Source organism: Parasteatoda tepidariorum, chromosome 6 (genome assembly GCF_982258835.1).
Source record: "Parasteatoda tepidariorum strain Cologne lab strain chromosome 6, Ptep-v5.0, whole genome shotgun sequence".
NCBI classification, from domain to species: domain Eukaryota; kingdom Metazoa; phylum Arthropoda; class Arachnida; order Araneae; family Theridiidae; genus Parasteatoda; species Parasteatoda tepidariorum.
In genome coordinates, this window is record NC_141760.1 from 30,720,932 (window position 1) to 30,838,408 (window position 117,477).

Sequence of the window (117,477 nt, forward strand, 5' to 3'; positions counted from 1 at the left end):
ACCCTAAAATTAAAAAAAATACCCAAAATCTCAAAAAATGAATTAAAAAGATCATTAAATCAAAAATAAAGTCTAAATAAATGCATGCTTAGAAAAAAAGCGGAATAAAAAAGGGTTAACTTGAAGTACACAGTTGAGTACAAAATCAAAATTTTTAATTTCACTTATGTGATATAATGCGTTTTCTTTTTTCATAAAAACACAAAGATCTTTACTGTTCTACGACTACTCTAAAAATAACAATTGTAATTGTCTTTATTGTCTTGTAAGCATTTGGTAGAAATTAAATATAGAAAAAAAGATCATCATAGGTGTTGCCAAAAGCATCACTCTTTTAAAACACCCCGTAATGCTTTCCGACACTTCGGTAAGCAAAAACGTTTTTTTTTCCAATGAAGTTTAGAACACAAAACAATGATCTGGTCATTCACATTTGAAGAAAAAAATTAACTTCACTATCATGTTTCATATCCGTATACACCATAAAAAGTTAATTATCGTCTTATAGCATCGGGCATTCTGATTGGGCAAAAAAATAATCACAAGATAGTATTAATAATCAAAGAAATTTCAGATATTTTTAGCTGCTATATGCATATAAGATTAAAACATTTTAACAGCATTTATTTAGGAATAATTCATTTAATTATTATATAACTACATTTACCATTTATATTACTTTATCTCACCTTCTTAATGTTGTTGTCTGCTGCAATTGCATTTTTATAGTGATTAATATTTTAAATTAAAGGCATAAACCTAAAAATTAGATGTTTCTTATTAAATTACTGTCAGAATACACTTTTTTCTTAAAGAGGAAAAAGTAAATAATCTATTATTACGGTATTAATCATCACAGCTAAAAGACATATACCGAAAAAAATTAAAATACTTTAAATTAATTCAAATTTTTTTATTTACAATTTTCCCCTGCATTTCCTAGCTGCTTTACGATATTAGATTTTTCAAATTACGAAATTACAGGGCGTTTCAAAACTCATGGGGGGGGGTTTAAAGGGTGTCAGAGAACGTCTGAACAAGCAATTTTCACCACTCAATGCATGGATAATGAGCAAGCTGTGAACCGCAAGATGGCGCTGGGATGGAAAGCATTAAGCACGAGTTGTCTATCACAACGCTATTTCTACTGTGGATTTAAGAGAATATGACGACGAAGGTAAGAAAAATTTTTACCACGTAAGAGATTGTAATCACATCCCTTTTCGCACAGGTACCGATGCAATCGCTTGGTAAATTTTGGTCTGGCACTTGTCTCTTCTCAGAAAACTCTGCCTGTACAGTCTGCCGGCTTCCAGAGCATCCTTTTTCAAAGGACCATACTTGAAACGACTATCAACTTTTACCGAATTATAGTACTACGCCATGACTATGAAATTCACTGTAAAAATGTCTATGCGTAAAAAAAAAAAAAACTCACGGTCTATGCTTTCCATTACTGCGCCATCTTGCGTATCGCTGATTACATCTTGCGTATCACACTTTAATTAAAGAAAAATGGAGAGGAATTTTAATAAGATGTTTTAAAATTTACAATTAAAAGGAAGTATGCACTATATGACGTGATATTTTACTTTATAGTTTTTTAATATCATCCTATTATCAGTTTTTCACATCAATTTACGTTAATCATCTCACCTGTGTGTTAATGAGAATAACTTTTCATGGCCGGAATAGCCTAGTTGGTAGACACGAAGACTTCCCGTGTAGTAAAGGGCGACTGGTGTAAGTTAAAACTGTCGGGTCACAAAATCCTCCATGCTCCCATAACGAACCTTTGGGGTTACTGAATTGGAGATGAACCGTTCTCTGGTTCAGATCAAAATTACAATCTGTGTATGAATAAATGGATGAATGAATGGATCCACCCTATACGGGCTGTGACATGTGTGTGGCTGAAGTCGTATTCTTAGCCATATATGAAACCAGTGAAAAACAAGAAACGCACCCCCTGCCTCAAATTCGCTCAGTTTCGCCCAGCAGGCTTGCTGGTATTAGCATTAGAAACAACAACACAACTTTTCGTAAATCGAAAAAAAAATTGAATAACGTCACAATAGAAATAATATTTAAACATCACTACTATTTAAAATTGACTTCTCATGTGAAACGGTATGGAGCTACATTAATTTTAGTTATGTCACATTTATACTTATACTACATTAAATTTAACCGCTTCCCTTAACAATTGTTTTGAGAAAAAAACTGCAGAAAATCAGCATATTTTTTATTTCATTAATAAATACAAGGAACTAAATTAAAACATAATACACAAGTTCTAAGTTGAAATTTTAATTTTTTAATGCGCAAAACTATATAATTTACCATCAGTTTACTATCCCAAATTACCTCAGGCAAATGAAAAAAGTTAAATATTTGTCTTTGTATATGTTCATATCTTCATAATATGAAAAACCATCTGCATTACTTTCACTTTCGCTTGCGAACGCCATTTTTTTACTCTTTTTTCTACGTAAATTCATCAACCATCATATATACAATTGTACAAAAACAATTGTACAAAACACGTCTGCAATCCCACCAATAGCAAAAGTCCCAAACAAAAATTGGAAAACCTCCAATCACAACAGCTATCATTATTTCTTTTTTTGTTTCCGGCCGAGTTAAAACGTGACAAAACAAATCATATTGACGAATTCTTCTATGGCCGAGTTTACTCGGGATAGTAAATATTTGCAATATATACATACCCGAGTTAACTCGGGATAATAAATATTTGCAATAAATACATACCCGAGTTAACTCGGGATGATCAGTGAAGTGGTTAAACGCCTGGCAAAAATGCATGATTTCATGCCAAGTGTAAGTTGCATTGAGGAAAATTAGAATAAATCAGATATTGTCGTAATAGTATTTGCTTCTATGTCATTAACATAAAAATACAATAATATAAGTAATAGCGATTGCTGACCATGATTGTAACGGACTGCATGCAAGCTTCCTTATTACTTTAATTTAATCTGTTATCACATCCCAGCTTTAGTGTTGCAGGGTACTAAACAAACAAACAAAAATAGTGCGTGGAGTCCCTCCGCGCGGAAGAAGTGAAACTTCGTAAAGTGGAAATGAAAATAGGAAGGGGTAGAAATTGATTTTTAGTGAAATCATATTGTTTCTTTGAGACAAACTTTATTGACAATGCTTACAATTCACAATTGATCGCATCTTTTAATTATCATTTTCGAGTGAAGAAATATCCAAATCTATAACATTTACAATAGGATTATGATGACTAAAGTAAGATACGAAATGTTTGAGTTCTATTTTTTCAATATTTCTTGCAAAAACTGCATCAATGGTAGTTCCCCCTTTGGTTGTTGGATCATTCCTACCAATTATCATTTCCAATCCAAATTTGTCTTTAAGGAAGGTTAATAATGTTTCAGCTTCAGGTAACGGGAAATTCGCATTAAAATCTTCTGCAAAGATCACAGGCCGCTCACAATAATCAATTTCTTTACCAGTAACGTCTGGCAGAGCTTGTGAACCTGCAGTGGATAGTGGCAATAAAGATTTTGCAATAAATACTTTAATATCCCTCATGGCTGCATTTGGTGAAATATAAATGGCAATTGGAAAAGAGAAAACCTAACAATCAATTGATATTCACAAGAGACGTACCTTGACATAACCTTAAATCCGTCGCATTGTCCGTGGGATTGTTTTCACTCATTTTTTACAATTGTTATCCATTAAGTTTGAAAATGAAAAATACTACCCTATTAAATTGGGTATACTATAGCCTACGTCACAGGTCGTGTTATTCCTACTAAACTTAACTAGTAAACAGCATTTTCTGCGAACCTGATTTCTAGCAACAAGTAAACATTAAATGAAGTGTGTTGTTATAAGTCGCTACTCGGCTGGTTGAAATTGTATTATAGTTCTTTTTGAAATAATTTATTTTGTTGTTTTATCTAAGTTTATGAATTTAGTAAACATATTTAAAACTCAGTTTATTAATTAAACTAAAAGGTAAATGTTATTCCTAGTAAAATTTTCGAAGTGGAAGTAGTTGTGTTTTTTTCATATTATACCTAATTATATGTGTATCAAATCAAACTAAAATATTTATAGAAAAACAATACTTTTATGTCTTTTATTATTTTTATGCTAGTGAGAGCCAAAACATTATGGAAATGAATGAGGGAAAACTGGATCCTACCACGTGATTTCCCGGCCAATAAAAATGTAGCGTTAAACGTGTAACGCAACCTTGTTGGAAGTCGCATAAGAAGTATAACTTCAAAAACGAATCGTTTACGTTACATAACATAATAAATTTCAATTCGCGATCGCAACGCTCGAGTACGCCGTCTAGCGGGAGCCTGTAAATATCGGACATTAATTTATCACGTTTTCATTTAGTTCCATCAAAGTCATTGACTGAATCAGACGCCATTTTTTAGCAGCAAATAAGAAACAAAATTTCCATAAGGAAAAGGCCGAAGAACTTGAAAAAAATCTCCAGAATATTAGTAAATCTTTCAGGAACAGAACACGCCAAACATTTGAAGAAAAATTCCTCAATAATTTTTAATTTCTATTATCAACAAACTTGCAACTGATGACTTCCGATTTCGGATACTGTTACAGATGTGTGTATTAAGATAAAATGCATTTCTTCTGTCTTCAATTCATTACGAATTAAAGTGAAGTCAACATTGCTTTCGTCATTCCAGTGAATAAATATGAATTCAGAACATACAGAATTGTAATAGTTATAGCATATTCTTCTTCGTTATAGAATAGTATATATTTCTGTATCCATATGATTCGGAAAACAACAATAAAAAATTATCCAAGTTACTTGAAATAGTGCCATTTCTGCTGATTCTTAATTAATTTAAATCGTTTTCTTGGTAAGTTTTTTTTAATTTTGAAAGAATAAGTTCAACTAGAATTCAGCTATTCTGTTTTTAGCTACATATTCAAATTCATATCAATTATAAAATTTTGCTGTGTAGTATGTTATCTAAAAGTAATGGAGGTATAAACTATGTATCTATTATTTGAGAATAAAGTTTTCAAACAAGGAACTTATCATTTTGGAATTCTCCGGGAATCATAAATCAGGTAAGTGCAATGATTTTTACAATAAAAAATTTGCTTGTAAATATTTTTTTTTCATTTGATGATGGTTCTCTACAGAATGGTTTTTTACGTCTGATTAAGAACTATAAGAATAATAAAAAAAGAAACAATATGAAAGTTTTTATTTCAATGTTAATAATTCTTAAAATCGTTTTTTTTATCCTAAGAATTCTTTATTTTCCGTTTTTTAGTTTATAATTTTTTGATAAAAATTGTTCTCAAAATACTTTTGAAAAATTAAATGGTATAACATTATGTGTTTATGTATACTTCTTGTATATTCCAATGTTTGAAATAATATGATTCAGAAAAGTATGGAATAAAAATTCGGTACTTACGACGCATTAACGCCACCGCCGCTACAGATTTGGCGGTTTTTAAGTGCCGCCAATCTACACTTAAAATTTTTGCGACAGTTCATAAAATAAAACACTTTATTTAAAATCAAAATAGTTAATTGGATTTCGGTGGAAAATGAGCCGATATAGAGTTTAGCATAGATTCAAAACAATCATATCGCCATATGAACTCTGATGAATAAGATTCCAAATGAAATAACATTTCCAAAACGAACGTTTGCCAAGATAAAGTCTTATGTTGTGGGAATTGGTACATTTTAGTTTTTTCGGTAAAATATTTCCCTCCTGAAAAAATAAAATTGCATCTTGTTTTGTTTTTGGCAAATCCCAAAGACGAATATTCGTAGCACTAAAAATGGCGACAAAAAAGAATTGTTTTTTTGTTTTTTTTTTGTTTTTGTTTCGTCAGCATTCTTTATTTTACGTTTCTTAGTTTCTAAATAATGATTTTTATTGAAACTTGAAATTTTTTGATAAAAATTGTTGTCAAAAAACGTTGTTTACAAAATTAAATTTCATAAAATTATGAGGCTTATGTATACTTTTTGTTCATTTTAATTTTTGAACTAATATGATTCTTAAAACTATAGAATGTAAAGTTTAAATGGGCCTTTCATGTTATATCATTACATTTAGTAATACTATTTCTCGGGCATTAGGTTTTAACTCTTATAAGAATATACATATTTTTTTCTGTTAATGTACAAATATTTTTCCGATGTGTTTTGGATATTCCTTCTCTAATAAAAAGAGATACCATTTTGTTTTCGGTTGTACAAGAAAGAAGATCAAGCATTTTTCTTTTTTAAATTTAATAAGCCACATTAAAGAAGGAACGTTGCAATGCTACACGCTACATTAACGACGTCTCCAGAGTAACTGAATGACGGTTCATATGGAAATCGCAGGTAAGCGTCTCATACAACAACGCCCCCTATAGTTCGTTGCGATCGCGAATATTAAGAAACGTGTACTAGTTACTTTAGCAACAAAAGAATATGAGAAATTGCATTTAGGAATTTAACTTACTTGATATTTTAATGTTGTAAAAAGCGTTGTTATTACTGTTGGTTTGGTAAGTCTTGCTGAGGGCAAAAATTTGTCATTTGTTTTATGTTAGCTCGTGTTAGATTATATATCAAGCATCATCAACAGGGCAAACTGGATTTTGAGTTTGCAAAGAGCAATTTGTGCCCTTTATATTACCCAAGAAAAATAAATTTCTATTTGTTTTTTGTTGCATGATATTTTTTCAGCGGATCTTGGATATTTTCAAGTCTCTGATTTCAAGTATGCATTCAATTTCTCTCTCAACGAGACAGTATTTTTAAATGACATTTTTTGTTGAAATAATGTGCAAGTCTAAAAACGTTATATTCGTATACAGAGGGGGTCGCATAAATATTGTGACAGACTTCTAGGGGAGTTAGGGTACATCATCAGTATTAAAATTGCAAAGGATCTCAAACTGAAAATGCTATCATACGCAGCTAGGAGCGCTTACTTGTTATGAACTGTTTCTTTTCACGATTTTTATTTTTAAAATGTTCATAAATTTAGGAGATGGCCCACAATTTTTCTAGCATTAAAGATTAATGTAGCATTAAAGATTAAATGTTTCTAGCATTAAAGATGTAAATGTAATTTGGAATTATGAAAAACAATGTATTTTACTTTAAATAAACTTATTCATTTAATCGCTTCTCTCGAAAATAAGAGAAAAAAAATTAACTCAAATGCATTTAAGAAATAATTGCGAAATAATTGCTCTTATTAAAACCAACCAACAAACAATTCACAAAGTGGTAGTATTTTTATTATTATTATATTTTTGTAATACGTTTTCGAAGATTTGTATTGATTACTCGAAAGCAAATATAGCTCATTTCATTTTTTAATTCATTTCTTCTTAACACTTAAGAAAAATACTTATAAATTAATTTCTAAAACTTTCCTACGTAAAATAAATGAAAATCCCATGCTTCATAATTTAGTTCCTTTATTAACTTCAATTTTATTTATTTTTTATTTGCATTCGTATTTGAAATTATTAGTTTAAGAAAAATAACAGTTTGAAAAGGTTTCTGCATTTTTTTGGTAAATTTGTTAAGCCAATTTTCATTTATAAAAAAAATAAGTGACTAAAATCTGAAACCTTCATGTAATATTTACTTTAAATCTAATTTTTTTGAAAAAAAACTGCTTCAATTCTTTTGAAGCTAAGCAACAAAACTTTAATTAGGTTAATGATGTTATAAAAAAAATATTATAAAAACTGGCATAGTTAAACTACGAAGAATAGATTGTTCGATAATTCATTACAATTAAAGTAATTGCTGCAAGATTAGTCAGTAATTAATGCCATTAAAGCACTAAATTATATTTTTCTTTCAGTTTCTTATATTTTCTTTTCGGTTTAGAAGATAAAATCTTTCTGGCAAATTTTCCAGACAAAAATTGTTAACTCATTTTAGAATATTCCAGAAAATTTAGAGTTTTTTTTTCTATTTGGTTATAGTACTTACATAAAACAGTGAGTTTCATGTAAATGAAAAGGAAAAAATATTCCTCATAAAGAACACTAAAACAGAGTCCAGCTGTGAAATTATTTAGAAAAATTTTGTAATAATAATAGATTTAGTTCATAACTTAAAACTTTAATAGGGGATTCTAAGCGTTGCTTACATTGCTCGCCAAAAACGGAAGTGTTCGCAGTCCCATTTGAATTGCTTTGCAATTTGAACTTGCTTCGCAAGCTTATTGGCTGCTAACGTACTTTAATCCAGCTTTATATGAACTCTGTTACTCTCTAAAAAATGTGCAACTGTTGTAATAATATGTAACTTCCTGTGAAATCTTTGATTTATAAACATTTCAGTTAATGTTATAAACGTTTCAGTATATACACCACGATTTGATTTTTATACTTTTTGACGCTATGCTTAATCACGACAATCGTGCCTGGTCATAAGCCCAAAAATATGACTACGCTTGGAAATTTGATTTAGACATATTGCCTCAATACCTTTTTATTTCTTTTTAATTTGACTAATTCACCTGATAGATTGAGTCTTGTGTGATTGCGGACAAGCCATGCTCACCAGAACTAGTATTCTGCACTTAGTGATTAAGATTGTTACGATACATATAGGGCAGGTCATAGTCGCTTGCTGACCAAATCATAAATGACCTATCTATATACCACACATAATGGAGTGAGTTTTCTGTCTTATCTCACGGCAGAGACGTATATAATTTGAATACTTCTGACTATGTTGAAATGTCCCAAACCCATACATACGGTGCTTTGCGTGAATAAATGGCTGGTGAACAGTTTCTAAATTATTACTAAAATTCAATACGTAAAAAACTTAATCAAACAGAGAAAGAACAGACTATGCAAAGTCAGGTGGTGCAAAAATTTTCTTATTATAATTGTTTAAAACTAATTAAGGTGCTGGAATTGAAAGGAGGTTTCAAGAATTGCAATATTTAAATGGAGGTGTTCTGTGCATTCGGCTTGGTTACCATGAAAGATTATATGTTTTACTTTATTTATGTATAGCCATCGTTGAACACAGCCAACCTAATTTTCGGGTTTACTACTTCTAATGTTCGACTTCGTAACCTTATTATTTTGAATCCAATCCTGAAGACAAGGGAACTCCTGGATCAAGTATTGGGAGAAATTTGCCTTCGTGGAGGATTTTTTGATGGAACTTACCCGCATTTGCGTTACATGAAGAGAAAGACCACGAGAACCTCCCACGGTTATTCTCACGGCAATGGGACTCTAACCCATGATTATATTTCACGTTAGCCCTGCCGTAGGTACAAGCCGGATGCGGATTCGTATTGACCAGCTATAACTGGGATTCGAACCCGGTTCACCTCGTTGAGAGGCGAACGTTCCATCCCCTGAGCCATCGCTGCTCTTAGATTATATGTTCTTTAAGATAATTTTGAGAGGTGACCAAGATAGTTGCCAAAGGCATAATTTTTCAGTGACATTTTATATATTCTCAGATGCCGCCGCCAAAGGCGGATAGTTTATTATTAAAATATATGTGTAAAGGTTTTTAGTAGTTAATACCCTATATTAAAAAAATACTTATAAAAAAAGAGAAAACTACGAAGCTCTATATGATTGAAACAAAATTTTATTTTACTATAACAGAAAAAAAACTCCAACAATATGCTTTTGTAAATAAACAATGTTAAAAATACGTATAGTGCCACTCTAGAAATAATATTACACGTAAGTAAATCACACAATCAAATTAAAAATTATCACAAATGCAAGCTCTAATATAATAACAAAGGAAACCAAGAAGCTTATAGAAGATGAAAAGTATCAATCCATTAGCTGTTGCGGTGAGATCGGCGTGTCCTAAAAACATGGAGAGAAAAAACACGGATAAGTTTCAAGAATTCGATTAAAAAATTAAAATACATCAATAAACATAACTTTTCAGTGGTTTTTTATATATTCTCAAATGCCGGCTAGTACAATCGTTGGGAAAGGACTCACAGAGTGATATTAAAATAGTAGATAGTTACTTCGCCAACACTTACAAGAGTAAACTTCGTAGCTACCAGCTCTTATTTACACAAATTTCTATTATTTATGTGTTATTGTAGTTGTAACTTGCAAGTAAGCTTAAAATATCAAAATTTATACATTGAAAAAATTGTTTTTACCATTAAGAATTTTTTTGCCTTAACGTACGAAAAAGTTGATAACTATATATATTACAAAGATTTAACAGTCAACTCATACTGGATTTGCAGCTATCATTATTCATATATGTAATCTCGCAATTGCGTACCCCACAAAGAAAAGAAAAAAAAACTGGTTGATTTAAGCATTGGAACAAGCTCTCCTTACTATTTAATGGTACTAACCCGTACTTGCGTTACACGGCGAGGAATACATGTGTGGGGGGTGGAGTTATCGACTATGCCAACCTTCATCTATCAAAAGGTACCTCATGATTGAATCAAGTTAGCATGCCTTATATACTACTGAATGATGTTTAACTTTTGTAGTGGTAGTTACGCCACAGTACTCCCCCACCAGAATTTTATCAGGGATATAATTCGATGAACAGATCTCACCAGTTGATGTACTTGTGAAAGACCGGGAGAGAGTCACCGGATTTTTTTGAGTGCTGAATGTGAGAGGTGTATTAACATCACAGTCGAAGTCGCTCCTGTGTTGCCATTAGCAGTCGAGAGAATATGCAGGCGTTGAGAGTGTAGGCGATGTGTGAATGTTCGAGACGAGACTGAGAAGCAACAGCGCAGGAGATGAATAATGCATTCACAAATAGCAAGTCAACTGTTCAATGTGGACTATCCATCGAAGTAGGCGTAACCGTAAAGAGATTGCGAAGTGGGCGTTACTTGCGTGAGCAAATCACGTTCGAAGGTCACCAATGTGGGGGGTGGAGTTATCGACTATGCCAACCTTCATCTATCAAAAGGTACCTCATGATTGAATCAAGTTAGCATGCCTTATATACTACTGAATGATGTTTAACTTTTGTAGTGGTAGTTACGCCACACATGGTCGGAAATCTTTCACAGCTAGTACAACAGCAAAAGGCTCCTGACGTCTACCACTAGAAATATTTTATTTCAGCACTGTGATTGATGTGAGTCGGAAACAGCTTACTGTCATCACCGGGATTCGAACCTGATTCGCTTCATTATGAGGCGAGTACTTTCAAAGCCCCTTATCAATTTCGGTATTGCAGTATTATCTATTATTGCTTATTATTGCTCATTAACCAGCTCCATAAATCCTTGAACGCTACATACCTAATATTAAGACAACTTGCACTTGAGATGCATATCAAAAAAGGAATTCTAGAAAGGTGGCGAGGCATGACACATATATAAAATGTAAGCTTTAATAACAATTAAGTTTAAATTCTTTAACTAAGGCTTTCATTTGGATAGTAAATTTGCAATGGGGTACTTGCAACTCGAGAAAATAGAGTGCCCAACCATGTGATTTAAATCATATATTTGCATCCTAATACGTGATTATTTTATTATCACACTTAATAAATTTATGGATGAGATTTAGTTAGATACATGTAATCGATGCCATGCGTGTATGTCGAACCTGACTTCTAAATTGTGGCATAAACCCGCAATGATGTCACTTGCAAAAGATATTCAACTATACAAAAACTTAAAATTAAGTAGAAAACTAATGTTTAAGCGAAGAAAAAACAAAGAAACAAAGACGCAATCTAAATCAAATTAGTCACTACTGAAGATGACAGGAGACAAAAAATCAAAAACAAGTTTGATTGAAGGAGAAAGCAGAAATGTTGATTAAAAACACATCCGGATTAAAAGCGCATGACTGATTAAGAACACATCCAAGCATTATCATGCCACCAATTTGGTTTTTATGTTTGCCTTTCCCTTTCCTCGCTAGTGATTCTACAGATTTTTGTAGCCCCTTTGTTTCATAATCACCACAGTATTAATTTGTGACAATTTTTAGAACTTATTTTTAACAAATATTTTAAAACTCTATAGTAAAGATCAATTTAGAATACCCTGTATAAACATATATTTTAAACGAAAAAATAATAAATCATTCAACTTACTTACAACGGTTGAAAAGAAATTTAAACTATTTTGGAACTTATTTAAATGTCACAACATATAATAACAGAAAAACAAATGGAAAAAAACAGAAAAAGTAAGAGCTAATTTAAAATCTTTCAAAAAGTTACATTTATAACTTAAAGTATATAAAAACCTTTTCAAAACAACAGACAGCTTAATTAAGAACAAATGAAGAACGTCATTCAATATAAACCACCAAATTTATTTCTTTTTATATTCTTCAAAATTTCAATTCATCTTTTAATGCTATGGTATTAATTTTTCTTTAATTAATCTTTTCAACACACACGTCAGATATTTAAATTTTAAAACTCATTTGAAAGGTATTTATGCTCTAATAATTTTTTCTATATAATTTGCCTTTCCACTTTTATGTACAATATTTTGAGAAATTTTGTAATCTGTCGTTTTATATAATTTATTTTATAAAAATTAACAATTTCTTAAACAATTTCTTTTACCAATTATTAAAAGAACTTAACCCTGCCTCTCACAATATGAGATTTCAATGAAAAAAGCTTATTATTAGAAAGGGGAAGGGTTCGTAAATAAATGCATGAATTAGTGCATAGAATAAGAAAACATTGCGTCGAATACACAACTCTCTCATTGTGATAAGTCCTTAAGTGCCCCAAATGCTCCCTCCGTTAAACTCTCATAACTTTTCTAATTTATATGCAGGATCAAAATATCTAAATAACTTTGAAAATTCAAATAATATTTTCCTATATAGAAATAGCTCAAAACTTGTATTAAAAATAAAATTTAAAAAACACAAAAAAATTGTAAAAATTGTTTGTTTTTCTTTACCTGTTTTATAATTGAACACATTATTTACAGAGCTTCCGAAAAAATTTCCAAGGTTTAGAAGAAAGAAATTCTTACACCTTATGTGGTTAAAATTTAAGTGAATTACAGTAAATTTTACTGATTTGTCGACCATTTGCAAACATGCGTAATTTGAAATTTCCAAGAGATTTTTTTGCTTACACTGTTTGCACACAATTTTTTGTACACCATGCAGAACCATAATATTGTTTAATTTTATACCAATTCTAATACTAAGCCAGGTTGAACCATAATATCCTTTAAATTTATTGCAGTTCCAATAATGTGCTATATTGAACCATAATATTGATTTAATTTGCTGCATTTCTAATACTGTTCCAGGTATACAGGATGTTTCATATTAAATGGGACAAAAAGAAAACATGATTGTAAACGTTATAATTAATATATTTAGAAAATTCAAATTTACCTCAAAACTACATTTATTCAAGTTTCTACAGGTGTTCAATATGTGCCACTCCGGTGACACGACAAATGTCTACACGGTAGTCAAGCTCCTGCCACACTCGTGATAGCATATCCCCTATGATGGAGTTCAACGCTGCTTCAGTTCCTCTAAGTCCTGAGGAAGTGGAGGCGCAAACACCTTGTCTTTAACGAAACCCCAGCGAAAAAAATCACAGGGCGTTAGATCTGGTGATCTCGGCGGCCAATGAAGACATGTCAAATACTGTGGCACAGCATCGTAACATCCTGTGGCTTCATCGGTAAACACCAGTGTGTTCTCGAAACCATTCACTTCGAGCTTTTCTTGAAATTTCACACGGAAATTCTTACGCAACGGTTTGTCAGTAGGTTTCAAAGCCTGGACCATCTGATATCTGTACGGCTTGAATTGGAGACGCTTTCATAAAACACGCCACGCCGTAGTGTGAGGGACAGCCAGTTCTGCATCGTTACGTCTCGTTGATTTTGAGGGACTCCGTAAAAACGAATCACGAATTCTTTCAACCACTTCGGGTTTTGTTTCTTTTCGTCCTGGGCTTTTGTTCTTGAATAAGCAGCTGGTGTCCTGGAGCTGCTTCACCCACCTGCTTATGTTATGCCGATGGGGTGGTTCTTTACGAAATTTCGTGCCAATATGTCTTTGCACAACAGTTACCGAGGAGGTTTTGGCATACTTCGAAAACGCAGTACGCTTTCTCCTGCAAGTACGACATTTTATTTAACAGCGCCTCTAGCCGCGAGTTCGTCATTCGATGATTTTTCCCTGTTGCCAAATAAGACTTATATAATTGTAGTTGCAGAATAAATTTGTTTCGGCTGAATAAATCCATTACGGCAGTCACACTGCGCTATTCTTTTTGTCCCATTCAATATGAAACACCCTGTATAGTTATATCATTTAAATGCATTGCATTATTTATAAAGTGCTAGGTTTAACCATAATATTGTTTAAATATGCTGTGATTCCAATAATGTGCTAAGTCATAGTATCGTTTAATTTTATTAGAATTCTAATAATGTGACAGGTTTACAGTAATTTAGTTTAAATTTCTTGCAATTATAATAATGTATCAGGTTGAGCAATAATATCGTTCGAATTTGTCAAATTTCTATTACTATACCAAGTTGCAAGTAAACTACAATATTATGCCATATTATTAAGCAAATAGTATGGTTTCATTTGAATACAAACATGTTTTAATTGATCACCTTATAAAGGATGTGGAAAATTTAAAGGTTAATAGTGTCTTAAGATACGAGGCACATCCAGAAAGTAAATTTCCCTAATTTATAAAAAAAAAAACTCACACTTTCAGGAACATATTTATTGGCAACAAGTGCAGCAACAATGTTTCAGCTATTTTTTCAACATAGCCACCACCAGAATTGAAACACTTGTCGTATCGGGGAATCAACTTTTGTATCCCTCTGTCGTAGAACTCTGTCGCCTGTGAATGGAACCAACGTGTGACAGACGTCTTCAGCTCTTCGTCGTTGCCAAAACGCTCACCGTAGGACAGGAATTTCTTGAGGTGCAGGAAAACGTGAAAATCGTTGGGAGCTGGAATCGCTGTAGGGTGGATGATCAAACAACTCCCAGCCAAATTCCGTCAAAACAGCTGCTGTGCGTCATGCTGTATGAGGACACGCATTGTCATGGAGGAGCGCAACACCTGCAGTAAACATTCCACGGCTCTTGTTCTGAATGGCAAGTCACAATTTCCGCAATGCTTCACAGTAACGGTCACAGTTACGGTAGACGTCTGTCACACATTGGTTCCATTCACAGGCGACAGAGTTCTACGACAGAGGGATACAAAAGTTGATTCCCCGATACGACAAGTGTTTCAATTCTGGTGGTGGCTAAGTTGAAAAAATAGCTGAAACATTGTTGCTGCACTTGTTGCCAATAAATATGTTCCTGAAAGCGTGAGTTTTTTTTTAATAAATTAGGGAAATTTACTTTCTGGATGCGCCTTGTACCAACTACAGAAACCAAAGTATCTTGTAATATAGTTCTATGTTAACTCATTTTTCTGCGAATATAGGGCGGTTTATCGTTACTTACCTTCACAATTAGACCCAATCACATAACCTTCATCAGATTCTTAGCCAGCGGCTATTGGATTTAGCTTCTATCAACAAAGCTTCTGCTAGTAGACATCAACACCATATCTACTCCATGGGGATCTTCACTAACCAACATCACCAGCAACGAAGACAAGGAAAAACAAAACAAAAAATATAGGAAGATAGCTTGATGTTAAGTTTCAAACAACAATTAGAGGACTAGAATAAAAAAAAGAAATGAGCCCTAAGCTTGAAGCTCAACTAAAAACCCTTTTCCACAATAAATGTTTTGCCTCTGGAGGAAGAAATGGGATATTTGTGCATTTATGAAACAAATTAAATTCGGGGAAATTTAGAACATACCGTGTATCCAGTAGTAAATTTTATAAACATTTTCTAAATCAAATACTCAATTCTGAAAACATCAAAATAGGATTATTGTTATTAAAAATAAATGTCCATAACAACACCAATAGATGATTGTGCTCAGTAACCAGAAAATATCTATATATATTCTCTCTCTCTTAAAAACTAACTTTAAAATTAAATAAATCAATTACAACAAGAAAAATAAACATTAAACCCTACAACTTAACATTTCATAATCTACCATGCTCGTAAACGTCATTAATAATTTAAAATATATAAATAAAAAATATTCTTTAAAACGAAGAAAAGCTACATATAAAATGGCAAAAAAATATATAATTTTTGTTGGAGAGTTAGTAAAATTCAACATGTTGCGTTCCGGGGGGTGGCCTGTACGTCTGGGGAACGTTGATAGACGCGTGTTCTTTCACGTAATCGTCGAATCGAGCTTTTCGAGATAATCTGGGGCTTTGGCGAGATAAGTTTTCCTTGTCAAAGCTGCCGGTTGGCGAGGATGGAGGCCATTGAATGTCCTTCCTCCTTGCTGGTGAATGTGAAGGACTGAAGAGGTTTCGGCGAGATTGGGGCGGGGATGGCGATGGATTCCATTGTATTTTTCGCCCAGTAATTGGGGACTGGGGCGTATTCCGACCACTTCTCATCTCGTCACTTTGAGGTGGCCATACACATCTCCTGCCATTACCTGTAATTAAAAAACAATGATGCATATTTGAACTCTATAAAAAATTATCTACTGTGAATCAAAAGTAACTAAATTTCCAAGGGATCTTAAGTAAGTGGAAACGGTCAAATATATCGAGAATCGAATCAAAAGTCTAAAAATACACATGTGAGATATTTTCAAAAGATGTATTGAATGCTATCAAACTTGATCCAGCCCTACCCTCATCCCTGAGGGTAGGGCTGGAAAAACTTTAATATCTAAGAAAGGAATTCCCGTTTCTTTTTTAATTGTAGAATTGGAAAAATTCTAGAAAAAAATATTTGACCAACAACTTAGTGTATTTTGGTTCATAGGTGGCACTGTAACTGCAAAATGAAGATTGCATGAAGTTAGATAAGTACTTCATTTACTTCGCATTAGAGCTGTACAATTGCTATTTTATTTTATAACCGTCAATGAACAGTCGACCCTATTTTTTGGTTTTGCAACTACTAATGTTCAACTCCGTACTCTTGTAATTTTGAACCCAATCCAGAATACAAGGGAACACCGGGATCAAGTAGTGGAAGAAATTTACCTTCATTTAGAACATTTCGATGGAACTAACACGCAATTGCGTTATACGGAGAGGAAAAGCAGGAAAACCTCCCACGGTTAGACTGACAGCAAGGGGACTCCACCCCGTGATCCGTCTATTACTGAGGATATTTAACTTCAGCACTATAGTCAGTGCGAGTCAGGTGCAGAATTCACAATGACCAGCCATCGCTGTGATTTGAGCCCGGTTCACCTCATTAGAAGGCGAAAGCTATATCCCCTAAGTCACTACGGCTGCAACAATGGCTTTTGGGGAAAATCTGGGAAATAAACCTGCTGATGAACCGAAGACATACCATCACAATTTTGATCCTCTGCAGAGGAGATGGTTTCCCAGCTTTGGTAGTCAAACGACCGGTGAGCGAAGCCGAGCACTTAACTGTCGAAATAAGAATTTAGCGAGGACCGACCCGCTTTCTGGTAGCAGCCAGTGATGCTTGGCCTCGATATTCAATTGAGAGCCATGTGCTAACGATCAGTCTACTGGGGGACTAAGATTACTTGAAATTGTTTAAAAATGAAGATATCTTGAGAAATGCATGTCAATTCAAAAATAAAAAAGACTTGTTTGATATCTAAAGAAACTTATCTAATAAAACCAAATTCGCCCAATTCCTCAAATAAGTCCTAACCCCAGGAAGTGGAATTAGGGAGAAGAGTTTATCATTGAATACATCTCTTAAAAATATCTACATTTTTACGATGTTAAATTTCGAAGTATTTGAACAACTCCATACGTTTTGGATAATTATTACACTAATTTATACACCTGTATAATTTATACACTAATGATAAGAAAATCGATTATGTTAGTTATGCCTTTTAAGATTCGAATTATGCTCCCCAGTCTCTGCGTATCAACTCCAAAAACTGAAATCCTCTTTTCATCCTGATTAAAATAAACTGATCAGAATACTTAAAAATGAGTCAGTTTGCGCATAAGTCAAATACTTTCGTAAAATTCCATTACAAAATAATCTTATCTCAGTATTTGCACGTATGTTTTCGTGAATTAAGATTCTCTCTCGTTGAAAAGTTAGCTAATGAGCAGATATTATCATATTTCAGACAATCAAAGCAACCTACATGTATAAAGAGGTGAGGAGACTTCTAGGAGCTGTTGGTAAAAGTTGAAATTTTTCGAAATTAATTTTAAGTCGTTGCATTTCATGCTGAATTGATTTGACTAACAGAAAATGGCGAGGTATATACTCGAAGAGAATATAGAATACTACAAATAAGTTCTCTAAACATCAGGTTTAAAAAAACATTGTATTACAGTAGTTTCTGCTTCGATTTCACACCCTTTAGTCTTTTATTTAATATTTTAGGTTAGCCCTAAGTAGACCTCCTACTATCATGGAAGTTAAATAAATAATCCCAAGAAATTGAAGAGGTAAGATATAAGTAGATTAAAAACTTCATTCGCTTCAAAAATATACAAATTGGAAATAGCAGTCAAAATGTTTCCAGTGCATCAAAATCAATCGCCCATTTTCCAAACTTGATTTCTCATTCACGTCTGGCAAAGTATTGAAAAGGGGTATGGGTACCTGTTTTTGAACGCTTGAAACATGTCGACTGTTATTTCCAACTGGTATATTTTTGAAGAGAATGAAGTTTTTAAGTAATATCATGAAAGTTATATTAACTATATCACATATTTCTTTAAATACAAGAACTTTTTTTAAGTCAACTTAGATACGGGTTTTAAATTTTGGGTTAAATTTGAAAAAGAACTCACCCTCGGATGAACTCATGACTGGAAAAAACACGTGAATGCACATACACTAAATTATAAACTAACTTGTGATCATGAGTAAAAACATGAGGATAAATTTACAAAATGAAAGAAAAGTTTTTTTTTATTTCACTAACCTGGTTAGGTTATATAATTATTATTAAACACATTAAAAAGCAAAAAAAAGTTTTCTATAATCTAATAATAACACCATGACATAACTCAGGAAAATACTTCAGACCTTGTTAATCCCTTTAGAACGATTTCAGAGTTAACATCTTAAGAAACCCGTTATAAAAAATTTATCTAAACTGTCGGTTTAAATTTAAAGCCGTATGAAATAAACAGAACCTGACCCGATCTTAGAACTACTAAGTTGGATGTGAACAATCTTACTTCCTAGCATTCTGCTACAATCGTTTAACCCCTTAACGCACAGATTTTTTGAAGAAAAAAAACCGGCCAAAAGAAATCAATTTTCTTTAAATAAAAAAATTGATTCCGCTCCTAGTTCAACTTTTCTTTTCGTGGACAATTTTGATATACTGCACTTTTGCTCCATGGAAAAAAGGCTATATTTTATTCTTGAATAAATAAGTGTTATAGCTTACAATCCTATGTAAATGATACATATCAATAAAACGATTTTTTTTCTTAGCTTTCACATTGCTATTTTCAATTCCCGATTATATTCGAGCGTGAAAAATTATAGCAGCATTAAATACAAAGCCGCTCGAATTATCTCGAGTGTGCACAGTTTGGTCTGTTTAGCGAGCTCGAATTAACTCAATCACACAAGTTAAGAGGTTAATAATCTACAAAATTTCTGAACTCGTAAATAGCACCATGTTGTTCCTTTTACACAAACTTCAATTAGCTGCCCGTGGTACTTGCATGTCGTTCATAGAGAAGTTACAGTGTATAACATGTGCTTTTTCATGATAAATTAATTTTAAAACTTGATAAACAATATTGAGAAAGTGACAGAATATTAACTCACCGGCAGCATTTTTAAGAAAATTTTACACCTATTGATTTACAATTCTGCAATATCTGCAATTATATTCTTTATTCCTATGTTTTTTATCGATTTATTTATTTTTTGCTGAAATATATTGAATTGAATCAAAGGTTCGATCTCAATCGTCTCTAAAAGGCATCTCTCGAGCTTTCTCTGCATTGGTAAATTCGCTACTCTCTTACTCCTCGGCAGAAAGCAGCACTACACTATTTCGACTCGTTTCACGATGATTCGCATTAATTCGACAACAAATCGCGAGGGTTTAAGACATAGTCAAGGCTCCAACGGTAGATAATAACGAGCGTAACGAAAATTTACAGTCAGTGGTTATACATTTTACGAGAAAAAGTTGAGAAGAGAAAGCACACAGCTGTTCTTTTATGGTCATAATAGCTTTCTCTCTCTCTATTTATGGGTAGAAATGTATTTTTACCGTCATTGACTGGAAAACGTTTTAACGGTCACTGACCGTCGTCTCTTAGTGAAATTGTTAAGAGTGTTGGTATGACATTTACCTTGACCAGCTCTCACAGCAGCAGGGTCAAATCCTGTACGAGGCAGATCTGTAGTAGTTGATCTCTGTAAATAAGCAAAAATATTAATAAATAAGTAAAGGTTGATGCCGTAAAGATGTGTTTAAATGAGACACTGATAAATCAAAAAAAAATTTTAAGTTTTTGAGGTTAACCAAAAAGTGATAACCCATGTTCCCTACAACAATTACATATTTTAGTACTTGAAAAAGGTTTACTTGCAAAACGAGTAAGAATTTCGCAAAATGATATTATTAAAATATGTTTAAATCAGACACAGATGAATAAAAAACAGAAATTTAAAAATTTTGAGGATGGAAAGTGATAACCAATGTTTGCTACAACAATTACATGTATTTTGTAAAGCTTGAAAACAGCCTACTTGCAAAATGCTGTTCTTCGAAAGAAAAAAAAACGTGCTAAGAATTTCTCAAGTTGATTCTGAAAGAACATGTTTAAATGAGTCACTGGTAAATAAAATACAGAGGTTTCAAAATTTTCAGGTCTAAAAAGGATAACCCACGTCTTCTAAAAATGCCACTTTCTACTGTAAATACACTGGTGTGCAAAATTTAAGCAACAAGTGATTTTTCGGCTACAGCTCCCCAACAAAGTATAAGATAGCCATGAAATTGCAGTATAATATGCACGTAATTCAGTGCAAAATTGTATGCAAATTTCAGAAATAAAACGTCGTAAGTGATGTAAGTGTACTTAAACCTTGCGGGTCTGCGCGCGCAGGTCATAGCTGTGATAAAAGGATGAGGAACACCGTAGTTAAAGACATTCGCTGCAAGTGCAAGTAATTTGTTTTGTGAAACATGTCTTCAGGAAATCATTTAGACGACTTTACTCGAGGAAGAATGACTGGAGGGGCGTAGTGTGACCAGTGTCGCCGAAGAGTTCGGGATCAACAAAAGTGTTGTTTCTCGTGCTTGGAATGCCTTTAAAACTACTGGTACAGCTGTTCGGAAGGTTGGTGGTGGCCGTCCAAGGAAAGCAACACCAAGAGAAGACCGTTACATTGTCCTCCAGGCGAAAATAAACTGCGAGCGCCATATCTCAGCAACTGCGCTCAGCCACAGGACTACAAGTATCAAGATTTACAGTGGCCAGAAGCCTCCACAAAGGTGGCTTATTTGCTAGACGTCCTGAACGCTGCATACCTTTAAAAGTTAACCATCGGCGGCACCGTTTAGAGTGGTGCAGAGAACACGAAACCTGGACACCTCATCAATGGAGTCGCGTCCTCTTCACAGATGAGAGTCGTTTTGGTGCTACAAGCGATTCTCAACGTCAGTTGATCTGGAGAGAGGTTGGAGCTCGATTTCATCCCAATTACATCGCGGAAAGAGATCATTACGGTGGTCCTGGAGTTGTCGTCTGGGGTGGCATTATGTTGAATGGGCGGACTGAGCTTCAGATCTTCGACCGAGGTTCTGTAGCTAGAGACCGCTACTGCAATGAAGTAATCCTACCCCATGTGCGTCTGTTCCGAATGGCCATTGGACCAGGCTTCATTTTTATGGATGACAATTTCCGGCCACACCGTACTGCAAATGTTCAAGAGCTACTGGAAAGTGAAGATATCACACGAATGGATTGGCCAGCTTACTCTCCAGATCTAAATCCCATAGAGCATGTGTGGGATGCATTAGGGAGACGTCTTGCGACACGACAGTATCCTCCTGGTAACACCCATCAGCTTAAAGATGCGTTAAAGGAGGAATGGAGACGTTTACCCCAAGAACTCCTGGATAATCTGGTGCTTAGCATGGAGAGACGATGCCAAGCAACAATTACATTAAGGGGAGGGCATATCCCATACTAGGGGATATCTGCCAGTTGTACTTACGCTTCTTCAGGCAATCATGTGTAACGCCACTATATGTCAAATAAAGCCTTTTTTTGTTTCATACCCTACTTTAAGCTTTATATTCATTTCTGCGCCATTATTCTTTTACCATCGTTTAAGTACAAAATAATGTACATCATATTCAAATTTTATGTCAATCGGATGATTTCTTGCAGAGTTATGACAAAAAACGCACTTGTTGCTTAAGTTTTGCACACCAGTGTAGTTAAATCGAGCATGAGCTTTCATTCTGTTTAATTAATAAGAGATTTTATCAAGCGATGTTAACACACATACTAATAATCAGGAGAAACCACTCATCTCAGCAATATACGTATCTGTGACAGAAAAATTCGTTTATCTCCAAACTAACAAAAAAATGTGGGTTGTTACTCTTTACTCAGGTGGTATTCATTTGTTTTAAAACATTTAATTTAATTCTTACTTTAAACTCTTGCTTAATAACAATTTTATAACAAAACAAAATATAAATAACATACTGTGTAACGAAAGAAAAAACAAGTTTCAATCTAGTAAAAATTTGACTTTTTTCGCTCAACAAAATTTAATTAACTACACTGGTTATCATAAATTAAGGAAAATTCACAAAAATCGCGATAACTCAAGAAATTACACATGGAATTTTATGAAACTTACCCACAATATACAACACATAGTAAGGTATTAAACAACATAAAAAGAAATTATCAGACATTAATAGTAGTATAGAAATTAGCACATGTATAAAATAAACAAATTGGAAGTATCGGTTTGCAATAGAAAAAGTACCTTTAATATGGAATATGATTGCCTCTAGAAGCAATACAGCACAAACAGCGATGTGTGATGCTTTCAATTATGCGGTCTATCAGTTCAATAGGAAGTGAGAGCCATTGCTCTTGTAAAGCAGTTGCAAGCGTGGCAAGGGTCTGAGGGGGCGGATTGATGGCAGATACACGCCTCCCTAGAGCATCCCAAACGTGCTCGATAGGATTCAAGTCCGGGGATCGAGCTGGCCACTCCATGCGAGTAATTGTTTCCTGTTGAAGATAATCATCAACAATGCGAGCTCTGTGTGGTCTTGCATTATCGTCCTGTAACAGGAAGCAATCACCAATTGCCCCGGCATATGGGCGCACATAAGCATCAAGGATGTTGTCTCGATAAACCTGAGCATTCACGGTTCCCCTTGGAAAGACATGGAGGTATGTGCGCCCTCCTAAGGATATGCCTCCCCAAACACAGACACTGCCTCTTCCGTATGCATCTCTTTCACGGATGTTTGATGGATGATAACGGGTCCCAGGTTCTCTCCATATCAAATAACGTCTACTGTCACTTTCTAGACTAAACCTGGACTCATCCGTAAAGAGAACAGGCCTCCATTGATCTGACGTCCAGTGGACATGTTGTCGGGCCCACTGCAAACGGTCTCTCCTATGGCGTGATGTGAGCGGCACGCAAATGGCTGGTCGTCTCGCATACAGACCACCTTCGTGGAGCCTTCTGCGCACAGTTGACGTTGACACCAACCTTCCGGTGGCTGCAGCAAGAGAGGATCTAAGATGTGTCGGAGTAGCGGTTCTATTCCTGCGTGCACTTAATGTCAAATATCGGTCATCGGCACTGGTCGTAACAGTTGGCCGTCCTTGACTGAACCTCCTAGATGCCGAATCTGTGGTTTGAAATTGCCTCCAAAGTCTATGAACCACAGATGGACTCACATTTAGCCATCTGGCCACTTCTGATTGACTCTGCCCTGCCTCTAGTCTCCCGATGGCTCTCCATCGTAGTTCTTCAGGCAAATGATGCCTAGAGGTCATTATTACGAATTGGCTATCTCAGATTTTCAATGTCGCAATCACAGTAAAATTTGTGTGCTTTCTCTCAAACTTGGACTTTTATGCTCCAGGCAGATGACGTAAGCCGAGTGCAGCGCCACTAATTTGCATATTGCAATTTTACTCAGCTACTCTTAGTGGACAACATATGCAAATTTTGCACGGTTTGGCTTACTTTTGAAAGAGTTATCGCTATTTTTGTGATTTTTCCTTAATTTATGATAACCAGTGTAGTTTAAATTTAGAAATTTTTCAATTCTACTGAATAAAGAATTTTTTTTTCCAGTTTAATTATGAAATGTCCTTTTCACACTTCAAGATTTCTTTTAAATTCAAACAAAATATTTACAATTGGCAAATTCTTTTCCGAATTATAATCAAAACTTCATAAAAAAATAACTAACTTTATTTTAAATTAATTTCGCTTTAACTTTACAATTAAAAATTTGCGTAATTTTATATCAAATTTTAATTAACGAAAAAATATTTAATGACTTTCATGTGTTAGAGAAACTATAATTCAATTTATCCAATTGCACAATTCACTTTTATTGCGGTACAATTAAGTTTTGTTGTCAGCTTTTAAGTTTGTATTAACTACATGCTTTAAGTATACAAAGAAACTTTAATAAAATATTATTCTGTAATAAAAATCTCATTCAGTTTTTATGTTAAGAAATAAATATTATTGTATTTTTATCATGTAGTATACTTATGTAACATAAGAGTTTAACAAAATCTAATTAGATTAAAAATTGTTTCTCTTTATTAATTATGCCAAGAAAAAAAATAAATATACGGGAAATAAAATTTAAATGAGGCTTTTAATCTAAGTTTTTTCTAACTAGAAGTAAATTTAACGCGTGTAATAAAAATCCTTTTAATTCAGGTCAAGTAAAGCATAAGTCACATGTTATGCCTGATTGACCTACTTCAAAACATTCTATGTGTCAAATCGCAGAATGTGAAACAAGACCAACGCTGCTTTAAATTTTGCCTTAGCCATCCAATCTGGACTTTCCTTTTATCTTTGCTTATCTTATAATGCAGCATATTACATTACTTTACATCAAGCCACTTTAAAAGAAAATCTCATAAGTTTATTTTCTATTATAAAGGAAATTTTCATATTTGTGATTTTAAAAAAAATTTTAAAAATATTTTTAACATTTTTACAGCTGCCGTTATTATCAAATATGCAAGTTCTACTTTAAATTTAAATACAGATAAAAACAAACTCGTCCTAAATATATCCAAAAAAAATCTGCGCAATCCCTAGATCTGCTTAATTTCTTCAAAATAGGGCAGAGATGCAGGAAGGGTTGTTTACTTTACAGTGTGAAGTGCGTTTGAGTTATAGAACTGTAGATTAAGCACATCGCAATCGTATCACCGATTCTCGAAGCATAATCATCCCCGAAAGATAGTTTTTGCTTTCATGTGCTATAATGTGAATAGTTGAACAGTATTTTAGGTTCGATAAACATGATATAAATGAATAACATAATATGACATGATGCATATACATACTCTGGGTGGCCAGACGGAGCCAACATCCATTCCAGAGGGTTCCACAGCTTCGACATGAAGTCTGGAATCAGCAGAAGAAGGTGGTGGTGGCCAGTGCGGTTTCGGTGGTGCGGCTGGTGGTGCTTTGTAGGTGATAGGCGTTCCCGAAGTGGAGTTGTGCTCAAAGATATTTCCATTTATTATGTGTGCTCGAGGTTTCTAAATATAAAAAGCAATAATTTCAAAACAAAGGCAATCGCAAGTCTTAATAGTGATTGAAATAAGGATTTAAAACAAAATAGGAGTTAGGCACAGCTCTTTACTCGCTCGCTTATTGGATGCTCAAGTCTTTCAATCCAGATTAGAATAAATTGTGGCACTCTTTTAAATCCAAATTTTAAAAATATGAAATATATACATCTTTAAAAACCTTTGGTTTGTGTACAATTTATGTAAATTTATACTTTGATCTAAATATATTTCATTCAATCTGTATACATTTGACTTATATACCTATCACTGCTAATTGGAAATGTTATCTGAAACAAATAATTCAAGAAATTTCCTGTATAATTAATTCTCAATTTCAGTATTTGGAGGTGCAATAACTTTCAAATTTTTTATTTTATCGTGAAGTTGTAAAAGGTGCAAAAACCAAAGAAAATGAAGAAAAAAAATAGTAACAAAATAGTTTGAAAAAATTTAGGTAGTATTACGCCGTTGAAATAAAAAATTAGGATGAATAGATAGTGTAATACAAAAGTGAACTGCCCCTAAGACTTATGAAATTTCCCGGTATACACAACTGTCTATTTAGGAATTTTCAAACAGAATTTAAAGATTTCACTCTAGAAAGGTCTGCATCTCTTTCGCTTTTTCGTCAGTATTTCGTTTCCGATCTCCATTGATTCTGGAGTTTCAATAAAAGGCCTCTCTTTCTTAGTTAAATATTATAAACTTGCCTAAATATTTATACATCATTAGCTCTAAATTCATAAACATTAATCTCAGAGATCATGCAAAATATGTAAGTTCTTGTAACGTTTAAAATGAAAGAGATAGAAAGATGTGCAGTGAGCCAAAAAAATTGACCATTCTGAATAACTTTTGATTTATTGATCGGATCTTCACGTTTAAGGGCTCAATCTTAATGATTCGAGGGGGTGACCTCAAATATGCTAATTAATTAGTGAAGGCGATATTTTAAGTTACGAAATCAGACACTAAAACATACTTTCTCTGGATGAACATACCTTTTTTTTTCGACGGGTTAGGTTTTCTGATCTCAGAAATATAAGGGGTAGCCGCAATCTGGGAAATATGGTCCGGAGAGCGATCCAAATTTTGAACCTCATAATTTTGTTTTTTTTGCGTATTTCTACCTATCTCAAAAACTTTTTATGTAAATTCAAAAAATTTTGTAGACAATTATAAAATTTGTTTATCCAAAAAAATTTCTGTTTGCAGCAAATAAATTTTAGTTAATATGTATTATTTTTTATTATTCTATTGAATCGCAGTCAAAAAATTTTGAGTTGAAAGGTATAAAAAAATTTTACATCATTTTAAAGTAATTTTGCTTGGGAAAATAAGAAATTTGAGCGAAATCGGTCGAATAGTTGCTGAGAAATTGAATTTGAAGGAAGTCATATATTTTTAATTCAATTTCTCAGGAACTATTCTACCTATTTCACTCAAATTTTGCATTTTGCCATGTAAGATTACGTACTTTGAAATGATGTAAAAAATTGTATACCTTACAACTCAAAAATTTTTAGACAATTAATTAATAAAATAATAAAAAATAATAAATATTAGCCAAAATTTATTTTTTTCATGGAATTATCTTTGGATAAACAAATTTTATAATTGTATGCAAAAATGTTTCAATTTGCTTAAGAGTTCTAAAAATATTGCGATATACTTTTTTCCCAGCTTGCAGCTTAGTTTGTCTGAACTTTTCGTTGTCAAAGCGGTCTCCGGGTTTCTAAAGTGGAAGAGCCATCCCTTCCGCTGAGGATCAAAATTGTGATGTCATGTCTCCGGATAATCCTCAGGGATGTTTGGAAACAGTCAATAGCCCATTACTCAGCTTTAGTGAGACGTAAATAAAATACTACAACCAAACTAACCTTTATATAATTAACAGCTAAAAATGACCCTGAAAATTTAATCTGCAACGCATGAATGTCCGATTTGAAATTTTTATTAATATTTTGCTTGTTATTATTTAATGCCGCGAAATCAAACTTAAAACTAATAACGAATATTCCGCTACAAAAATGCTTTGTCTCTGAAATAGTTTACAAATTATGTTTCAGTTCTTCATAAATAGTTCAACGACAGAAGATTATTACGCATTTCTATTAGCATCATACGGCCCGTAACAGACTATCGTCACGTACTTGAATCTTACGACGTTGTTCTGAAGCTATCTATCACTGAAATATTTTAGCACCTACTCAAACAAATTTAGATTTCAACTCAGATAACAATGCAGAAACAACCTAATTATAACCAAAAACATTCTTACGTCATCTTCCTCGATGTTATTCATATAGAGTTGTTGTTGCTCATTGACCTGTTGCAAATGTTGCTCATATTGTTGCCTGTATACAGCTGCCATCGTGTCTCTGTCTTCTTTCGATGCTACGTTGCGAGGGGGAGGAGCAGGTCGAACTGATTGTAGAGGAAAATATGTCTATTAGTCAAAAAGTACGATAATTTGTTTTGATGCATACAAACGTATTTATACTTTTTAACCTATATTAACTAATACAAGATATCTTTAACTTCTTCAATTGAAAATAAGATAAATTTCTCAATGGAATACATAAGCTAAGAAACCTTATAATTTGCTTTGCGATGCTAAAAAGTAACTTAACATTTATAAGAAATTTTATGAAAGATTTAGAACTTTCTGAGAAACATTTTATACTGTTATTGGAAAAAAGTTAATAATGAACCATTGAATTTTGCATACTATCGTTTTAGTGCCATTATGTATACACGAAATGCATTCGCTAAGTACTAACATTACATAATTTAAATAATTAAACATTTAAATAATTAAATAAAAATTTATGTCATTAACTAATTGACGATTGTTAAAAACCATGTAACTATGGGTTATTATAGAGAAAAAATCATGCAAGTCATATGTTCTTACATGGCCAATCGCTGATTTTCGTATCAGTTACCACAGTTGAGAAAAACAATAACAAATGTATCGAAACAATTTTTACTTTTGTAGCATCGTACATACACTCATTTCCATTAAATTCAGTGCACCGAGAAAGAGTTGTCAGAATGAAATAAAAATTTTACATACATAAGTACAAATTTGATATGAGTAAATGAGAAAAAAAATTAGAGCAAAATTATTATTAAATGCAATAAAAAATACAAATTAAGGGAGGCTTTAGTATACCCTCTTGGGTTACCTCAAGCGTGAATGCATGATGAGACACGTTCCGTCATTGTGGCAGACAAGTCTCTTACTATGTCCTGAGACATCTTATTCCCCAGTTGTTGTAAAAAATACCGCTAAATCGACAAGGCTTGGAGGGAGTCCAACTTGCCTCTCCAAATGCACCCAGATATGCTAGTTCGGTGACAAATCTGGGGATAGAGCAGGTCTGGAAGGGCAATGTGACTGAGGCAGTCCTGTGAAACTCTAGCTGTGTGTGGCCGCGCATTATCTTGTTGAAAATTGGCTCCTGAGAACCACACTAGAAGTGGTAACACATGTGGCTGAAAGAAGTCATGAACGAACCGCTGTCGTGGCAGCGTGAGCCAATAATATGGGTGATTGTAGGTGTTTGCACAGCCACCCCATTCTTTCACTCCAGATGTAGAAGTGGTGTGCAGCTGTACAGAGAAGGCAGGTTTAAAACGTTTACCGCGAGGCCTCCACAGTCGTAAACGATGGTTATAACTTCCTAAATTAGGTCTGGATTCATCACTGAAGACGACTTGGTTTCATTTGTTTACTGTCCAATTTCGTCGAGAGAGACTCCACTCCAAACAAAGGCAAGGGTAGGTGGGGAGATTTTTTTAATTCACTTACTTATATCAACGTTGTTCTTGCGAAATTTCGTTTCATTCTGATAATTATTTTTAAGTGTACCAATTATGACGATGAATAAATGGGCTCACTCAATCACTGACGTCATATTTTATAGACACTTTACCAGTTTATTCCAACAAAACAACCTAAAATTTAACAAGAAATTTATAACAAAATATATGAAATTTGCTTATCAAATTTACCTTTAAATTCAGCTCTCGAGACTGCTGTCGGTGTTTCTTGTGCAGTTGACTGTTGATATTTTGTTTGCTGTTGTTGTCTTTGTTGCTGATTAACTTGCTGTTGACTAGTTTGCTGTCTTTGCTGCTGCTGAGATTGCAGTTGGATCTGTTGCTGCACTTGCTGCTGCTGATAAGACTGCTGTTTCTGATCTCTACTCTGCTGGTTTTGAATTTGATTCTGCTGGTAAGAGCTCTGCTTTAACTGTTGTTGAGTTGCAACAGGTTGGTGCTGATTTACCGGTTGTTGATTAACTGGCTTTGGTGGAGTCTGGTATTGCTGATGATAGCTTTGCTGCGTCTGCTGATAGTTGATTTGTGGTGAATGCTGATAGCTGTTTTGCTGATAGCTCACTTGTTGTGAATGTTGATAATTTGTTGGAGATTGATAACCAGGGTGCTGTTGATACTGGTTTACTGGAGAACTATATCCAGGAGATGGATATTGATCAAGAGATGGAGAGTGATAGTCAGGTGACCTATGTTGCGAATTTACTTGATACACAGAAGACTGTTGATATTGAACTGGCTGCTCCTGCTGGTGTTGATACTGATTGTAGACCTTTTGAGTAGTTTGATACTCAACTCGAGAAGTTGTTCTCTGCTGATCTTGATGAGTCTGATGATGCGAATCAAAACCGTTGTATATATGTTCCTCAGACGGTGGTTTAGGCTTTGGAGGAGGAGGCGGAGCAACTTTAGGTTTGCTTACCGTGCTAAAATAAATAAAGTACTTTTTCAATTATTTTAATGACTCTTATTTAATAAAGATCACAGTTTTTAAAGTCGTGAAATAATTCTGGAGAACAAATTATTTTTTCCTGCTGCATGAAATGTATTAACAGTTCTCAGCTATTTTCGGATAGCTAATTTCGAATCAGTAACCAGTTTCTTTTTCCAAGCAACAGATTTTTTTAAATGACATTTTCAGTCCATTTTTGACGAAATGTATAAGCTTAAGAACATTATAGATAAAAGAATGTCACATAAATTAAGCGACATACTTCTAAGGAAGTTAGGACTCATCATCAGGCCTGTTCAGAAGCACAGTTCATAATAGAGGAAGAGCCCCTAGCGGTTTTTGACGACATTTCCTGTCATGGGTTCCTAGGCAATTTTAATCTTGGTGTTGCGCCCTAACTCCACTAGAAGTTTGCCGCAACAGTAATGCTACCTGAATTTATACAGGGTGTCCCGAAACGACCGCATAAACTCTGCACAGCTAGATTCCTCGTTGGGAGTACATAAAAACTGCCCAAAGAAGCGTTCCTGTACGATCCATAGTTTACGAGGAAAATACAAAAAACTAAGTATGACGTCAGCGCCGGTGCAAGAGAAAACACTTTATTGAACATATCAACACCAGTATACTATGCGCAATTTAAAGCAAAATATGCGCGGCGTACGTTTTAAACATTATCGTCTTGAAAGATATGCAAATACTGTCTTTAATATGTCCAATAAAGTGTTTTTTTCTTGCACCGGCAGTGACGTCATACTTTGTTTTTCGTATTTTTCTCGTTAACTATGGATCGTACAGGAACACTTCTTTGGGTAGTTTTTATGTACTCCTAACGAGGAATCTAGCTGTGCAGAGTTTATGCGGTCGTTTCGGCACACCCTGTATATAACGTTTTCAAACTCAGGCATTTCGAAAAAATAATAGATTAAAAATGTCATTTTAAAAAGAATCTGTAGCTTTAGGGTAGCCAAACTAATTTCAGATTTGAAATCAATCCACCCGAATGAGGCAAGTTCAAGTATTTGTATAAAAACAACAAAAAATTTGCTTTCCTATAAAATCAATCAGTACTCAGAATACTGAGAAAGTTGCCTTTGAAAAGCAAAAACCGTACAAAACTCATTATAGTTATAGGTGGGGGAGAAAATTATGGATACACTTCTATACTAACTCCTTTTTTCATATTTCTCAAGAAAAATCCAGAACATTTTCTATAACTTCAGAAATGTTTATATCTTGCGAATTCTCATACATATCAATAGAGTTTAATGCTTTTAGAGATTTGAGGGACCGACAGTAAATTACGAACTGAAAATAGTGTTTTAGAACAACCTATGCCAAAAAATAGCCTTAATCTCGTAATTTGCAAGAACTATTTTGGTTATTATATGCAAAAGTTGCTTCTAAGTTTCGTAAATCGAACTTAAATATTCATTGAGATAAGGAATTTAAAAAAAAAACTTTTTTTTTTTGCCTAACCTTTTTTTTACAGTAACTGTAGTAATATTCAATAAAATTGAACAAAATTTTTAGAGTAATTTTTAATTAATGAAAATTTTAATTATTAAATAATAGTAATAATAATTTTAATAATAATACTTTCAATAATAAATAATGATGAATAACAATAAATTTATTTATTTATTTTTAATTAATTTATTATGTTTAATTGTTTTGAATATTTCTGCAGTTATAGCAATAAAACGTTAGGCAAAAAATTTGTTTTTGTAAAAATGTCTATATCTTCATGAATATTTAGCTTGGTTTACGAATGTGCAATTATTGCATGTGACAAAAAAATAATTGATATAAGTTATAAGCTTATTACAATATTTTTGGGCAAAGGGTATTGAAAAAAAAAATTTCCCGTACGTAATTTATTACCGATCCCTTAAATTTCTAAAATCTTTAAACGTAACTGATGTGTATAATAAAGATAGGTTGAACTCCGACCCACCCCAGGGGGGTATACAGAGATAAAAATTAAATTATTACAATAAAAATTTCTCTAAAAACTAAAATTACAGTAAAATTTTGCCAAACGACAGTGGTGGTGATCAGTTAAAAGTGGATTAACTGTAATACTTGACAATTCAAAACGTTTTAAAGGCAATGAAATCCAAAGCGCCGGTGTAAATGTCGAGAATTAAATAAGGAAACAAGAGACAAAAAAATCTCAAAACCAAAATCAATGGCAGCTAAAAGTCCTAAAAGTAAATGTCTAAAAGTAAAAGTCTGACTAGAAGTCGATGAAGTCTAAAATCAAAAGTAGATAAAATTTCAAAATGTAAGGCTAAAAGTTGATTAGTTAAAAAATTTACGATGACATGCTCTATTGTTGGTTCTTGACTGGGGTCAGTTGATCTGGAGCTAAAATGTCCTCGAGGGTTTGTTTAATAATTTGAGTCACAATTTTCCTGCTGGTCAATATGGCAAAGAATTGGTGTTCCTTTTCGAAGTTATTCATGTGGGTTCCATGAAATGCCCGGAATCTTGGACAGCGCTTAATTAGGTGTTTAATGTCCTGTCTCACTCCACAGTAATTACATGAAGCTGATTTTCTGAAAAATTTTTGTTGATAGGTCCCGAACACTCCGTGGCCAGTAAGGAGCTGGTTTAAGTAAAAATTGGCCTGCAGGCGCTTTAAGCTAGGATCTCTAAAAAATTTATAGGTTTCTCTTCCCTTGTCACTAGACCTCCAGTCATCTCTCCAGTGGTTAAAAGTGATGTTCTTAATGTAAGACTTAATTTCACATTTTTCACCCGGGATCTCAAAATCAATCTGGCCAAGCTTAGTGGCTTCCTTAGCGACCCAGTCTGCCTCTTCATTCCCTTCAATGCCTGAGTGTGCTTTAATCCAATTTATGTTATAGTTACAACTCCACGTGGCTTTGGTGTCTTCTATAAGTTTGAGGTGCTTAAGTGGGTCCTCCAGGCTCATGAGTGAAGAAAGGGAATCTGTGTAAATGCTTGCAATTGGAGAACTCTGATTTTTAAGCCATTGGAGCGCTGACTGTATCGCAAGGAGCCCAGCCAGATAAATACTGCAGTTGTTATTCAAACGCGCCGAGATGGTGCTGATGGTTTTGCCATTTATCTTCATTACAACACCATATGCAGTTTTATTTATAAGTCTACCATTGTTCTCAGTTTGAATTCTCGACCCGTCTGTGAAGATTTCAATGCAATGGTTAGTTGGAAGAAATATCCCCCAGGGCAACGCGAGAGAGTTTGAGGGGTGAGCCAGTTTGGGAGGTAGTAAGAGGTGATCAGGAAAGTACATATGATTTTCAAGCCAATTGATATCTTCTATCAATTGATCTAATGATGTGTATAATGTCTTCTATCAAATGATGTGTATAAAAATCACTTATATTAAACACTTATTAAGTTATAAAATGATTCTTTAAGTATTTCTTGAGAAATATGAAAAAATTATGTAATTATTACGTATTATGTAATTATGTATTATATTAATATTATGAATTAATGAAAAATGTAATTTTAAATGAACTTTTTTTTAAATATTTTATTCATTAAAGTTAAAATATTAATTTAGTTACGGTACAAAAGATCGTAAAAGTAGATATCGCAATAATAAGTACATTACTGGGATCCGATGGAATTTTTAATGAGTATCTCTGAATTCGGAGGCAGAGTTGAAATGGAGCTCTGAAGAAAATCAGGAATCGGAGTTAGAATTGAACTTTTAAATTACCGACTCTATAATTCTGATCAACAATGTGAAATTATACACAAATACTAAACGACATATAGCGACCAAATTAATAAAGCTAAATTATTTCTATTTTTTTATATCTATTGTCTTTCCCGGTGACTTTACGTTATTTGATTAAACAAAACACTTTTAAGATGCTCATCGTTCTCAAAAAAATTATTCAGTGTAATAAGAATCATTTTGGCATTATGCTGTGGCTCGGGGTCAAATCACGATAGTCAAAATTTTCCATAATTCAGTAATTTTCTTCGGTACTTTTCCCTTTGGGTGCACATTAAGAAACCGATCATCACAGTGCTCGCAATGGTATAAGTATATTTGGTAATTATCAAAAACAGGCTAGTAACCATAAAACCTACAGTATTTATTACCAAAATTAGTTAAGCCTCATTGATGTCAATAATAGTACGACAATTTTGAAAAAATACAGTGTAAACACAAAAGAAAAATGGAAAAAACTGAAGATCAAAACTTGGCAACCATTACGCTTTATTTATGTCGTAATATTACTACCTTTTAGATTTTATAAAATTCAGCAAAATCTTCTGTTGTTGTTGCCGTTGGCCATTAAGGCTCAGGGGGTGCGATTGGTCTTATTTTCCAGTGGCGCCATCTATGGCCGAGAACTCAACTTCTCGAACAAAACTCATACAGTCATTCATCCACAGATTGTAATTTTGACCTGAACCAGAGAATGATCAATCTCCAATCCAGTACCCCCAGAAGTATAATTTCTTATCGGAACACGGAGGACTTTTTGACCCGACAGATTTAACGTACTCACCATTTACTACACGGGGAGTCTTCGGCCGGCAGGATATGAACTCCCGTTCTCCTGAACTAGAGTCCAACGCCCTACCAACTAAGCTATCCCGATCGACAAAATCTTCTGTTTAGTAAAATGACGTGCAATTTTCTTGAAAAAACACTCACACTAATAAAACTTCTTAGAATATGAAACCTATTCATACATCGTCTCGTAAACATAACATAAGCGGACGGGAGTATTTTCCGGTTTTTGAATATTGATAATATTTACACTCAGTTTAAATGCTCAGATTAAATATCAAATCAATCGGATCATTTTTTTTTCTTCACAAAAGTAAAACTATTTTCCCTTTGAAAGTCAAACTTTGATTCTAATCACTTCGCATTGTAACAAATTTATATATTACAAGGTAATTTATAATTTGGATAAAAGTAACTTACTTCTGGGGTATGCCTCGCGATTGACTTTTCGTTGAGCCTTCTGAAAAAATACAAATAAAATCAGTTTTGTGATATCGTTATTGATAAACACACTTTAATATAAATTACAGAAAAGGATATTTTAATAAAAATTTTATTTTATATTTTATGTATCGATATTGAACAGCTGACCCAATTCAGAGTTTACAGTATTGGGTCGTTCTGAGTTGCGCTGAATTCAATGTTCAACTCCGTAAAATTGTAGTTTTGGTCCCAGCCTAGAAAGTAAAGGAACTCCTATTGGGATAAACTAGCCTTCGTAGAGGATTCTTTGCTGAAATCAACCTGCATTCCAAGAGGAAAACCATGAAAACCTCCCACGTTTAGCCCCGCGGCAAAGGTTTCTAACCCATTATTTGTCAACCACTAATGTTTTTTTTCGTCAGCACTGTAGTCGGTGCGAACCGGGAGCAGAATTCGCATCAGCCAGCCACTGCTGAGATTCAAACTTGGTCACCTAATTGATGTTTATTAGAGAGCTACAGTGGCTCTCTAACAAACAATTGCTTAGTTTTTAAATCCAAGCAATTATCCATTTTGTTGCAATTAATATTTTAACAAAATGTTATAACACGAAATTATAATAATTATTTATTTTATAACGAAATGATATTTCTTGTTTGAAAATTATAGAGTTATAAGAAGAAAAAACAAATCCAGACCACCAGTGGGATTGGCGAGAGAAGCGGGCAGGGAGCGAAGCCTCTTAGTTGAATATAAGTTTTTAATAATGTCTGGCTGATTTGTGTCATTTTTATCTTGTAGCTACAAAAGGTAAAAATAATAAAAAAATACAACCATGTCGGGAATTACATCAGGTACTAGTTCTGTAGCAAGCATAATATCCTCTGTCTGTTTTTCTACTTATCTACGCATTGTTACGAGTCGAAATAATTAGAAAAAAATATGTATATTCTTGAAAATCACAATAAAAAGTTTTAAAAAAAATAATAATTATATTTGCACCTATGCATAACTTTTACAAACTTAAATGAAAAATCTTAATTTTCTTTTTTTTTTCTTCCTCTACCTTTTTTAATAATTCAAACAAATATTTATACAATTTTTACTTAGAATAGATTATTTCTGTGGCATTATTTTCCCTTACTTGGTTTTTTCTAAATCTAAAACTTTGTATTGATAAATATTTCATATTCAAAACTAATATTTTTATAGCTTATTTTCTTAAACTAAGACGATATTAATTACATTTTATAGTAATGTAAAAATACCAATGCTATTCATAAAAACTTCGATCAGTATTCTACTAAACAAGGAATTGTTAGTTACATTCAATGAATTTCACTCTACGAATTATATTCTATGAACAATATTCCATGAATCATATTTTATGAAAAATATTTAATTAATTATATTCTATCAATTCTAATTTGCAAAGTTGTCCAAATCAGCAGTAAAAATCAGGTACCCGGCAGATTAACCTTATCCGATGATTACCCAGACCGGGCAGAAGAATCAGGTATCGGGTATCAGGGCCCGGTGTTTAGTCTAAAAACCCAAAAAGAAATCAGAAATCAAATGCTGAGAATCATTTTATCTAAATCAATATGAAAGTTAACTAAAAAATCAGAAATAAGGAATTGCATTGATATTTAAAGTTTAGTACCGCAAACCAGATATTAAATCTGGATATTAAAATCTAAATTTTACCGGGAAACTGGATTCGGCTGGTAAATAAAAAAAAATTTACGGTTACCCGGTACCAATTGGGTGGAAGATTCAATTTTCCCCGGGTAGCTCGGCTTTGACCCTGTCCCGCCCTCCATACGGGCATTCCCTGGGTAGTGGAAACCCGGAATCACAGACATTTTATAACCAGGTACTTTTCTAGTCTGAATAATTAAAAGTCCCGAAGAAAAAAGGTAGGCAGCACACCATATAATTTATAATTCTTTCCTATTGAAAGAATTATAAATTACAGTTCAAAAAATTAAATGATTCTTTCATGAACATAATAAAGAAAATTAGGGTGTACAATTTACCGACTCACTGCGATTCCAGGATCCCCATAGGAAACGTAGAAGTAGCTAAATTAGCGCGATTTCGGCAGGACATTTCGACTTTTCGGTGATGTTTAATTGTTTGTCCTGATCTGAGTTAACAGATCAGGTGAAATATACAAGCATATTTTGTTCGTTCTTTTCGCAATGTGCTGCTTGTTGCTCAAAAAGGAAAACTGAAACTGACAAAATAAAATTCGCAATGAAGAGTGAATTTGGTGCAAATATTACCAGCTAAGACTTAGCCTCGAGCCTTGTTTCGAAATTTATCATGCTAAACTTAATTTCTAATAAATGTTTTGTAAATGCTTTTCATATTTCCATTAGTATCCATACGTTTTACCTAAGCATTTCACAAAATAAATCACAATTTAAACAAAGTCCATAATCCGAAATTTGGATTTCATACACCACCAACCAATAAGTATTTGGACACGTGTGATTGAAAAGAAAAACAAACTTTATTCATAATCAGCAGTTGGTTGAGCCTCCACGAGAGACCATTACAGCGTGAACCCTCCGGGGCATACTTTCCACAAATCCTTGTATGACGGCTAGTGATATTTTCTTCCACTCGACTTGGAGAAGACATGTAAATTCCTTCACCGATTTTGGACGGGTAGTACACCCCCTAATTCGTCGATCCAACTTGCCCCAGATGTTCTCGATAGGGTTCAGGTCTGGGCTCTGGACAGGCCAGTCCATTCGATTAACCCCATTGGCACCATACCAAACCTTGGTGACCCTCGCAACATGAGAGCTGGCATTGTCGTTCTGGAAATGACAGGGGTCCACTCCGTGAAACTGCCACAACGTAGGAAGCACATAGTCATCCAAAATAGTGCAGTAGGCATCTTGCATGCGACTAATGCCGATGTTATTCCCTACACGATATATACCGGCGGAGGGCGTGACGTATCTCAGAACCCAGATATAGTCATTTTCATGGGTGTCCAAATATTTATTGGTAGATAGTGCATGATTAATCTCCAATTTCAACTTTCCGACAACGTTTTCTTATGATCTTATTCTATACTGATAAAAACAAACATTTCACCAATTTTTTTTTTAAATTTTAACTCTTAAATACGTGTAGATTTAAAATAAAACTTTAATGTATTTAAAGTGCAATTGAAAAAAGTATGCAATTCTCAAATCTATTTTGATAAATGGAATAAAAATTACGCATGGAGCGAGGTTTTATCAAAAGTACCTTAGCAACGTACCTTGGTTGGCTTGCTCTTCCAGAAGTTTGAAAACTGCTGACTTCTCTTTAAAACTTAAATTCTCGGGTGCTTCTTCTTCCCTGATGAAATTCAAGAAAAGAAAAATATAATAAAAACTTATAACATGATAAACATATAAGAAAGTTTAAAAATATTATCATCATATATGAAAATTTTACATAGTTGGTTATTTATTTTCATATTTAATTTTACATTGGTAGTTTAATTTTATATTAGTATAAGCACAAATAATTTTAGAATTCGAATTTGATGAAAGTCTTCTGTCTTAACAAAAAGCTAATATATTATTATGCATTTGTTATATTAGCTCAAAATTTCGCCTCCGGCTTTTAAATTTTTTTAATTTTAGTTCTCAAGACCTATCCTGCTTAAGAAAATAACTTAGCAAACAAAGGACTAGAAAAACTGTAACAAAACTTTCAAGATACAGTTTAGTCCGCTTAAAAAGAGCCTAAAAAATTGTCAACTGAAATCGAAGAAGCGGGTTGCTTCTTTTTATAAAAAGGGTACATTAATCAAACTTAAATACAATACTTATATGAATTCTTAATTTAAAATGGTACACATTATAACATTTTTAGATACCCAGTCAATGTGGTGGATGTAGTCTTCCTTTATCATGGCTTGAACCGGGGTTCGATCCCTCGCGTAAAAAACCAAGAATCTAATTAACTGCACTTTTTCCAGTCGTGTCTTAGTAGTTTAGTAAGTAAGTAGTTTGTTTACGTCTCACTAGAGCTGCACAATGGGCTATTGGCGACGATCGGGGTGAAATCCCTGAGGATAATCCGAAGACTTGCCATCGCAATTTTGATCCTCTACAGAAGGGATGGCTCCCCTGGTTTGTCACCCGACGACCTGCGTGCAGTCGAGCACTTTACGGTAGAACAGTTTAACGAAGACCGATACCAGGTCCCTACGCTGGCTGATCAAAGTAGCCACCCACCCGTTCACTGACCGCAGCCTGTGATGCTTGTCTTTGATATTTTACTGGGAACCGTGTCGTTACGATCAGTCTACTGCTGGACCTTAGATGTTCAAAATCCACTTAAAGATCACGGCAGTTTAAAAGCTTTAAAAGTACATGCATAGTTGAGCAATTAGTGATCATGTTGCAGAGGTCGTGTGATTACCACCATCAGAACTCCGATCAAAATTACGAAGCATCTTTAACGAAGAATCCTAGTCATTAAGCGGGATCAACTTTATCAACAATAAACTACTTTAGAACTATTTGTGAATAGAATCAGTACTAGTGTGATTACCTGATGACTAACGACAGGTTTTGGCACTAGCTTTATTCACATAAAAAATTATTAAGACAAATCACTTTTAATGAGCTAGAGAGACATTTCCTACACTAAATGTGATAGAAATTAAAATCAATTTAATCAAAACTATAGTACACTTACTCTCCGGAGAATTGGCCTTCGGTCAAAACTTCAGTTTGCTTGGCAAGAGTATCTGCTATATTCTCAGTCGAATATAGCGACAACGGAGAATTATAAGGATTGTGAACTACAGCCTTGATAACTGGAGGCTCCTACAAATACATACAATTAGAATACTTGAGAGAAAATTTTATTTATATGTATATATATATATATATATATATATATATATATATATATATATATATATTTATATATATATATATATATATATATATATATATATATATATATATATATATATATATATATATATATATATATATATATATATATATATATATATATATATATATATATATATATATATATATATATATATATATAAAACTACGTAATGTAAAAAAGACGCAAAATAATATTTAGCCGAGGAAAAAAATGGTAGAGAAATCTGTCAAATTACTAGTGATTAAAGCGGTTGGAAAAGCTTCAAAACTTGTTTGGTTGCCTGATGAAACTTGAAGGTGTTCGTAGTGATTACCTTCAACTCGAACTTGATTACCTGTTTCCTCAGGTAATCAAAGAGGTTTTGATGTTTTCAATGTTGCTTTAATCAGCAGTGATTCATTAAGGTTTTCTAATCCATGTAACGTTAATGCGGTTTAATTCCATCAAAAACTCCCCAACGATCTATTTGATGTTCCAATGGTTGAACCAAAATGTCCCAATGGTTGAACCAAAATGTCCCAATGGTTGAACCAAAATGTCCAATGCTTGACCCAAGAGTTCTCTCGTCTTCTGGATCAGGTTCAAAATTATGACCGACACGGAGTTGAGCAAGTACAAAAATGGTTCGGTTATTCTAAGCTGGCAATAAAATAGAGGTAAAAGTAGTGATTCGTTAAATTTCGAAAACGTTTTTGTTTATTTCTAGGTCAAATTTTGATTTGTAACCTGAATGCGTAATTTTTTTATTTCATTTTAGACAAAAATTCAAAAGGTGATAGATATTATGGGTGATAGTTATGGAACATGCTACATACAAAATGTATGATAAATTAAATAAATATAGTAGTAGAAAATAGTAAATAGAACGGAGGATTCGAAAATCTAAATAAAATGTAGTTTTTTTCTATTTATTTAAAGCCGACATTTTTATTCAAACTTTAATGAAAACGTTTGAAATTATATATGGACACATACGTAAATGCTTCAATATTTGAAAAGGAATGTCGACTGGATTCTGGAAACATTCAACCTGATAGTATAACACAGAGATTTCCAGTTTTTTTCGGCTATGGATCTCTAAATGATCGTTCTTCTTTCAGCGGAACCTCAACATTATAAATAAAGTTTATTAGCAGCTGTGAAAGGACTGAGTGAGGAAAGATAACCAATTATATTGAAAAAATTCAGTGAGAAGTTTCTTCATTGTTTAATCAATATAAGTTTTAAAATTAGGTTTTACGTCAGGTATTTGAATTCGCATAAATGCAAGAAAATATTTTAATCAAAACCAATGAGAACAAGACCATAAGAGCTTCATGTTGATTAACATTCTAATTTATTCTGGAGACGCTTAGCTCAACTTTAACACGCCATTTTGCTCATAAACTATTGGAGAGCCATGCTGGCTGAGGGGATATTTTTTTATTTTATAACCGTCGTTGAACAGCCGACCCAATTTCATGGGTTTACGACTACTTACGTTCAACTCCGTAGCCTTGTAATTTTGAACCAAGCCAGAAGACAAGGAAACTCCTGGATCAGTACCCCCAGAGGTATTGATTTGTTGTGGGAACATGGAGGACTTTGAGACTCGACAGATTTAACGTGCATCAGTCACCATTTACTACCATTACTCTTCGGCCGGCGAGGATCGAACCCACGACCTCTTGGATATGGGCCCAGCGCCCTACCGACCAGGCTATCCCGGCCCTTCGCTTTCCAAAGAGCATTCGCTTCTCAAAATGAGATGAACCGGGTTCGAATGGCAGTAATGGCTGGTCGATACGAATTCCACATCCAGCTTGCACCGCCCACATTGCTGACGTAAAATATCCTCAGTGGTAGACGGATCATGGGCTAGAGTCCTCTTGCCATCAGGCTGACCGTGGAAGTTTTAAGTGGTTTTTCTCTCCGTGTAACGCAAATGCGGGTTAGTTTCAATAAAAATTACTCCACGAAGGCAAATTTCTCTCAATACTTGATCCAAGAGTCCCCTTGTCTTCTGGATTGGGTTTAAAATTAATAGAGCAATGGAGTTGAGCATTGGGAGTCGTAAACCCAAAAAGTTTGGGCTGCTATTATTCGACGGTTATAAAATAAAGCTATCGGCTGACGTCATAGGTCACATGTGCAAATTGCATCATCCAGAGGAAATTATTAATTCCTCCTTTTGTACTACCATCTGCTAATAATAGAGATAATCACCGTCAGGAATCAGGTGAATACCCAAGTCTGGAGTCCTTTCTTACCATGACTAGTTTCTTAACCTTTAACACATGTGTCGACACAAGCATGTCAAACACAGGGTAAAAGCCAAAACACGAGCATTGAGCTCACGTAAGTATTAGAAATAGAATAGACTCAGTCAGTATAAAAAATTTCAAAAATCAAAACCATCAGTAGCTAGTGTCAGATAAATTAGATTATAGACAGACAGCTCAGAATTTAAAAATCAGCCCATATTTATTTTATAATACAGATTAGATAAAGAAAAGAAAAGATGAGAATTGAATATAAAAAACAAGAAACTCAAGCGGATGAAACCTCGAACAGTTGGAAGATCCACGACACTTATGATCCTGGTGTCAGTTTCAATAGAATTGTAACTCGCTCTCAAACGGCATTCTGTAGACTAAAGAATTCGGATTCGGACCTGGAACTGTTTTGTGATCCCGAAAGGCATCAACCTCCTGGAAAGCCTCACCTGATGGAGACACTGAAAGGAAAGTATGGTGCAATACCGAACACCATTATCACCAGAAGCACTGGAAAGCACCTGACAGAATCTAAGGACTTGATAAAAGCGGTAGATGAATACAAGAAATATAAACCCGAAAAAGAGGAAGAAAAAGAAGAAAAACCAACGCCAGAGAGAGCTAGAGGATGAATAAGGGAAGAAAATTTACTCAATCATCTAAAGGAATTCGTTTCTCTAAATTAGTAAATTTAAATCAATAAAAGGTTGCTTGAGAAAATCCTTTTGTTTAAGTAATGAAAACAAAAAGGGTAGACTATATTTGAGGGTGCCCCTGCCAAGTTGTGATCGCGATTGATCGCCAAGCTGGGCGATGTTGAGAACCAATCGGGATTCTGATTGGTTTAGATTTTAATCGTGATTCCGATTAGTTTAGAATTTAGCGTTGTTTTTAAATGAATTTTTAAATGTAATTTCAGAGATCCGTTAGTTTTACTTTGGATACCGGCCGGTAAGGTTACTTTTGCTTCTGGTACTAAAAATGAATACTGTCAATAAGATAAATCTTAAGTTTCTGTACGATTTGAATAACAATGAATAAAGAGCAGTGATTGACTGGTGTATGAATGAAGGTTTAATTAATAATAGATATAAATTAATAATAGTTTGTGGGTTACCACGGCGTTCCGGGCAAGCAAGTATGGCGCCAAACATAAGTCGCCAATTTCGCCAAGGGGCACCCTCAAGTATATTTTTCCCAAAAAGGGTAGGAAAATTTATTTAAATTGAATAAGTTTAAAAATGAGAGTTTTATTAATGTAGTATTTTAGTATATGGTATAGGCGTCGTTTTAAAGAAGTGTCTCCAAAACGAAATGGTCGTTTGAATTTTAGCAATAATATTCCAATTTAAATATTTTTATTTGCCTAATTCACAAAATGAAGATGATTTAAAGGTACCCGAGAGCAAAAAAATTTCACTATTATTTTTTTTTTAATTTTATTTTTTTTCAGTAGTTAAAAAATAAATGAAATAAACAATTTATAAACAAAAAGGTCCACTTTTTTGACGATTATTTGCTTGCGCCTGGCTAACCGAGGAATACCTGATTTAATTAAGTATTTAAGATTAGTTCAGATCAACTAATACAAACTATAAAAAAAAAATTAGATTACGCCATACCTGGCAACTTTAAATCTTTTCGAGCATAATTTTCTCAAGTGGTAGTAAATTGAAAATTGAAATATAGATATAATCAGAAATGTATTTTTTATTGAGGTAAAAGCTTTTGGTCAGATTGGTTACGTTTCTTTCAGCAGCATTTTAAATGTATCAATCGCCAAAGATAAAACACACCATAATAGACTATCATGTATTCATATATATGTGTGATTTCTATAATTGCAGTGTTGGTTAAAATTATTTTAAATTAAATTTATAGAAAGCATAAATAAAGATAATATATAATAAGATATTATAGGAAAGCATTATAAATAATCAAGAAACGGAAAGCATAAATTTTACTGTCAGTTCAAAAATAAAATTTGCGCAAAATATGGCAGACATGTTTTTTTAGCCGACGTATTTCGCTAAATATTGTGCATCCAGTGAACTAAAATAGTTCTTTTTCAAACTGATTTATAATTTTTATTTAAGTTATTGAAGTTACCTGCAGTAGGTGAACCTCGGTCGACTCATTAAAAAATGAGGGCTCTATATCCTCAACTAATAATCTTTGATTTCTGAAAAAATTTTATTGAATAAAAATAGATAATTTTTGACGTTTTCAATCGCGAAATAAATATTTTTGCTATCAAGATGGTTTATAAGAAATATATTAATTTCCTTGACAAAACTATTGTTAAAATTGTGTTTTACATTTGGTCAGATAGTAGTTTCTTAGTAATATCTAGGGGAAAAAAATTTCTGCTTCATCAAAGGCGAAATTCCAAATGAAGTTCCTATTTGTTTAAAACAGCTATTGTGTTAATGTACGGGAATCCTTTAATCACAAATCTGTTCGCTTCCGTAATAAAATTAGAAAACAATATGTTCGTATTTGTATATATTTGCAAAAATATCGTGTCGTGTTCGTTTTTAGGTACTTTCACCAAAATAGTAATTGCCAGAATTCAAGAAAAGGAAACTAATTTTTTCACACGGAAAATTCTTCTCATAAAAATTCTTTCATTATATTCTGAAAAATTCATTTATTTTAACAATTTTATTTACTCATTCAATATATAATTGAATTTTAAAGTAATGTAAGTACAGTGTAAATTATTGGTTTGAAACATAAAATAGTATTTTTTGGTTAGCCGGATGCAAGGAAATTTAGCTTTTAGTTTATTTATTAAATTTTTATATGTTTAAAAAATGTAATGTAAGTACAGTGTAAATTATTGGTTTGAAACATAAAATGGTATTTTTTGGTTAGCCGGATGCAAGGAAATTTAGCTTTTAGTTTATTTATTAAATTTTAATATGTTTAAAAAAATTAAAATAAAGCTGGCGGAGGTCTACATTTTCTGGCGAATTTTCCTTTGTGCCTGGCTAACCGAAAAGTACCCATAAAATAAAGTTAAATAAAAATATTTCAAGGTGTCGTAAAAAATTGTCTATCTATTATATTAAAATTATAACGCTTCTAGAGTAGAATCGAAAGCTTCTTGGTTTGGCGATAATTTTCGTTCATTTTTGCTGAAATCCCATTTCTGGTTACCATGATTAGGAGCCTTAACCATGATATACTTTGCGGTCTTTACTTTCAATGACGTCACCTTTGGGGTACCGCAACTTTTGTTTACCTTTATGTGATTGGTTTTAGGTTTATTTACATATATATTCGATTATTTGTAAATCACCAAAAATGAGAGGGGCCCGCTTTTGTTTACTATTACCGGTATCTAATATGCTAACATTGGTACCTGATATATGTACTGAGGTAATAGATTCTCCCAGAAATCTATTAGGTTCCTATTACACAATACTAGTTGTAAAATCTAATCAAGTTAACTAAAACGGAGGCTAAAAAATATCCAAAATCTAATAAAGCTAAATAAATTAATGACATATAATCAAGCGTTAAAACTTAACAACTTTTTTAATCCGAGGAAAGAATTCACAGAATACAAAAAATTGACTTTTTTTATATATTTACAAAAGAATTAAACAATTTCTCTCTTGACTCGATTAACTGTGGTCATAATTAATGATTATTAACATGAATAATAAAATAAATGATTAATTTTCAGTTCATCCTTTTTTGACACTAGTTGTGCCATGCCAATTATTACAATTAATTAAGCATTACTAACGTCAGTAATAGTTTGGATATTTTTTTACTGCCCCCTAAACGCAGTAAAAATTTAATACTAGGATTTATCCTAAAGGAAAGGATTAAAGTAGTAGCGATTCAAGTACAAACCGTAGGAGTTTTTAGTTTTCATCGAGCTGATAGGGAAAAAAAATTTTATGCCTCACAACGTAGCAAAAGAGTGAGTTAACTCTCAAAACAAAATTACTAATATTTGTTTTAATGTTCAGGCATTTATCCGTTAACTGGATATTAGACGAAAATCCTTGCGCCAAATCTGGTTAACCAAGCTTGTAAAGTAATAAAAAGAAAGATGTCTACTTAGATTTATGTAAATAGATTTTTATTATTATTATTATGACTTTTTATAGGTTTCTTTTATTCGTTGGAGTGAAATGTAAATAAATAAATAGCCAGCTATTGCACTGAGTGGCGATTTTCACCACGCATCGCCTTTTTCCTTGTCTTCTGAATTCACAAACTTATGAAGCTATACGTAAATGACAACACATATGGTATGTAGACCAGAATTTCCTAAAGGGTGTTTAGTGGAACCCTAGGGGTCATGGAAAGGTCTCATGAGTTCCCAGCCTGGGAGGTTTTTTTTTAACCAGTTATGAAACATGTAATTAAATTTATATCCAATTAATTGCCCATTATTTATTTAATATTTCCTTGACTCTTACGAAATGAAATAAAATATGCATGAAGAAAGAAAATTCGAAACAAAGGCTTTTTGTATAGTAATATAATGAATGAATTATGAATGCATTTATGAAAAATTGCATATATATTTAGCATCGAAAAAAAATAAACAAAATTCTACAAAGAAGAAGTATCCTCTGACAACCATTCTCAACGTTTATATTCGTTCTTTTTCGTTTTTATTTTAATTGAAACCTAATGGAATTTTCAGTTTATACACAATTCATTTTCATTCATTTCCTGTTTATACACATTTCATTTTCAGTTTATACACACACTTAAATTAAAATAAAAATGAAAAATAAATGAATAAAAATAAAAAACTAGAGTATATGCCGTACCAGTGAATTCAACTGTCTGAGGGAAGACTCAATTCTAAGATTAATATCGATAAAACTATACGATGAAAATACTTCATTCTTCATTCATTTTTCTAAATATTTTCAAAATTATCAATGAAATTTAGATCACTGCATATGTTAAAAGTGATTTATAGTCTTTCATTAAGTAATACGTTTACAATTGCTAATGAAATTTATTCAGTAAATCTTGGGGAACCGTTAAAATAAGGACAATCATTAAGGAGTCTACAGCTGGAAAGCATAGGGAACCACTAATGTAGACTATTCATAGCCAATAATGAAATAAACAATAAGAACATTTCACAGTAAGAGTGTTAGAAAAAATGCCGATAACTGTTGCTTTTATCATTTATTCATTTTTTATATGTAACCAAGTTTTAATAAGTTATCCAAAATTATTAATAAAGAGAGAGCTTACCTTTCCTTTCCTAGGAGAAAATAAATCCTCCCTGAAAAAAATTTAAAAATATGTTACACAGCAATATCAACCAAAACAGTTAAATAAATTTTTAAAAAATAACGAAAGTTGTAGGATTTAATTAATTTTTCTTCCGAGTTCATTTCAAATTTCACGGATAGCTTAACAGATGGCAGCACCAAATTTCGCAAGTTTTATGGTTTGTTGCCAAAACATGAGTAATAAAAATGACAAAATGAATCTTAAAAACTTGTCCAAGGGCAAGAAGTAACAGGCGGTGTATTTTGATACCTAAAACCTGACTTCTTTTGGATAGGATCTTCATACAGCTGTCTTCGTCGCTAGATTTTTCTTACCTGTCAAAGTTAACGTCTTTTTTTTTTCACCTCTTACTCCCAAAACCTTGTTTATCTTCCGCTAATTTCCGTTTTAACAAGCATTTTTTTTTCCTTTTGAAATTTCTTCTATTGCGTGACATGAAACACCGTGGAATCATATGCTCTACTGATCCAAAAATACCCTTCTTTCATAAATAATTTGTGTTTAAAAGTATTTTTGCAAACCTAATTATGTTACTCGCGAATTGGTTGCTTAGTCTAACACTTTCATATTTATTAAAGTATTGCCTATCTATATTTTTAGTGTTTAGTACATTTAATCTGTAGGCTAAATGTTGGCCTAATGCAAATAGTAATGTCAGATAAATAGTAACTAGTGGGTTCCTCCCCCAGCTGTCTGACGCGCCCCAGCCATCGAAAATTGCTATGCAAACATTGCTCGCCTCGTTCGCTAAGTTAAACCTATATAAAATGTGTCCTTGCGTAAAATCATAAAAACTTAAATCCCTTATTAAATTCTTTAAAAATAATTCCTCGTTTTAAAAAAATCTAATTTTTTAGTCCATATTACGTTGTTAAAATAAAAAATAATAAAATAAAATAAATGACATACAATAGAAAAACTTGCAGAAACTAACAATAATTATGCTTTTAAAAAGCAATTTGGAAACTTAAGCACTAATACTCATCTTTCAATGAATAACAATAACAATGAATACAATTATTATTATTGAACCCTCATAAGCATACTTAAAACATAACTTCAAAAGTATGTTATTCGATTTTAAACTTCCAACTTATGGATCAGTTTGTTTCATCTTTCAGTTGTCGACTAGAAAAAAGAATTTTCATGCAAAAATTTGTAACTCTTTTGTTGTTTACGCCTTCGTGCTCACGTAACAGCTCACTCGAGTCTCACGCTTGATATTTCAATTCTTTATTGCAAACGCGATAAAGAAATGAGGACTTTCTTTGTTGCCGTGTAAGAGACGTATATATATAGATACTTTGACTTCCACTCCAACTAGGATACGGTAACACGACATTTTTAAAATAATTTTAATAAATGGAAAATTAAGTACAATGGAAATAATTATACTGGATTTATTAAAAAACGATTGTGTCATTCTTTTCATCAGGGAAGAACCAACGAGGCATTAAATACATCGTCGACACTTTATTATAATTTACCCAGTAGATTTAGAAATACCATCAGCACTATACCACTGTGTCTACTGTATGTGGTACTGTATCATGATTTTGCATAAATATTTATAATTCGGGGAGTTAGACGACATTATTTTTCCTTATCGTAATTACTTCCATTTCATTTGCACTTGGGCTGCCACTTATAAAAATTATTTTAAGTGGCTAAATCATCAGGGTTTTGGGCAAATAAGTAAAATCCTATTTAATATTATTATCCTATATTACCTGCACTTTCTTCTTAAATTAAAGGTATATTTAATTTAAAAATAATAATTATAATAACCAAATACTAAGAATTTAAACAAGCACATACATTAAATTATAATTTTAAAAAATCCAAAATATTTTTCATTCACATTTTTTTAACGAAATATTTTAAAACCAAATGCAATTTATGCGATATAAGTCTAGAACTAAGTTGGAGCCTAAAAACAAGAATTGTCTAACTCCTTTTAAAAAATAGAATTAGCATATTTCTTAAAGGAATTAGCTTTCATAACCAATGGCAATTCCTTTTTTAAGAAAAGTACATAATTAAATTATTATAAAAAAAGCCACAGATATATTTCTTTTCTTTTACAATGGTTTAAATGAAATTATTGGAAATATAAAATAATAAATGCGATATAAGTTTAAAACTAAGTTGGTACTTAAAAACAAAAAGAAAAAAAAAAGATTAAATAAAAAAGAACGAAAAAGGAAGAGAAAATCATAAGATTAATCTAAGTGCACAAAAAGAACACAAAAGCTGAACAATTTATTTTGAATGATTTTTCTGGTGCATATCATGTGGAAATAAAAGAGAGAGAAAAAGAGAACAAGAAGTACATTTTCATAATATTTTGCAACTTTGATCCAAAATAAAAACCAAAATTTCCTCCACCAGGATATACTTGAAATAGTCAATGCTGTTTGAATACAAGGGTGATGAAATGAACTTTTTATTGTAAAGAATGTTAGTTCAATAAAGAATGAAAGACTGTACTATTTGTAAATAGTATGTGTGCCTCAAGATAACACGATTTCCCCATACTCCACACTTTTTTCCTCTCCGTTATCACAGTTGCAGCAAATCTTGCTTTTTCCCCCGCTCTGGTATGTTCCAACTTCTTTCAGAAACGTAATGCCGGGGATAACATGCAAGCTTTGCGGAAACCATTGTAACGGAAAACTGAAAATCGGAGAAATCGAGTAATGTTGAGGCGTCTATATTTGTATTCTAATTACAAGCAGAATAAACGAGGGATTCTCTAACATTTGTTCATAGATATCCCAATTCTAGACAACTTTAAAATTTCGAAAACCACTTTTACTGTTAGATACAATTTGAATATTTGAAAATTTGTGAGAAAAGAAATAGAAAAACATATTTTCATCTAATGAATTAAATTTAATTTTTTGCTATCAATAGTCTTCTGTTATGTTTATCTACATGCTATGGTTATTAACATTACTTTAAGGTGTTATCTACAAAATCATATAAATGCATTCCTCCATAAATCAATATATCCCCCAAATTTCGTCTACAGTTTCCAAAATAATGAAATAAATGAAAAGCAATAATGAACAAAAGATCATTCTGAACTTTAAAGTTAATCTATTTAAATTTACTCAAAGGCCAGTTGAAATCCTCTTCTCCTATGATCTTCAAGTGACGTGACGTGTGGGTCAGTCAATCAGGCCCGACACACACGCTTGACATCGCTTGCAGGAATCCAATTAAATCTGATCCGAAAATTGATTCCGAAATAAACCAAAGCTATAGAACTGTAATATTAACGCACCATGCACAATCACGTGATTTGACATAATCATACTATCAATTTCAACTACTCAATTGGAAACTTGCACGCGAGGTCACGCAAGGCTTAGCCACTGAGGTTTGAAACACACGTGTGACGTCGCTTTAAGGTGTCCAATTAACTCTGGTCCGAAAATCGATTCATCGTGATCATAAACCCAGCCTTAAAGCTGAAACGTTAACAAACCATGCGCAACAGTGTAATTAATTGCAAGTTATCAATTAAATCTGATTCAAAAATCGATTCAACTTAATTATAAACATAAGCCGTAAGGCTGTAACGTTAACACGCCGCACACAACCACGTGATTAGACTCAACCATGTGATTAATTGCGTATACCCGATTATTAACTTTTCGAGAAAACAGAAAACCTAAATAACTTTTGATCTAATTTTCACGCAACAAGATACAATCTTAATAATATTCAGGGCCGCTTTAGAAATGTCAATAATTTTATGCTATATTTTTGACGTAATCTGATTCGTAACTCACATATTGTGGGGTTATAATATACGGTCATAATAGTTAAGTCAAAAGAGCAAGCAAAAGTTTGGGTCATGTTATGCTTTTGCTTTTAGTACACAATTATAAAACTTATTTATCCAAAGATAACTCAATGCAAGGTATATGCTCTTCATTTGTAGTTATTTTATAATTATTTAGTTATTATTCCCCTCATTAATGATGGAAAAACTTTTGAATTGTAAAATGTACAAATTGAAAGTAATTTTGGGCTTAGAAATTTTATTACTCAATAGCTTGGTTCCTCGAGTTATTAAGAAATAATCTTAGTAAGTGAAAATCCTATCATCTGATCTCATCATTTAACTTTTCCATTTCTTTTTGTTTCTTTTAACGTTTAACGTTTTTTAAACGTTCGATTGAAAGCAAAAGGACAGTAAAGTGATATCTGTTCAACTTGACTGCCCTTATCAAAAATCGCATTAATCATATATTATAAGATGGGAAAGCCTTTCTAACCTAAACATTTTTCTATTTTACCACGTTTATATTAACTTGCCTTTGTGTATGCCTGTTCGGGTGGAATTTTGTAATCGATTTTAAACTAACTTCCCGACTAGTTACAGACTTCAAATTTAGCACATAGTTCAGAATTGGATCACAATGTATGAAAATGAAGAAAAAGAATAAAATAAAATTAAAATCAAAGAAAAATTAGTATTTTCACTATTGTCTTTTATTGTCGATTCGATTATTTCAAATTAGTGTCATATGTGAGTTGAAAAGTTTTGTGTACAGTGAGTGAAAAAATTGAGATTTTGGAAGTGAGTACAAAAACGAAATCAAAATAGAAAATAATATTTTTAAAAACCACGTTTTTGTAGTGGAGAATAATAATTAAAAAATAAAAATTTGAAAAACGAAAAGCGTGGGGCGCATGAAATACATAATAGTACATATACACATTTTCTTACTCATACACATGCACAGCCACATACACATATACATCCACATACACAGCCACATACACATATACATCCACATACACATGCGTATACACAAACATACTCCACATACACATACACATTCAGAAACAATTACAATTACAGATATACATACACATATTCTCATGAGCGCACATACACACACTAATATAACACTGTTATGTACTTCATGAGCCCCACGTTTTTCGTTTTTCAAATTTTTTATTTTTTAATTATTATTCTCCACTACAAAAATGGGGTTTTTAAAAATATTATTTTTTATTTTGATTTTTTTTTATATGCTGACCACTGAATTAAGTCAAATTAGCCAACGAATGTTATTTTAAATCCTTCATAAACTACCCAGAAAAAAACTTTTTAGTAGATTTTCTATTATATTATATATTATGTAGAATTTTTTTGAATTAGTAAAATAGATATAAAATCTCACCTAAACTTTGTGAGGTTGACCATATGGAAGAACTGTTAGCGTGTATAACAACTTATACTAGATATTTTTTTCTTGAAAAAGAATATAAACATAGTATGAAAATTCAATGTTTCAACGCCTTCAATATGTTAACCGCTTGTCCAAGTTGACGGCCTTTATAAAGCACCGAATTTATTGCATATTAAAATAGAGAAAAACCTTTCACAACCTAACAAACTGTCTATCTAGTATGAAGGCTAGTAAATTATATCAACTTTGTCGACAAATGTTACTTTAACTCCTTTTTAAATTATCCGGAGAAAAAAAACTTTTTAGAAAATTTTATATTATGTTATGTATTATGTAGAATTTCTCTGAAATAGTAAAATAGTATTAAGAGTTAGTCTAAACTTCTTTGTGCGATGAACATATGGGAAAACTGTTAGCTCATATAGAAACTTATATGCATTTTTGTTTTAGAAGAATATAAACATGGTATATAAATTCAATGACTCAACGTCAATAATTTGATCACCAGTCTAAGCTAATCACTAAAGCAAAGCTTCTCAAGCGGCCAACTTATATTACAGGTTTAGCTATTTGAGGAAAAAAAGATTAAATGTTTGACATAAGATTTTGATTTAACTACGTATTAAATGATTTTCAAATTCAAAAAAAATAAAAATTCTGCGACTCATAATGCACTGTATTATGTTAAATACCGTGTAAAAATTTTGATTGAAATGAACTTTGTTCCTTACACCACATTTTCTACAGATAAAATAAAATTTTCTGATTTTGAAAAGTAGCGCTTGAACCATCAATAATATACAATTTATAGGCCTATACAATTTATATAGAATTCATTATATTTAAAGAAAATAATATATTGATATTATTTTCTCAAAATATAATGAATTCTTTGAATACTAAATTTAATGTATTAGAAAATATAGCATTATATCTTTAAAATACCATTATAATATCGTAAATACACAATATAGCTTAAAAGAAATTATCACCGTCTAGTCTAGTAGCTGCTGAAGGTAATATGCATGGATAAGTGTTTGAAGTGTACAGATGTTAGTCAACATCTAAACTGATGTCAGTATTTTTACACCAATGTCAGTATTTATCAGCAATTAAGAAATATAATCATATTCTTAAAAAAAGATTCAAAATAAATGTTTGGAAGTTCTTCACTGAAAGCGCAGAATAGTTTAAGAATTTTATCTTTAGTCACGTTTAGTACAATAAGGTCTCCTTTATTTTCCCTTTCTATAGCGTGGAAAAATTATATAGGGTAACTAAGAAAACGTAGTTAATTTTTCTTTTAAATCGGAAAAGCACTTACTTGCATTCTGTTGGTTAAACAACAAAGTTCCCGCAGCTTTTTTAAATTTTATTTTAGTTTAACATTCCTTATACTATTAAATATTTTTGGCATAATATTTTAAATCATTCAGAAGAGGATATTATGGTTAGAGGAGAGGATATCTATGCTTTGTTTTTGTTTTTTTATTCTAGCTTATTTATGCTAATTTTCAAAATCATTAAAATAGCATGCCAAGAAGAAGAAAAATGAGAACTTTTCACACCTCCTGTATTTTACTCTAAATCAAGGTTCTAAAGTAATAAAAGTTGCTCGTGACATTTGTGCTGTGTCTAGAGAGGCTCGTAACCTTCTTTTGGTTGTTCAGTTTTACCAATTAAACTAATTTTGCCACGAAAAATTGCACAAAAGAAAATGGAATAAAACGGTACTTTAAACCTTTAAAAATTGGGAACATGATTGCTAACTCAATATTTAAAAATAATTATCTTATGCAAGTAAAGTAAAATACAAGTTTGTTAGGAGCATCATATAAATGATGTAAAGTGTCATATGTCATCATAATATATAACAAAACCTAGTAACTCATAAATGCAACTTTTTTCAAATGAATTGATAAATTTGAATGATATTGAAAAAGCAAAGATAGGCACTTTCTTATGTAAGTCTGATTAATTCCAATCATCAAATTTCATTTTAGTGTATTATATTTAAATCAATGAAAATTCAAAACGTCAATGAGTTAACTTTTGTCATTCAGTAGTTTTCATTTTGTAATTTTTTTAAGGAAAAGGTGGGACCAAAAGCAGTTTAAGATGTATTTAATGCAACTAGCAATTGTGTGTGAATCTATATGTATATACAGCTTAACACTTACAGTAATTACGAATTCAACCATTAGTGTTTAAGAAAAAATCATTGGAAAGTAACAAGACAATATTAAATAACTACAAATGAATAATCAAAATTTAGTTAACTTACCTACACTAGGGAATGTTCCAAGTATAAAAAAGAAATCTTTCAGCTCAATATTCTAATCAAATATTGAGAAAAAATTTCATAAAAAGTCTTCGCCTTTCAAAAAATTCCTGACACTGCTTTAAAAATTCAAGAGGCAATTATAAGAGGTAGAAAGAAAAAGTGGTATGTGATACCCACCTACAACTTCACGCTAGATGTCCCTACCATCTCTACGGTGTTAATTTTTAAACTTGTGACGCAAAACGCGGTGAATCGTCCCAAAAAAATTGCTATTTTAAGCACGTGAACTCAAATGACTAGAAAAACGAGGAATTCCAAATCTATTGTGTGACTCAAATGAATACGTTCTTTTATTCCTTAACAGAATGCAGAATAAATAGTGACAGTTCGTAAATTGTCATGTGTGTCAGTCGACATAAAAAGAATCTTCCACGAAGAAAACTGTAAGAATTACGATAACGTAAGAGTGGGGCAAGGTAGAAGCGGATAAGAATTTAACTGTTTTAGATAAATAAAAAGAAGATTTTATTGTGCGTTCTTTATTTAAAGGTAAAGTAAGTCAGGTTGATAGTTAAAGGTTATTTGTTTTAACTACTACCACGAAACTATTAAATAAAGGAATTAGGTTAATCGTTTATATACTTTTTTTTCAACATTAAAAGGAACCGTACAAAATAGCAAAATATTTAGTCCTGTAATTTCCTGTGACAAAAAACGGAAATTAACGAAAGACAAAGAAAGATAGAAAGAACATATTCTTCATAGAAACTAATTCACGTAAAATATAACCGGTAAGGACTCCGGTCAAAAGATTTTTGAAACATTTATTTAAACCTTTTTTAGCATTTTTTTTTCAACAAATTAAAAATTCGTCTTCAAATTAAAGGTAAAAACCAAGGTAAAAAAACTTGCTAATTTTTCTTTATGTAATTAAATTGCATTTTCTATAGCTATTTATGTGTACACTCAGTGAAAATTTGTCCATTAAGTAAAACAGTATCAGTACTTTGAACCAAAATGTAAAACATTTCTGCAACCATGATATAGTGTAAAAATTTAACTAGATGATTTAGCTTTTTGAACCACATTAAGTTTAAGATGAATTAATTTGCACGAAAACATGGTTCAATTTAGTATCGCATTAAAGTTACAGCATTTAGCAAATTTTAACGACATTATAGTTCAATGCATTAACTAATTAAACTGCTAATAGAATATAGTATACAAGTAAAAGTTTATCTCTTTATTTCTCATGGGTTTTTTTTAATGCGATCAAAGAATTACCCTAGTAAAATTGTTAAATAAAATTTATATTTTTAATATTTTACTCGTTAAATATATATGGTTTAAAATGCTACGGAATTTACAATGGAATGGCAAGATTCTAACCTAATGGTTGGTTTTAATTTTGTACACATGGATGTCAACATCTGTTTTTAATAAGACATTTTTTTAAGGAAATCAGATACAGGACATCGGAATTTTTTAAGGACATCGGAAATCGGATAAAACTAATGTGTCTAAACATTTCGCCAAAAATCTAAGTTTGAATTTATTGTGTTCTCTTTTAAATAATAAATCTTAGAAACAAAAAATGTACTTTAAATTAGACAAGATTCATTAAAAATGGATCCACATTGAGAAGGAAAAAAAAGATTTTGTTTATGACCCTTTATTTTTGTTTCAAAATTATGTTTTTAATGCTTTTAATGGTTCATAAATTTCAAGCATCTACAAATATGACTGTTTTTCAAGACTTTAATTGCATCATGGTATAAATTGAAAACTCTTGAGAGTATTCTCATATTTTTAAAATATCACATGATCGTAAGCGTGGGAGTAAATTTTATGCTGCCAAATTTTCCTGATTATAAAATACTGAGGGGACACAATTTCATATTAAACATCATCTCCTGATTACAAAATATTGCTTAATCAAGTTCTCTCTATTCTTTGATGCGAAACGTTGCTAAGACATAATCTTGCAGAAAATAATTTCGTCGGGACAAACTCGAGTGGGAATAAAATAGTACATGATATTTTTGCTCCGCTCAAAAGTTTGGACTCAACGCGCACTAGCGAGGTTTTGTCTTACGAGCATTTGATTCCGCGAGATTTTGATCATGAAGATTCGTCATATGTTTGTATACTTAACCCATTAACACGGTATATTTATTAAACAGGCTTTATAGTGAACTAACACGCATTTGCGTTGCGTGGAGAAGAAAAGCTCCCAGCCGTTAACCTGATGGCAAGGGAATTTTAACTCATGACCCATCAACCACTGAGGATATTTCACTTCATCACTGCAATCGGGGCAAGTCAGGAGCAGCATACGGCCATCACTGGGATTGGAACCCATGTCTCACTAGTAAACGAGTACACATCTTCCGAAACCTTCCCATTCTGAAAAAAATCATGATACACCTGCTTTTGAGATAGTTGCAATGGATGAGTTGAAGCTAGATCAACATTTTTTTAACTTCTAATAACCTCCAATGATCACCAACAATTGGACATGCCTTCAAATGCCTGTTTTAAAAAAATGGATATAGCCTAAAAGGTGCGTTTGAAAATAAAGGGAGAATAACGTAAAATACTTATTTGAAGAAATATATATAGCCCAAAAAGGGTTTCAAGGAAACTGGACACAAAATTCTTCTAAAAATTAGCTAAATAAAATGCATAAAATTCCTCTTAATGTAAAACAATGAATCAAAATTTTAACAATCACGTTATTTTTAAAAAAGGCGCGAATGAAACCAATGTGAAGCGCTAAATTATAATTTATTCACAATTTATATACCTTTAACAGTTGCTTAAAAAAACGAAATCAAACATTTTGCCTATTTGCTTAAATAGCTCAGTTATTTATTCAATCAGCCATTTTAAACTATGCCCAATTTTCAAACTCGTTTTTCAAGTTATGTCCACTTTGTTTAATACGCATTTAAGTTACGTCCATTTTTTCATATGTGCATATTAGACACGATGTCCATTTTCCTAAGCGAGGATTTTTGGCAACACGCATTTGAAGCTATGCTGGTTTATTTCAATGCGTTTCTGTAGCTATTTCCTTTATTTGTTCATGCTTATTCCCAATTTTTTGAAACTGTAGATTCAGCTTTATCAATTTCTTCAAGTATGCGTTTTAGATAATGTCCTTTGGAATTGAGACAAGAATAAAAAGTTTACCGACAAAAAGTATTTGAAAATATTACAGTTTGAAAAATGTTTAATAAATGCAATTGCAAAGTCATTTATATGAAAAAGTCTTATGGTTATTCTAAATTAATATTTAATTTTTTGTTTCGTTTTCTACTTTAGTAAGGGAATAGTACAGATTACACTGAAAAACATTTTTTTTTCTGTTTCATGAAATTTTTTAGCAAATCTTAGATGTTTTCGTAACACTGATTTTAAATCTGCAGTTGGTTTCTCCATCCTAACTAAGGTTTTTTAATGACATTTTTTTTCTATTTTTTTGTCGAAATGTACAAGTTTAAAAACGTTACATATAACAAGAGGTCGAGAAACGCCACCACAACCTTTCTAGGGTCTTCGGTCAAATCATCAGGATTAAAATTGCACAGAAACACAAGCCTAAAAACGTCATCATACACCGCTTGGGGCACTTTCCTTTTATGAACTGTTTCTTCGTATGCTTCTGAACAGGTCATAATAGAGAAGCACCCTTAGTCGCGAAATTGCATGGGTTCTTATGCAATTTTAATCTTGATGATGAGCCCAACTCCCCTATAAGTATATATAACGTTTTTAAACTTGTACATTTCGACAAAAAATAAACTAAAAATAACATTTTAAAAAATTCTGCAACTTCATAAACAAAACTAATTTCAGATTTGAGATCCCTGTAGCTTAATTAAGCAAAATTGACCATCTATGTGACTATCTGTGTAAATGCAACAAAAAGAAATTTCCCGGTGTTATTTAAAGATGGATAAATTTTTGTTAAATGACGCAAATTTAAATACATTCTTTCATATTTAAATTAAGAAGTTTATTTATTTAAATGATTTTGGTACTCATTTTTTATTCTTTTAAGCCAAATAACTAATCACTCAAATCTAATCCTCAATCAACATAGCATTAGATTTAAAATTAACTTGGAAAGAATTCGTAATGATGCCAAAAATAAAGGTGCCAAATTATGTCACTGCTTTGCTTTTAGTGCATGATTCATTTTAGTTGCAAAGCAAAGTCAACATCTTAGACGATTACTTTAAATTAGAGTTAACATATTTAAAGGATATTAGTGGAAAACTTATAAATCCTTCTGAGACCGGAGCTTTAAATAATGGCAGAGAATAAGATTATTACTTATGTAGCTTCAAAGAAAGTAAACTAATTAATCCGACAATTTTTTTTAAAAAAATTCATTCAGTCAAACTTAATTAACACTTTTAAGCAATGTTTTAATTATCTGTCTATTTTTAAAAAAAACATAAGGGTCGCCTCTGTTTTGGGTGTTCAACTTGTCGTTACATTTTCTTTTGCTGCTCAAAAACTGCAAGAATTAGAATCTTGAAATGACTAAGGTGTGTAGAATATTGTACTGGAAAGACGATAGAATAAAAAAGAAAATATTCGATAATTTGTTCGAGAAATACATTACGGACCGCTCTGCAGGCCGCAGAAATATATCGATGGCATGATTTTAAATGTTCAATAAAAAAAAATCATTAATTTGAATCACGTAATTTTTTTTAAATCCTAAGTTTATTCAAAAATTATTATAATAAATATTATGTTCCATTAACTAATATATTATTCATAAAGTTGTGGTAAGAAATCAATGATATAAAATCCCATTGATAATAAATGTTTTGTTCATAGAATCAAGGAATAAGTTAATAAATTAAGAAACAAATTATTATCTCTTTTTTAAGAGCTTAAATGTAGATAAGAATATAACTTTGAAATTATAATTTTCCATTGTTCATTTCATATCATTTTCATATATATGCTCATTGCTGTATGCAAAATAATTTGCTGTTCAATTATCAATAAATATATTTCAGCAATACCCATTTAATTTTGCACACATTTATTTCAATACAAGTAATTTCCCAACTTATTAAATATTTACTTGTAAGTGAAGAATAACGACTTGTTCTGCCAAGAATAATTTATTTTTTAAAACTTTTCATTCAACAAGTTGGTTATCTGTCTTTGTACTTCATTAATGTTTTTAGTTTGGCAAAATAATAATAAATTACTTTATTTATGCAGTAATTAGTTGCAATAATTAAATAATAGTATTAACCTTTGTATTACTAGAGGTATTAAGAATTTTATTTGTAGTATTATTCATAAATTTTGTCAGAGTTTTTATTGTTAAACGCAAGATCAATTTTAAAAAAATAATCTGATTTAAATAAAAAAAATCCAACATTTAATATATGCTTTTTTAAACAAAGCATGATTTTTAATAACCATGAAAATATTTTTTGAAAAGCCAAGGGCCGTTGAAACCCCACGCACACCCCTAGCTTTGAGCATACTTTTTCCTCGATGCATAAAAGAAAACAGCCCGCAAATTGTTGCTTGAGTTAATACATTGCTCAAAGAAAACATTCCGTTTTTGATAGAAAAATCTATAAGTATCAGTTTGCTCCATTTAGAAGTTTTTAACATTTTGCAGTCACGTTATTTCAAAAAAAAAATAGCAGAGTATGTTGAGATTTAAACTTTCAGTTATATTTGCTTTAAAGAAATATGATAGTTAAAAAGAAACTGCTGAAATGCCAGCAATAAAGTTAGAAAGACTGATAGAATGGATTGATGAAAGAACACATAGAAATATTGACTTTAGAGCAATAGAAAGACAGACGGAAGTACAATTAAAACTATAAAAGGGAAATTGATAGAGAACTAATAACAAAGAAACTTACAAATATATTGTTATAACCGATAGAGAATTAAAAAAACAGGCATGAAATAATGTTAAATCTCATAAGAAACTGATGAAATAAAAATTATAGAAATAGATTTAAGTTCAAGATAGGAAGAGAGGATAAATTAACAGATAAATAAAAAGAATTTTTTATAATATTTATGAAGGCAATCTTTAGAACTAAAGTGGAATATAAATTTGATGTAGTTTTACGAATTTAATTTTTGTGTGCCATAAAGATGTTTTTATTATTTTAAAAAATCTCATAAAATACATAAAATCCATTTTAAATAACCAGATCACATGTGGAATAGCGAAATTTATTTTTATATCAGGGCTACAATCATTAGTAGTGAAAATAAACTTTTTAGAGAAATAGTTTCAGTCATGATGTGCAATATTCTATAACATATTCTATAACATACTTAATTCTATAACATATTTCAATCTAAAAATATTCTCAATGATTTAAATCTATGAAAACTGTAACTTTAATGACCTATTTATTCTTGGAATAAATTGATAAATTTTAATTTCATCGTATATTTAAATAAAAAATAAATCTTAATAATCGAAATATTCTTTATTAATAAAAATTAAAACTTTTGTCATAATAGTGTCAATTTTTATGACAGTTTCATTTATAGCATTCTTTGATAAATTTCATTTGATGTTTCAATAAAAATAACCTTGATAATCTAAATAATGATATATCATCTAATCTTAATCATCAAAATTTATAGTATCATGTCAATTTTAAAGTTAAAAATAAAAGACTAATGCTTAAAAAAACTAACGATTAAAGTAAAAATATGATTTTTTTTTCTTATCTACAGACTTTATTATATACCAAAATAAATTGATAATTACATAGTTTAAACATATATGATTAATCAAAGCAAAAAAAACTGTTTAAAACTCTTGAATTTCATTCTTGAACTCAATCACATCAAATTGATAGCCTTTTTTATTTCAAAATTAACTTTTAAAAAAATCACAATTATGTTTCTCATTACTTAGTAAGATACACTTTTAAAAATAAATAATTTTGTACCAGACTTACTTCAAATATATATATATATATATATATATATATATATATATATATATATATATATATATATATATATATATATATATATATATATATATATATATATAAACAAGGGTCATGCAATTCTTATAAATAAATTTCATTACTGCTCAAAACAATATGAAAGCTAATCTGGTTTTTTGTGTTGTACAATATGAAAACCAAACAACCATAAAAATAACTTACATAATTAAATTAAATTATTGAAAAAAAGGATTCGATAAAACGCTGGTTCATAATAAATATTATATTACCTTTAGGGGGAACAAAAATAAGTATTATATTACTTTCTTGGGCTAACTATGTTTCCTATAATAAATAACAAAAGAACATATGATATGGATTTAGTAAAAGGAAATTCTATACCATATTTTGCATAAATTTCATCAAAAAAGTTTCTTTTTTCAATTTCTGATTTTTTTCTAAGACATTCGTATTAAAGTTTTATAAAACTGTTGAATTTCGTTACTTTCTTGTTTCTTTATGCAAGAATTAATATTTATTATTGCAAACTTTGCGAAAAATAAATTATATGTACTCTGTTTAAAAATATAATAAACGAAACCACGAATTCATTATAAAATCACATAAAATTACTTTGCATATAAATTGTATGACAAGTTCATAATCAGAAAACTATTATATCAGAACATCTTTAAACTACTATGTATCTTAAAATAATAGTTTTTAGAATAAAAAAACTTAATACATCTATATTAAGTATTTTTATGTAATTATTTATAATGCAATATATACTAGTATATATACTATTGCATGTAACAAAACGTTTATTAAGCAGTGAAAAGCAAAGTTTTCATAACTACTAAGTAATTTATATTTTTTTTATTTATCAAATTACAGTTCATAACGCAAAAAAATTAACAATATTTAAATCATAAATTTATATATTATAATTTATTATGTAATACATTAATACATGACTATTATAAATAACAGTATAAATATTTATCATACAGTGGTAAACAAAATTTCTCATTTCTATTATCTAAATCATAATTGCTTTATTTTCTTAATTAAAACTTTCAAACAAAATCTCACCTTCCAAATAAACCACCAGGACCAAGATCGGAATGTGCCATTTTTTTTCTAGAATAAGATCTAAATTCTAAAGTTATATCAACGACGGTATTGTTCTTTTTCTCGTGACTGTGTCAATTGGAATCCTTAAATCTAAAATCATCAAGAAAACGATCGTTTTTCTTCGCAGTGAGGACATATGTTCTTCGTCGAAAGCGGAACCCCAAAAACAAAATATACGAAAAGATTTCTTTTTATAAACATCTTTCCCGCTTTTTTTTCCAGAAACACGGTGCCCCAAATTGGGATTAGAAACTGCTTCCTCCACCTTCAACGTTTCTCAATTTGTCTTTAATCCAAATACGAAAGCATCTTTTTTAATTATAAAAAAACTACACATCTTGTGAGTAAAAAAAGGATTCTAAAGATACTAAAAAAAGACGACTACAAACCAAAATCTCCACTTTTTTATAGAGCTTTTATTTGCAAAATATTTAAATCAAAAACCATCTCAAAAAGCTTTTGTTAAATACAGTGATGGAAAAATGCGCACAAAATGCAAAAATGAGCCTTACAAAAAGTTTGCAAAGCGAATTGCGCTACAAAATAGCTGAAGCAAAAAAAAGCCAAAAGCAAAATGTACAATGAAAATAATATGCAATACAAAATATACATTATATACAAAGAGCAAAAAAAAGCATGCTTTTGGGAGATGAATTTTTAGGTCCCTTAGCACCAGTAGCTCTGGCTTTCCATTTCTGGTATTAAATTTTCTCTTTTAGGGTTCTTTACTCTGGCAAAAAATAAATTTAATTTATATCACTATGGTCAAAGACATAAATTATCACAGTTGATAAATATCTGGGAGCACTTTGAAGATTTTTACGAATAAATCTTACAAGAGAATTTTAAAAAGAAATTTTTCCGTTTAATAAAATTTAAAACCCCTTTTAAACTTTTTTATAAATTTTTTAAAAAAAATTACATTTTTTAGCACTCTTTATTCTGGCGAAAATTAATGGAATTTATATCACTATGGTCAAAGACAAAAATTATCAAAGTTGATAAATATGTTGGAACATTTTGAAGATTTTTACAAGTAAAATATTGCAGAAAAATATATAAAGGAATTTTTCATTTTAATAAAATTTAAAAACTCTTTAAAGGCTTTAATAAAATTTCAAAAGTCAACTAAATTTTCTTTTGTAGGATTCGTTACTCTAGCAATTAATAAATTTAATTTATATCACCGTGGTCAAAGACAAAAATTATCATAGTTGATAAATATGTTGGAACATTTTGAAGATTTTTACAAGTAAAATATTGCAGAAAAATATATAAAGGAATTTTTCATTTTAATAAAATTTAAAAACTCTTTAAAGGCTTTAATAAAATTTTAAAAGTCAACTAAATTTTCTTTTGTAGGATTCGTTACTCTAGCAATTAATAAATTTAATTTATATCATCGTGGTCAGAGACAAAAATTATCATAGTTGATAAATATGTTGGAACATTTTGATGATTTTTACAAGTAAAATATTGCAGAAAAATATATAAAGGAATTTTTCATTTCAATAAAATTTAAAAACTCTTTAAAGGCTTTAATAAAATTTTAAAAGTCAACTAAATTTTCTTTTGTAGGATTCATTACTCTAGCAATTAATAAATTTAATTTATATCACCGTGGTCAAAGACAAAAATTATCATAGTTGATAAATATGTTGGAACATTTTGATGATTTTTACAAGTAAAATATTGCAGAAAAATATATAAAGGAATTTTTCATTTCAATAAAATTTAAAAACTTATTAAAGGCTTTAATAAAATTTTAAAAGTCAACTAAATTTTCTTTTGTAGGATTCGTTACTCTAGCAATTAATAAATTTAATTTATATCACCGTGGTCAAAGACAAAAATTATCATAGTTGATAAATATGTTGGAACATTTTGATGATTTTTACAAGTAAAATATTGCAGAAAAATATATAAAGGAATTTTTCATTTCAATAAAATTTAAAAACTCTTTAAAGGCTTTAATAAAATTTTAAAAGTCAACTAAATTTTCTTTTGTAGGATTCGTTACTCTAGCAATTAATTAATTTAATTTATATCACCGTGGTCAAAGACAAAAATTATCATAGTTGATAAATATGTTGGAACATTTTGATGATTTTTACAAGTAAAATATTGCAGAAAATTATATAAAGGAATTTTTCATTTCAATAAAATTTAAAAACTCTTTAAAGGCTTTAATAAAATTTTAAAAGTCAACTAAATTTTCTTTTGTAGGATTCGTTACTCTAGCAATTAATAAATTTAATTTATATCACCGTGGTCAAAGACAAAAATTATCATAGTTGATAAATATGTTGGAACATTTTGATGATTTTTACAAGTAAAATATTGCAGAAAATTATATAAAGGAATTTTTCATTTCAATAAAATTTAAAAACTCTTTAAAGGCTTTAATAAAATTTTAAAAGTCAACTAAATTTTCTTTTGTAGGATTCGTTACTCTAGCAATTAATAAATTTAATTTATATCACCGTGGTCAAAGACAAAAATTATCATAGTTGATAAATATGTTGGAACATTTTGATGATTTTTACAAGTAAAATATTGCAGAAAAATATATAAAGGAATTTTTCATTTCAATAAAATTTAAAAACTCTTTAAAGGCTTTAATAAAATTTTAAAAGTCAACTAAATTTTCTTTTGTAGGATTCGTTACTCTAGCAATTAATAAATTTAATTTATATCACCGTGGTCAAAGACAAAAATTATCATAGTTGATAAATATGTTGGAACATTTTGATGATTTTTACAGGTAAAATATTGCAGAAAAATATATAAAGGAATTTTTCATTTCAATAAAATTTAAAAACTCTTTAAAGGCTTTAATAAAATTTTAAAAGTCAACTAAATTTTCTTTTGTAGGATTCGTTACTCTAGCAATTAATAAATTTAATTTATATCACCGTGGTCAAAGACAAAAATTATCATAGTTGATAAATATGTTGGAACATTTTGATGATTTTTACAAGTAAAATATTGCAGAAAAATATATAAAGGAATTTTTCATTTCAATAAAATTTAAAAACTCTTTAAAGGCTTTAATAAAATTTTAAAAGTCAACTAAATTTTCTTTTGTAGGATTCGTTACTCTAGCAATTAATAAATTTAATTTATATCACCGTGGTCAAAGACAAAAATTATCATAGTTGATAAATATGTTGGAACATTTTGATGATTTTTACAAGTAAAATATTGCAGAAAAATATATAAAGGAATTTTTCATTTCAATAAAATTTAAAAACTCTTTAAAGGCTTTAATAAAATTTTAAAAGTCAACTAAATTTTCTTTTGTAGGATTCGTTACTCTAGCAATTAATAAATTTAATTTATATCACCGTGGTCAAAGACAAAAATTATCATAGTTGATAAATATGTTGGAACATTTTGATGATTTTTACAAGTAAAATATTGCAGAAAAATATATAAAGGAATTTTTCATTTCAATAAAATTTAAAAACTCTTTAAAGGCTTTAATAAAATTTTAAAAGTCAACTAAATTTTCTTTTGTAGGATTCGTTACTCTAGCAATTAATAAATTTAATTTATATCACCGTGGTCAAAGACAAAAATTATCATAGTTGATAAATATGTTGGAACATTTTGATGATTTTTACAAGTAAAATATTGCAGAAAAATATATAAAGGAATTTTTCATTTCAATAAAATTTAAAAACTCTTTAAAGGCTTTAATAAAATTTTAAAAGTCAACTAAATTTTCTTTTGTAGGATTCGTTACTCTAGCAATTAATAAATTTAATTTATATCACCGTGGTCAAAGACAAAAATTATCATAGTTGATAAATATGTTGGAACATTTTGATGATTTTTACAAGTAAAATATTGCAGAAAAATATATAAAGGAATTTTTCATTTCAATAAAATTTAAAAACTCTTTAAAGGCTTTAATAAAATTTTAAAAGTCAACTAAATTTTCTTTTGTAGGATTCGTTACTCTAGCAATTAATAAATTTAATTTATATCACCGTGGTCAAAGACAAAAATTATCATAGTTGATAAATATGTTGGAACATTTTGATGATTTTTACAAGTAAAATATTGCAGAAAAATATATAAAGGAATTTTTCATTTCAATAAAATTTAAAAACTCTTTAAAGGCTTTAATAAAATTTTAAAAGTCAACTAAATTTTCTTTTGTAGGATTCGTTACTCTAGCAATTAATAAATTTAATTTATATCACCGTGGTCAAAGACAAAAATTATCATAGTTGATAAATATGTTGGAACATTTTGATGATTTTTACAAGTAAAATATTGCAGAAAAATATATAAAGGAATTTTTCATTTCAATAAAATTTAAAAACTCTTTAAAGGCTTTAATAAAATTTTAAAAGTCAACTAAATTTTCTTTTGTAGGATTCGTTACTCTAGCAATTAATAAATTTAATTTATATCACCGTGGTCAAAGACAAAAATTATCATAGTTGATAAATATGTTGGAACATTTTGATGATTTTTACAAGTAAAATATTGCAGAAAAATATATAAAGGAATTTTTCATTTCAATAAAATTTAAAAACTCTTTAAAGGCTTTAATAAAATTTTAAAAGTCAACTAAATTTTCTTTTGAAGGATTCGTTACTCTAGCAATTAATAAATTTAATTTATATCACCGTGGTCAAAGACAAAAATTATCATAGTTGATAAATATGTTGGAACATTTTGATGATTTTTACAAGTAAAATATTGCAGAAAAATATATAAAGGAATTTTTCATTTCAATAAAATTTAAAAACTCTTTAAAGGCTTTAATAAAATTTTAAAAGTCAACTAAATTTTCTTTTGTAGGATTCGTTACTCTAGCAATTAATAAATTTAATTTATATCACCGTGGTCAAAGACAAAAATTATCATAGTTGATAAATATGTTGGAACATTTTGATGATTTTTACAAGTAAAATATTGCAGAAAAATATATAAAGGAATTTTTCATTTTAATAAAATTTAAAAACTCTTTAAAGGCTTTAATAAAATTTTAAAAATCAACTAAATTTTCTTTTGTAGGATTCGTTACTCTAGCAATTAATAAATTTAATTTATATCACCGTGGTCAAAGACGAAAAATTATCATAGTTGATAAATATGTTGGAACATTTTGATGATTTTTACAAGTAAAATATTGCAGAAAAATATATAAAGGAATTTTTCATTTCAATAAAATTTAAAAACTCTTTAAAGGCTTTAATAAAATTTTAAAAGTCAACTAAATTTTCTTTTGTAGGATTCGTTACTCTAGCAATTAATAAATTTAATTTATATCACCGTGGTCAAAGACAAAAATTATCATAGTTGATAAATATGTTGGAACATTTTGATGATTTTTACAAGTAAAATATTGCAGAAAAATATATAAAGGAATTTTTCATTTCAATAAAATTTAAAAACTCTTTAAAGGCTTTAATAAAATTTTAAAAGTCAACTAAATTTTCTTTTGTAGGATTCGTTACTCTAGCAATTAATAAATTTAATTTATATCACCGTGGTCAAAGACAAAAATTATCATAGTTGATAAATATGTTGGAACATTTTGATGATTTTTACAAGTAAAATATTGCAGAAAAATATATAAAGGAATTTTTCATTTCAATAAAATTTAAAAACTCTTTAAAGGCTTTAATAAAATTTTAAAAGTCAACTAAATTTTCTTTTGTAGGATTCGTTACTCTAGCAATTAATAAATTTAATTTATATCACCGTGGTCAAAGACAAAAATTATCATAGTTGATAAATATGTTGGAACATTTTGATGATTTTTACAAGTAAAATATTGCAGAAAAATATATAAAGGAATTTTTCATTTCAATAAAATTTAAAAACTCTTTAAAGGCTTTAATAAAATTTTAAAAGTCAACTAAATTTTCTTTTGTAGGATTCGTTACTCTAGCAATTAATAAATTTAATTTATATCACCGTGGTCAAAGACAAAAATTATCATAGTTGATAAATATGTTGGAACATTTTGATGATTTTTACAGGTAAAATATTGCAGAAAAATATATAAAGGAATTTTTCATTTCAATAAAATTTAAAAACTCTTTAAAGGCTTTAATAAAATTTTAAAAGTCAACTAAATTTTCTTTTGTAGGATTCGTTACTCTAGCAATTAATAAATTTAATTTATATCACCGTGGTCAAAGACAAAAATTATCATAGTTGATAAATATGTTGGAACATTTTGATGATTTTTACAAGTAAAATATTGCAGAAAAATATATAAAGGAATTTTTCATTTCAATAAAATTTAAAAACTCTTTAAAGGCTTTAATAAAATTTTAAAAGTCAACTAAATTTTCTTTTGTTGGATTCGTTACTCTAGCAATTAATAAATTTAATTTATATCACCGTGGTCAAAGACAAAAATTATCATAGTTGATAAATATGTTGGAACATTTTGATGATTTTTACAAGTAAAATATTGCAGAAAATTATATAAAGGAATTTTTCATTTCAATAAAATTTAAAAACTCTTTAAAGGCTTTAATAAAATTTTAAAAGTCAACTAAATTTTCTTTTGTAGGATTCGTTACTCTAGCAATTAATAAATTTAATTTATATCACCGTGGTCAAAGACAAAAATTATCATAGTTGATAAATATGTTGGAACATTTTGATGATTTTTACAAGTAAAATATTGCAGAAAAATATATAAAGGAATTTTTCATTTCAATAAAATTTAAAAACTCTTTAAAGGCTTTAATAAAATTTTAAAAGTCAACTAAATTTTCTTTTGTAGGATTCGTTACTCTAGCAATTAATAAATTTAATTTATATCACCGTGGTCAAAGACAAAAATTATCATAGTTGATAAATATGTTGGAACATTTTGATGATTTTTACAAGTAAAATATTGCAGAAAAATATATAAAGGAATTTTTCATTTCAATAAAATTTAAAAACTCTTTAAAGGCTTTAATAAAATTTTAAAAGTCAACTAAATTTTCTTTTGTAGGATTCGTTACTCTAGCAATTAATAAATTTAATTTATATCACCGTGGTCAAAGACAAAAATTATCATAGTTGATAAATATGTTGGAACATTTTGATGATTTTTACAAGTAAAATATTGCAGAAAAATATATAAAGGAATTTTTCATTTCAATAAAATTTAAAAACTCTTTAAAGGCTTTAATAAAATTTTAAAAGTCAACTAAATTTTCTTTTGTAGGATTCGTTACTCTAGCAATTAATAAATTTAATTTATATCACCGTGGTCAAAGACAAAAATTATCATAGTTGATAAATATGTTGGAACATTTTGATGATTTTTACAAGTAAAATATTGCAGAAAAATATATAAAGGAATTTTTCATTTCAATAAAATTTAAAAACTCTTTAAAGGCTTTAATAAAATTTTAAAAGTCAACTAAATTTTCTTTTGTAGGATTCGGTACTCTAGCAATTAATAAATTTAATTTATATCACCGTGGTCAAAGACAAAAATTATCATAGTTGATAAATATGTTGGAACATTTTGATGATTTTTACAAGTAAAATATTGCAGAAAAATATATAAAGGAATTTTTCATTTCAATAAAATTTAAAAACTCTTTAAAGGCTTTAATAAAATTTTAAAAGTCAACTAAATTTTCTTTTGTAGGATTCGTTACTCTAGCAATTAATAAATTTAATTTATATGACCGTGGTCAAAGACAAAAATTATCATAGTTGATAAATATGTTGGAACATTTTGATGATTTTTACAAGTAAAATATTGCAGAAAAATATATAAAGGAATTTTTCATTTCAATAAAATTTAAAAACTCTTTAAAGGCTTTAATAAAATTTTAAAAGTCAACTAAATTTTCTTTTGTAGGATTCGTTACTCTAGCAATTAATAAATTTAATTTATATCACCGTGGTCAAAGACAAAAATTATCATAGTTGATAAATATGTTGGAACATTTTGATGATTTTTACAAGTAAAATATTGCAGAAAAATATATAAAGGAATTTTTCATTTCAATAAAATTTAAAAACTCTTTAAAGGCTTTAATAAAATTTTAAAAGTCAACTAAATTTTCTTTTGTAGGATTCGTTACTCTAGCAATTAATAAATTTAATTTATATCACCGTGGTCAAAGACAAAAATTATCATAGTTGATAAATATGTTGGAACATTTTGATGATTTTTACAAGTAAAATATTGCAGAAAAATATATAAAGGAATTTTTCATTTCAATAAAATTTAAAAACTCTTTAAAGGCTTTAATAAAATTTTAAAAGTCAACTAAATTTTCTTTTGTAGGATTCGTTACTCTAGCAATTAATAAATTTAATTTATATCACCGTGGTCAAAGACAAAAATTATCATAGTTGATAAATATGTTGGAACATTTTGATGATTTTTACAAGTAAAATATTGCAGAAAAATATATAAAGGAATTTTTCATTTTAATAAAATTTAAAAACTCTTTAAAGGCTTTAATAAAATTTTAAAAATCAACTAAATTTTCTTTTGTAGGATTCGTTACTCTAGCAATTAATAAATTTAATTTATATCACCGTGGTCAAAGACGAAAAATTATCATAGTTGATAAATATGTTGGAACATTTTGAAGATTAAAAACTATCAAAATATGTTTCTATATTATCATGACCTTATCCAGAACTTCTAATACTAATACTGGTCAAAACAGTTGAAGAATAAAAAAGTCGTTAGTGAATAGATAAATGGAATTTTTTTTAAAAATTGTCAAAACTTCTCTCAATAAAGTAAAACATATTCAAACGGTTTTGAAGAGATAAAAATTAATTGTTTTATTTTATTTTAAAAATCTAAATTTTGATGATTTAGTCAAAATTAGCTATATTCTTATTCGTGCACTTTAAAAACCCTGGTAGTACATATGCAACATATACAGTTCTTTATACATTCAGTTATATAAGCAGTTAAATAAATAGTCCCAAGAAACTGATGCGGTAATATAAAACTTGATTTTGAAAACTCAATTCGCTTCAAAAATATACAAATTGTAAATAACAGTTGGCACATTTCAAGATGAAATAAAAATGATGAATGAAAATGAATTCTTGAAATTGGACGACTGCTTTTGAGCGCTTGAAACACGTCGACTGTTTCTAATGTGTATATTTTTGAAGCGAATAAAGTTTTTAAGCTCAAGTAATATATAAGCTGCCGTTTTAGGTCGCAAAATAGCTCTTCACATAATATTGATAACGAAAATGACATTTCTTTACAATTTAGTATACATTCTTTTAGGATTCGCAACAAGAAATGCAGTGCTAATTTTGACATTTACTTTTCTTTTTGCAACTAAATTTATCAATGAAAGTCGCAGAGCTAATCTCAGCAAATGAATGTTAACAAGAGGATTTAAAATATCACAATTAACTTTCTAACGCAAATGGCATTTCTTTAAAAATATAGCTTTTAGAATTAACTGCTAAATAAACAGTACTAATCTTATAAGCTTTAAAACTTAATTGACTGTGATTATAAATGAAAAATATTAATAGTTTTCTTAAAGAGTAAGTGGGACTTTTTTTCGAATTATATTGCTTTAGTCTGCTTTACATTAGAATTGATGTTGTAAAATAAAGTATAATATGAATTTTAATGCAAAGCATAACTTTAGAATTAAGCGTAAAGCAAAATATTTATAACATCAACTTAACTAAAGAATTACAGTAAGTTATTTCAAGCTTAAAATTTGGCGAAATTAATTATAGAAGTTGTTATTTGTTATTCTGAAACAATTTTTTTATACTTACATACATATACTTCAAGTTCAAATACTTTTACTATTTCTAGTAAAATCATACTCTGAAGAAGTTTTCGTTTTTTGTCCTTTTTTTTAAAATCTATTATTTTTGAAAAATAATAAAAAAAAGTTATGATATCAGTTGAATTAAAAATATTTTAAAGTGTATTTAAAATATCTTTAATTTAATTAGCAAAATTAACAAAGCCATAAATTAACAAAACGTATGAAATGTCGAAAATATTATAAGATCTGTTTAATACATTTTCAATTTAATTCACAAAATTAATTAAAATTGAAATAAAAATTACATGAATTAGAATGTTAGTTAACGTGAAATTATTTAAATACAGCGCCATATCACGCATCGAAACTGTTCAATACAATTTTTTCTCGTCTACATCTTTTATTCAAGATTTTTCCTTTTATTGTAACCATGATATATTTTTGTTTTTTGTACCTGGCAACTTAGATGAATAATTAACTTGTTTATGTTCTACATCACTTCGTGCCTGTTTTTGTGTTAAGTAAGAAATATATAGTGAAAGAATTGAAATGTTTGTGAAAGAATGTAGAATGTGTTACTGAAGAGAACTGATACTTGATGGGCTTGGTTTACTCGAAATAGAATGGAAAGAACAATTTCTAACGTAAACAAATGCAATGTTTCAACAACCAATCAGAATCGAGATAGCCACACTACTTCACTTACAAGCATCCCATTCTTATGTAAGGAAAGAAAAACCGCTCGTTCCTTAAAAAATGGGAAGGTAATCGCCGAAAAAGCGCCTAAAGTTATAAACGAGACAAAAGTTTATTTACTGTTCCATCAGTTTCAACTTTAATCCATCATTGCCGAACGAGTGACTCATCTTAGATAAACAAGGGGTGAGATGAGAGTAAATGAAGAGTGGAAGAAAGGTGATGTCTAAGAAATGGCTAAATTTAGACCGTGGGTAGGATGAGGCATGTTATTTCCACGCCAGACATTTCTAATTACGTTTAATTTAAATAGTTAGTTAGAAAAAAGTCCATTTCAATTAAGTTATCTAATTTAATTCGTTGTTAACATGATTACCTATGTTTATGCTTACCGGTCTTATTAATTATAATTAGCGTAATGTCAGAAAAGCCAGACATAATTTGCAAACTATTTTAGAACTAAAATTGCATGTACCCATTCTATAAGGATTATCAAATTCACACAAATCAGTCAGTGAAATTATAACGTCTTGGAATTCTCTCACATTTTCCTTTAATAGATTTCATTTACACTTTCGGAAAAATTTTTAAAAAAATAGGTTTATTTGTACTATGTACAATTTTTATATAGTGCGTGTAATACGCACAATTTTTTAATAGTGCTTATCAATCCAATCGGTGTTTTAGAACTTTAGCATGGAAGTCAAAAAGAGTTTGTAAAGTATTTCAGAACTAAAATTTCAAATAATTTTCAGTATCTGCAATTATAGAGTTCACACAAATGTAAAACTGGTTCCACAGAAATATTCAATCGGCAAAATTTCAACTAAATTCGAACAATTTGGAAATGGTGGTTGGAAATTCTTTAGTGGTTTAAATTTAAGGCTAGAAATAAATTTAAAAAAACACCAAATGAATTGTTAAACACTGTTAAAAAAACATCTAGAATTTACATCGAAGCACCTTTTAAACATACTACAATATTATTATTTTTTTGATATAAGGTTAACATTTTACTGGCTTTCTTACTATACTTGCTACAGAAAATGTTTTAAAGTAGGCAATAGACCTCATAGTAATCTTTAAATGTTCTAAATTTGTATATTTAAATTAATTTGACTCGTCTACTGAACTTTTGAGCTGAATTATTTCTATCTGTTAACGATGAAACACATTTAAACCAAAAGCATAGATCTGTCATGCCATCAAGTATAAATACCAAGAGTCTTAAAAGATTTAAGAGTCGTAATACGGATATCCGTACGGAGTCGAAACGGAAAATACGGATTTGCCCTTAAGATTCAAGTTCCTGGAATATATTTAAAATTCCTCAAAAAAGGTAAATCCCAAGAATATCCCAAGAATCCCAAGAATATATATATATATATATATATATATATATATATATATATATATATATATATATATATATATATATATATATATATATATATATATATATATATATATATATATATATATATATATATATATATATATATATATATATATATATATATATATATATATATATATATATATATATATATATATATATATATATATATATATATATATATATATATATATATATATATGAAATAACAGGACAACAACCCCGATATTTATTTGATTTATTGTCCACATCACAGGAAAAATGAAGTCCTTTTCTGCATAATCTTTTTTATTTACTAACGATGGTGAAAGCATACATCTCAGCCCCATTCAAGCTGGAGAGGGGGAGACCCATATCCCGTCTAAACTGACGCAGTTTAGTTAGGCATTATAAACAACAAAAAGCCACGCAAAAACCTTCGGTCCTGCGTTTTATAGGATGATTAAAAGGTGTGAAGAGGCCAGTCATATTGCCTTTTCTGTATTCTTACGCCTCATCAAAATTATTTATTACTCATAGAAAATCGCTTAATCTTTCCTTATATGGAAGTGATAGATCTTAAAATAACTTCCCTTTTGAAATATAAATCTAATTATTATTCATTGGCTTGTTTTTAGCCTAGAAGTCCGAAAATAGAATATCTGCATTTTATGAACACGAAAAAGTTTCAATGCTTTTATTAATACAAAAGTATTTTTACAACTTTTGTATTACATATATATATATATATATATATATATATATATATATATATATATATATATATATATATATATATATATATATATATATATATATATATATATATATATATATATATATATATATATATATATATATATATATATATATATATATATATATATATCACAACTGCGTTAAGAAACTGAGGTTTTTATTATTTTCGCTACTGCTAATAATGTTTTGAAACCTTGAGAGAGAAAAAGTAACTTTTTAAGTTTATGTTTAAGTTTTAAGCTAAAGTAAACCATGGGTGCAATTAAATGCAAAAGACGCATTTTATTTATGCAATAATGTGATTCATAGTGAAAACTAACTCAGGTTGGAAAATTTAAACAGTAATACGATTGAATAAAATTCATATATTATCTGAAACTGTTAATTATACGCACTCCTATTTTTAACATTGCGTTTTCAATTATTATAGAATGATTCATTCCAGATCTATGATACAATACATATATTCAGAGCAACTTTATCGATTACTACTAAATCTTAAGAAATATTATTTGAGCATTAAATTCCCAAAAATATTTTATGGATTTATTTTGTTTGAAGATTATAAGGTACTATTTGGATATGGAATGATTTTATGAAAAATCTTAAGGTTTAAATTAGAATTTAAAGTGTTGTCTATAGGTTTACAGGTTGATAACAAATATCACGAGGCAAAATAATTTAATGAGTTTTTATATGATTATTTGATAGTTCTATATAGATTTCGAATGAATGTGCGCTGAACGAATGTGATAATAAATATCTCAGGACAAAATAATTTAACGAATTTCATATAAAGTTTTGATGCTTCTATATAGATTTCTGCATACGACTTGCACCGATCACAGTGTTGAAGTAAAATATCCTCAGTGGTAGACGGATTATGGGTTAGAGTCCCCTTGTCATCAGGCTAACGTGGTCTTCCTCTCCATGTAACACAGATGTGGGTTAGCTCCATCAAAAAATTCTGCACGATGGCAAATTTCTCCCAATACTCGATCCAGGAGTTCCCTTGTCTTCTGGATTGGGTTCAAAATAACAAGGTTACGGAGTTGAACATTAGTAGTCGTAAACACATAAAATTGGGTCAGCTGTTCAACGATGGTTATATAAACAAACGTCTGTCAAATATTCAAATCTAATTCGCAAACTCCAATTTTATCTATTGGTTGATAAGTAGAATATTACAAGACTAAGTAATTCTTAATAAGATTAAAGATTTGGTAGAATTTAAAGAAATTTCGAAACTATCATGGGTTGAAAAATCAGGGTTTAATTCGTAAATTCTAAATTTACCTTTTGGTTGATAGGTTGATAATGATTATTACAAGACAAGGCTTTTTTTCAGTTTGGTTTAAAGAAGCAATAAGATTCCAAATTATTTTAAATTTACAGTTGAAAATTTGTTAAATCATAGTATTTGAACTATTCTGGTGTTCGATTAAGATATCACTTTGACACAACATAGACAACATTGGTTGCAGTTTTCAAAATGAAAAAATATTTCAAAATATTCACTATCACGCAAAGTCGGTTTAAGAAATAAATTTAAAAGAGACTAAGCATGGAAGTGAGTTCAAAATACATTAGAAAAGTGTCAAAAAGAAACTTAAAATAAACAGTGGCAACAAAAGAAACTTAAGTGATTTAAAAGAAACTTAAAGGTCAAAATAATTCTTTTTACGTTTTTAACAACTGTCTTTGTCGCTTTGTCCTAAAATTCCTCACAGTTTAAAAACCGAGACAGACACTAATAAACAAATAAAAACGAAGTTTCTGAGAAGAAAATTGATTAAAAGCTATATTTAACTTAAAATAAGTTGTTGTCTCCATAAAAATACTTATCTTCGAACAAATTTGTCTTGTCTACTGACAATTGATTTTGTTAAAATTTTCTTTAGTATATTTTAAAAAGAAATTTGCAGTAAAAAAAGAGCTTTCGTAATGAAAATGGACAAAATAGTTATTCTGTATCCTCTTGGATGATATTAAATTTGACGTTGTAACACTAATAATAAGTATGATTGAACTTTCTGTTCCCTTTATATGAGTATCATATGTTTCTACTTAAATTACCCATAATCTCAGAAACTATAACAGTTTTAAATTCATATCAGAATTAAGAGTTTTTCATTCATATGAATGCTGATATCCTTGTTAACGGCATTACTTCATCATGAACTCTCCATAGGACGTGGAAATGCATTTTATCCTGATTTGTCCTTCTGGCCTACTATGGATTCTCTTTCGGACTGTGTTTGTTCTTGTTTTGTTTCTTACATTATTTTTCCTTTTCGTTAGCAACTTTACGTTTTATATTTCAATTACTTTTGTTTCTTCTCATTCACGCCTGTTAAATCTTGAAAATGGGAGCTTGTTTTTGAGCATTTGAAACATGTCGACTGCCGTTTCCAATTTTCATATTTTTGAAACTAATAAATATGAAACCAAGTGATATAAGAATTAATATAATAAACCAATAATTGATAATTGATATAATAAACAATTGATTGATATGATTGATTGATATGATTAATTGATATGATTGATTGATATGATTAATTGATATGATTGATTGATATGATTAATTGATATGATTGATTGATATGATTAATTGATATGATTGATTGATATGATTAATTGATATGATTGATTGATAACAAATAATTGATGTAATAAACCAAGTGATATAAGAATTTTATTTTTTGAAAATTTACTATGTTATTTATCTCATACCTGCATATTTTAACACAAATTTTTATGAAAGTAAAATTTTATTATTAATGAATAATAATTTGTATTTTGTATTTTGCCATTTGTAATTTAGTATTTTGCCATTTCAAAACCTTCCTGATATTTTACAACTAATTTGAATAAGTAATTAAAAAATTAATATCCATTAAGTATTAGTATGCATGCTTATGAATGATATGACTCAGTCGGGAAAAAATAGAAACAAGACAATATGTTAAATACACTAACATTGCCCAAGTGTATGAATCCTCTTGAAGTTTAACTTTCTTCTTATACCCGTTCGCTGTCGGAGAAATGGAGATAGTAATCAGTCATGTGAAAAATACCTTTAAGAAGAAGGTGATAAGACACTTGCGTTTCTAAATTTTGAAAATTTTCCATTCTAAGCTACCATTTAAGAGTTTTTAAAAAAATCGCATGCACTTATTATTATTCTTAGATAGTTATAAGCATGTTTATGAAAATAATAAAATGTGGGTGCTTAAAGGTATCAGACTGGGTGAATAGTGGCAAGTTCGACTCAAATTTCAAATTTTTTTTATCAATATTTTAATTTCAGCTTGTTAACTTTTCAAAACCTTTCAAAATGTTTATCTCCGATTTTTAGAAATAAAATTACAGTTGCTTTTTCGTATGCTGACAAACAAAACCGAAACCGAAATTGATCCCACGAAAACTGAAAACTAAAATTTTTGTTTTGCTTTATTTATTTGAATAAACTGTACCTTTAAGACAAATAAAATTAATTTTATTTGCCTTAAAAATATAATTTCAATAATTGATCTTCAAATTATTAATTTTTTTGTTGCCAAAATTTTTTTACATCATTTTAGAATTTTCCTGCCTTTTAGAATTTTTTTGCATTTCAAATTCATTTTCTGACAGAAAATTTATTGACTCTTAAACAAATTACAAAAAAAGTTAGAAATAGAATTTTTTGAAATTTTGTTCGTAGATTTTATATAATTTTAACGATATTTTGAAATAAAAGCTGAAGTCTAAATTTGAATTTGTTTTCTTTATTAAGCTATAGTTGAAAATATTTAGAGTTTTTCTCAAAAATTCGATATTAAACATTGTATTTAATTCTATTTCACTGTTATTGCTTTTCTTTAGTCTTTTATAATGATTTTAGCTCATAACACAGATAATCACGTTATTGATCCAAAGAAAAAAAATTTTGAAATTTATGCATTACGATTTGTGGTAAATCAGTTAACGTGACCTGAAACAGTTTTAGCTGTTAAGATCAAATGTACACTTAGTTTCAAAAATATTTTGTAATTTTTTAAAGTTTACGTTAAATTTATAATCTTATGACCGCTGGTTGCCAAACATAAAAGTAAAATTTTAATTGAGCCTTTAAAAAATAATTTCGAAATTAGTTGGACACCTTAACAAGATCAATGCCAAAATAAACTAGAAACTAGCATTTTTTTTTCAATGTTTATAGACCTACTATATAAAAAGCAATTGCAAAAGTCAAAGTCTGTACATTCTTACGAATATTCTAACCAAAATTGTTTTTACTTTTAAAAAATGTAAATTACATTTACTTTTAACTGTTTGAAATATCAGGGGAATTAAAGGAGAACAATATTCGCTCGTTAGATCAAATGAATAAAAGAATTTTAAATATTAATATTTTCTAAACTATGACACATAAATGTAAAGAAAAATGTACCAAGTTTTCCCAATTACAAATTTTTGAAGCAAAGCAGTTTAATTTCACGACTAACTAAAGTAGTGGAAAAATATACTAGATTTTTCCTATTACTAATATTTTATGTTCTATCCTTTTGTTACATGGCAAACAAAAGCCCTGTCAGTCATAAATCTGTAATCAAAAATAAAAGTAATGACAAATATATTTGTTGTCATGTTCATTTAACAAGTTATGAATGGAGCACAAACTCGTTCTTTATGTTCTTAAAGTACTTCTGGCATTAATGTTTCGTGAAAAGCGGGGGATAGTGATTTACTCTCAATCGCATGGCTGCCAAGATCTCCGGATCTTTCTTCATTTGACATTTTTTATTAGGTTTCACTCAAAAATTAGATTACAATGTTAAGCGTCACTCTACAAAATTCTGCATAAAATTACGGTATAAAGTAGCGGAACTTCGGGTGCATCATCCTTAAAATTCGTTTTACCGCGATATCCATTTTTACCGTAAAATATCATAGCATAAATTTTACAATAATATTTAGCTAGAATTATTCACGGTCTTTACGGTAATTGTTACCGTAAAAATTACTGTTCATCAGAGTTTTTGTTCGGTAACATTTTCCGGTAAAAGGGTTTTTGTAATAAAATGTACCAGCACTTTGAGTGCCGGTTCTTTTTTCAGCAATATTTTACAGTGAACAAAATAATGTGAACAACGAGCTCGATAACAAATCATATGTCTGCTGTTTAACAAAAGGGTCACTAATCGAAATTTCCTAACTGGGAAAACTTAATACATTCTGTATCATTTCGTGTGTCCCTTTTTATAATGTATGCAACCAAGCAGTTTCGAAATATATAAAAAATATATTATTTTTTATAAAAATTTTAAATACATTATTTTTAATTCTTTACATATATATATATATATATATGTATATATATATATATATATATATATATATATATATATATATATATATACAGTGGTGGCCAAAACTGTGGACATTTTTTGAAAGTTTCATGTTTTTCAACTTTGTGTGCTTGTAGAATATATTATTTTCACTTAAATACCAACATTTATCTATCAAATTGAAGGTAATTTAATGTAGAATTTAATAATAAATACACTATTACAATATCTGTATTTCAAAAAAAGTTATACTCATTTTAGTAGAACAAACAAACACAAATCGTTTTGAATAAGAACGTGTTTTTAAATAAAAACGTACTAGCCAATCACAAACACTGTTCTTAGGACCAATCAAATGTCTGTAACTATAGTTTAGGTTATTTGGATGGTAAAAGAGTTATTGTTGTGGAGATATTTTGCGGAATGATACATACTAAAACAATTAAACAGAGTATTGCTGTTTTTTAATATTTAAAGTCCTTTTATTTAATTAAACTAATTTTAAACAATGTCATCAACAAGAAGAACTAATTGGACATCTACAAAAAGAAGCCGAATTGTCATATTGAGAGAAAATGGCCTCTCTTATGCTGAAATTGCGAGAAACAGGTGGTTCAGTGACTTGTTCTGGTGTACGAAAGTTCTGTTTACGTTAAGAAAAAGCGAAATCAATAGAAAATAAAGCCAAATCAGGCCGGAAAAAAATGCACAAGTGCTACTGCCGATAGAAAAATTAAACGGCCATGCCTTCAAGATAGAAAAATTTCATCAGATGCCATTAGATGTGAAATGAATGCAGCGGGTATTGCAGTAAGTTCAAGAACAATAAGAAGAAGGTTATCAGGATTTGGACTACAAGCTAGAATTCCAAGGAAAAAACCATATTTAAATCAAAAGCAACGCGAAAAAACGAGTTAAGTGGGCAAAAGAACACATTAAATGGTCAGAAAATCAATGGAAGCAAGTAATCTGGAGCGATGAGAGTAAAAGATTGCTCTTTGGTAGTGATGGTAGAAAATACGTGAGACGTAGAGTAGATGAAGCACTTCATCCTGATTGCATTAAAGCAACTACAAAAAACACAACAAATGTCATGATTTGGGCATGTATGTCTGCAGATGGTGTGGGCCGAATTCAAGTGATTGATGGCATCCTGAATGCCAAAAAATACATCGAAACTGTCCTGAAATCAAAATTGATACCTTCCATCAGGGATCTCTTCCCCAACACCACGCCACTTATTTTTCAGCAGGATTCAGCTCCACGCCACACAGCAAAAGTATGCAAAAAATGGTTTCGAAATAAAGGCATAGATATATTACCATGGCCAGGAAACAGCCCTGATCTCAATCCAATTGAAAATTTGTGGCGACGTTTGAAAATTCTTGTACGAAAAAAACGACCATCCTATAAAAGACAACTTATTGAAGCTATAATGGATTCTTGGGTGATTGCGAAAGATGAACTTCAAACACTCGTTTCACTCGATGAAAAGACGCTGTGAAGCTGTCTTAAAAAAAGGGTTATCATACTAAGTATTGATTGTGTAAGTATCACTTTAAAAAAATGCAAATCTAAGATAGATCTTACTATTAGGTGCATAACTTTTTTTGTAATTCAGATATTGTAATACTGTATTTATTATTAAATTTTGCATTAAATTACCTTCAATTTGATATGTAAACATTTGTATTTAAGCGAAAATTAATATATTCTACAAGCACACAAAGTTGAAAGACATGAAACTTTCAAAAAATGTCCACACTTTTGGCCACCACTGTATATATATATATATATATATATATATATATATATATATATATATATATATATATATATATATATATATATATATATATATATATATATATATATATATATATATATATATATATATATATGCATACATTTTCGGAAAACTCTAAATTAAATTATTATGACTTTATATACCCATGCAACGATACCAGTATTTTAAAAATAAACTGAGATAAACTTTACTATCAGTCCAGCTGTTTCCCATTTAAATTCTTTGGCCAGTTCTTTATAATGAAATAATTTAACCAAAATAAAGATTTCCAGAAAATTCCTTGGCGTAATTCCCTGTTTCCACGTGGCGATGGATGTTTCTGGCGGTGAAAAAAAGGGATGACGAAGATTTTTCTGGACATTTTCCATCGCTGGTATGGCGCAGTTTTTATCTCACACTGTTGTTATTACTAATGTGTGTTCGTTGCTTTTGATTTGGAGTCGCGATAAATACCGTAATTACATTTAAGAAAGATAAATGAAGTTTTCACAGACGTGGCAGTCAGACGATGAGAATATTTTTAGAACTTGTCGCATTCTTTAAATCGCTAAATACAAATAGTTTTCTAATTAAATTTAGCGATGGAGTAAGTCATGCAGAAAATTTAAATCTTCAGCTTGAAATGGTGACTTGTAAGAGAAATCGGACAATTTGGAGAACATCTTTACGAAATTAGTTCAATATATGAAGTTATAAAGAAATTCTAATTACGATATTTCAAAGCAGGAAAGGTTGAATTAATAAAAATTAACTTCAGATTAATAATGATCCCCTTAAACAGATAAAATGCTTTTACTATCTATAGGCTGAACTACGGATAATTTTGTGCCCTCAAATTTCTTCATTTATTCAGTAGCTGCACTTAAAAAATCTGGGATCAAATTAGATTTTTAAAAAAATACCGCGCTCAGAGTGCCGGTCATTTTGACAGGAACATGTTACAGGAACACAAAAAAATCTGATATAAGGTAATTTTTACAGTAATAATTTCCATAAAACCACTGAATCACTCTCATTCAATAAACATTGCTGTAAAAATTATAGTTTCATATTTTACGGAGAGCCGACCTATAAAAGACAAACAGGTGGCTGAGTGGTTAGCGTGCCTGACTGCGAAGCAGATGGTTGCGGGTTCGAATCCCGCTCAGGGCATGGATGCTTCTTTCTCCCTTTCTGTGTTTTATGTCCTTTCTTCTGTGTGATTGCGTGAATGTAACCCGCCCTATAAACGGGTTTGTGGTTGTATGACGTGGGCGACGCTACTCCACCGGCGTGGTTTAGCCATAGGTGCCCACTGGGTAACGATAAGAGAGTAGCAATTCTGGCATTTCGGAGGTCAATAGGAAATAGACCCAAGTGCCCGCTATTAACCACAAAAAAAAAAATATTTTACGGAGAAAAGGGTTTTCACGAAAAAATTGATTTTAGGGATGATACTCTTAAACCGAAATATTTTACAACTTAATTCTGATTTTTTAATTATTTTTGTTTCATTTTATTCATTGAAATACGCTCTATTGAATTTATATACGGAATTTTAAATTTTAAGGTTATTAGATTTTTAAAGTTTGAACTTTAAACTTTGAAGCAGTTTTAAAAATACTTACTAACATAATAAATATACAAATTATTAAACATAAATATTTAAAATTTGCCTGGTGAATTCAAAAGAATATCTTTCAATGAAGAAAATTAAACAAAAATTATTCAAATATACTACTTAGTTGCTGAATAAATAAGGAAATTCTCTGTTTATATAATTCTCCCTAGATTAACAAGGATAAAGTAATTTTTTGAAGAAGAAGAATAGTAATATTAGAAAATTTGCCATTTTTAAACAAAAGAGCAGAAGAAAATTTCAAATTTCATGAAAATGTACACAAAATGATTCCAAGCATATTTTTTTTTTCTCTTAAAGTAATATTTTCTTAAAATGCATGGTTAAAATAGAATATTTTAATTCACTAAATTATGAAATAAAAACTAATTTGTCAAATAATCAATTTTCGTACCATTTACTTGTTAGTAAACAATTCTTTGTAAAGTACCAAAACAATTTCATAATGTAATTTTATATGTATTTTACAGTTTATAATTTTAATTTACTAGTTTATATATTAATTGGTGTATTCATTAATTCGTGTACGAAGTACTATATTTATTTTGCATTATAAATAGATGTTTGTTAACTGTTTATATTTTGTTTTTATGAAAATGGAAGTTGTTTAGAAAAGGTAATATTACTTTTCTCAATTATTTTAAATTCCATAACTCCATTGCTTTTCTCTATATTTATTTTTAAAGTTAATAACTGTACTATTTGTGTACCCAATGATCCCCGATAACAAAATTTGGAGTGTCTTTTCAAATAATGGTAGTAGTACATATGTGCTTAAAGTTAAGAAATGCTATTTCAAAGATGTTATTTGAAAAATGATAAAATCCTTACTTAATCCAAACTTAAAATGTTATAGTTTTTTAATTTTTTATTTTCAAAATTGTTTACTGTACCAATTATATCCTCAACCTTGCCAGACCGCAAATTTTACATAAATGCTTAAATCGCCTAAATGAAAAATAGTTGCAGCACTCATATGTTTAAACCAAGAAATTCTTTTTCAAAGACATGATTTGTAAGATGCTAAATCAGTGGTTACCAACTGGTGGCCAACGGGTCGCATCCGGCCCGTGAAGCCTCTGTTTGTGGTTCACGAACCAAAATATATCAGTTGTCAATTTTTGCGGACAATTTTTATATCTTAACAATTTGATATCTGTTGCGAATTAATTGTTTAATACATAGGTGGTGCACATTAGAGTTATTATAGCCAGAATTTTTTAATATGCAATTAAATGTTTTTAACGATCTACTTCTTATTTTAATTTGTAATTCAATACTTTTGTTTTGTACAACTAGATGAAACTCTGACAGTAATATTTAATGCTCCTTCAAGCATTAAAGAGTCCTATATAAAATTTTGATGAAGTTGTGGCCCGCCATTTGACTGGTGCTTTTAATTGCGACCCCAGACCTCATGTAAGTTGGAAGCCCCTGTGCTAAATGGATGTTCTCTATTTTGGAAAAACCTAAAACTTCATAAAATAGTAAATTCTGCAGTTTTGATTTTAATGCTTATTACTGTGCCAATTATGTCATTAATCTTGCCAGATCATAAATTTAAAATGAATGAATTAAAATGAATCAAGTATTTGTACCTTTATCTTTTAAATTAAATATTGAAATGTTAAAAGCCTTTTTTGGACAAAAATTACGCGAAACGAAGTGCATTAGATCTTGCAAACTGAGATGATTTATAAAAATATTATTATATCTGTCTTTAGAGTTCTAAGAAATCAAAACGCACTTCCCATAACTGAGTTGATTAAATATATTCACAGTGTACAAAGAAAAAATACTCTTTAGGTGCACATAAATTTCTATGATCAATAAAAATAATTTATTGATCCAAGATTGGAACACTTTATTTCTGAAGCCCTAAAGAAAACGTGCGATTAAGAGGCAGATAAATTAAACTAAACAAACGAAAACTCACCTAACGATAAACATCTCAATTTTGTTTCCACATCTTGCAAGCAATTCGTAGACTTGGCCAAGAGGAAGATCTTGGACATTGACTCGCCCCACTTGAATGATTTCGTCCCCTTCACGGAGGCCACATCTCTCGGCCAGGCTGTCCTCGGCCACCTAAAAAGAACAAAATAATAAATTAATTACATATGATAATGGTAATGATATTTAATGCATACAAATAAATGATAGTTAATACAGGCTATTTAAATAACAGGTTTTTTAAGTAATAATTAATACAGGCTATATTTTAAATTAAGAAATCAAACTCACAAACTAACCTCCTCTGAATAAGATAATTTCTGCCTTAAAACTTTAGAATAGAGATTCTTAAATTAAGAGTAGATACTCCTTTTTTCATCAACTCATGCTCTGAAATTTATGCGAGTAACTTTTATAATCTATTCTTAAGACGCACTAATAAAAGGTAATCTATACTTTCGCAGTTCTTGCTCTTAATAAATAATTTAAATAATAAATAATACAGGCTATATTTTACATTAAGAAATCGAACACACAAACTAACCTCTTCTGAATAAAGATACCTTTTATTTTCTATGAAATTAGATTGTCCCTTAAAATAAGGGAGAGGTATGCATAATCTCGAAAATATGGTTCCAATAGTTTAGGAAAGGAGAATGGACGAAAGTTCAAATCCCTTCATATTAATTTCACAGTTTGAATAACTTTGCATTAAATAAAAAAAAGTCGCCTCATTTCTTAAAAACTATTTGATCGATTCCGTACAAATTATGATTTGTCACATAAAATTACATAATTTAAAAATTTGAATCAATTTTTTGAAATTTTCATTAATATTTAAATAAATAATGTTAAATAGTCGAAAAAATTTTTTGCTTACATGGAATTATCTATGAAAAAACGAGTTTTATTATCGTGTTATAAAATTAAGCGATTGCAAAGATCTGGTGAAAATAACAGTGACGCCATACTCTCCTGTCTATTGTAACTATTGTGGTCATGCTTTCCAAATCGCAGATTCCCGTGCATTTTGATAGTTAAAAATTCCAATCATAATAAAAAAATATATCGTTATTCAGAAAAAGCGAGTTTTTGTAACTGATTTTATAACTTAAATTTGTTTAAATATTTTATCATATTGTACGTTAATCCTTCGAATCAATAAGATAAGATAAGAAGAATATGAAAATCCAACCATTTAATCAAAAACGATTAAGGTGTTCATTGTTGTTGTTGTTTGTTTGTTTTTTGCGCACATTAAACCAAATATGAATAATGCTGTGATGTTAGATTTGATGACAAGTCGTCAAGTCAAAACATTGACTACAAGGTAAAGATTTTTTTTAAAAAAAGAGTTACAATTTGAAGTTGAATTTATAAAATAAAAAAAATAACATTAAACTTTGCTAAATTGATTTATATTAAGCAGTTTGATATGAGCAAATAAGGCTTATTGAAATGAGCTGAATGAAGGAAAAGCTCTTTAAAAAGTAGCAAAAATAAATGACATTAAAACTAATTCTGTCTCTCTTTTATTTAAGGAATCGTAGAAGACAAGGCTCATTGCAATAAGCTTAAGTAAATCAGAGCTGAATTATTCCTCGACCATTTTTCAATTAGCCTTAAGGTGTGTGAGATGTTTGCAATTAGCCTCTAAAAAATATCAGGTAGAATTCAAAATACTATAGATTTTTCAAGTTAACCTGATGCTTTTTATTAGTTAATATCCTGTCATTAAACTATATCAGAAAAAACCGTATAGAAAAAAATAACTCTTCTAATTATTTTAAAAAACAATAAAAAAATTGAAAATCAAGTGCCAATTAATTAAAGAACTTAAAAATATTAATAAAACTTTTATTAGATTTGAAGAGTAATAGAAATATTTAACTATAATTTTTGAAAAATTTTAAATACTTCAAACATTAATAGCAAATGATTTTGAAATCAAGTTAAAGTACGAACATTTTTACCAGCACTAAACGAAAAAAAAAATTAAAGCATAATATTTTCCAGTTAGCTAGAAAATATTTTTTTAAAAAAACAATAAAAAATTAAAATTTAAGAATAAATTAATTTAAAATAATAATAACATTTTGTTATTTTTTAAAAAATAATGGGAAACATAAAATTAAATTTTTAAAAAAATTTAAAATGCTTTCAAATTTAATTGCGAAATTCTTAAAATCAAATTAAAAGTGCGAACATTTTTATCCCAACTTAGCCAAGAGGAAAAAAAACTGAAGCTCAATATTTTCAATTATAATAAAAATTTAAAAACACCAGTATTTTTCAATATTAAAATTTTTGAAAAATTACTTATATAAGATTCGTGAACCATTTGTGTATACTTCTCTGCATGGCAAAAGTGAATGAAAAAATTTAAAAACAATATTATCTTTAAAAAAAGATATTTCAAAAATGTGTCTTAAATTCCTATAAATGAGAAAATGTGTTTTTAATAGATTCTTGTTGTTGCTATGTTTTAAAGTCTCTAAAAAGTCACTTATAACCTTCATCCACTAAGAAGCAATCGAGATCTTATCATAACTTTCAGAAACGGAGCATTCCTTCGAGATTACGATCCAAACATTGAGTTGACACCTTGACATGAATATTATCTCACGCAACATACAATAAAAAAACAAAAGGTGAGGGGGCTGTAAAATTAGAAGTAGGGGAAATCCCTGGATCAACTGTTGCCAGAAAAGAGTTACTAGAAGGCACAAAATTAGCTTCGAAAGGACGAGGCAACCACAGAGCTATTAATAGTGGAAGTGAGACATCGGTTGATTCAGACGGCTTGAAGGTAAAAGACACAGTCATCCAGTGAAACTAAATCTGCTGTAAGGTTAAACGCGTTGGAAAATATGTACAGTTTCACACATAAACATCATTTTATAACCTTAACCTATTACGTCCATCACTATCCGTCCATCCCATCCCATCACTATATTCACCATCATTCCATCCATCCTATTACCATTGTTACAAAATGTTGCTTTTCGCAACATTTTGTAAAGCGAAACTTAATGAAAAAAAGGTAGAGAATTGAGGCTTAGACAGATAAGATATTTTTTAGTTTTGGCTAATACATTAATTTTAAAAATATCGTAATCTTGTAAGTTCGGATCAAAATATAGAGGTGTCTCTATGTAACATAAATACGTAATAGAATAAAACAGTTTTTATTGTTGTCGTTGCACTCTTATTAGTCAGAAAATCATATGGAAGAATCCAATTTCCCCATATGAATTTTCAAGATGTCTTTGATTATCATCAGCATAAAGTTGATAAAAGTTATGTAGGTGTTGCTTACCTATAACATATTTCAGTATCTCAAATTTAAAGGTGTTTGTCAGCAATATTTATTTGACTGTTAAAGGGAACTGCAAACGGGGCTATGTGCTTGGTCTTGATGATATTTTACTCTACTATAGAAACTACTCTACTATTGTTTGGACAGTAATTTCGCTTTTTTTATGGAAATGAAAGACGGTTTTTTTTTATAGTGAATAAACATTTTTTGATTGATATAATATCCATTCTGGTCTAATATCTTTTGTCATCCACCCTAAACCTACCAGTGCAATGATTCCACCCTAATAAAATTTTTGTTCCTTGCAGGTAAAAAACTGATCAAAGTGATTTTTTACCCCCTTCGCTTTTAGCCGGTTCATCTTTTTTACTCCATGATCTATATAGCTTGAGATTGTTGTAGAAAACTTATTTTTCGTTCCTAATGTCAATGCGTTTTAAAAATGGATCGTTTTCTTGACGTTTAAGGATTTGCTTCTTAAAAGCAAATCCTAGATGACACATGACAGCACAAATTTCCGCCCGTAAGACCATTAGAAACCCATATACTAAAAAAAAAAATTATTTTATAACCATCGTTAAACATCTGATCCAATTTTGGGTCTACGACTACTAATGTTCAACTCTGTAGTTTTGAACCCAATCCAGAAGACAAGGGAACTCCTGGATCAGTATTGGAAGAAATTTGCCTTCGTGGAGGACTTTTTGATGGAACTAACTCGCATTTGCCTTACATGTAAATGATAAGGTTAAGGGATCTCACTGTTAGCCTGACGACAAGGTGGGCTCTAACCCATGATCCGTCTACCACTGAGGATATTTTACGTCAGCACTGTGGTCGGTGAGAGCCGGATGCGGAATTCGTATCGGCCAGCCATCGTTAGGATTCGAACCCGGTTTACCTCATTAGAAGGAGAGCGCTCTATCCCTTGAGCCATCACGGCTCCTATACTAAGCATTGAGATTAATCCTAAGCGTTTCATGTGAAAATAAGAGGTCGAATTCGAAACATTTAATCTCTCAGTGATCTCGCTAGCTGTTATTCGTCAGTTTGCATCAATTAATACATTTATTGAGTCTTCATCAGCTGCTACTGGCCTTCCAGAATGTTCTAGTACAGCAACATCAAAATCACCGAATCGAAATTTTACAAACAAACGACAATAAAATGATTACGAAGCAAATTGATTTACAAATAGATCATAATAGAGTTAAAAATGCAAAATTCGGATGGACCAAAATAAGAAGAGGAAGTTAATAATTTCTCTCCAGTTTTAATACCAGCAGTTTTGAAATCATTTTGTAGGATTGCAATATTTATATTAGAATGCTTTTTTTAAATTATTGAGGTACTGAAAATCAATAGAAGATTTTAACTTCCTACGATTTCGGCCAATGCAAATTCTGCATGAGTAAAATGGGCACCATTTCCAAGAGCTTCAAGCATGATCTTTCGAATTGCATTAACAATTTTGCGATATAAAATCTTCTAGACTTTCGATAGCTTTGGAGATAGAACGTTCGCCTCCCAATGAGGTGAACCGGGTTTGAATACCAGTGATTGCTGGTCGACATGAATTCCGCATCCTGCTAGCACCGACCACAGTGCTGACGTAAAATATCCTCAATGGTAGACGGATCATGGGTTAGAGTCCCCTTGCCATCAGGTTAACCGTGAAAGGTTCTCGTGGTCTTCCACTCTATGTAACGCAAATGCAGGTTAATTCCCTCCGAATGTCCTCCACGAAGGCAAATTTCTCCCAATACTTAATACAAGAGTTCCCTTGTCTTCTGGATTGGGTTCAAAATTACAAGGCTACGTTGTTGAACATTAGTAGTCGTAAACCCAAAAATTGGGTCGGCAGTTCAACGTCGGTTATAAAATAAAAATATAAATTCTTCCACAGCAATTTCTGCTAAAAAAAAATTGTTTGCAATGAGTTAGTGCATAAGAGTTTCCAAATTTTTGTCTTACCCCTGTATGTCTAATTTATGTATGTTGTAACGGTGATAAAAAGCATCTTTAACTAAATTTATGAATTCAAAAATTTAATAGGAGGGTATACTTTTTTTTTACAATTTCAGATATAAAATAAAATCTATGAGAAATCCGTATGCGTGGGCAGCTATACAAATGCATGGTTGTATACTTTTACAAATTTTCGTTTTATTTTTATATTTAAAGTGGTAATAAAATGTTTGCTTTTTTTGATTTAATTTTTGAACTCGTAAATTTATTTTCAAATAATTTTAACCATCACTGCATATTAATAAATCAAGCATATACATAAAGGTTATGTACCAAGTAAAATATAAACATTTTCCGGCCTACAATACAATTCAATAATCATTTCACTACCACGTAGGAAAATCATCTTCGCCATCATCTTAAGCCTAATCATCATTATCTTAGGCCTAACATTTGAATTTCTCAATTTTCAAAATTATTTCAGAAAAGGTCCGACACGAAACAGAAAACATTGTATGTTAGTTTTTTTCCAGACAGCAATTATATCTATTGACGAACTTTGTAACGAATTTAAAATTTGGTGTGAAAAACTCATTTCCTAAGCGAAAAGCAGCAAAACGAACGTTTTTGTCTTAATTATTTACTTAAATTGATTTTTCAAATGTTTAATTACTTTTGGGACATCCAGTAGAAATGCCACTGTTATCTATATACAATTTAAGAAACTTGAATTAATCTTATACATCGCAAGCCCAAAAAATAATAAAGTATAGTAAAATACTACCGAAAATATCTTATGTTCTAATGAATAGATTTTCATGTTCGAAAAATCAATCTAATAAACAATGAATTAAAACTAACTATTAAGTAACGGAATCAGACACATAGTCGTACTTTATCTGAAACATACACTACCATACTATAATGGAAGAAACACTTTTAGCTTTTTGACATTTTCTTAAATTGCTCAAGATATATTTAGAGGATTATTTTGTATTTTTAGAGGTGTTCAGTTTATGCGAGTTTTCATACCTAGCAATAAGGTTTAAAACTTTCAGGAGTTTGAAGGAATGACAATAAATTACAAAAGAAAGCAAGTAATTGTGAGTACTCTATGTCAGAAAACCAAGCAATAAGTTTGTAACTAATATCGATTACTTTAGTTGTTGTTTGCAACAACTGTATTACATTTCGTAAACCTAGATTAAATATTTATGGAGATATAGACATTCAAAACTAATTCTTTTGCTTGCGCTTTTTTACTATAACTTTAAAAATATTCAATAAAATTTAACAATATTTTTGAAGCATTCTAAAATTATTAACAAAATTATTGTTTTAAAATGTGAAAAAAATTCTCTAAAAACTGCGCAAGAAATGAATATTTAAAGTGTTTCTTTTATACGGTACATACGAGGAAATATTTTTTAAAAATTTCAGAATTTTAAAGTGAATCGTATTTGAAAACTAATAAAAAAATGTGATTTGAATATCTTAAATGTTTAAAAAGTTTCCAGCGATTTTCCAATTAATTTTTGTAGTTTAAAAAAGAAATCTCTAATTGGTAAGGGGTTTTCCACAAGTTATATTTTGTAACATAAGGGAAAACTTAATAACAAATAATAATACTTTACAATAATAGTCCACACACGCAAATGCGTGGTATAAGGAAAGAAGACAATGCCAGTGTCATTTTTAATCAATCTTGATTAATAGTGCAAAATATAATTTGGGAAAAAATTCTTATCATTCTTAGATTTCTTTTAAAAAGTAAAAAAAATATTTAGGAAATTGCATGAAGCTTTTTAAATTTGTAAGATATTCAAATCAGATTTTTTTCATTAGTTGTCAAATACGATTCACTTCAAAATCTATCTATACATAATAATAAACGCGGGTGTGTGTGTGTCTGTTTGTCTGTCTGTCTATCTGTAATCACAATATATCGCCCCAGAAGCCTCGCCCAGCCCTTCGCTTTGATATATTTGTCGCTGTTCATAATTGTTATAATAAGTTTTTTCTTCTTTCCACGCTCTATTTTTTTTTCTTAAGCGAAGACGATAATTTTTGTAGCGATATAGAAATGGAAATTGATACCATAAAAAATTATATAGAAATAGAAGTTGATACCATAAAATATTAATTCGTTTTCGTGTTCTTTTCATGTATTTAGCATTTTAGTTTTTTTTTTCTTAAGCGTTGTAGCTATATAATATATAAAATAGAAATTTAAGACAAAATTGCAGGACAGGAACACTTTAATTGTCCACTAATCTTCAGATTTCCTGCTATGTTTTAAAAAACTTTATTTGTGAAAACCTTTAGTGTGGCGGACAGCTGGCCGCCTTAGGCGGCTAGTATGAAATAAAAATTTTATTTTTTCACGCATGCGCATTATAAAAGAACTACTTTAAATACTCATATCTTGCACAGTCTTTAATGATTTTTTTTCAAATATTAAAACAATAATTTTTGCTCCCAAAATATAGCTAAGTTTAATTGAATATTTTTAAAATTATAGTGAAAAACCAAAATAGGGGGAATAAAATGGTGTTCTATAAAAATTTCTATATCTCCATAAATATTTAAGTTAGGTTTACGAAATTGTATGCAGTTATTGCAAATAACAAGCCAAGCAATTTATACAAGTTACAAGCTTATTGATTGATTTATTAACATAGAGTATTCAAAAATATTTGCCTTATTTAATAATTTATTGTTGGTCCTTCAAACCTCTGAAAGTTTTAAACCTTATTGATATGCATGAACTAAATACCGCATGACCTAAACACCTTTAAAAATACAAAGCAGTCCTCTAAGTATATCTTGAGGAAAATGTCCAAAACTGTTAAAAAAAATGTCCAGAACTGTAAGTGTCTCTTCCATTCTTGTAGGGTAGTGTACCTATTTTTTGACAGATTTGAATTCTAAACAATCGAAACGGAGGTTGTAGCCTCAATCTGAAGTTATGGTTCCAATGTAACAGGAGATCAGTCTGTAGTTTGAAACCCTTCATATTATTTACTTTATTTTACCATAGCTCGGTAACTTAAGAGAATTAGAAAAAAGTTTTGCTTTTGCTCAATGTTCAATAATTCTTATATGAAAAGATATAAAACCATATGAAAAGATAATTTTAATATTTCTTTTAGTTTTTATTATTTTATTCAATAATGGTTGAAACTTTTTAAATTGCGAGATAAACTAAGTTTTACATCATTTTAAACTATGTCATTTCAAATGACAGAATACAAAATTCAAACGAAATCGATCGAATGGTTTCTGAGTTATAAAATTATGAAAAGTTGTATTTTTTAATTTTTCTTTTCTCAAGAATAGCACATTTTTTTATACGCATAATAGTAGAAATTAAAAATAGTACTTTTTGCCCATAAAAACTCTTGCAACTTGTGAATTACTAATGTAACTGATTTGTGTTCATTGATTTATCTCACTCGGTAAAACAGGAAACAATGCCTGGCTGATGTAGAAAGGAATTTTTCAGGTGCATAAATAGGTGTAATTTAAACATTCTTCATTTATATATAAAAACTAAACAGTCGATAATCTATTATAATAATATATTTAACACTGTCTACCAGCATTTTTTTAATACAAATAATAACATAACATTTAAAGTAATCTCTTTTTTCACGATCACTACTTATGAGACATTAATAATGGTTAAAAGAAGTATTGGCATAACATATGATTGTTTTCTTTTTATCTTGTTGTTATTGATAGGAGATCATCAATAATAATCATTAAAAAATCATTGGCAGAAGAAATATTGTTTGAGTAATCTTTTTTAACTCAATCACTATAAACATGACTACATAAATAACTGTCATGAGAAAGATTGGCGTTTCATTTGAGTAATCTCTTTTATTTCGATCATAGTAAATAGGCATTAAAAAGATTGGGAGACGAAATATCGACTTATCATTTGAGTAATCTCTTTTAACTCAATCACTACAAATATGAAGACATAAATAATGACCTTAAGAAATATTGGCTTATCACTTGAGTATTCTCTTCTGCCTTGATCATTATAAATAAGACATTGAAAACATTGAGAGAAAAAATATTGGCATACCATTTGAGCAATCAAACTCTTTCAACTTCATCACTACAAATATGACAAAATAAAAACGATCATAAAAAATATTGGCTTATCGTTTGAGCAATCTTTGATATCTTGAACAATATTAATGGGACATTAAAAACATTGGCAGAAGAAATTTTGACATAACGTTTGAATAATCTCTTTTAACTCCATCACTACAAATATGACAAAATTAAAAACGATCATAAAAAATATTGGCTTATCGTTTGAGTAATCTTTGATATCTTGAACAATAATAATGGGACGTTAAAAACATTGGCAGAAGAAATTTTGACATATCGTTTGAGTAATCTCTTTTAATTCTATCTCTACAAATATGACAAAATTAAAAACGATCATAAAAAATATTGGCTTATCGTTTGAGTAATCTTTGATATCTTGAACAATATTAATGGGACATTAAAAACATTGGCAGAAGAAATTTTGACATAACGTTTGAATAATCTCTTTTAACTCCATCACTACAAATATGACAAAATTAAAAACGATCATAAAAAATATTGGCTTATCGTTTGAGTAATCTTTGATATCTTGAACAATAATAATGGGACGTTAAAAACATTGGCAGAAGAAATTTTGACATATCGTTTGAGTAATCTCTTTTAATTCTATCTCTACAAATATGACAAAATTAAAAACGATCATAAAAAATATTGGCTTATCGTTTGAATAATCTTTGATATCTTGAACAATATTGATGGGACATTAAAAACATTGGCAGAAGAAATTTTGACATAACGTTTGAATAATCTCTTTTAACTCCATCACTACAAATATGACAAAATTAAAAACGATCATAAAAAATATTGGCTTATCGTTTGAGCAATCTTTGATATCTTGAACAATATTAATGGGACATTAAAAACATTGGCAGAAGAAATTTTGACATAACGTTTGAATAATCTCTTTTAACTCCATCACTACAAATATGACAAAATTAAAAACGATCATCAAAAATATTGGCTTATCGTTTGAGTAATCTTTGATATCTTGAACAATAACAATGGGACATTAAAAGCATTGGCAGAAGAAATTTTGACATATCGTTTGCATAATCTCTTTTAACTCAATCACTTCAAATGACAGTATAAAAACGATCATGAGAAGCATTGGCATAACTTATCAGTAATCTCTTTCAACTTGATAAGTATTGATAGGACATCATTAATAATGATCAAAAAATATAGGCATAAGCATAACATTTGAGAAATATTTTTCAACTCAATTACTACTAATATGAAAACATAAATAATGGTCATAAAAACAATGCCATTACGTATGAGTAATCTTTTTTTTTTATCTTGATCAGTATTAATAGGACATTAATAATGGTCATAATATGTAGTTATAAGCGAGAAATCGTTTTTTTTAACTCAATCACTACCAATATGACAATATAAATAATGGTCATAAAAAGCATTGGCACAGTAATGACTTTTATCTCTATTACTAACATGACATCATTAACAATGATCATAATACAACTTAGCAAGATGTCATCAAAACAAGACAGCATCACTTGCGTAACTATCAGTTATAGAATGATTGATGCAGTATTCTACTGTCAAGGTCATATGCCACTGCAAGCGAATCATTTTTAGCATGGTAAGCTTTTCTTGGTGGTTGTGGGAAGAATACTGGCTTAGTGTCAATACGTTTTATTCTCTTTTACGAGCCATTCAGTGCCAAAGCTATTGTTTTTTATGTTTGTTTCTTTCCTTTACACACCCCCGGAAAAGTTAGTTGTTTATATAGCTAAATTTAAAAACAAGCCCAGTATATGACCTTGGGAAAATATACTAGACATTCGAATAGTGGAAGAATGTTTGAAACACATTTTAATATATTCATAGTTACCATTAAATTTAATTAAAAATAGTTGTTTATATAACTTTTGCAGCATTTTTATATGGGGATGTAGTACATAACCTAAGTGCTGGTAGAATTTGCATTCTGAAATTACGGTAAAATAACCGGAAGCGGTCTGGTCTATTCAATTTGCCGTAAGGTTTAAGGTATGGAACATTTTTTTAACTTTTGAAACTTTTTACAACTAGTATGTTTAAAATACTATGAATACAAAACTATAAAGGTTTTTAAAACCATTTATAACTAGTATGGTTTCAAAACCATAATAAAAAAAGTTAACTGGACGTTTGAGCGAGGTTTTTCGTTAGGTAATGTGCATTGTGGGATGTAGTTTAATTAGTTTATCTGGTTGTTTCACCTGTCGTAATAGACTTTGAAATACTAGACATTGCGTTAGGCAGCTTTAAGTTGCTGCCATCTATACGTGAATGAGAGTATCGTATTCTAATAGTCCAGGGTCACACATTGGGGAATGCAGGACACTGGAAATCAATTCCCCGTTCTGCCGGTCATGAGATTGACAGATTATACCTTTCAGCTATAATTATTTACCCATCTGTAAGGAGCTAGGTGGCTTCATTCGGTGAACTTAGTTTTTGCTATAAAATTCTGGTTGTTTAACTGTATAAGGTGAAAGCAGTTAATAAACGGTTGTTCTCTCAGTTAAGTTTGAATATCATATTATTTATTGTTATTTGACTGTTTTCTTTAAAGATGGTTATATAACAATTCAATAAATTGTTATTTAACCTTTTTTCCGAGATATTTCCCACAATGTATATAATATATTGCATGGCTAAATGGAGCAACCTACCATGAAGGCTGCCACAGTTTTTCCTTAGAAAAATATTAAGTATATTTATACACAATATATTTTAATAGCAGCTATTCAGCAATATAGCTGATTTGAAGGCACGGAAAAATAATCCAAATTGTACAAAATAGACTTAGTTGCTGTTAAGAATGTTTTTTTAAACTATTTATATTATTTCACGATAACATAACCTTTTACGTATGTAATTTGAGGGATAATGTACGTTCAGAACAAAAAAGGGCAATTTTTATTAATTTTTTTTCAAATGTTACCAGAACTTTGATAGCATTAATAGAAGTTTGTGATCAAAGTTTTAGAAAAAAATAATTGTAGCTGAAAGTATGGCTTTTAATTGTTGATAATTAAAAAGTTGCCTGCGAACGAATTTCAAATTTTTAAATTAAATTTTTTCCTAAGTACGCTGTTTCTAGGTATTTAAATAAATGTAAATGTAATAACCGTATAAAATTATCACACACCTAGTGGTAAAATTTCTATCTTTTTCATCTAACATTTCTTTGAAAAACACACTTTAATTACATTTGTACATCCATTAAAAAATTAAATAAGGATATTTACTCAATCAAATGCACTTCAAAATAAACAAGGCACATCAAGGAGTATTTGAAACAATTTTCATAACAATGAAACAAAAACTGATACGTAAGGAGCTTTTAAAAGTTGTGAGAACACTGAACAAATTCCATAAAGAGGAAAAGCAACTTCGTTCACAAAAACTGTATATAGAATATATACAGATCTTCATCAATTCCGACTTTTTTTAACTCAATGAGGAAAACTCCGATTTGAACACGTAAAATGTAAATTTCTTTAATATCTCAAAAACCAAATGGTGGATTTTGGAAGGATTTTTCTCATTTTGAATTTCCATTGTCCCTTTAAATTATTTAAAAGGAATTATTTAAATTATTGATATGGTATTTCAATTAGTTATGCGGTTTAAGTTTTTGATATCATTTTAAACCAAATTCAATAAGAGGAAACCTTCATGACAAATTTGGTTTTAACAACAAAATTTAAAATGCACAAAAAAGGGAGTTCTGGGAAAGCAAGAGTGAACTTAAAGCGTCAAAGAATAAAAAACAATTTAAAAATATTTAAAAAAATTATACAACAGATTGACTCAATATTGTGCAATGAAAAAGTAAGCCTGTCTTGCATTTTAGTATCTTGGGAAAAAAATCAGCTTTTGAAAGTTCGTGGTTCACTCTTGGTTTATCTGAATTCACTTTTTTCTATATTTTAAATATAAAATTAGCAGTGAAGGTGAAACAGAATTTGCCATGTACTGTTAGAAATTTCTAGGAAAAAATGTTAAATAACAATTCATTTAATTGTTATTTAACAATATTCAAAGAAAACAGTCAAATAACCAAAAATAAGATGGTATCCAAACTGTTTACTGTGAGAAAAACAGTATATTAACTGGTTTCACCTAATACGGTTAAACAACCAGAATTTTATCGCACCAACCAGACCCATCTAATGAAGCCACTTGGTTCCTCGCAGCTGGGTACATAATTATAGGGCTAATCTGTCAATCCCATGACCGACAGAACCTAGGGGTTTGAGTCCAAACGTTGACACCACAATGTTTCCTTCATTCTCTCAACACTTGAAGAGTTTCCAGTGTCCTACACTTTTCCATTTGTAACTCTCTAGACTATTGGAACATGATACTCTCATTCACACATAGATGGCAGCACCATAAAGCTCCTTAGCACAAGGTCTAGTATTTCAAAGTCACTTACGATAGATGAAACAACTAGATGAACTAATTAAACCACATTCCAGTGTTCATTTGATGAAACGCAACTCAACCACAACCTAGCTCCTACATCCAGTTAAATTTAAAATATCCGGTTTTGAAACCATGATAGTTGTAAATGGTTTATATAGTATAGTATAGTTTTGTATAGTTTTGTTATTATGGTATAGTTTTGTAATTATGGTTTTCTTAACCATACCAGTTGTGAACGGTTTCAAAACCGTAAAGGTCAAAAATGTTCTTAACTGCAAATTTTACAGTTGTTTGGATGGACAAACTGCTGCCGGTTATTTTACCGTAATTTCGGAATGAAAATTCTAACAGTGTGAGACATTTCGCCGGTAATATAGCGTTCTCTTAAACCAAGAAACAAAGATTAAACAATAAATATTTCGTTATATAAGTTTTAATTTATTTATGTTTAATAATATACATTTCGATGACATTTTGAAGTCAATGGAGGTTACCCCAAAGAAGGACCAACCTCCATTAAAGACCATGTAATTCACCATTTAACCCTTTCCTTCTCGCCCCCTTGAAAATGACGGGGTGAGGCTTCGCCCTCTATTTCTCACTCCCGTGATATTTCCGGGCTGGAGTGTTCAGTAGTAACGCTCCAATAAGAATAAAACTAATTCATTTCTTTTTCCCGGAAAACATTTTATTTCTCATTTTACACACCAGATGGCAGTACCGGGATATTTTTAAGGTGATTGCAGATAGTTAATTTATTTTAAACTAGATGTCAGCACTAATCAGGGATACAGGGATAAAAAAATAGGCACTTTTATGACCGTTTTCTTGGAAATTAACCGATCGTTAAGGGGTTAATTGATGAACAGAATGGTCATTCCCGAGAGGTTTCACCTTCTACTTTTCTCACATGTTTTTTTTTTTTTTCTTTTTTTCCATAGGTAGATCACTTTTTGTAACTAGCAATTAATGGGTTAAAAGGTTCGCCGATAAACAAGAGATACAAAATAACGTTTGATATGAGTTTAATTAGTATTTATACATAAAGGCGGACAAAATGACTCAAAATCTAACTTAAACCAAGAATCATACATTAAATCATTAAAATATCAGTTTTGCTGCCACTAGAAAACATCGGATCACGTTAGTGCATTTATGGAAAGTGATTTTATTATGTGTAATGAGTTATGAACATTTTACATTTGGTTCAAAAACTGTTTTGAATGGCCTTAGGTACAACATTTGAAATGGTAGCAAAAATTAAAGCTGAGCGTTTGATTTAAAATTGTTTCGACCAATTCGATATTTAACTAATTCAAAGACAAATAATATACATGATTTAGATTTCCATTGAAAAGCTACCTATTCTGTTTTAACAAAAAGGATTCAAGAACTGTAAAATTTTAAATAAAATTTCTCATATTTATAAATAAAATGCTTTTTCTAAAAAAAAACCTTAATACCAACAAATTTTTAATGCATCACTTGGATATATCCTTAGTATTTCCTTTAATATATTTTGTGTTACATATTATATATCTATATCTTCCAAAAAAGGCAAATAGTGGTTACATTATTATCGCATTAATAGAATATATTTTAATAAGGTGAAAAAAAAATACTGGCATAAATATGTTTGTTTAAATATTTTATGTTATAAATACATTTATTTAAATGAGAAAGCATATGTATCTTTAGTTTTTAAAAGTAAAGCAGTAGCTAAGAGAAAAAAAAATATTCACATTTTTAAATGCAGTTAATTAGAATTTTCTCTCTGCAGTATAAGAGATTAAGTAAAATTTGGAATAAAACATTATAATATGTCATATAAGATACAACTGTCCTAAGTTTCAAGATAAAAGTTAGTCTTGAAATATTAATGTAACCAGTCTTTTTCGAGGCAAGTTTAGAACTTACAATTTCTTTTCCCTCTAGAATACAAATTTATAAATTCTTTTTTTTTATAGAAAAAAAAAATAAAGTAAGTAATTGCCTTTAAATGCTAAAGTCTAAAAGAACGAAAGATTAGAATTTAAGAAGAGTAACCGTTAATTCAGTAAAATAGTTTTTAACCGTAAACGTAACAAATTTATGAAAGTGATAATAAAGTTACGTTAACACTAGTGAAAATTTTCTTTTTAATTAAATAATTTATTAATTACTTTAATTAATTTTTAATTAATTTTCATATTAGTGATTAGAGATCTCAAAACTTAGAACTCTCATACAGATATAATTCATTTAAAAAATAACATGCAGTGGTAAAAACAAATGCCTTAAAACATCGGCATTAATTTCATTTTCGTCCACCACTTTTAAAGATTTACAAAGAGCACGAGAACCTTACATAAACCAGAAGGAAGTTTTTAAGCATAAAAAAAAAGTTAAATAAAAACATTTACCATTTGAGTAGTTGAAGGTTCTCCATAATCTTTGTCACATTTAATTCCAAAACCCCATTCAATTGAATTAACTAAGAATAACCGTTAATACAATAAAATAGTTTTTAACTGCAGACCTAACAAATTTAAAAAAGTGGTAATAAGTTACGTTAACCCTAGTAAAAATTGTCTTTTTTAATTAACCTCAGCAATTTTTAATTAGTTTTTATATCAATGATCAAAGATCTGACAACTTAGAACTCTCATACAGATATAATTCCTTTACAAAATAACTTACAGTGGTAGTCGCAAATGCATTAAAATATCGACTTTAGTTTTATATTTTTGTTTACCACTTTTAAAAATGTGCAAGATACACGGGAACCCAATCAGAAAGAAATGAAGCATAAAAAAATTAATAAATAAATAAATAAATAAAATAAAAAAATATTTACCGTTTGAATAGTTAAAGGTTCTCCATAATCTTTGCCACCTTTGATTCCAAAACCCCATTTTTGGGAAGAATCGCTCCTTTTCAATGATATCAGAAACGGACGTTGAAAAGCCATTGTTTTTATTTATTTATTTAATGTCAAATGTAGCGCAAAAAATATATAAATCTAAAATCGCGTTGTATAAATATAAATTATTCGTTCGCTCAAATTACAGCCACCCTCGAAACTATATTACCTTCTCTGTCTGGCTGGCTGTTCGACTATATTTGACTATTTTGAGTCACATTCGAATTCGGCAACACGTGCTTGGGTTTACTACAAGATGTATGTGACAGCAACACTTCGCCAATTCATTCGCCAAACCCTTCGAAACAAGAAAGTCTGTTCTTACTTTGAAAAGACTTTTGTAAGACAAGCACCAAATTAAATCGTGCGTTGCATTAATTAGACAGTGATTTATATTTTGAACCCCTCAAAAGAAATTTTCTTTCTTTTTATAGATAATGAAAATTATTCTATTTTGCTTAGATACATGATAAAATAATGGTTGATTGACTTATTTTAATTCCCTTTTTACTCTTTTGTCCATTCTCACTATTTAATTCTATATTTTTAGAAATAATTGAATCACAATTTCAGTTTGAATGATTTCACAATGTTTGTTTTTATGAAGTATATAAGAGAAAATCAATATTTTAATGCTAATCATAAACAGAAGATCTCTCAAACAAAAAAAGAATTTAAAAGATCCATTATTTTTTTATTTAATTAACATTAATAGTGAAATGATTAAGAAGAGGTCTGTATTCTTATCTTTATACTTACAGCTATTGATAATTCAATGGAAAAATTGTTTTAAACAATGGAAAAATTGTTTACGGAATTTTGTAAAATTTTCTGAAACTTTGGAACCTATAGTTCTACTGAAGGTATGAAGTTGTGCTCAAATACCCCTGAAATTTATAAAATTATCCATTTTATTTTATATTTTATAACTGCCGTTGAACAGTCGACCCGATTTTTGGGTTTACGACTGCTAATGCTCAACTCTGTAGCCATGTAAATTTGATCCCAATTCAGAAGACAAAAGAACTCCTGTATCAAGTATTGGAAAAAATTTGCCTTCGTGGTGGACTTTTTGATGGAACTAACCCGCATTTGCGTTACATGGGGCGGTTAAGACCACAACAACCTCTCACGGTTAGCCTGATAGCAAGGGGGCTCCATTCCGTGATTCATCAACCACTGAGGATATTTCACGTCAACGCTGTAGTCGGTGAAAGCTGGCTGCGGAACTCGTATCAACCAGCCATCTCTGGGATTCGAACCCGGTTCACCTCATTGGAAGACGAACGCTCTATCCCCTGTGCCACCACGGGCCTAAAATTATTCATTGAATTACATGGGGAAATCCGTTTTTTTTATGCAGGAAAGCTTGCAACTAAAAGTTTGAAGAAAGAAGGAACAGATATTCAAAGGGGCTAATAATACAATTTCAGAACTAATTTTTTTTCAAAATAGGACTATATCTGAATCGAACTACTATCAACACAGGACTATATTCAAAATGACACTGTATTTGAATGTTTCAATAAAGGATTATATGCATGAAAATGTTGCTTCTATGAGAATATGACTATATGCAGCGAGTAAAACTTCAAGTTCTTAAAGTTAAAGCGAAAAAAAAATTTTTTTTTCGTTTTAAAAAAGTAGTTTTTAAAGGATAACAAGACAAATTACTGTTGAAAGTACAAGTACATATTGAAAAAAACTATAAGAACTACGTTTGAGAAACTAAGTATACTGGTACAGAAAATCATAAATGAAAAATATTGCTTAAATACTAGGAACGTCTATTTAAGTTAAACAAATCAGGTTGAATTTAATTTTCTCTAGAATAAACTTGACATCTCAACCACTAACAACAATTAGAAAGAAACATTCAAGTTAAAGTTTCAAGAAAACGTAAAAATTTCATCCCAGAGAAGTCCGTTGCGTTGCATAACGTTCATATTGTTACGGAGGAGAAATTTGTCACCCGAGACTGATTTATGAGAGAGCATTCGGGGCACGAGCCCAGGGTCCCCAATTTGTGAGGAGCCCCATTCCAAATAACGTAAGAAAAAAAAATATTTTTTTTTTTTAAGAAACTAGTTTGGCTTTTAAATTGTAATGGCTTCTGGATTTTCTTTCACTTTTTTCATATTATAACGTAAACTTTCATGTAAATATTTTAAAATGCAAATCACATTTAATATGAGTCGTTTTCATTTCATAAAATTATTTGAGAAATAGTGTTTTTTTTTAACATAAATAATAACTCTAGAAATTTTTTAGAATGCTATAGATGCTTTGTTTCGTACTTAGTACGAATATCTTAGTACGAATTAGTACATAATTTCCATCATTCACACCAACAACTTTTACTCCATTTAATAAATTTTAGCATTTTTTTCAAAATGTAGCTAAATTAAATTTTGAATTTCTGTATAATGAGCAAAATAAAATAAATTTTCAATATGAATAAATTTTCATTAATGCCCAGATCGTCATGTTCTAGAACTCAATCTTAATGATTCGAGGGGGAAACTTCAATTATGCTAATTAATGAGTGCAGACGATATTTTAAGTTGCAAAATCAGACATAAAAACACACTTTCTCTGAACAAACATAATTTTTTTTCGAAAGATTCGGATTTCGGATCCCCAAAATATAGGAGACAGCCGCAATCTGCGAAATATGGTCCAAATAGCTCGGTCAGTAGAGGAATCCAAAATTTGGACCCCTTAATGTTAATTTTACCTTTTGCGTATTTCACCGTAACTCGAAAACTTTTTAAACAAATTGAAAAATTTTTACATAAAATTATAAAATTTGTTCTTCTAAAGATAATTCCATGCAAATTATAACTTTAGGTAAATATTTATTATTTTAAATTATTCTATTTAATAATAGTCGAAAAAAATTATAATTGTAAGATATGCAATTTTTTACATCATTTTAAGCAATGCAGTTTTGAATGATTTAATTCAAAATTTGAGCGAAATCGGTCGATTAGTTCCGGAGAAATCAATTAGTGAAAAATTCGTATTTTTAGCTTAATTCTTGATTTTTTTTAATTCAGGTAAAAAATAATTTAAAACAAATAAAAACTTGTATTATATTTACGGTAACTTTCAATGAAGATAAAAATCTCCAAAAAAGAAGAGTGAGTTGCCAAAAGCCATTTGATTGTAAATTAGCAGCACGAACTAAGTAATGGCAAAGTTCAGGAAATCATCTTTTGCGATCGAAGCATGCGTCCCCTATAAATACACTATTCAAATTAAACGGCTTGGCAACCCATTTTCATTTTCAAATATTATTCTGTTTCTCAAATCTAAGTAGAATATTCTTTCAAATTTTTTTAGTGATTCAAATGTCTTCAGTAATTTTTCACTTGTTGTTGTTGTTTCTAATGAGGCTTGCCTTACGGGCAAGCCTGTTTGGTGAAACCGAGCAAATTTAAAGCAGAGTGTGCGTTTCTTGTTTTTCAGTGGCGCCATCTATGGCCAAGAATTCGACTTCAGTCACACCATACGTCGCACCCGTTTATAGGGCGAACCCACTAATGCACCCACAGATCGTAATTTTGACCTGAATCAGAGAACGATCGATCTCCAATCCAGTACCCCCAGAGGTATTGATTTGTTATGGGAACATGGAGGACTTTCGCGACTCGACAGATTTAACGTGCATCAGTCACTTTACTACACGGGGAGTCTTCGGCCAGCGGGGTTCGAACCCACGAACTCTCGGACATGGGTCCAGCGCCCTACCGACCAGGCTAAAAACTTCTTTATATTTCATGATAGTATGGGGACATTTCCTTTCTAAACTTTTTCAACCAATGCCAAAAGAGATCTGAGGCAACATAGAAATTCTTGCTGAAAAACCATTGTTTACATCACCGAAAAAGGAGATAACGAAAACCTTGTGGCAACCCTACAGTGTTTGTGACTGAAAAGAAAGAGAAGCAGAAAGAAAGATCTCCTTCGACTCTTTCTTTTTCCCCTTTAACTTCTGAAATATCTCCTGTCGTCATTCTACAATTTTAACACTCTCTGCGGTAAAGAAAGATGATGCTTATTTTATCTTCTAGCCCCTCATCTACAAGAGAAAGATATATTGATTTTGAGACGCAATAAACGAAGACACGAGGTAACAATATCAAAGCTTTAAAAAAAAGTGCCTATTGAGTTACGTCACCTTTAATAAGTTATCAAAAATATAAAAAAGAATGGCGCACTCGTAGTTATTACAGAATGTTCGTAATAAAATTAAACAAATTTTAAAAAAACGTTACAGCTTGTCTTAGAAAATTTTAAAAAAAGTCTCATTGACAGTGCCTCATTATTACCCGTTGACATTGCTTTCGTGCAAAACTTCGTCATATGAAAAAAAACGTTTTGAAAAAAAAATGGTTTGAGAATCAGAACTTAAAACTAAATTAATAATTTCTAATGTGACTACCACTTTAGTTTTACAAAATATTACAAATGAATAATTTTTCATTAAAATGCAACTACTCATACTATTAATATACTTTGATGAACAAGAATATCTAAGTTTGACCGAAATAAATTTTAAAAAGATGCACTAAGTATCGTGCCTCCCAACACGAAATATTTTGTAACAAACCATCCATTAATGAAGATATCGTAAAACGAAGACGAATATGGCTTCAACCAAATTAGATATGATCCCTGCAAATGTAGCAAGCATATGGGCACCTGACTAAAGAAAGAAAAAGAGGGAGATTAGGAATACAATGCTAAAGTTGCCTGGAGGAAGATCTTAGCAGGAATGGTAGGATGGAAGGAAGAATATTGCCTGAACAAAGACAGGAGTGTTAGGAGGTGAAGACTCGACATGTTTTGTGTCAGAGCTGCACGAAAAGGAGAGAATATTGATTTTAAATATTATATTTAAAAAATAATAACCAAGCAAAGTGATTAAGTTCACACTTTATTCTAATAGAATCGGTAATTAAATCTTTACAGGTGAATGATAGCGAACAGCTAAATGTTAGAAAAATTCATATGATAAAGTGTAATTCGAGATAAAGGCAAGGGTGGGTGACTATGCTCTCAGAATTTTTTTCCAAAAGAACTTTTTTTAGTCTTTTTGTAAGCATGTGGGATCGTTCCAATTTCCTTTCAAGAAAGAGGGGAGGTAACAACTTGAGCTTTACCAAAATGTGCGAAATAAAGTGCCTTTTCCGAATCTTTTTATCTGACATCATAATTTTTTGTAATCATCATTAGTTTTTTTTTTATCTCACGCATGAAAATTCAATAGATTTTAAAAAGATTAAAATATATAAAAGTAGCGATATAAAAATAATTAAATCCCGTGATATGTTGCAGAGAATGTCATAATCGAAAATAAAATTGATATAAATTGACGCTGTATTGATGGGGAGGAGGAAAGACGATTGAAGTTTGTATATTCGTATGTGCTGAACGTTAGACAACATTGTATTAATCGCATTGATATCATTGATTTTTGACACCGAAAAACGGAGTGACTTCGAAACCCTTTTAAGACAGATTTTTTTTCTTTCTCTCTCTTAAATTGCAATAAAAAGTTCTGAATATTTCCCAAAATATAACTGAATAACTCATTTTCAGTTCGGTAAAAAAAAAAGTTTATAGTGATACTAAGTCACTACCATGAGAGAGGTGACATTGAAATATTAATGCTAATGTATTATTTAAAATTGACAAAAATCTTCTTCCGATAATGTGTGTTTTGTACTTCGATAACTTTCTTGATATCAACACACAAATTTTTAAAATAAATCAAAAAATTTTGTTTTTAATATCCAAACTTTTCTTTTATAAAAAAAAACACAATATAATTACTACCATATATGTTACAAATATCTATGTTAAAATCAACGTTGGAAAAGTTGCAAGAAATATTATTTGAAAATGGGATTTTTTTTTTATTTGCAACATTCTTAGGTCCGACTTTAGAGGAAATATTAGCAGGTAAATCACTCCTCTAAAGGTTCGACCACCTCTATCATGTTGTCCTTTTTCGGCCTTATCAGAAATTGGTGCCTCTGCACTTTCATCGATATCTGCTAATATACTCCTAGGGTACAGTTTGATGAAATATTAAACAAAAATATAACAAACCTTGTTAGTTCCTAGTGATTCCTCATCAGCTAAGGTTTTATTTACCTTAACTACTTCCACTGATATTGTGATGTCAAAACGAAAATTACCCACAACAGTTTTGTCATCACAATTTTCCCCCCAACAGTCATACCTTCCCTCATCAGTCCTTAACTGAAGACATTGTTTATTCAAATATAATTCATCTTGTCTTGAAATTCTTTGTTTTGGCTCTCAATAGAGAGAATAATTGCAAAAGTGCATATCAATAGAGGGATGAAGAGATAGAGGTGTAGTGCAGCTTCGAGGAGAACTCCTCCAGACTTAAAGTCTGGGGCTGTCTGCTGCTATGGTAACAAACGAGAGCACATTTCTAATGTGGGTTAAATGGAGAATTGAAGGTGTCGATTGGCTTACACAAGCTGCCCTATGAAAAGATAAAGACAAAACTATTCACCCCACATCCCTATTCGAAGTGACTTTCCCTCGTAACCATAGTAACCGCCATGACGCGAGAATGATGTCTAGAGGAGTTCTCCCGAAAGCCGCACTATAATATATTTTAAATAAGGACCCGTTTTAAGTCAAAAGTGTCCCGGAAATTCGGATGTCCTGGGGTCTATTGACCAGAAATTTCCAATGTCTTGCGGCATCACTGCATTAATCTTCCAAAAAAAAAATATGGCTCAAAGTCACAGCCCTAAGTGCTGTATTCTTCTTTACCACGGCAGAGAAAATAAAGCGAAAGGCAGAAAAAAGTTTCTATTTGCAATGTTACGTTCATTATACTAAGAATTTGAATATCAGTATATCTTATTGATAATATCGTAAATATTACTCGCAAATGAAACCTTGCAATGTTAAATGCAGACAGCAAAAAATACACAACCAAAATACAGTTTTTCAGCCAAATAAGATTACTAATATGCATTAATAATTTCAGAAATTACAACTATTTAACAACCTAATATTACTTCTGAAACTGGGCCTAACTCTCAAATTAATATATTTCTCGTACCCAGCGGTAAAGAAAGACCTCATTTCTTTTTCGCGTTGGCAACAAAGAATTAAAATATTAAGTATGTAAGTTGTCATAAGCATGAAAGCATAAATCTAGATATTTACAAGTTTCCAAATGAAAATTCTTTTCTTCCACAGTCAAAGAAAAAAAAACATAATTATAATTTTGTTTCTGAAAGTTTTTCCATCGCATGACATTTATTCCAATTTAACATATTTTATTTTTATAACTTATTATTGACAAAAATATTAAATATTTAATGAAAGTTTAATTTTAAAGATTTTAATAATTGATTTAAATTAAGATTTTATACCAGGACACACTTCAAATGGTTTTAACTTAGAAAAAGTTAGTGATAATATTAAGTTACCCAACTTTATAACAATTGGGAAAAAATGACTGATTTAACCCTCATTGCCTACTTATTATTACTGTAAATTTCAAAAAAAAAAATTCAGATTTGCAACAGAAATTTTTTATAACTTGATAAATTACCTGACCTTATTACTATTTTAACCAAAATCGAATTGCCTCATCTGATTCCCAAAATGCATAAAAATACAATTAGTTTTAGTAACTTTTTCATAACAAAATAAAAACTTCAGAACAATTAAATATAAATCATTTATTAGAGCATAGCAATACATGAATATTACTTTACAGCTAATTGCACTTATTTGTATAATGTACAAACACTTCACACACAAGTTTCTAACAAAGCTTGTTAGCCAGCTAACATTTTTAATTAACCATTTCATTATGACCACACACAGCAGTAAAATAAAACTTTCAATGTTTCCATAATATTATTGTTTTCTGATACTATTTAGAAAACATAAGACACAATATTTTTGGACGACATACAGTAAAACATTCAGAGTTTTCCAATGATTAAAATCCTTGAAGTACTGTAGTATTTAGTCATAATGAAAATGGTTATGCTATTGTACCTATACAGTATAGAGTTAATAATTTTTCTCTCTAAATTAGAACAAAAAATTTCAATGAAAGACTAAAAAATTCGAAAAAAGTATTTTCACAACCCTCTAAGATTTTCTAAGTACTTCACAACAACAAAAAAAAAAAAAAAAAACGAGAAAAATTAATAATTAATTAAGACTGATCGTTACAAAAATACAAGCAATGCAATAAAAAGAAATAAAACTTTATAAATAAATAATGATAACATGTCAAAACTTAACTAAAATAAAGGGCTTAGTAAATTTAACGAATGGATTGAAAAATGCTGATCCTGATTTGATATTTCATTAAACTATATAAAAACCAGATTACTAATTCTTCCAGATTACCTTGCAATAGTAGAATAGGAACAAAAATAACTCGGCAAAAATGACAGTATTACAGTTAGGAGAATTATTTTTTTTTAAAAAAAACTCTTTATGAGAATCATTAGTAGACAAATTATCTGAAAAAAATATAAGGAAGAAAAAATTTACAATTAAAAAAAATATCACAAAGCAGGCTAACAAAAAGCATGAATACTAACAAAAATATAAAGTGTTAAAACATAGATATACCTATTTAAACAAAAAAAAATTAATACATAACAATATAATACTCTTTGAATAACAAACCTTTCAATTATTTGGATTTTTAATTATAAATTATATTCACATAAAAAGACATTTAGATTATTTATGTTTAAGAGATAAAATATTGCATATGAATTTAGCAATTCTGAAAACTACCTTTTAAAAGCATCGTCAGAAAATGAAAATGGTAATTACTATTATTTATATATTTCAATGAATGTTTGGTTAAAAATTCAAGATTTTATACGCTTATTAATTTCCAGTTAAAAAAACTAACAAAATATAATTTAAAATAGGTTAACTATTTATCTTATTGTGAAAATTCAAATGTTTCTAAATGATTTTTTTACAAAACAATCACTTCTTTAAGAAAACCAACAATTACAGAAAATAATATATATATACATATATATATATATATATATATATATATATATATATATGACGCCCGGTGGCTGAGTGGTAGCGCTTCGCGCTGCCGTGCCACAGGTCCTTGGTTCGATCCCTGGGCCGGGCAAGGCCGACTCAGCCTTTCATCCCTTCAGTGGGTCGATAAAATGAGTACCAAGCATGCTTGGGAACTAACACTGGGGGTTCCGCGTTCGGCTGACCACCTGACCGGAACATATGCTCCTGCACCCCAGAGCCCAAGGTCAAGAGAACTGAGATGGGCACAGTCGGCCTTGGCCCTCTTAATGGGCTGTCGCGCCACTGAGTTAGTTTAGTTATATATATATATATATATATATATATATATATATATATATAATATATATATTTCTAAAACTTTACAAAGGGAAATAAATGAAGAATTAGCTTCAATGTGATTTACGTAATGAATGTTGTTAAACAAAAAAAAAATAGTATTCAGAAGAATTATATAAATTTTAGATGTTAACAAAAAGATAAAAATTTAGTAACTTGAATTTTTAAATCAGTAAACAATTCCTTGAAACAAAATTACAGATTTCCTGATTTCTCTATCAAAAAAAAGGACATTTTAAAATTTCACTTGGAATTTAAATTAATCAAAAAGGCTAACGCATAAAAAACAAAGTATAATTTTATATTAATTCCTTGAACTTAATATTTTAAAAATCAATATTTTTAGAAAACAACATCGGAGTATTCCTCAAGTAATCAGTAGTATCCCTCAAGTAATTGAAAATTATGTCACAGTGCAAATTTATACAGTGCAAAATTTTAAAATCTTTAAAAAAAAAATTACATATTACAATATAAAAATTTGAATACTGTACATACAATGACCATTGAACATGTGTATGGTAAAAATTATTTCACTGCTCTGCAAACAAAAAGAAATATTCTTCAGAATCCTGACACTATTAGTACTTTTTCAGATGTAAAATTACCACCATAATCTGACAAATTTTGATAATTTTATGGCAATGATTTTGTTTCACAAAAGGGGAAAAAGATTATTTATCCATTCAAAATCATTAAGTTTAAAAATTTAACACACATAGTAAACAACTGGAAACTTTTTTTTTTAGGATATTCTGCAGTAGTAGCAAAGAGAAAATTAAATTGACAATTATAAATAGAAACATTTTTATACTTAAAAAGAGCTTGTCATATCATATATGAGAGAATTTTATTTACTTATTTAATTTGTTTATATGCAGTGGTGATCAAGATTAATACCACCACTAATATGTAGCGGTGGTGATCACTTCTATTAAACCATATTTATTAAATCAAGAATATAAAACCAAGAATTTAAAAGTAAATCATTAAATATGTAACTATTTCGAAGAAAAAAAAAGAAAATTTTCTGAAAAGTCTGGTAACGTAATATACAATTTAGTAATATACGTAATAAAAGTCTGGAACGTAATATACAATTTAGTGCAAAATTTAAAATAAAAATCTTCATACAGTTAAGCTTTTGAATTTTTTGGCGAGGGCTTCAAAACATCTCCTCTACATTCATCAAACATTCACAAAACATTTTTATTATTTTGGGTTTAAAATTCTGAATAAGGAGCCTAAAATCCACAGAAAATAAATTTTAAAAAAATGCTAATTTTTATTTGATTTTTCCTTGAAAAATTTAAGACCATAAATTATGTTCATAAAATTATCCATATAAATAATTTTACAGTCGAAAATGAGCATAGAAGGGAGGCGTTTCTAAATAATGGTGGGTAAGAGGGGAAATGGAAGTCATATTCAGATTAAGGAGGACATTTTACATAAGGATCAGCCGAGATGATGCCAGGTCTGATTTCTGTTCAGGGCAGTGTATTTATGGAAGAAAACAATCTCAGTACATAATCATTTTTCACAATTAAAAAATTTACAGCAATAAAAAATCTCTTTCATATACGACTTCAGATAATTTTGAGCATTTATCACATATTTATAACTGTACAAAAATAATTTATGCAAAATATTATCTACAATGGTATATCATTCACACAAATTTCATTTTATTCAAACTTGCTCAGTTCAAAAATTAATGAAATGTGCATTATATAAAACAATAAACTATGCTTTGAAATGTTTAAAATATTGTAGTGCAATGTTAAACAGTTCTAAGCAAATCAATTTATATGTAAAATATTTTATTTCATTTAGGTTAGAAAATTAAAATTCTCAAAAACCTTAAAAGCAGCTGGAATTGAGAAACATCAAGAGGTATATTATAGTCAGGTCAAATAATTTTTCAATCAAATATAAATCTTCTACATAAAATAGAAGAAAAAAAATGAAAAGCAATTAAGAGCAAACAAGTAATTAGGTTTCAGATAAGAAAAATATTTATACACACTTTATTTTAAAAATTAATATTAACAATTCTAAATTCATTTATTAAAAAAACTTTTTTTAATAAATATTTATAAAACATTCATTTAACAAAGTTTCCAGATGTAAATAAAAACAGATAGATCATACTATATTGTGATAAAATTTTATTTCAATAAAATTTTTGCAGGAGGACAGGCATCAAGCAAATAATAAAAATTTTAATATCAATGATTAAATTTCAATTAAAATCATTCACTTAAGCACTAAAATAAATCTTATTTCTCATTGAATAAAAATTTTACTATGATTGATCGATACAGAAAATGCAACTATATTAACAGGAAAAAAGAAGAAAAATGATTAAAAGTCTGACTGCACAATAACATTCTCTAAAGCAAACTTCTTTTATCATACTTCACAACTGAATATACATTAAAAACTATGTTAAATATATATATATATTTCATATATTTGTTTACTCATGCAATTCTGTGAAGTTTGGCAGCTAATACTTTATAAAATGTAGAATAAATTCCATACATTCAACTGTTTAAAATTATTTGCTTAGAGCTGTATATAATTAACTTTTTTAACATTCATTACTAAAATTATTATTTCTCCCATAAACAATCAGGTAATGATAAAAATAATTGCACTTCAAATCAAGCAGACACCAAAAATGATTGATTGATTAATACAAATTCTTTTAACCGATATTTACAGTAATTACTAAAATATTATACTGCCATGCAGTCAAAAAAAAACAACGCAAGTGCCTTAAGATAGATTTCAAGAAAAGTGGCTTGACAACTAATTTCTCTTTTTGCTTATGATATGAACACTAAAATAGAATTTCAAAAAAACTGATAAAACCAAATTGAATTTTGAAAAAAATATCGCTTTTAATAAGTAGTTTATCATACAAGAAAGTCAAATACATAAAAATCTCAATTTTGAAATTTTTGTTGCTTGCATAGCTTTTTCTAATGCACGGCAGTATGTTAAATACATAAAATATATACTTATACGAAAATATTATCATACCTTTTAAAATATATTTAATATTATTTAGCATTATACATTAATGCTAAAATATAAATAATTTTAATAATTTTTAGCATAACTCAAATTTAAAAGTAAATACTAGAATGATACAATTGGGTTTTCTAAAATTAATGATAAAATTAATGAATTTGAACTGTAATAGAGAGAAAAAAATCATAAAGTTATATAACAAAAATTATGGCTTAACACTGCACAAATTAATTTTAAAAATTTTTTACTTGTCATATTTTAAACATTATCAGATAAGCCCATGTGTCTAAGTTTATTTAATCATGATTTTTCTTCCTAATTAACTAAAAATTATTCAGTTAAATTAAATTACATTAAACTGACCAAGTTAAAAAATATTCTGTTGGCATTTTGTAGTTTTATAATCAGAGGTTGTTGGCATTGCTGTTTATATACTATAATACATTATTTATTTCAATCAATGGCTAAATGCAGCTGGAAGAATTCTGAAGGAATCAAACCACTAAAATTCTAAAAATACTACAAGTCCAAAATTCTCTCCTTAAAAATAAAATGAGATACAAGATTGTATAACTCATCCAATACAATAAAAGAAGCCAACTAAACTTTAGACACCTACAAAACAGGTATCAGAGTTTTAGCCTCAAAACTTGAAGACTAGTGTTAGTCAATAAACTTTTATATAAAAATTGAGCAATTATTTAGTCTCGAGCTAGTGTCTCCATCTTTTGCTAAGCACAAATCTAAAAATGTCATGCTAAAATGTCAAAAAGGAAAAACATCAACTAAATTATAATCACGTTCTGAATATGTGCAGATATATATCTAAATTACCAGTGAACAGAAGAACATCAGATGATTTTTAAAATAAACCTGTTGGAGGCCTAGTAACTATTCCAATTTTTGAGTTCATTCAGTTATGATTAGAGGAGGAAATTAAATTGCTAGAAACTGCTCCAACAGATTTATTTTGCAATAAGCATTTTACATTTGAGGTGCTAGGAGCCTAGAAACTAAGAAATTACAGGATGAAATTTCATAATCAAACTGTTATCAGGTTACATATAAAAGAATGAAAAAAAAATATGTAGTACAAATTTTTTTTTTCATCTATAAAATTTTTTACATAATCATTAAAAAAAACTAATATTTGGCATAATTTGATCCTGTAATTTCTTAAACAAGACTCTAAACACTGTTTAGTC

General features: G+C 29.8%; 1 protein-coding gene across 2 annotated transcripts; it reads right to left on the bottom strand.

Annotated features, from left to right (window-relative positions):
• Nucleotides 1–9,636: 9,636 nt before the first annotated feature.
• Nucleotides 9,637–104,022, bottom strand: LOC107438118 (uncharacterized). 2 transcript variants are annotated; one of them, XM_087165590.1, is made up of 12 exons: nucleotides 103,727–104,022; nucleotides 87,016–87,167; nucleotides 48,081–48,111; nucleotides 40,378–40,508; nucleotides 38,945–39,024; nucleotides 35,659–35,698; nucleotides 29,933–30,684; nucleotides 28,194–28,339; nucleotides 25,682–25,879; nucleotides 20,438–20,501; nucleotides 15,508–16,581; nucleotides 9,637–9,882 (listed from the first exon to the last, which is right to left on the bottom strand). In XM_087165590.1, exons 1-11 carry the CDS (start codon nucleotides 103,838–103,840, stop codon nucleotides 16,232–16,234), a joined length of 2,058 nt encoding a protein of 685 aa, XP_087021716.1. In that variant the 5' UTR covers nucleotides 103,841–104,022; the 3' UTR covers nucleotides 9,637–9,882; nucleotides 15,508–16,231. The 2 variants fall into 2 exon arrangements, with proteins under 2 accessions (XP_087021716.1, XP_087021717.1); XM_087165591.1 differs by lacking the exons at nucleotides 87,016–87,167; nucleotides 103,727–104,022 and adding an exon at nucleotides 63,689–64,017.
• Nucleotides 104,023–117,477: the final 13,455 nt, after the last annotated feature.

Excerpts from the sequence above, each read along its gene's own strand:
- LOC107438118 (XM_087165590.1), bottom strand. The coding sequence starts at position 103,840 with ATGGCTTTTCAACGTCCGTTTCTGATATCATTGAAAAGGAGCGATTCT. Across the intron at positions 40,509-48,080 it reads TTTCTCCTAGGAAAGGAAAG|GAGCCTCCAGTTATCAAGGC; the intron begins GTAAGCTCTCTC and ends ATGTATTTGTAG. Across the intron at positions 20,502-25,681 it reads GCTCCGTCTGGCCACCCAGA|AGATCAACTACTACAGATCT; the intron begins GTATGTATATGC and ends GCTTATTTACAG.